General features: G+C 38.6%; 4 protein-coding genes across 9 annotated transcripts; 1 reads left to right on the top strand and 3 right to left on the bottom strand.

Annotated features, from left to right (window-relative positions):
- The first annotated feature begins 737 nt into the window (after positions 1–737).
- Positions 738–2768, top strand: Ankrd34b (ankyrin repeat domain 34B). Its single transcript, XM_048331663.1, has one exon. The coding sequence runs from the start codon at positions 942–944 to the stop codon at positions 2484–2486; it is 1545 nt and encodes a 514-aa protein (XP_048187620.1). The 5' UTR covers positions 738–941; the 3' UTR covers positions 2487–2768.
- A 4360-nt stretch (positions 2769–7128) lies between these two features.
- On the bottom strand, positions 7129–22764 carry Fam151b (family with sequence similarity 151 member B). 3 transcript variants are annotated; one of them, XM_048331664.1, is made up of 6 exons: positions 22526–22762; positions 19257–19382; positions 17702–17867; positions 14609–14826; positions 12424–12559; positions 7129–7615 (listed from the first exon to the last, which is right to left on the bottom strand). In XM_048331664.1, the coding sequence occupies exons 1-6, from the start codon at positions 22548–22550 to the stop codon at positions 7456–7458; spliced, it is 831 nt and encodes a 276-aa protein (XP_048187621.1). In that variant the 5' UTR covers positions 22551–22762; the 3' UTR covers positions 7129–7455. The 3 variants fall into 3 exon arrangements, 2 of the variants coding, with proteins under 2 accessions (XP_048187621.1, XP_048187622.1); XM_048331665.1 differs by lacking the exon at positions 22526–22762 and adding an exon at positions 21948–22046; XR_007208700.1 differs by having other exon boundaries at positions 7559–7615; positions 12220–12559; positions 22526–22764.
- An 8603-nt stretch (positions 22765–31367) lies between these two features.
- Positions 31368–72319, bottom strand: Zfyve16 (zinc finger FYVE-type containing 16). 4 transcript variants are annotated; one of them, XM_048331660.1, is made up of 18 exons: positions 72009–72319; positions 61116–61224; positions 58236–60484; positions 57357–57453; positions 54488–54649; positions 52895–53037; positions 50609–50987; positions 49039–49161; positions 48220–48375; positions 46551–46775; positions 43566–43648; positions 41673–41777; positions 41025–41172; positions 38752–38832; positions 36309–36471; positions 35418–35523; positions 33990–34157; positions 31368–31608 (listed from the first exon to the last, which is right to left on the bottom strand). In XM_048331660.1, exons 2-18 carry the CDS (start codon positions 61183–61185, stop codon positions 31450–31452), a joined length of 4617 nt encoding a protein of 1538 aa, XP_048187617.1. In that variant the 5' UTR covers positions 61186–61224; positions 72009–72319; the 3' UTR covers positions 31368–31449. The 4 variants fall into 4 exon arrangements, with proteins under 4 accessions (XP_048187617.1, XP_048187616.1, XP_048187619.1 ...); XM_048331659.1 differs by lacking the exon at positions 72009–72319 and adding an exon at positions 71746–71877; XM_048331661.1 differs by lacking the exons at positions 31368–31608; positions 72009–72319 and adding exons at positions 33363–33712; positions 71746–71877 and having other exon boundaries at positions 33939–34157.
- A 32075-nt stretch (positions 72320–104394) lies between these two features.
- On the bottom strand, positions 104395–105543 carry Spz1 (spermatogenic leucine zipper 1). Its single transcript, XM_048331304.1, has one exon. The coding sequence runs from the start codon at positions 105541–105543 to the stop codon at positions 104395–104397; it is 1149 nt and encodes a 382-aa protein (XP_048187261.1).
- Positions 105544–121896: the final 16353 nt, after the last annotated feature.

Raw genomic sequence — 121896 nt, 5'->3', positions numbered from 1 at the left:
CCTTATCTTTGCTGAAGTCTTTACCCCACACTCATCTCAGTTCTAAAACTTCCTGAGGCTGCATATTGAGAATTCTGTACTGTGCATGGGTTTACTTTCCAGGTTTTATCCTCACTGACATGAGGCACTGCTTTCTTAGGTTGAGTCAGTTACCATTGGCTTGTCTGGCTTTAAAAACATTGCTGTTCTCTCTCCTTTTCTATCTTGTTTTGGTTTTTTTTGCCAGTCCTGGGCCTTGGACTCGGGGCCTAAGCACTGTCCCTGGCTTCTTTTTGCTCAAGGCTAGCACTCTGCCACTTGAGCCACAGCGCCACTTCTGGCCATTTTCTATATATGTGGTGCTGGGGAATTGAACCCAGGGCTTCATGTATACGAGGCCAGCGCTCTTGCCACTAGGCCATAGTCCCAGCCCTCTCCTTTTCTATCTTTGTGGGCTGATATCTTTTAAAATATTCTTTAGTAGCTGGACACCAGTGTCTCATGCCTAGAATCCCAGCTACTCAGGAAGCTGAGATCTGGGGACTGCAGTTAAAAGCTTGCCCAGGTAGTAAAGTTCATGAGACTGTTATTCCAGTTAGTCATCAAAAAGATAGAAGTAGAGCTATTTCTCACAGGTAGAAAATAGGTATATTGTTGGTTTATGTGAGATTTCAGAAAGTACTATCTTATTGCTAAATCATATTCAAGATTTAGAAAATTTACATTTCAAATTACAATAACTAAAATTACATGTTGGTTATAATTCCTTGAAGGTCATTGCTATACTGTATTTCTTTTATTTTGCAACTCGTTTTCTCTGCATGTATAGTCCATTTATATCTGTATATTTCAGAAATTTTAAGTAGCAAGATAAAAAATAAGTTGGGATTCTGGTTTTGGCTCATGTTCTGGTCTTCATCTTCTTTGATAACCAGGTATTTATTGCTTTCTGACTTTTGAGGATGGATGAAAGTACAGAAATTTCAAGTGATGGAAATTCCTTGATCAAAGCAGTCCATCAGAGCCGCCTTCGCCTCACGAGACTTTTGCTAGAAGGTGGTGCTTACATCAATGAAAGCAATGACCGAGGGGAAACACCCCTCATGATTGCATGCAGGACCAAACATGTCGATCACCAGAGTGTCAGTAAAGCCAAGATGGTGAAATACCTGTTAGAGAACAATGCTGATCCCAACATCCAGGACAAATCTGGGAAAACGGCTCTAATGCATGCTTGCTTGGAAAAAGCTGGTCCAGAAGTGGCTTCTTTGCTTCTCGAGAATGGAGCTGACCTCAGCTTGCAAGACCATTCTGGTTACTCAGCTCTGGTGTATGCTATAAATGCAGAAGACAGAGAGACCCTGAATGTTCTCCTTAGTGCTTGCAAGGCAAAAGGGAAAGAAGTCATCATCATAACAACAGCAAAATCCCCGTCCGGGAGGCACACTACCCAACAGTACCTAAACATGCCTCCTGCCGATATTGATGGGGGCCATTCCCCGGCCACCTGCACTACGCCATCCGAAATAGACATCAAAACCGTCTCCTCGCCGCTTTCACCCTCTTCTGAAACTGACCTGACACTTTTTGGCTTTAAAGATCGGGAGCTCTCCAAAAGCAGTGATGATGCCTGGGATGCTGGCTCTCCCGTAAGGAAGCCTGCAATGGCCGTGAATGGCCCCAAGCTATCCCAGAACCCAGCCTGGATCAAGACTCCGCCATCACTAAAGCACCAAAATCGAGTGGCCTCCTTGCAAGAGGAGCTCCAAGATATTACTCCAGAGGAAGAATTATCCTACAAAACCAATGCACTGGCACTTTCCAAGCGATTCATCACTAGACACCAAAGCATCGATGTAAAAGACACAGCACATTTACTCAGAGCCTTTGATCAAGCCAACTCAAGGAAGATGTCCTATGATGAAATAAACTTCCAGTCTTTGTTTCCAGAAGGAAATCAGCCATGTATTGAAATCCCTGCTGAACAGGACCCAGATGCAAACCAGACAGTCTTTGCTTCCACCTTGAAAAGTATAGTTCAGAAAAGAAACTCTGGGGCTAATCACTACAGCTCTGATTCCCAGCTCTCAGAGGGTCTTAGCCCTCCAACTGGAGAAGATGGCAAAACACTTGCAGGAAAGAAAAAGATCTTCTCACCATCTCCTTCCCTGTTGTCAGGATCCAAAGAATTGTTGGAGAATATCCCGCCAGCTTCCTTGAGCAGGAGAAACCACGCAATTTTAGAAAGGCGTGGCTCTGGAGCTTTTTCTTTTGATCATAGCATGGTGCAGAACAGACCTGGGTTTCTGCCACCCTTAAATGTAAATCCCCACCCTCCCATTGCAGATATCAATGTTAGCAACAAGATTTGCAGCCTTCTATCTTGTGGTCAAAAAGTGCTGATGCCAACTGTTCCTATTTTCCCTAAAGAATTCAAAAGCAAAAAAATGTTGTTAAGGAGACAATCATTGCAGACAGAACAAATTAAGCAATTAGTAAATTTTTAAGAGATGGCTAGAAAACACACATGTCTATATCAGAAAAACACAGACTTGCAGACGAAATCTTAAATCCCTCTCCTTTTAAGGTCTTGTAATTGGTTAGTCATCATGGTTAGGTGGATCAAAATACAATGTGTTTTATATTAGGCACTGTGAACCCATCAATACTATAGAGTTTCTGCTAAGAGAATTCTCTCAAACAAAATGAAAGCTTTTCCCCCCTCCCTGTCGTTTGTTTTCCATTGAAAGGAAAATCGGTAAAGAAAGATGGTCATTTATGTTAGAGAAAAAAGTTGTGTTTTTTTTTTAAATTTCAGATTGGCTTAAAATGCTATGAGAACATAATATTCTCAAGCTAGTGATTTTATAAAATTTCATCTCAGTAAATTAGTCACAAATTAAAGCTGCAACTGTCTATAGTGTCAAAAGCATAAAAGAGAACACTGATAACTACAAAATATTTTGACATCAATGCATTTAAGCCACAAAATATAAATTCTTTAAATATATTGACTGCAGGTAGGCAACAATGTAATTTTAAAAAGTCAACCACTGTCATTAGAATGGGCAACTATTATTCTTGCTGCCAGCTAACCTAAGGTAGAACTGGTAGGTCAGAGTCTGTTGCGTTTTCTGGGCTAGTATTTGCATTAATTTTTAAATTTAAATATTTTAAAATTATATTCTTTTGCCAGTCCTGAGGCTTGAACTCAGGGCCTGAGCACTGTCCCTGCCTTCTTTTTGCTCAAGGCTAGCACTCTACCACATGAGCCACAGTGCCACTTCTGGCCATTTTCTGTATATGTGGTGCTGGGGAATTGAACCCAGGGCTTCATGCATGCTAGGCAAGCACTCTACAGCTAAGCCACATTCCTAGCCCCTAAATTGTTCTTTTAAGTAGTTGTATGAAAGGGTTACTATTCAATGTGTCAGTTCGTAAGTACATGCATCTTGATCAGTACCACCCCTTTCATTGTTCTCTCCAAACACCTCCCATTCTAGCCCCTCCCATCAATTTTCCTAGTTTCATCAAACATGCATTATGACTTCATTCCTCCCCCCCTTCCTTTCTTCATTCATCTACCCCATTTTGTTTATTAACTAATTTATTTTTTGTTAGTCATGGGGCTTGAACTCAGGGCCTGGGTGCTGTCCCTGAGCTTTTTTGCTTTTTGTACCACTTGAGCCACAGCTCCACTTCTGGCTTTGTCATTCATTGGCGATGAGTCACATGGATCTTTCTGCCTGGGTTGGCTTCAAACCACGATCCTCAGATCTCAGCCTCCTGAGTAGCTAGGATTACAGGTGTGAACCACCTGCATTGGGCTTTTGTTTTTAAACAATGTTACCTTCTGGAATTTTTCTTCCTACATGTTTTGTTGTGTGTGCCAGTACCGGGGCTTAAATTTAGGGCCTTGAACTCGCCCTTAACTGCTTTACTCAAGACTGGTGCTCTACCACTTGAGCCATACCTCCACTTTGAGGTTTTTGGTGATTAACTGGAGGTAAGAGTCTTCATATTTGTCTGCTGAGGCTCTCCTCAAATCTTGATCCTCACATTTCAGCCTCTTGAGTAACTAGAATTATAATTATGAGCCACCAACACCGACTTCATATCTTTTCATTCCTCTTATTTTTGGAATTATGCATCTTTCCAATAACAAGATAATACAAAAATTAAAATGCATCCCTTTTCACTTGCTATTCCTGTCTTCCAAAAAGAAGTAACCCAAACAGGAAAACAACATTTTATTTTTAAAAGGAAAAAGTTTGGGATTCATCATAAGTGGAAACTAAATGCTTGCTTCGTTTTAAAAGAAAAATTATTAGATTAGATTAGCTAAAATTATAGAAAGCCAGTATAAATGTAATCCTAAAATGTATTAAGCATTCGATCAGTACTAATACCTTTTAATTTCTGATATGTAGTTATTAGACATTCATGCAATAAGGATAATTTCCTTAGTGTGATATTCCAGTCACCTTAGTATTCTAGCACCTGTGAATAACTTCTAACAAAATAAATGCTACTATTATAAAAATACTCAAAAATGACTATTATCTTCATGGCTTCCAAGTATGGTGTTTATACAAAGACTTCTTATTTCAGTCTAGCAGCTCTAAAACAAAGATCAAATCAAACTAAAAATGTAAAGGTCTTAACCAGATAATTGTCACAAACAACTTTATTTGCATTCTAGAAATAGAGAAAAGAGCCTAATAATGGGCACATTACTCTTCTCAGTAATGTCATATAAGCAAGTTGTTGTGTACATAGTAATATTTACTTACTGTGACTTTTATTTTAAAAAGTAATCAGGTTTTTCCAGTTAATGTTTTAACAAAACATTCATTACATTAGAAATATTTTTTTTATTCAGAACTTAAAATTGTACCTGAGGTTTATAAGTAGCTAACTGCTTTTTGCAAGTTTTAATATCGAGTAAAGTACTTGACTTCACATTGTGAGGATACAGTTCTGAAGAACATGTAAATAGATTTAGTTCATAAAGACGATGGTACCAATAAAGGCTTAAAAAATCATGTTGACTTACTGATTTTATTCATTTCTTAAATGCTGAGAGCAAAATATATATAGGTTCTGCAGTTGAAAATAAATGGTTTGCTATGGTTTGAAGACGGGATGTCCCCACAAGATCAGGCTTGGTCTCCAGCTGGTGGCACTGCTTTGGGAGGTCCTGGAGACTTCAGGGACCTAGCTGGAGGAAATCAGTCACTCAGAGGGGGGAGTTTATGGGGAATCTTGTCCCCTTAGATTCCCCTTTCTGCATCCTCACCCATCCCTAGCTTCCCAGGATTCTTTTATCTAAGACCATGGAGCTAAGCCAACGAATGGGCAGAACCCTCTGAAACCATGAGCCAAAACAAATTCTTCCTTCCTAAAGGTGTTTGTGTCAGGTATTGTTGTCACGGTCACAGCAAGTAAATAACATCGTTGAAAACAGGCTTTGAGATAACAAGATTTTAATAGCTATAAGTCTACCTTTGTTTTCATGCTCATGAAGAAAGGGTGTAATTTCTAGCTTTAATCTACAGCAGCAACTACTATCGATTGGCGCAGCTCAGTCACCAGGTTTAGTTTGCTGGGTGCCACCAGCGAGCAGAAGGGAGGAGAGAGGCAGCCCTCCTTGAGAGACTCATGCTGCTGCGTGCTTTCTTTAAACTCTGATCACGGTGTTGTGTGGGTAGTCCTAATGTTTAAGACTATCAAATAGTTTAAATATGTATTAAAATAGAAGTAACTGTTTTTGAGAGGAGTAAGCATAAAGAAGCTGAAGGGATTAAATGAAAAATACATCTTAAGAGTAGTAGGTTAAATCCGATGTCAGATAGACGGAACTTTCATTTTTCTTTGTAAGTTGGTATGGGGTAGCAATATCAATGAATCAGTGGGGGGAAATAAATCCATGCTTGACCTCTTTCTCCTCCTGTTTGGGTTCAGTGACTTAACCTGACCCACTGTCACCCAAGCTAAGGATCCTAGATCCTCTCTTCCATGCTCATTTGCCTCATTTTGAAACTCCTACAAGTCTTCCCTTTTAGTTTCCCTTTCTGCTCCTTCATTCCCCTTTTGTCACCATACTATTTATGGATTTTCTTCTTTCATTTGAAGAAGTCCTAGCCTTCTGATTGGTTTCTGTCTTCTTCCTGCCATTGTAACCCACTGTTACACCTTCCTGGTAGACAGTTTCTCTCCTCAAAATGGTGCCATGGCCCCTACTGACTAAGAGGAAAAGTATGAATTTGGGTGTGGAAATCGATCCCTGCGTCCTAGTCTGGAGCCTAACACTTTGTTTTGACCATGTCAAGAGGAAGGCTCTTCCTCCCTGGCTGTACCTATCCCGCCGGCAAGGCGCCCCCACAAGTGCCCTTTGTGGCTCTGATTCAGCTTTCATGGCTAAGGGTTCCAGCCCTGCTTATCACCACCTGTGTGAGGATTACGTAGGGATTAAGGTTGGTTTTTCCCCCTGCATAATCATTCAAATTTACTCTTCAACAGAATAGATTTTATAATTCTTTGTTTTTATTTCTAAGAACAGTTTAAAATTATACCTCTAAACCTTATCCTAAGTGGCATTAGGCTTATAGGTATCTCAGCACAAAATAATTTTTCTTTTCTCTTTTTTTTTTTTTTTGGTGCTGGTACTAGACTTGAACTCAAGGCCTCACGCTCTCATTCCACTTCTTTTCCTCATTGTTGGCACTCTACGTGAGGCACAACTGTCGTTCCAGAATTCTAGTTCCAGCTTTGCCTGAGTTTCCTGCAGCCTCCTTGGTAGATAGGGCTACAGGCATAAGTCATCAGTGCACAACAATATTTTTTAAATGTAACGTTTAAAAATTAGCCAACTGCTGGTGGCTCATACCTGTGATCCTAGGTGTTCAGGAGGCTGAGATCACGGTTTGAAGTCAGCCAGGGCCAAAAGGGCCATGTGGCTTACATCTCCAATTAATGGTAAAAAGCCGGAAGTGGTGCTGTGGCTCAAACTGTAGAATTGTAGAATGCTAACCTTAAGCAAAGGAAGCTCAGGAACAGCACCCGGGCCCAGAGTTCAAGCTTTGGGACCAGAAAAAAAAAACTATTCAGGGCAAAAGAATCAAGTAGTAATTCATTCTGGACAGAGGGTCAAATTTCACCAAAATGAAATTTATTTATTAATTCAAGTCTTTTCACAAAATAAATGTATGTCTATTAGGAGAAAACTAATTAACGTGTCTGTTGTTATTGTTTTAAGACAAGGCTTCACTATGTAGCCATCTGCCCCAGCCGTCCAAATGCTAGAATTACAAACATGCATCATTATACCCAAATTAAGTATTTTTACTGTAACTAAAGAAAATATGTCAGTTGTTAAAATACTAAAAAGAAAATTTGTCCCTTTCACCTTTGTCAAATAATTGCAAAAATAGAGCACAGATAGATATGATACCAAAACATGGCAGACAAAGTTTCTTAGAAATTAACTGTGAGTCCAATGGCTTGTTTAAATTCTTGATTTTGTGGTTCCAAAATGTCATAGAAAACTTGATTTTTATTAAAATTTTCTCTAATATAAAGCAAATCTTCAACGGAATAGTTATCAGTTTTTCCAGTCCAAATAGTCAGGCTGTACCTGTATTAAAATAAGAGAACTATATAGTTAAAAGCTTTTTTGGGGGTAAGAAACAGTGGCAAGTGATTCTCCTAAGTCTAAAAATACACATTTATTTCTATACCAAATGTACACAAATTTAATTAGCTAAAACTATATTTTTCTTTTTCATTCTTTTATCAACAACAAAGAGGCTAGAGATTTAAAAAAAGTTCATACTGGTATTGTCAAAACTGTATAATAGATATATTTGAATTATGGAAATAATACACGGCTTTTATTTATTTTTGTTTGGGTTTTAAATATATTTGTCTTTTCTGTTTTGGTACTGGGGAACGAACCCAGACATTGCACTTGCTAGGCAAGCACTTTGACACGGAGCTACATCCCGGTCCTTATATGGCTTTTAGAAACCCAGACCGCAGGGCTGGCAAAAAGAGTGCTTGCCTTGTATACATGAAGCCATGGGTTCGATGCCCCAGCTCCACATATATAGAAAACAGCCAGAGGTGGCACTGTGGCTCAAGTGGCAGAGTGCTAGCCTTAGCAAAAGAGAAGCCAGGGACAGTGCTCAGGCCCTGAGTCCCAAGCCCCAGGACTGGCAAAAAACAAAAGACAAAGAAAAAAAAAAAAAGGAAAGAAAAGAAACCCAGACCACAGGGCTGGGAATGTGGCCTAGCTGTAAAGTGCTTGCCTAGCCCTGGTTCGATTCCTCAGCACCACATACAAAGAAAAAGCCAGAAGTGGTGCTGCGGCTCAAGTGGTACAGTGCTAGCCTGGAGCACAAAGATGCCAGGGACAGTGCTCAGGCCAGTGTCCCAAACCCCAGGACTGGCAAAAGAAGAAGGAGAGGAGGGAGGGAGGGAGGGAGGGAGGGAGGGAGGGAGGGAGGGAGGGAGGGAGGGAAGGAAGGAAGGAAGGAAGGAAGGAAGGAAGGAAGGAAGGAAGGAAGGAAGGAAGGAAGGAAGGAAGGAAGGAAGGAAGGAAGGAAGGGAGACTAGTTGTTCAAAAAAATGGGTCAAATTTTGGAAAAAGAAACTGAAGGGACTGTGTTGTTCATCAAAGAATCTGTTACCTCATGTCAAAATTACAGCTGTTACTGGGCACAGCTGGCCCATATTTATAACCCTAGCTACTCAGGAGGCTGAGATCTGAGGATCACAATTACAAGCCAACCCAGGAAGGAAAGTCTGTGAGACTCTTATCTCCAATTAACCATCAAAGAGCTGTGGCTCAAGGGTAGAGCACTACTAGCCTTGAGCTCTTAAAAGAGTTCAGAGACAGTGCCCTGGCCGAGTTCAAGCCCCAAGCCTAGTTTAAAAAAATCATTTCTTTCAGTGATATGGTTGCATTAGTCTCAACGAAAAAGCAAAGCTCTATGTAGTTTCATATTTATTTTTCCCATAAACTTGCCACAATTGGGGGTGGGTGGGATCTCCAGAACATTTCTTCTACTAACCGTAAGAAATAGCTGTGCTTGGGCACCTGGTCTTGTGACAGTGATATATTGCTGCCTTCATGAACAGCTACACCATTTTGGAAATATAACAAAGGAAAGTACTTTAGATTTTGTTCCACAGCAGTATTATATGACAAACCAGAAATAATTTTAAACTACAGCACAGATCACAGAGGAAAGGAAAAGTGAAAATTCTCTTTGAAGCCTATATTTCATGCTAGAATGGAATCTATTAATTTATCTGGGAACCATGGTGACAAGACTTATAAAAAGACACAGATATGATCATTTTGGTTAAAAGAAGAACCTTACAGTGTTAGCTTGCCTCATTTTATATTCCCCCTATTGTATTTAAATAAAAATGAAAAAATAAAATTGCTAAAGGGTATCATATCTATTCAAACCAATTCACTACCTATATTTTAAGGCTTTTTACTGTCTAAAAAACACACATTATATAATTTTAACAAATGATCATCAAGCACAAGTCAGGATAACCAAAACACAAACAGTACCTCAGGAGGGAACTTTGTGTCTCTGCTCCCTTCACGACCTCTCCTTTCCCCTGAAGACCCTCACCTCACTCTTTTCCTCTTACTGAATAAGCTACATGTATGCCATGGATATTTCATTTGACAAGGAGGGAAAACAAGAATCTATATTTACATATTTGCTTATATTTACAAAGAAGCTAATAGCAGGTTAACAAGAAACTGATCACTGTGGTTAACAAGACTGGACAGGGAGACTGGGGTAGACGGAAGGAAGGACTTTTCACAGCATGATCCTTTATTCTAGTGGTTTATTCTAGCCGATTTCTTACTTATTTAAATAACAATTTATGTAACTGTGTGACAGGAACTGGTAGTTTTGTTCAATACCAATTCCCATTTTTACTTAATAAAGCCACTGAATTCTTATCTAGACATAAGAGTCATACAAAATAAAAACCACATTCCCCACCTCCACATATAGCTAGACGTAGGCATGACTGTCGTCTTCAATGAGTTATAAGAGCACACATCACAATATAGTTTTCAGCTCTCATCCTCCTAGAGGAGCAATGACTTTTGACAACCACCCAAGGAGAAAAGTATTAAGGAGACACATTGGAGAAGTGTGAAAAAGAACAGTTTCACTTTATCCACATCCCCAATCTCCCAGTGTAATCCAGTTTCCCTGCACTTGGATGATGGCCAAGAAGTCTGATTCATTCTCAGCTTCCCCAGGATACTGAGGGAATCTGATCAAGTCTCAGGGCAACTAGAAGGAAAAGGCTGAAGGCTCAAAGCAACCAAGCCATGGGACTCAACAAAGTGGGGTAGTTTATATTAATCATGTCACAGACTCCAAGAGCTCTGCTTCTAAACCTTGGAGGAAGGATACTTGAGGATGCTCCACTGACCCATGTACACCCCCAGTGCCCTGTGACGCCTCATCCACGGACATCCTCACAGATGGCACACAAAAGCCTCTGCAGACCACGCATGAGCACGAACTGATAGCCAGACTGGCTCTTCTGAATTTGGAAAACATGCTTCAACACTTTAGATCATTACAGTAGGGAAAATAAGTAAGAAATCTCGGGGCTGGGGATATGGCCTAGTGGCAAGAGTGCTTGCCTCGTATACATGAGGCCCTGGGTTCAATTCCTCAGCACCACATATACAGAAAATGGCCAGAAGTGGTGCTGTGGCTCAAGTAGCAGAGTGCTAGCCTTGAGCAAAAAAAGAAGCCAGGGACAGTGCTCAGGCCCTGAGTTCACAGGCTAGGACTGGCCAAAAAAAAAAAAAAAGAAATCTCCAGCCCTCAGCCTGGCTGTCCAGGCTGAAGAGAAAGCACAAAAGAGGAAATAAGATGGATAAAGTATGTGCATCCAGAGAAGAGTCATGGAAGACCCACAGAATCTTGACACAGTCGGACTGGGGAAGGTCTTTCTGCCTAAAAGCTCAGTAGAGTTGAAAATTTCAAGGACATGTGACAATATAACTCTACCAAAGGAACACAATCATTTCCTTCCTTCCTTGCTTGCTTCCTTGCTTGGTTGTTTCTTTCCTTCCTTCCTTCCTTCCTTCCTTCCTTCCTTCCTTCCTTCCTCCCTCCCTCCGTCCCTCCTTCCTTCTTTTCCTTTCCTTTCTTCCTTCTCCCTCTTCCCCTCCCCCTCTTCTTCTTCCTCTTCCATCCTCCTTCTCTTCTTCCTCCTCCTCCTGCTGCTACTGCTCTTCCTCTCACAGGTTTCTACATTCAGGGTATCTTACTGGCCTAACTTTGCTCAGCTAGTGGCTCTATTACTTTAGGCACACTTCTTCGCTGTTTTTTGGAGATTCTCATGGACTTTTCTACCTGGGCTGGCTTTGATCTCTCACTCTCAGCCTCCTGAGGAGCTAGGATTACAGGTAGGAGCGATCAGTGCTCAGCTCACAATAATTCTGTTGTAAACAACCTAAAAGAAAGGGAAAACTATGATATATCTGTGAAAGTAAAAACACTGTTCTAAAGAAGCTCAGCAAGCTACAAGAGAACACAGGTAGAGAATGATATCAGGAAATCAACATATGAGCAAAATCAGAAATGTATCAGAGACAAATTTATAAAATAAGAACCAACAGAAATCCTGGAACTAAAGAATACAAGAATGACATGAAAAACACAACAGAGAGCTTTCTAAACAGACTCGAGCAAAAGAAATACTCCTAAACTCAAAGAGTTTATTTGAAATTATACACTCAGAAAAGAAAATAAAGGGGATAAAAAACAAGGAAAAATGTGAACAAACTTTCAAGGATTAAAACACCCAAAATATGCAGTATGGAGATCCAAGAAAAAAGAGAAAGGAAAAAAAATATTTTTTTTGCCAGTGCTGGGGCTTGAACTCAGGGCCTGAGCACTGTCCCTGGCTTCTTTTTGCTCAAGGCTAGCACTCTACCTCTGGCTTTTCCTATATACATGAAGCCCTGGGTTCAATTCCTCAGTACCACATACACAGAAAAAGCCAGAAGTGGCACTGTGGCTCAAGTGGTAGAGTGCTAGCCTTGAGCAAAAAGAAGCCAAGGGCTGAGATGATGGAATTCAGAGAGAAACTAATTTATCTCCTCTTATCAGTTAGTGACTGTGCAATAATAACGAAAGATGACAGCGTTTGGCGGGCACCAATTATATACATAACCTTTTGTATGGAGCAGGTTAAAAGACTAGCTGTTAAGCAGGACGAAGTCCACAGAGCCTCAATCTTGTGGGGGGGAATCTGTACATAGACACAACAGTGTCATTTCCTTTTCCTCACACACACACTGTGCTAGGACTTTCAAGCTCTGTTGATTCTCTCACATATACTCACTTACACACCTTACCTTGTTAAACTAATACATACCTGTTGGATTTCTTTACTAGCCAAAGTAGCTGAGAGCAAGATTGCCTGACCAGTGCTGCCCTGACTGGGAACGTCACAGGCTGGCTGAGGCCGCTGCATATATATTCCATCTCTTTCACCATTGTCCAACTGTACCCTGAAATGAAAAGGAAAAAGGGAAGCGAATTGAAATCTTGAATGTCAATTAAATAAAAACATCAAATTAGCCCCAAATAGATAAATCTATTGCAAAACTACAGGTAAATGAATACTTGGTAAACTTTTCCCAATTTGATTCAGAGTAAACTGAAGCATCACGATACAAGGGAATTTTTCTCATTGTGTGGTAAGAGGCATGTACTGAGGGTCTCACTCAAGGCAAGCAAATTGTCTAACACTGAGTTTTTTTTTTTTTTTTTTGCCAGTCTTGGGCCTTGAACTCAGGGCCTGAGCACTGTCCCTGCCTTCTTTCTGCTCAAGGCTAGCACTCTGCCACTTGAGCCACAGCGCCACTTCTGGCTGTTTTCTGTATATGTGGTGCTGGGGAATCGAACCCAGGGCCTCATGTATACAAGTCAAGCACTCTTGCCACTAGGCTATATCCCCAGCCCCTAACACTGCGTTCTATCTCCAACCCAACCAAGTTTTTTGTTTCTTTAACATTAAAGAGACAGGGCTCTCAGTATATAGCTCAGATGACCTCAAACTTGTGATGCTTCTGTGATTCTTCGGAACTACAGGCATGCACTCCCATACTTGGTTATCCAAGAAAATATCTGTAATGGAAAATGTATGTAAAAACCATAGCTCAGTGATAGAGCATGAGCTTAAAATATGCCAGGCTTGGGTTCAATTTCTAGCACCAAATTAAAACAAAACAAAAACAGAAAAAACTATCCAAGAAAGTTTTACTAATCTCTTAAGTAAGAAAAAAAAAGCAATTTGAAACAATTTTAATTTACTTCAGCATTTCTAAGACCTTTAAGTGCATACAAACAAAAACAGAAGCAAAGGACCCCCGCCCCGCAAGTAAGGCATCAATGGCTTATGTCTGTAATACTAGATACTCAAGAGGCAGAGATCTGAGAATCAAGGTTCAAAGCCAACGTGGGCAGAAAAGTCTGAAAGACTCAATCTCCAAATAACCAGCAAAATGCTATGCTGGGAGTGTGGTAGAGGTCCAACAGTGACTGAAAATGCCTAGTTCTAGTGTTGGCCCCCAAACAAACAAACAAATAAATAAATGAAGTATTTATTTATGGATTTATTTATTTATTTATGGATTTATTCATGGATTACACACCTCAATGAAACAATTAAAACCTTAAATGATTAGAAATGTTTAAATGAGTTAGGTTTAATTTTTCTCTCTCTCAATTGTATCAATTATTGACTAAAAGGGTCACAATCTAAGTGTCATTACCCACTAGATAGCAGTTACTCTAACCTCATGCTTAACATGAAAATTTTACAGCTGGAATTGGGGGGAACAACTCAGTGGTAGAGCAATATGTTCAATCCCCAGCAACCTCCCCCGCCATAAATAATGATAATACAAGGCAATAGCCAACTAATGTTAAAATGAGTAGCTCACATCAATAATCCTACCTACTCAGAAGGCTGAGGTCTGAGGATCGCAATTGGAAGCCAGCCCAGATAGGAAAGTCTGTGAGACTCTTATCTCCAATTAACCACCAAAACCCCAGAAGTAGAGATGTGGCTCAAGTGGTAGAGTTCTGGCCTTGAACACAAAAGCTCAGGGATAGGACCCAAGGCTCTGAGTTCAAGCCACAAGACCATAACAAACAAACAAATAAAAAAGAGTGCCCTGAAGCCCATGGATAAAAAACTCTATAGGCTCCAAATTCCATTTAGTTTATGATTTTTAGCATGTGGACAAATGTCCCAGAGCACTGGGACATCACTGCCTAAGGATTTGCAAAGAAATACAAACATGAGCCAAGAGAGTGTAGGAAGAAGCTGAATGTCAGGTCCACCTGTAGCAGGATGGACGCAGTAGCAGTATGAAATAGAGAGTCAAACCTACACCCGAAGGGCAGCTCTTTCTCAGCACTTAGGATCTCAGCTTTTGTTGGAAGGTGTTTTGTTTTTGTTGTTTTTGGCTTTGTATTAAAGGTCCTATTTTTATAATTGGAGGATATTTTAATTTGACTAATGATAAACACATCATAGAATGATCGATCACCTTCATTGACTTTTTCAGGATGCCAGCCTGTTGTCCAGCCCAGGGAAAATGTCACATCTGGAAAGAAGGATGTCACGGTGTCTATAAATGGTTTCGCATCTACTACTTTGCTACTCCCATTTGGACCCGGAAGAACGTCAGCATTAATCCACACAGGACACTTCAGATAGCTCTTCACCTTGTCCAGTAGCATCATGGATGGTTCCACAGCTGCCAGACTAAAAACAGTTGGCTGTTAACAAGACATCCTCACAGTGAAAAGGTCTTTTAGACCACGGTTGTTGACATTCTCAAATTCATGGTAACAACATAATATAAAAATACTTGACAAATAGAATCAAGGGTCATAGCAGAGGGGAAAGCTAACATACACTATATTTCAAAATATCGATTTCTACTTATTCACAACAGGAATGTGAAGGTTCTATAGATAAATGAATAATGCCAATACTTTGGACCCAACAGAGGTTTGGAAGCTCCTCACTAGGCTAGTGTAAAACAGTTAGTAGCTCATGCTGTGATGGAAGGCTGAGAATCATGAGGATGGGCTTTGGGGGGGAAGAGCTTTGGCAGCCCTCCTCAGGGCCCTCTTCTTCAAGACAGGACATGTCTATCAGGGCTCTAGCCCTTCTTTCTCCTCCTTTTGTGTACCTTCCAAAGACAAATGAACCATCTCATTAAATAGCACACTAAAAGCAGAGAAGCCAGGCTCTAGCCCTTAGCTTCTCATCTCCTCGCTGCTCCTCTGTGGTATATTTCCTCCCTCTACTCCTCTGCTCCTGAAATGGAGGATTAGTAAGCCCCAAAGGTGGACCTTGCAGACTCCAAATAAGGTGTGTCATTTCTCATGCCATCATCAACGCCAGGTTATAACTACAGTTCTAAAAGTCATATGGAACAGAGAAAGTCCAGAACAGCCTGCAATCCTGAGCAAAAAGAACAAAGCTGGAAGTATCACAATATCTGACTTCAACTTCAAAGAGTACTATAAACCAGTACTATAAGCCAAAATAGCATGCAACCATCTTGTTCTATTTTCTTATGAATTGCTACTTTCTTATGAATGTCATTTAGAAATTAGGGATGAAAAAAGAAAAATCATACTCAAAATTATAACAAGTCACTTAAAATTACTTATTAAGGAGGGGCTGGGAATTTGGCTTAGCAGTAGAGTGCTTGCCTAGTATGCGTGAAGCCCTGGGTTTTATTCTTCAACACCACATAAGCAGAAAAAGCTGGAAGTGGTACTGTGGCTCAAGTGGCCGAGTGCTAGCCTTGAGCAAAAGGAAGCCAGCCACAGTGATCAGGACCTGAGTTCAAGCCCCAAGAATGGCCATAAATAAATAAATAAAAATAAAAATTACTTATTAAGGAAAAGTAACTCTTTCCCCAAGTTGGCTAAAACTCCAGATAAAAACGTTAAATACCATGCATTAGCCAGGCACGGGTGGCTTATATCTGTAATCCTAGCTACTTAGGATTGAAGTTCAAAGCCAGCCCAAGCAAGAAAGTATACGATACTGTAATCTCCAATTAACCATCTCCCCTCACCCCCAGAAAAACAAATGATGGAAGTTCAGAAGTAGAGCTGTGGCTGAAGTGGTAGAGCGCTAGCCTTGAGCAAAAAAGCTTTTGAAAAAGGCAGGTCCTGAATTTAAGCTCCAGAACTAAATTTTGGTTGGCATGTTATTCACCCTCCTTCCCCTCACTCTCTCCAGCCAGGCTGAAGCTCTCCCTTACCAGCCACGTGACCTCCAGCAGCCTACCTGACCCCTGACCCCCTCTGCTTCCATTTCCCCATCTGGAGGATAACAACGGCGACCTACATCCTGGGTTGTTAGGAAGAGTCAATGAAAAATCCATGTAATGTTCTTAGAAGATGGTCTGGCAAATAAGACAGGTTCTTACAGCTGTTTAAATCATCACCCTTCAAATGGATTAGGATGAATTTTTTTTAATAGCCTGGCTCTTTTGGGGTAGCTGCTAGCATTTAAATACAAACAAGCTAATCTGTGAGGAGCTCAAGGGAACAATTCAAGGGGAAACAGTAAACAAGAAAAATGGAGCTCTTAACAAGTCAAGGAGGTCTAAAACTTTAAATTGTCAAGTGCTGCAGATGAAATCCTCTACTTCATGGTGGAATGAATGCTAGATTGTTTCCCAAATCCTTAGATCTGGTGCCAGTTCAGTCAGCAAAGCTCGGCTAATTGTCATGGGTAGTTCAAGGAAGCTCTCTGGGACTAAGTTTCTTTGTCAATGAAACGGTTGAATCACTTGCAAACTCGAAAAGCTTCATAATTTTAAGCCAGTTCTTTAACTCACAAGTCCCCATCGATACAAACTGTTGCATACTCAAGAGGCTATATACCCCTTACTCACCAATCACAATGAGGCTTACTGACCCAGCTTGTCCTGTAACAAATGGCTGGACCACTTTACTAATTCTGTAAGGACTCTACATTCTTATTACTTTCTTGAGGTAATTCAAATTTAAAATATGATTTGGGGATGAAGTAGGTTTAACATCAATTCTGAATTTCAATAGCAGCAGCCTTCATGGGCTTATGGTGAGCTTTCTGTGTATGTTCTTATAAATACAAATAACTTTCACTCATGAAAGTAAAAAGGTCTGTGATGGCCAGAGAGAAGGAAATGACATTTAGTCTTACTCTTCACTATCAATGCTTCCAAAACAATGTTTCAAAGAACACTTTGATTACCAAAGAATTCTACATAATTTTATTTACAAACGTAACAAATCATATAGGATAATCATTAACTGCTTCAATAATGTTCTCCCAACTCTCTCCCTCACAGATTGCTTTTCAACCAAGGAAGCATTGTTCAAAAGTGACCATTCTGTCACAGATTACTTCTGACAAATTCCTTTATAAAAATTAACTTTAGCCTCAGAAGGTCCCCAAGAAATGATCTTAGCATATATCTCAGTGGGTATTAGGTTTATTCTTGGAACATTATAATTCAACTTCCAGTTTGAATTAAGTACAACAATACACAGGCATGGGTATGTGTGGCTATTAATTTTGTACTCAAAGTTTTCTGAAACAACCAAAAGCATGTTTGTATAAATACCTCTTGAAATCCAGCTTGATGCCCTTACTGCTTTTCATAGCCTCTGCCAGCCACTCCTGCAAAGTGTTATCGCTGCTGGTTTCAGGAGGGTGGGCCATGATGGGCTGACCATGCTCCGACTCAGCGCCTGGCAGAAGGACATCAGCCTCGATCATGTGAGCAGAGCCTGTCCAAATTCAAGACGTTCAGTTAGTGCCAATAAAACAGGAGGCAGAAACACAGGGAATGCTGTGTCCTGTACTATTCTGAGGAATGGAAAAGGAAGGAAAGAAAGTGAATGCTGAGGAACAACTACATGCTAGGTCCTGTACTAGGTCATTGTTTGTTGTCTTTTTTCCAGATGAGTTAACAGGTGCCCAGAAGCTAAACACCGCCTAGGTTACAGAGCTCGTACACGTGCAAGCATACGTACACGTGCATGTTCCCAATAGTGAGCAAAATGAGTCTCTGAGGATAGACTTAGCAAGATTTGTAGAAGTTTTCTGAAAATAATGAAGTTATGTTTTTCTTCTCAACCCCCAAACTGGAAGCTGTGGTTATGTACTACTCATGGCTGAAATGTATACTGAAAGCTCATTTCTTCGTTGAAAAGCACATGTTCTTTGTCATCAGGATTTGTAGCTCCAGCGGAGCTCCCCACTGAATGCTGCTCTATGAAGACTCTGGTCTGTAGCACCTGCAGAGGAGCTGGCCAGCTGACACACACCATCCTGAGACATGGTACACAATGCTAGATTAAGGCTGAAGTTTGAGGTAAACAGAAAGAAACATCTGCAAGTCGAGTGTTGCCCACACAAAAAATTCTGAACCAGGGCTGGGGATATGGCCTAGTGGCAAGAGTGCTTGCCTTGTGTACATGAGGCCCTGGGTTCAATTCCCCAGCACCACATATACAGAAAATGGCCAGAAGTGGCGCTGTGGCTCAAGTGGCAGAGTGCTAGCCTTGAGCAAAAAAAGAAGCCAGGGACAGTGCTCAGGCCTTGAGTCCAAGCCCCAGGACTGGCCAAAAAAAAAAAAAAAAAAAAAAAAAAAATTCTGAACCAGGTGTCACTGGCTTTGGGGCCTGGTGAGCATAGCCAGAGGCAAGGAAAGAGCTGGCCGTGGAAGTGGGAAGCGCGGAGGGGAAACTCTCATTTGAAGGTTGAGAACACACAACTTGTCTTAGGCAGTGGAAACCCTGGCAACGCTGTCATCTGCAGCAACTGGGGGAAGACAGGGAGTCTGTGGACTTAGAGGAGGTATCCAGGGGAAAGCTGACAGCTGAAGTGTAAGGTACAGAATAAGAAAGAAGCAAAATAATAAACTCTTCAGCCTTCCAGATTTATTTCTATTTCCTCCAGACAGAAAAAAATAATGGCCTAACAGGTGAACTTGGAGACATCGGCCAGCTTGTACATGACTGTCTGGCTATTGAGGTGGTTTGAAGATTCCAATAACATTACCCCATTTTCCATAGAGCTTCTGAGAAATAAAACAGCCAACTTAGTAGATAGGGATGAAATTATTACTTGTGTTACCTATAAAGCTCCAAGGTAAGTAAAAGTAACCAACTTACTTCTCAAGGCCTCATCCATTTGTGCCTTGTGATTAGCCGCATGATACCAGACAATCTCAGCGCCATCTTCTGTTGTAATCTGGTTATTTCTCAGAAAATATTCCAGTATATTTTCACTCCATGATCCTAAAATAACAGAATTTACATGAGAAAGACTGATACTTTTCATGGAGTAAAAGATTTTTAAGCAAATGTATTGTGCAAATGTAGACATGATATGGTGAGACATATGTTGACAGTAAAAAGGTTACTATATGAGGCAAACTGGCATTTCATATATGATTTATTATCCATAGTCCTCTTGTTATATGTTTGGATCTATAGGTGTATTTATTCCACAGAGCTGCCACTTTATAGCTTCTGACATACATCTCTACATATACCCAAGTTTGTTCTCTTTTTCTGTATACTTGAATTCTTTTAGATTCTCTATATAACATCAAAAAGTATTTCCTTCTTTCATGTGTACCTATTTCACTTAGAATAACAATTCTCTGAAGGCTCATGCACATGTGGCTATTAGCAAGAGTCATTTTTAGGGATGAATAATATTCTTTGTGTTTTTGTGTATGTGTGTTTGTGTGGACAACACATTTTTACTTATACATATGTCACCAGATACCTAGCTTGTTTCCATACATTGGCTATTATGAATATTGTTCCAGAGATATCTTTATAAGGTAGTGATTTTATTTCCTTTGAGAATATGCCTACAGGAAGGATTGCTGGGCTAAAATAGTATGGATCTAATAAAAAGAAATAGAAGATGATAAGGGAAATAACAAAATAATTCGACCAGGAAAATACAAACACTTAAAAACAAAATTTATTATGATGTTGTAAGTATATAATAAATATAAAGATGTTATATGTTAAATAATGCAATAATTAGTAGAAATATAGGATGGTCTGAACCTTTGAAGCATAAAAAAGGATTCAGGAAGAAAATTAACATAGCAAGAAATGGATCTTCAAGGGTTGAAACTTCCAAAATTTCACATCATATCCCAGCTCTATAAATAAAAGTAAATGGATGTAAAGCCAAAGTTATGTCTAAAACATGTTAGTTTTGTACAATTTGCTTCCTCCATCTGAAGTCCCAATGAACATTCTGTTGCATATTCTCTTCAGATTATGCCTCTTGGAAATATTCATGAGTAGTTAAGTGAACTCTTGAGGTAGTATTTATAGATTTATATAGAATGCACAAATGTAAATAATTCTTCTATCTGTCGACTACTTAAAGCACACCAGATTTCCTCTTCATCACCTCCCTAATTCTTCTTATTCATTCAAACATTTCTTAAGTGCCTACTAAGTGACTGCAAGTGTCTTATGCATAAGATTCTGTCCTCTGTTAACTGTTTAATAACAACAGGCATTAGAAACTGCTCATGAAACACTGTGCAAGGCAGTATTTGATCAAAGAGAGGGGCAAATAAAGACGACTTCTAACCAACATAGATGGGATGTAGCAACCACTCTGAATAAAGAGTTTGGTGGGGAGCCCACTGTCCCCAAACAGTCATCTCAGACACACAGCTCTATGAAATTAGCACAATGAAATAGTCATCACCTTACAAACTTAAATGGCAATATATGACCATCATCTTTTAAACATCCAGTTTGGGCATTTTAGAAGGTACATCATTGGTTAAAACAAATGTCCACCAAGCAGAAAACAATGAAATCACAGTATATAGTGTGATACACTAAATGGAATCAGCTGTGGGGGCACACACCTGTAAACCCAGCATTCAGAATTTGGTACAGGAGGATTATAATTTTGAGGCCAGCCTGAGCTACAAAGCAAGAACCATCACAAAAGGGAGAGGGAGCTGGGCACTGGGCTCAACCCTGTAACCCTAGCTACTCAGGAGGTTGGGATCTGAAGATCATGATTTAAAGCTTGCCCAGGCAGGAAAGTCTGTGGGACTCTTACCTCCAATTGACCACCAAAAAGCCAGAAGTGGAGCTGTGGTTCAAGTAGTAGAGTGCAAATCTTGAGCATGAAAACTCGAGGCTAATGTCAAGCCCCAGGACTGGCTCCAAAAACGAGGAGCAGGAGAAAGAAGATAGCTGAGGAAGCGGGGAAGGGAGTGGATACCAAATGACTTAGGGCCCTATATCGCTGTGCTGCACCTATTCATACCTCTCTGGAAGATTCATGACAGTTGGGTAAAACACAAGTTTCTATCTTGCAAAGTCCAAAAAATGGCATGTATATTTTCCTAAGATACCAGAAAAACTATGATCTTCCTACCTACATCTTCCATGTAGCTGAGATCAGGTGGAAACCACCATTCCCAGAACTCCCTATTCTTTTAATAGGTGAATTGCTACATTGTACTCAGCCGTACCTATGTACACGATGCTCCTTTGGTTTTAGAATATGTGCATGTCCAGATAAACATAAATCAAGAATACATTTAATACCTAACATCATGGCCTGTGCAAGTCTAGCTTAAGCATGCTCTGATGCCTTCACTGACCTAGACTTGGAATTGATCTGCTGATGGGAAGGAAGTTTTCACCATAAATCCTATTGTGCCTTTTGAGTTTATTATATGTTGAGAGAACATCTTTATTTTTGTCTGAGAAAACAATTCAGTCATTCAACATTATACCTATTAAAAAGCTCTTGCGGCACTGGGGATATTATAAAAATATGCAGGATAAAGACATACTAACTATGGTCCTAACTTTCTTCCAAGTCAAGAACTTTAGAAAAGACCCAAAAGTTACTGAGTGCTGGCACTGGCATGTCTTTTCCACTCTAAATGCCCTACAAAGCCCACTGTGTCCCAGCTGATGAGCCTCCTGCGGCTTCGGTGAAGAGGCTGCAGCGGTTTATCTCACCTTAGGTTGCAGGGGTCAAACCACAGCGCAGGCCGGATTACCCAAGGCGGAGCACCCGGGGGACGGCGGCCCGGCCCCGCAGCCCCCAGGCACGGCTACACTCCGACCGCAACGTGCGGCCAGAGCTCCCGAGGCCACCTGCCGGCCGCCGTCCTCCCCCCCTCCAAACACTCTTCCCTAACCCTCCTCCCCGGAACCGGCCTCCTCGCCCGGGCGACCGGGCCCACCTCCGGCGGCTGGAGCTCCGCGGGGCCGGAGAGGCCCCTTCCCGCCGGGCGTGTCCCCGACAGCGCCCACCCGGGTACTGAGGCCCCAGAAGTGGCGCGGGGAGGCCGCCGCCGCGCGGAAGCTCGCGCCCCGCGCTAAGGCGGAGCCCGGCCCGGCACGGGAAGTCAGGAAGAGTCGAGTACCTGGGCCCCCTGCGGCCGTTGTCATGGTGACGGACGCCCGTCGTCCGCGCAGGCGCTTCACGGGACAGGGGTGGGGTGGGGGTGGAAACCTGACTCCACCAAGGGCAGGCTGTGGGCCTGTGTCTCCCCGACACTCACGTGTGGAGAACTACGCATGCCCACAGCTGCGCGCATGCGCACAGCCCCTGAAGTGCTACAACCGGGGCTTCCAGCCCAGCCACTTTAGAGGAAAATGGCGGGCGAAGTGGCTGGTGTGAGGTACTGACTGCTTTCCAAAGTTGGGTATATTTTCTTTTTAAATTCTCGTCACACCATAACGCCATGGAATCATTATTGCCCCTCAAGAATACACTGTTGCTTCACAAAAATACGGAACTTTGTTCACTTTTGCTTTCCTTCGAGGAAAGGAAGTCAGCACGGCCTATTTGGATTCCTGCAGCCTGCCGGAGAAGATTTTAGGCAACACACCACATTTAGAGCAAAAACTCAGTTTATTAAGAATAGTGAGGTGACGGTGAGATTGAGGACCCTTCGCCCAACTTTTATTGAGGTTTAGGGGGGGATTGGGGGTTAAGCTCCTCCCCAAAGCCAGCCTACAGGGAATGAGAGACTCAGTGGTTGTCAATGAATTCCACATCTCAAGAGTCACCTGTGACGCCGACGGGGGTTCATGCACGTAATCGGCTGCTCAGGAGGCTGAGATCTAAGGATTGCAGTTCGAAGCCAGCCTGGGCAGGAGAAGTCCACGAGACTCATCTGCAATGAACGTCCAGAAACCTGAAGCGGAACTGTGGCTCAAGTGGTAGGGTTAGCAAGCTCAGGGACAGTGTGCAGGCCCTGAATTCACCCTGTGCCTGTGATTACACAGGACCAGAAAAAATGGGGTGTGGTAGGGATTTAAAAGTGAAGCATGATTATGACATAGTCTTGGACAAAGAGGTCCACCTTAACCCAATTAGCACTTATTTTTTTCATTTGACACCAAATATAAGACATAATGAGTAGCATTCAGTCAGGTTAATCTTGAAGATGATTGCAGCACTGGGAGTAAATTACTTAGGATCCAGGGCCCTGGGTCAGCATCTTGCCTTAGAAAGCTGAAATCAGATGCAAAAAAAAAAAAAAAAAAAAAAAAAAAAAAAAAGACACTGCTTTAAATATCTTGCCTCTGGCTTCTCCTTAGCCCCTTCTATTTTTGATAACTTTCCCATGACTCTCAGGGGAGGATTTGCAGAAAGGAACGGGTTAGGAATTAATAACCCATCAACCAATAAAGTGTCACTTTCCAAAAACACCTAATAAGGGCAACTAGCCTCAAAGCCACTAAGACAGTGACACACCAACACAGATCCTCCTGGGGAAGAGATGGAAAGATAGCAGAGATCTTCAGCTACTTTTCTGAATTAAGTTCTTCACACTCATCTTCCCTTGCCCTGGATGGACTTCCATTCTTTGAACTCCTGAGACAAGAACCCAAAAAGTCCCAGAATCAGTGGCAGTAAAGGTGCAACAATGGGAGACAACAGCTAACCACTGGAAAGAATTGACACTGAGAGGCAACCCCAGAGGTCTTTGCTGCCACTGAGCCAAAAGGGCTGTTTGGGCTGGTCACAAGCAACAACAGTGTAATTAGTTTCATTGCCTTTTGTAGCTTGCCATTTTTTTTTGCGTGAATTTTCAAATCTATTTAAAATTCAGAAAGCATAAATCAAACACTTGTGTATGAGTTTGTTTTCTTTTTCTGCATGTTAGTAGATGCAGTGTTTGAAAAAGAATTTGAAGCCTATAATGGAATTTTGTATGTGAAAGATTTTTTTTTTTGCCAGTCCTGGGGCTTGAACTCAGGGTCTGAGCACTGTCCCTGGCTTCTTTTTGCTCAAGGCTAGCACTCTACCACTTGAGCTACAGTGCCACTGCCAGCTTTTTCTATTTATGTGGTGCTGAGGACTCAAACCCAGGGCTTCAAGTATACATGGCAAGCACTCTACCACTAGGCCATTTTCCCAGCCCCCTAAAAGACTTAATTTTAAGCTGGGTGCCAGGGGCTCTCACCTATAATCCTAGCTACTCAGGAGGGTGAGATCAGAGGATCATGGTTTGAAGCCAGATGGGGCAGTAAAGTCTTATTTCCAATAAACTCCTCAGAACAAGCAGGAAGTGGTATTGTGGCTCAACAGGTAGAACGCTAGCCCTGAGCAAAAAAGCTCAGCAAAAAGAAGTAACCAGGCCCAGAGTTCAAGTCCCAGGATGGGGAAAAAAAAATTTTCATTTTGTGTTCCTGGCACCTTAAGTCTTGAATATCTTAATGCAAGTTCAATGCATAAGATTCTTTGGATGAGTTATGCAACTTTAAACTTGGCTTATTTTCCATAGGTTCCTCCTCATCCTAAAAGTGAGTATAGGAAGGATATCATTAGTTTTACCCCACTGTGTGGGGCCTGAACTCTGATTTTTGTTGTCCTCTATAAGGCTGTTACAATAGGGCTCACGTTCACTTCTCTCTTAACGTTGGACTGGACATTCCTTATTCTCTTAAAACCTTTGTTTTACAATGATTCTAATCCTCTCCGGTTGTTTCAGTAGGAGCATGTATCTAAATATCCAACTAGGCAATTTTCAGAAACAGGAAGGTTTCCACAATTGTGTTTTTGCTCTTGCAAGGTAAATTTTACTGCTAAGTTCATTCTCTGTACTTAGCACCTACCACTGTGTCATGGAGTCCATAAATGTTGAATTGTCTAATTCTGTCAAACCCATTGGCAATTTTTACTTAGAGTATGTGTATTATTGAATATTAGTTGCTCCAGGTAACAAATGACCACAAATCTCAAGCTTAAAACAGACATTTATTAGCTTACAAAAGGTAATTAATTGGTTATGTTCTTAGGGTCAGACACGGTAGTGGCTTAGATCCGGGGCTTCCTGAGGTTGTACAGGGGAGTTGATGGGTCCACTTTCCACTCATGTGTTGTTGGTGGGAGGCTTCATGTCCTCATAAAATAGGTCTACATAGCTTGCCTACACCTGGCAGCTGCAGCTAGCTGTTTTCCCCCAGTGATTTAGCCAATAGAAAAAGGAGACAGGGGGAAAGGAAAAAAAAAATGGACTGAAGATGGATAGGAAAGTCATAACATATACTTTTTTTTTTCCAGTCTTGGGGCTTGAACTCAGGGCCTGGGCACTGTCCCTGAGATTTTTGCTGAAGGCTAGGATTCTACCACCTGAGCCACAGCACCACTTCTGGCCTTTTCTGTGTATGTGGTACAAAGGAATCAAACCCAGGGCTTCATGCATGCTAGGCAAGTATCTACCACTAAGCCATATTCCCAGCCCTCATATACTCTTCTACTATATTCTATTGGTCACAAAGACCAACATCAGTACTAGTGAGGAACCACACAACAGTTCTAATAATAGGCAGTGGAGATCACTGTAGAGGCAATTTGGAAGACTAAAATGTTATTTTATTAAAAAGATTTTTATTGCTGGGCACTGGTGGCTCACATCTTTAATCCTAGCTAGCTACTTAGGAGACTGAGATCTGAGAATGCTGGTTCAAAGCCTGCCCAGGCAGTAAAGTTTATGAGACTCTTATCTCCAATAAATTACCAAAAAAGCCAGAAGAGGAGCTGTGGTAGAGTCTGGCCTTCAGCAAAAGAAGCTCAGGGACAGGGCTCACATCCTGACTTCAAGCCCCATCAACAGAAAAAAAAAAATCTTATTGCAAGGCACTAATGGCTCATGCCTGTAACCCTAGCTACTTAGGAGGCTGAGATCTGAGGATATTTCAATGCCAGCCTGAGAAGAAGTCTGTTAAGACTCTTATCTCCAATTAACCACTAAAAACAGAAGTAAAGCTGTTGTTCAAGTGCCAGCATGCTAGCTCTAAGCAAAAAAGCTCAGGGACAGAGCCTAGGCCCCGAGTTCAAGCTCCAAGATTACACACATGCACACGCATACACACACACACACACACACAAAATCTTTAATATTAAATCTATTTCTTCATCTATATAAAGCACAAAAATACAGCTGACCTTTATCACCACAAATGCAGAAGATGTTTACCAAAAGGTATTAATATTAAATTGGGTATCAGTCCAAGTTTAATTCAAAATGGGATATTAAGAACAAAATTTAGGCTGGGGATATGGCCTAGTGGCAAGAGAGCTTGCCTCGTGTACATGAGGCCCTGGGTTCAATTCCCCAGCACCACATATACAGAAAACGGCCAGAAGTGGCGCTGTGGCTCAGGTGGCAGAGTGCTAGCCTTGAGCAAAAGGAAGCCAGGGACAGTGCTCAGGCCCTGAGTCCAAGGCCCAGGACTGGCCAAAAAAAAAAAAAAAAAAAGAACAAAATTTAAAACCACTTAAAACTCTGGAGGAGGGATGAAGCAAGAGAAGGTAATTGGGAATAAATATGATTAGTGTATGTTATAATAAAATACATATTTTGTCTGTGTACCGGTCCTGAAGCTTCAACTCAGGGCTTGGCTCTGTCCCTTAAGCTTTTTTGCTCCGTGTTAGCACTCTCCCGCTTGAGCCACAGCTCTGCGCTTCTGACTTTGTGGTCATGAATTGCAGCTAAGAGGCTCTGAGTGGCCATCCTCAGATCTCAGCCTCCTGAAGAGCTAAGCTGAGTGAGCCGCCAGCCTGCGGCCTGAAACATGTTTAGTACAATTAACATGAGATCATAAAATACAATAAAATCTGATGTAAAAATACTCATTTAAAGAGAAATACTAATGTATCAGGCAAGTGACAAAACATAAATTAAGACTGCAAAGCTTAGTGTCTGGTAAGAAAAACAAAATAGGGAAATTTAATTCTAGTAAGAAAGATAGTCATTTAAGTATTTTAGTAATAAAAAATTTGTTAGGAAAAAGTACTACTAAAAACATCCTGTAATTTCAGTAACTTTTTTTCTTCCTTTACATAATTAAGATGCTTTTCTCAATCATTATGTAAAAGTGGTGAGAAGTAATGAAACCTTTAAGATTGTAAATATAAACTACATAACCCAAAGTAACTGACTTGATACAACTGTGTTCAGTACGCTATATTTCATAAGCAAATAAGATAATCATAGTCTTGAAAAAGTGTGACATTCTTCAAAAATTACAAATAAAATTACTGTATGATCCAATAATCCATTCGGAATATATCTAAAGTAAATAAAATTAAGGCCAAGACTGCCTGCACCCATTTTCATTGCAACACTGTTCACAATAGCAAGACATGGAACCAACCTAATATCCACCAATAGGTAAATGGAAAAGAAAGGGGTGTGTGTGTGTGCCGGGTGCGCGCATGCGCGCGCACACGCATTAGGCTAAAAGGAAAGGAAATCTTATCATCAAAATAACACAGGAATGAACCTAGTGGCCGTAAAGTGATACAAGAAGGCACAGAAAGAAAAATATTTCATGGACTGCAGAGTCTAGAAAGTTTAACTCACAGAAGCAGAGAGTAAATGGTGGTTTCCCGGGGTTGAATTGGTGAGAGTTGGTAGGGGATTGGGGGAGATACAGAATGGGAGAGATGTTTCTCAAAGGAAACAAAATTTCAGGTAAGAGGAGAAAGTTCAAAAGATCTCTTATATACCATAGTGACTATCATATTAACAATGTATTGTATGCTTGAAAAATGAAGGGAGAAAATAAGATGTATTTGCTGTAACTACATCTAAATCTTGGGATTATAGATAGGAAATAAAAATGACTACCTATTGAGACTAAGGAGTGGGAAATACAAGAGTAGATGCATACAGGTGAGAAGGAAAACTTAACATTGCTGTTTAAATTTTTTCTGAATCATGTATACACGCACACTATTGCACCAGCCAGTTCTTAAAACCCACAAAGAAAAAATAAAACCTAGAACAAATTGGAAGTTTCAGTTTTATTTCTAGATATATTCTTTTAGAACTTGAGTCACATTATCAAAGTTATGCTTGTTTTTCTTTTATATTTCTTTAGCCAGGAGCTGGTGGCTTATACCTGTAATCCTAGCTACTCAAGAGGCTGAGATTTGATGATTACAGTTTGAAGTAGCAGGAGAAGTAAAGTACTTGAGACTCTTATCTCCAATAAGCAATTAAAAAAAAGAAACAGAAGGGGAGCTGTGGTTCAGTAGTGGAGTGCTAGCCTTAAGCACAGATAGTTCAGGGATAGCACCCAGGCCCAGAGTTCAGGCTCCTGGACAGGGACAAAACTTTTTTTCTTTACGAAACAATATCTAAGTCTAAGATCTCTACTAATCTACCAAAAAACAGCCAGAAGTAGAGCTCTGGCTCAAGTTGTGGTAGAGTGCTAGCCTTGAGCAAAATGAAGCTCAGTGACAGCACCTTGGCCTTGAGTTCAAGCCCCAGGACCACCACCAACCCCATACACACAAAAGTCTAGTCTTTCTATAATATTACTTCCTTTCCAGATTCTCAACTTTTACCTAGCCAAGTTTAGTGCCCACTATTAACAGTTTCCAAGGCTGTCATTCATTACTGGTACGTCCATCCTCTTCCTTGCTTGTTTTGTAACCACCTAGTCGTATCTCTAGTATAGTAAAATAAATAAATAAAATAAATACAAATAAAATATATTTGCTGTACATTAGCTGATTTTATACACTCATCTCCAAAAGACAAATAAATGTTTTATTCCTTTCTTAACCAAGAAAACCTAACAATTTGCTCTGCACACAGCACACATATAGACACACACCTAGTTTGCAGACATAGATATAAAACAAAGGGACAATATTCTTTATATTTCAAAATTCACGGAAAGCTAGTAATATGAAAAAGCATAAAACTAAAAACTGATCAATATAGATCAAGTACAAAGAGCCATTCTATTTCTTCACCCTTAAAAAAACTAAAATTTCAAGTACCAATGGGAAGAACATGGCCAAATAAGTAGCAAACACATTTAGAAATACACACATACTTTAATGCTTTAAAATGTGCCACCAAACTTTAGGCACCCAATTCCAATTGTTACTGAATATAGATGCTTTATGAAAAGGATATCCCCAAAGTTATTCCATTGTGGAAGAGCCTTCATCTATTTGATTATTTTCAGGAGTTTAGTGTTCAAAAAGTATGCACCTACACTACAAAATAACACTTTTTACCATGTAAATAGACATTATATAAAGGAAACATAAACTGAGTTTGAAATGCACTTTTTATATCATTTCAGTAAATTTCACAAATTATTTCATGTTGCCATCTAATTAATACCAGCAACATTTTACATTGTTTGTGAAGTAGCAATTACCAGAAGACAGATACTCTGCAAAAATGTGTATTTGGATAGTACTTAAGATGTGATTCAGCAGGGACCACATGCCCAAAGAGATTAAAATTCTTGGTCTCTCCCTTTTTTTTTTTTTTTTTTTTTAGTGGCCAGTCCTGGGCCTTGGACTCAGGGCCTGAGCACCGTCCCTGGCTTCTTCTTGCTCAAGGCTAGCACTCTGCCACTTGAGCCACAGCGCCACTTCTGGCCGTTTTCTGTATATGTGGTGCTGGGGAATCGAAGCTAGGGCCTCATGTATACAAGGCAAGCACTCTTGCCACTAGGCCATATCCCCAGCCCCCAGGTCTCTCCCATTTTGAGACCACAGATCCTGAGTTAAAGACTTGACTTGATCTATAATTTGAGATGCTTTTTAATTAGGGCTATTCAGTGTTGTAGTTTCCTTTTCTTTAGATATACAATGAGTGTTTATGATACAAAACATATATATTTCACATACAAATAAAAAGGCATCAAAATAATGATTAGATTTTATATAACTTAGACAATACACTTTTTTCTTTTTTTTTTTGCTGCTTGAAGTAATATGGAAAGCTCTGTAACAGTCTCAAATACATAGTTTTTAACTTATTTTAAATATCCTGGTATAAAAAATAATTACCATACAAAGAATTTAAAATATGTAAAAGTAATTAGTTCATTAAAATGTATACTTCATACATTGTTTTCAATGCAAATATGTAGAGTTGCCAAGAACTTTCTAAAGATTAACATGGAAGTAAAAAACCTGTTTCAGGCTGCATTTATTGCTACATAATGACTACGTCAAGGGTCATCTCTGGCCTATCGTCAGTCTCAGAAGTGTTAAATGCAGTGGTATACTTTGAAAGGAAGGAAGAAAGTTAATACACTGTGATATAAAAATATTGCCTATTTATAAATTATTAACCATTTATAAAACACATTCCAAATCATATGTTACTATAAAAACAATATACTTAAATATAGAAGCATAAAATCCAGAAGCACCCACAATTATTTTACAAATACCCATTTAATCAAGAAAAATGATATTTTTTAATCTACCTATCTATATATACATATAATAATTTAGGGGAAAATGTATAATTCTGACTCTAATTCAAACAGTTTATCTGATCATGGAGGTAGATTTCTACTCCATTTATACAAGTAAGTTACTGGCTTTATTCAAAGAACTATATCTAAGATCTCCAAACTGGTCAGTGCCATTGAAATAGATTTTAACAGACTTTAGAAACTGGTATTCTAAGTGGCATATACACAAAACAGATATTTCCTTCATATGGTTACATCTGAAAAGTGCCTTCATTAAAACCACTCGGGTGTTAAGAGGTATAACTAAGTGCAGATACTTTGGCTTAACATTTAAATAACACAGTAAATGTGACATGTTTCTTAAAGTGAAATCTGTATCATTTCAGTACTTGTACTATGTAAAGTTTGTGATTCCCTTAAACTGTGATTCTCTTAAATTCTTAATTATTTCTGCCTAAAAAAGCAAAGCTTATATGTTTCAATCATTAAACGTTTACTTTTTTTTTTTTCCAAATAATTGTGGCATTTCAGCGGTGGTGCTAGAAATAGTTAACAGATTAGATCACAATATAAAATATAGCACGTCCCTTCACTAAAAAAGATTTTCTATAATGAAAAATACCAGTTCTATTTCTAAGGGTGAACTGGAGTTGGAGGTCCCACCATGAATCACAGGAATTAGGGCGCTGTCGAGATCATTCAGATAATGCTGAGGCAGAAGGTGCCCTTCACAGCCCGCCTGAAATTCAACCTGGGGGGAAAAAAAATCTTGATAAGATGACCCTGGAGATTAGCAATCTAGTGTACCTAACTGAGCAGATGAATATAAATGTAAACATCTAAAAAACATTTAAAAATATTTAGTTTAGGCATGTTAGTACAAGCACTGGACACCTTATTTTCAAAAAACAAAAAACAAAAACTAGTCTGTGTTCTTCCATTATTTCCTTTATCCATCTACTACAAAAGTTGTATTTGTTTCTCTGGCAGATATTATAAACACATACTAATTTTGGTATTCTTTCAATTAATACATAAATATAATGGAGGGCCGGGCTTTTAAATAATTATCAAAATATTTTTTGAAATCTACTTAAAATATTTCCAATGTGATATTAGAATTTGTTATTGATGGTAAAATTATATTTGACTTAATAAAATCAATGGTGCTTACTCAACTAACCAACAACTGCAAGCAGCTTCCTTAAAAGGTATAATGAAACTATAATTAACAGTACAATAAAAGCAAAACTTCCTCTGTCCAGTAAGAAATATAATATATTTTGGCTGGAGAAAAACAAACCAGTGTATTAACCATCTAATGAGAATCTGCTTTGAAAATCTTTACTAGATGTTGGAAACAGCTACAAATTAAATATAACCAACAGATATAAACTCTAAGTTCAAAGCAAAACAAATAGCTTTTACTTGTAAGATGAATATCATGTATTGTTAATAATAATAGGGTATCCTTTTTTACCTATTAAACTGTCAAAGTTCAAAAGATTTGGGCTAAGGAATATAGCTTAGTGGCAGAGCACCTTCCTACTATGTACGAGGTCCTGAGCTTGATTCCCAGCAATCACAGAAAAACAATTTTATATGCATGACATAGGAGCAAGATCTCTCAGAATTTGCAGTTGGAAATATAACTTGGCACAATTGCTGTTTGGGACATATTGCTGTTTGAGTACATACGTGAATTCCCCTAGAAATTTTTCTTATGGCTGTATTCACACTTGTCAAAAACAAAATATTGTGTTGGTGATCTCAATTTCAACACAACATACACCAAATAATGCATGAAGATCTTGTTAAAAATTATCATTTACTCAGGGCTGGGAATATGGCTTAGCAGTAAAGTGCTTGCCTAGCATGGATGAAGCCCTGGGTTCGATTCCTCAGCACCATATAAACAGAAGAAGCCAGAAGTGGCACTGTGGCTCAAGTGGTAGAGTGCTACCCTTGAGCAAAAAGAAGTCAGGGACAGTGGTCAGGCCCCGAGTCCAAGCCCCAGGACTGGCAAAAATAAATAAATTAATTAAAAAATATATCATTTACTTGTCTATGCTACCATTAAAAACATGTCCTAATGAGTAATATATCTATGACATATTAAGGAAGCATGGTAAAAATAGTATAAAAGAGGGGAGATAAAAAGCACACATACTTATTTGCTTTACACATGTATAAAATCAGAAAGAATATATAGGAAATGAGTAATGTGGATTGCTTGATCAGGGATAGAGAACTGAGGAGAGAGGAGATAAAGTAGGGTTCAGAGTTAAGGGTTGGTGCCTTACATATATATTTACTGGTACCATTTACTTTGTTGTCTGGAGTTATCTCCAAGGTTCTATCATTTATATAGAATATATTGTAAATGCAGTTTTCTGGATATGTTCACTGAGAGGCTCCTCCCACATATATACTTTCAGATTTAACATTTTAATCATGTGAATCTAGTCAGAATAAGTAAATTTAAAAACCTGTTTATCAGGCAGGATAGTTGTGGGTCAGTACACCTTGCTATATGTAAAATAAATTTCACTGGCCATATTTGTTCATTTACATATTGGCCAATAGTTGCTTCCACTATAATGACAGAATTGAATTGTAAGAGAGACACAACAACCTACAATGCCTAAAATATTTACTGTCTGGCCTTTTATTTAAAAAATTGGCTGAATTATGTTCTGGAGATGAACAGAGATAATACTTGTGAAGTGTTTAGCACACATCTTATGTTTTTAAGTTCTAGTTAAGGACTGGATGAAGCTCAGGGTCATTCCCAGCACCAATAAAAAATAAAAAGACCCTTTTCCTCAAAAAGTTAGAGAAAATCTTCTGATTATTTTTTTTTTTTTTTTTTTTTTTTGCCAGTCCTGGGCCTTGGACTCAGGGCCTGAGCACTGTCCCTGGCTTCTTCCCGCTCAAGGCTAGCACTCTGCCACTTGAGCCACAGTGCCACTTCTGGCCGTTTTCTGTATATGTGGTGCTGGGGAATCGAACCTAGGGCCTCGTGTATCCGAGGCAGGCACTCTTGCCACTAGGCTATATCCCCAGCCCTCTTCTGATTATTTTAATATATGGTGTATTCATTTCAAAATCACATCACAAAACCCGCCTTACCATATCAGTGTCAATGGAAACTCTGAGTGCAATCTTATTCATTCTACTCCCCTTAAGAGTTTCCAGGTGAGGGCACAATGCAGCACTACAAGCCATGGCTATTTCTTTTGCAAATTGATAACAAGTTGATAACACAGACAAATCCTTGTCTTTGGGGAAGTAGATCACCTAAAATGAATTTAATTAGGAAACAAGTCATGATTAAAAAGAAACTTTAAAAATGCACAAATTGCTGCTTTCAGTTAACTTTAATTCCAATGTTTCAAGAAAATAACTAGGTGAGAACATTCCATATCTATAGTTAAATCTATATAAGCCAAAGATTATAGATTATGAGAAAGGGCGTTATTTTTATCTAAAGTTGACTTGTATCAAGGAAAGTTTTGTTAACTCTGTTTAGAAAATCCATCCTATAAGGACAACTATATGAAATTAAGACCAAAGATAGTATTCTACTGTTGCTATATTCTCTATAGCTTTTATCTTACACACACATAAAATCACAAGATTACATAAGAAATGAAACATGTAGATTGCCTGCCAGAATAGTTGAAAGAAGGAGAATAATGGGTTGGGAGGCTATAGTTCTATTGTTTCATATTCATTTACTTGTTTAAAAATGGAGTGAGCAAACCAGGCACTGGTGGCTCACATTTATAATCTTAACTACCCAGGAGGCTGAGATCTGAAAATTGGAATTCAAAGCTAGCCTGGGCAAGAAAGTTCGTGAGGCTCTTATCTCTAATTAATCACCAAAAAAAGCCAGAAGTGGAGCTATGGCTCAAGTGGTAGAGCTCTAGTATTGAGCAAAAGAGCTCATGGACAGCATCTAGTACCTGAGTTCAAGCCCTAAGCCCAGAACATTAAAAAAAAAAGTAAAAGAAGCAAAAATATTTTGATACGAATGCTGATTATACTCTGATGTCAATAAAATGTTTTAATTCACTGTAAAATAAGAGTAAAATGAAAATACTGTGCAATAATATATTCCAGTACAAACAAATATGGCAATGGATCATCATGATAATAGCCTTCTAACGTTAGTCTATCGAAATCCAAACATGATAAGAGACAATCTTGAGTAAAAATCTGTATCTCAAAATATAGTGAGAAGTGTAACGAACTATACTTAAATATGCAGAGGTAGACTATGTAATATCTCTACATTAAAAAAAAATGCTGGGTACTGGTGGCTCATGCCTATGATCCTAGCCATGAGGAGGCTGAGATATGAAGACTGCAGTTTAAAGCTACCTTGGGCAGAAAAGTCTGTGAGACTCTATCTCCAGTTAACCACCAGAAAACCAGAAGCGAAGCTGTGGCTCAAAGTGGTAGAGCACTAGCCTTGAATGAAAAGAGCTCAGTCAGGGACAAGCATGCAGGCCCTGAGTTCAAATCCCAGGACCAAAAAAAAATCTTTCTCCTTACCTCAGTACATTTTAAAATCTTGTCATCAGTTTCAAAATCTGTGTCTAGTTTTATTTTTTCACTTGGGAATCCTTGTAATGATATTCCATCCACCGAACTGATAACACTACAGAATAAAACAATGTATTCCTTTAATTAACAAAGTCCTTTTTAGAAAATACATTAACAGGTTTGAACGGGTGAAAAAAATCATGAAAGTTTGAAACAACAAATAAAGTATCTCAATTATATGCAAAATAATTTAATCTCTAGTTCATTTATCCCAACTTCTTGACTGTGTAAGTAATCAGTTTGTTAATCAATAACATGTATCTTCTTTTTCATAGTCATTTAGGGCCTAGGTTTAAAATACCTTAAAAGTGCTGTCCTAACATAAAAGCTGTCTCATCAACTCAAAAATTCTATTTTGGAATGCTTCAGTGTTAGCCCCCACTTCCTTCTGTGCTCCAGACCCTTTAGCCAATCTCTAAAAGAGAAAGACCATGGGTAATTGAAAAGTGGAAGAAAAGACAGCAATAATCTACAAGACTTCCAATGTTCATATTAAGTCCAACTTATATTTATAGTAAATCAAAATAACTTGGGCATTCTTATTTGACAAAAATATAGCAGAAAAAAACATATTGACTTTTCTCATTCACAGCAGCAAGCCCACAACGCTATTCAATAAATGTTTTGACCCTGGTTCCTTCCCAATTTGGCAACCAATTAATTAATAGCAACCTGACCAAGAAAATGAATCTCTGAAAAACCAAACTGTATTTATTAACTGGAATATAAACACTTAAAGTAGTGGCATAATTGTATATTCAATCATGAAATACTTAGAGTTTAGTTTTTATCCATCTCCTTCCATCAAATCATTTACATTGTAGTAATAAAAATTCCTACCCTTTATTTCCTTTTTCTTCTGAATCTACCCAGCAGATATCCACATATTCTCTTAGGTCTACTGCATCGACTTTTCCACAGGTAATTTTAAAGTCCTTTTGCTCTCGTAGTGCGAGCCGCAAGGCATCCATGGTTTCTGGAGTTATCTGGACCATTAAGCCATCTAAAAAGTAAAGTTGCATTTCACATTTCTTTTTCCAAATATCAGTCTGTATGCCTATGGCATAAAATTCGCTGTCAAAATATGCTCAGAGCAACAGATGAAAGTGTAAAGATGATGTGGTGTGCATACCAATCAGAGTATTGTTCATCCAGAAGAATGAAATCCTGCCATTTGCAGCAATATAGATGGAACTGGATGGAGGACATTATGTTAAGTGAATACACGGCACACAGAAAAAAAAACAAAAAAAATGTTTCCAGCTTACATGTAGGAGATAAAAATCTGATTTCATACAAGTAGTGAATAAAAGAGTGGTTACTAGAGATTAATAATGACAGTCGAAGGGATATATAGATATTAAATGACAAGTACCAAAAAGTTACATAGGAAGAATACATTCTAATGTTCTATGTGCGGGAAAGTGACTGCAGTTTTCACAATTTATTAAATATATCATAAAGAACTACGAGAGAAATTTATTTTCCAACACAAAGACATGATATGTTTATGAAGATGATATGTTTATGAAGATGGAAATACTAATTACTAATGTAATCATTATACATTTATGTATGTATCAGATTATCACATTGCACAGAAAATAAATAGGAATTACTGTATGTAATGTTAAAAAATGGAAGTAAAGGATCTATGGTATCTAACACTACATCAATTACAAGCTAGCTAGAAAAAGAAATAGAAAAATAGACAAAAAATGGGCAAATGTTCGGAATAGGCATTTCAAAGTTACATGTGTGCCTAATAAATATATAATGAGGTGCTTCGTTCATTCATTTATTCAATTGGTCAGTCATGGGGCTGGAACATGGGCCTGGGTGCTATCTCTAAGCGCTCATCAGCCACAGCACCACTTCTGGTTTACTGGTGGTTAACTGGAGATAAGAGTCTAACAGACTTCCCTGCCCCAGCTGGCTTTGAACAGCAATCCTCAGATCTCATCCTCATGAATAGCTAGGATTACAGGAATGAACCACCAGCCCCCAGAAGGTGGTCTACTTATTAATAAATAGAAATATGCTATAATGACCAGATTTGGAAACAACACTGAATGACACAAATTTAATAGTCTGATCACACCATGTCTGTAGACTATGTACCCCAATGAAAAATATTATACATCAATGATAATAAAAAATCACTATAAGCACTTCAGAAAACATTTTAGCAGTATCTTGTAGAGCTAAATATTCACTAATCTAATTGTACCAGAGATTCCACTCCTAGATATATAAGAAAAAATGTGAACATGTGTCCCATGTCTACATAGACAAGTATAAATGCCAATATACCTTTTGTCTGTAATAGTAGTGAAAACAAGAAACAACCTAGAAATTCATGATTAGGGGCTAGGAATATGGCTTAGTGGTAGAATTCTTGCTAGCTTGCATGAGGCTCTGGGTTCGATTCCTCAGTACCACATAAATAAAATTAATAAAAATTAAAAAAAAGAAGTATTAAAAAACAGTTCATGATTAGGAAATGACCAAATTGTCACATACTCACAAAATATTTAATAGTACTAAAAATGAATACAGGTACCAAAATGTATAAATTTTAGAAATGAAAATAGTAATGTGAAAGGAGTCAAGTTCCATATGACTATAATATCATTTTTATCAATCTTTTAAATAAGCCTAATTAAGTAATATATTATGTAAGCATATGGCACAAGCAGAGTAAAAGAAGAGATTCAGGGAGGAACACACAGGCACAATGTGACTCTGGATCATATAAAATAATATTTATCAACATGAACTCTACGAATTGGAAACAAGAGGTTTTTTTCTTTGTTTTCTTTTCTTTTTATTCTGTTCATTTATCTATCTTTGGGAGGGGAAAGAAAGGGGCACAGAAATGGTGGAACAAAGGGTACTCACTAGACACTATGTTGAAAATCAACTACACAACTTGTACATGAGGATGGGAGGGAATAATTGGAGAGAGCAAGGGAAGGAGTGACACTGTCCAAAAGGAAATGCACTCATTTCCTGACTTATGTAACTGTAACTCGTCTGTTTATCACCTTTATAATAACAATATATTTTTTTAAAGAAGAGAACACTGAACATTGTATTAAGTCTAGTGAGTCTAGTGAGTTAATTCTGGGGTCATGTTCTAGTTCTTGGATTAGATAATAATTTCACCTAAGTTTGCAGTACTATTCTTTATAACATATATAATTCTTTTATAAACATTACATACATTTTTTTAAAGTAAAGAACAACTTTATATTAAAACATTAAAAAATGAAGCTCATACCTTCTACTATGCTGGACTTAGCAAGAAATCCTGAAGATGTTTTCAGAGCACCATTGAATACCACAAAACTTGCACCTGTCACTGGTAATAAAATATAACCATTATTTATGTCATAACTTGCTTATGTTATGTTATGTTATGTGGTATTTGTGAAAGTCAGAATATGGACCATTTGGCATTTTTTGGGGGGGTTGGGCAGAATGAGAGTTCTGAAGCTTGAACTCAGAGCCTGGGTATTGTCCCTAGGTTCAAGGCTACAGTGAGTGAGTGTGTGTGTGTGTTTAACAGGAGATAAGCGTATTCAGTACTTTCCTGCCCAGTTTGGTTTCAAACCACGATCCTCAGATCCCAGCCTCCTGGGTTGCTAGAATTACAGGCCTGAGCCACTAGTGCCTGGCAGGGTCATATATATTTTAAGTACTCAATAAATATTATGCTTTTAATATATTAGAAATTCAATAAAAGACCAAAGCAGATAAAATTAAAGTGAAACATAGCATAAAACAACTTAATGTTTTTTTGTGTGTAATAAATAACCAGCTATACTGTATTAAATGTTTATGCTTATATAAGGGTATGAGAAATATTACTAGTTAGAGTACAATTCAGAACGGAAGCCCACACCTGAGAACTGTATATTATATTACAAACAAATGTGACTTTTTTTTTTCAAATGTGACTTTTAACACAAAAATTCCATGTGTAGGAAACTTAGTACTACAGATAATATACATGGTTATTCAGAACAGCATTTTGTTGTTGTTGTTTTTTTGCCAGTCCTGGGGCTTGAACTCAGGGCCTGAACACTGTCCCTGGCTTCTTTTTGCTCAAGGCTAGCACTCTACCACTTGAGCCACAGCACCACTTCTGGCTTTTCCTATATACGTGGTGCTAAGGAACTGAACCCAGGGCTTCATGTATGCGAGGCAAGCACTCTACCACTAGGCTAAATTCCCAGCCCCAGAACATCATCTTTATAAATAGTTGATAATTTATAACAACATAAGGGACAGATAAATGCTGCACATAAAGTTATGTGAAACCTCCTTATCTACAAAGAATTACCACCATAAAGTATTTAAATGGAATAAACATTATAACATCTTTAAAAAATCTGAGAGATGATAAGTCTATGTGCACATGTGTGTATTTACTTGAACATATACTAATGGAAAAAACGTTTCTGGAGAGAGGTCAAGAAAGTGACTAATACTAGTTCCATTACCTGCGAACAAAAGGATGCCTAAGTGGTTAAGGGACACACTTTTTTTAAATTACTGTATAAATATTCATATGTTCTGAATCTTACCACACATGGATGGGTTTATTTACTTACTAACAAATATTAAAGTTATTAAATATGACAGAAAAGCTAATTACACGTTAAGTAAAACATAATACAAAAGTACAAATACCCAGTATAAAATCATGTTAAAAAGGAAATACAAGTGGTGCTGTGGCTCAGGTGGTAGAGTGCTAGCCTTGAGCAAAAAAGAAGCCAGGGACAGTGCTCAGGCCTTGAGTTCAAACGCCAGGGCTGGCCAAAAATAAATAAATAAATGGAAATACACTAAACTGCCTACAATGGCAGTTTTTCTTATACTAGTTTTCAGAAGACATTTCCTAATCTCACTAAAAATTAGGATATGATGCCTTTATCATTAGAGGGAAAGGGCTGTATTAGCAGCTAGATTATCAGGCTATTTTAAGTAGGTTATACTATAGTAATGTGTTAATTTCATGTAACACTTACCTCTACCTCACTTTACATTTTTCAGGCCCAGTACTTTAAGCATTTGGTAATCACAGCAGTCACTAAGGCTATTCAGCCACAGCGGAGCAAAATGTCCCTCACACATGCTCTTCTCTCAGCCATCTTTGTCATTTTTATATCACGACCCACTTATGATTTTCCACATCTTCATCTTTTTCCACCCTGTGCTTCCCCAACTAACAGAGTTAGGCAAGGACTAAATGTGAAAATAAAACCACCTGGTTCCAAGGGGAAACTACTCAGACTCACCCTAGAGTGTATATGAAATATGAATAGCACAAAAGGACTAAAGTCTCGCAAGTCTTTTAAGCTTGATGTAACTAGAAAATAACACAAATTGAGAGCAATTCTATCAATGTGCTATTCATGTAACTGAAATTTTAAGCATACTGTTTTATAATGAATTCAGCAAATAAGTAAAATGTATGTGTACTTCTCATAGAAGTGAGTTCTTGAATGAAGGCTGCTTTATAAATTAGCACAAGGAACTGTATCTTACCTTTCCTAGGCTGGCCAGTGGCACTGCTGGCCTGTGTTTGATAAACTCCATCACTCTGCACACAGACCAGATGAGAATCTGCTTCTGTACTAAAACTAGCTCCAATACTAATGACATGCTCATTAGAAGAATTTATTACTTTCATCACCTGGAAAAAAACAATCACTTGAGGATGAAAAAATAGGATTAAACAAATTATTACCAAATTCTAAAGTGTCAATTTCTTGCTTGTTGTCATTATATACTAGCCTAATTCAAAACAAAAACTGTATTTTAACAATCCTAAAGAATTCTACTGTTTTTATTATTGTTTTTTAATTGTCAAGATGATATACAGAGAGGCTACAGTTACATACTTAAGATAGTGAGTATATTTCTTGTCATACGTGTTACCCCTTCCTCATTTTTCTCCCACCTTCCCTTCCATCAAACCCCCCCCCACTTGCTTTCATCATTATTTTCACCTTCCTAATGATGGACATCGTCATTCTAATCTACAAAGCTCAAGAACTCTACAAACATTAACAATAAAATAATTTCCTCCAGGTTGGGGGATATGTACATTTCTTTCCTTTTGCTTAGTATCATCTGAGGAACTCTAATCTATAACACATATCTTTAAAATTCAATTAAACCAACTATACTTACCTCACTGTATTTTTTCCGAGGGATTTTTATACAACTTTTTCCCATTTCCATATGAATCAGTAGCTGGTCTATATTATGCAAGGTATACTGATAATTTCGAAGATCCTACATAAAAGAATATTTCCATAAACTTTATACTACTACTCACAAACATTAACCTGTCCATTAAAGCCTTTTATTTAGTCTCTACCACATTAAAGCTTCTGACATAACTATCAAAATGCTATCTAGAAAGCCAGTACCAACTTTGTAAGTTGTTATAAAACAAAACAAATTGTTCCAGCTGCCCATAAGAAGACTTCTGCAGTGCTTGGTGATAACCTCTATTTCTAGCTCCAGATCTTCTAAATACACAGGTCTTTGCTATGGTTTTTGTGACTCTTCCCCAAAGGGCGTGTGTTAAATGCTTGTTTGTCAGCCTTTGGTGCTATATGGGAGGTGGAGCCTTTTGGAGGACAGGCCTACTAGAAGAACATTTGGTCCCTGAGGTGTGTCTTGAAGGGGATATCAGTGCCCCAGTCCTTTCCTATTTGCTTCCCAGCCACCATAAGGTGAGCAGACTTCCTCTGCAAAAAGCTCTAGCATGATGTCCTATGTTATTCCAGGGCCTCCCCCCAAAAATAATATTAAGCGTGCTGAAGCCTCTGAAATTATGATCCAAAGTGAACTTTTTCTCTTTACAATTTGATTGTTGCAGGTATATTGTCACAGTAACAGAAATCTAACAGTCTTGAAATGGGAGATGGATAAATAAAAATCCATAAATACTTTTCTTTTTTTTTGGCCAGTCCTGAGGCTTGGACTCAGGGCCTGAGCACTGTCCCTGGCTTCTTTTTTGCTCAAGGCTAGCACTCTGCTACTTGAGCCACAGCGCCACTTCTGGCCATTTTCTGTATATGTGGTGCTGGGGAATCGAACCCAGGTCCTCATGTATATGAGGCAGGCACCCTTGCCACTAGGCAATATCCCCAGCCACCCCATAAATACTTTTCTATGGCAATGGGTAAACACAAAATTTATAAGTGGAAGGGAACCAGACTACACTGGATCCAACCTTTGCTACTACATATGTGGAAACTAAGCCCATTATTTGTTCAAAATCACAAAACAAATTGATCTTACTACTAATCCTTTTACTAAAGCTTCAACAATTTTAGAGTTCTATGTAAAGGTCGTGCCTAAGTACATACATATAAATAAAATCACACATACATACCAAGTATGAAGAACTGCAAAGAACTCATCAAAACATCATAATCATTTACACATAAACAAAGAGATTTTTTTAAAAAAACTCACCAAAAACAGTTTATGTTAAGTGAATTGGGTTTTTGTTTTTGTTTTTTGCCAGTCCTGGGCTTGGACTCAGGGCCTGAGCACTGTCCCTGGCTTCTTTTTGCTTAAGGCTAGCACTCTACCACTTGAGCCACAGCGCCACTTCTGGCCATTTTCTATATATGTGGTACTGGGGAATCGAACCCAGGGCTTCATGTATACGACACAAGCACTCTTGCCACTAGGCCATATTCCCAGCCCCGTGAATTAGGTTTTAATATGAGTTTTCAGATACCCAAAATGCCAAATCGGGGGCTGGGGATATGGCCTAGTGGCAAGAGTGCTTGCCTCATATACATGAGGCCCTGGGTTCGATTCCCCAGCACCACATATACAGAAAATGGCCAGAAGTGGCGCTGTGGCTCAAGTGGCCGAGTGCTAGCCTTGAGCAAGAAAAAGCCAGGGACAGTGCTCAGGCCCTGAGTCCAAGCCCCAGGACTGGCCAAAAAAAAAAAAAGAGTAAACCAAAATGCCAAATCGAAACAGAAAATAAATGGAATTTGTTCAATACTTAAACTATCAGCACAAGAATTCTAAATAAAATAGGTTGCTACTCACAACAAGTAAGTTCATAATAGTGTGTCCTATTTCTCCGAAAAGAGGTTTTCGGCCTCTGATACTTGTTAGAGGAACAGGATAAGCTGTACATACATAAGAAAGAACTGGTTACTACCAATAAAGCTTAAAAAAATAAAGTCGTTTGTTATTTTAATTCTTATCTTCAAACAAGCATTATTCATTAAGCACCACCCTGTCACTTCTTAGGGGAAAATGAAAGATGATATTAACCCTTATTGTGTAAATTTACATTGTTCACAACAAATTCATGGCCTACTAGTGTTACAAAGGGAATTTATAAATCACTTAATTCAACATTTAATTACATTCCACTCATGTTGTCACAACATTAAAGCATAACGAATTCTCATTTGTTTTAGTAATTTATTCTCAGACTTTAATTTTTATCATTAGCTTGTATCATACGTACATTATTTCTATAATAAAAGCCAAACTATGTCTAAAAAGGCCCAGGCACCACTATTTTCAAAGTGCCAATTTTGCTGTGTGCTGGTGGCTCATGTCTGTAATTCTAGCTGCTCAGGAAGCTGAGCTCTCAGGATCACTGCTTAAAGCCAGCCTGGATAGAAATGCCCATAAGACTCTTATTTCCAATTAACCAGTAAAAAGACAGAAGTGGAGCTGTGCCTCAAGGGTAGAGCACTAAACTTGAGGGAAAATAATTATAAGGGACTGAACCCAGAACCAGAGTTTGAGCCCTAGTAACTTCACACACATGCACACACACCAAAAAAAAATTTAATAAAAAAATTAAAAGCTTCCAGTTTATCTAAAATTTGACAGAAATTAAAGAATACAGAAAACAGTTGAGATTACTTATTTCCAGGTAAAACTGATGATTTTTCTTCATTACCACTAAATAGCTATTAACTTTGCAGTTTCAACCCTTGCAACTTTAAAAAATAAGTTCCACATATTGCTCCAAAAGTTTCTAACTTCTGGTCTCATTATTTATAGATTTATCGGCCAAATTACTGGCCTGTACTGCAGACTGTATGTTTTATAATGACTGTGATTAGCTAGTAAACTCTAACCATCCATAAAAATAGCATTCAAAACTGGGCACTGGTGACTCATGCTTGTAATTCTAGCTCCTAAAGAACTGAGGTTCAAAGCTAGCCTGGGCAGAAAAGTTTTTGAGACTCCATATCCAAGATAATCAGCAAACAGCTCGGCTGGAGACATGGCTTAAGTGAACACTGGCCATGAACAAGCAAGCTGAACACGGAGCTCATGGCCCAGGCCTAAAACAACAAAATAGAGCACAAAAAATGGCGTGCCAAAATGAGAAACAAAATATTAGTCTGAGTGGAGAAAGAGGTGACTCAGAATTAAGTATCTTCTCTGGTTTATACAGAACAAAAGCTCAAATACAAGTAATTTTTGTGGTTGCTGCTGTTTTGGTGGTACTAAGAGTTGAACTCAGGGCCTTGTACTTGCTAGGAAGGTGCTCTCCCACAGGATTCGTGCTCCCAGCCCTTTCTGTTTTAGCTTTTGTGGGAATAAGGTCCCAGGGTTTTGGGGGATCAGTCTGGGAATGACAGGTGCACACCATCATGCTCAACTTATTGGCTGAAATGTCTGGCTAACTTTATGCCTGGGCTAGTCTCAAACCACACTGTGACTAGTTAAAATTTATTATATTTCACACAAGTTAATAGAATCATATACTTACATATGAAATAAGGAATTTCTACCCTCAAAGTCAGAGTTTAACACCATTTGCCAAACTGATCACTATTGAAACAAAAATAACTTAAGTCTTTCCTACATTGAATTTTCCTCCAAGAAAATATTTAGACTCAAATGTCTAAAATTCATCAGATGTGATACACTGCCCATGTAACAAATTATTTCTTGCAAAAGGTTAAGGATAAAGATATGGTGGGAATTAAAAATATTTAACACTAACTGGGTGCGGTTCACTCACTTAGCTATTCAGGAGGCTTAGGTCTGAGTTTAGAGGATTTGAAGCCATCCAGGGCAGGTAAATTAGAGAAACTCTTATCTCCAATTAACCTGGGGGGGGGGAGGAGGAGGAAGAAGCTAGAAGTGAAAATGTGGCTCAAGTGGTAGAGCACTCACTAATCATGAGCAGAAAAGCTAAGCAAGACCTTGAGGCCTAGAATTCAAGCCCCTAAATACAGATACCAACCCTCCGCCCAGTTAAAATAAGAGTAACATTGCAATTAATCTCATGGTTGATACCTAGACCATTACAACAAATTTCAAACTTCCAGTTGTGTCAAAAGTATATACAAGAACATATATACATACACACAAACAATTTGACCTCTATCACTTTTTTGTTGTTGTTTTTATGCTGGTACTAGGGCTTGAACTTAGGGCCTTTTTCACTCAAGGCTAGCTAGCGCTCTACCACTTCTAGCCACAGCTCCGTATCTGTCTGGCTTTTGCTGCTTTAATTGGAGATGAGAGCTGGCCTCAAACTGTGATCCTCAGATCTCAGCCTCCTGAATAACTGAGATTATAGGCATGGGCACACCATCATGAAAAAAGTGCCCAGTATTATCATTTTTGAGTAATAAATATCAAGAACCCAAAAATAGCAATTAAGACTTTAAGGCTTAGAAAAATGACAACTAAAAGACCTAACTCTTGATTATAGTCAGCAAGTGAATGAAGTAGCACTGGTAATCTTTTCTTTCGCTTTAAGATACAGGTAAATTGAGGGGGTGATAATTCACTCTTACTGATATATGCTTTTATGAAGACTTTAACAAATGTAACACTATTAAAGTTTTCTATGTTTTGTTTTGAATTTCAGAAAAAGTTTAATGTAAGTTACTTATGAATACCTAGAAACTTCAGAACATACTATGGTTGTCTAGAATTGAAAAGTATTGCAAATGAAAAGTGATTCCAAGTAATCTGTTAAATTATTATAATAATTTCCCTGAATGTTTTCCTTTACATATGCAACCTTATTATTTTCAAACTTACCTTTATATTCCGTACCCAATCTCAACATTAAACGCATAGGAAAAACTTTTGCCCATGGAATTTCCAGCTTCTGGATAAGAATTCCACAAAGAAAAGGATTATTTGGTAATGGAAGATCATCAAGTTTCTGAAAAGTAGGTGTAATAAACAAGAATCCTCCATGATCCTTGCTATTGAGAAAACTCTCAGTAAAGGTAATATTGTCCAAGTTTTCTACATATTTTCCTAAAAACAAAATTGTTAATAAAAATATTAAAATTTATTTCATTATTGTCAACAAAACTTTTCAAGTCTGAATGTCCCAACAGAGTTTCTTAAGATACATAGAGAATTCTTTCTCATTTCTACTTTTTCTTTTTTCTTTTGTTGGGGTAGGGAGAGGGACAATACTGGGGTTGAACTCAGGGCCTCACATACGATATGAACCACATGTTGACTCTTTTTTGATTATTTATTTATTTTTATTATTTTTATTTTTTTGGCCAGTCCTGGGCCTTGGACTCAGGGCCTGAGCACTGTCCCTGGCTTCCTTTTGCTCAAGGCTAGCACTCTGCCACTTGAGCCACAGCGCCACTTCTGGCCGTTTTCTGTATATGTGGTGCTAGGGAATTGAACCCAGGGCCTCATGTATACGAGGCAAGCTCTCTTGCCACTAGGCCATATCGCCAGCCCTTTTGATTATTTTTTGTATAGTGTCTTGCATTTTTGTCCAGGACCAGCCTAAGACCATGCATGGTCTTCTTACCTAATGCTTCCCGAGCAACTGGTGTCACAGGTATGTACCACTGTGTCAGACTACTGATTGCGATAAGGTCTCACTTTTTTTGACACTGGTTAGGCTTGGGGTTACAATCATCCCAATCTCTCTTGAGAAGCTGGGATTACAGTTGTGAACCACCATGCCTAGTCCACTTATTTCTAACCTTAGAGAAGTATCTAGGCCATATGGTGTCATATAACTATAATCCTGCCTCTTAAGAGGTGGAGATAGGAGGATATCAGCTTGATGCCAGCCCAGGCAAAAATAAATGAATTGAAAGTTAATGAGACCTTATTTCAAAAAGCAATCTAGGAATGGTGGTGCTCCTGTAACTTGGCAGAAGGGGAACACTATCTAAAAATTAACTGGAGCAAAAAGGGTTGAGAACATGGCTCAAATGGTAAAGCACTTGCCTAGCAAGCACAAGGCTCTGAGTTCAAATCTAGTACTGCAAAGAGGTCAATGCTATCTACTCATGGAGACTAGGAACTGTGAAAAACAAATTGAAAATAGTTCTAAGTATAGATATCTTTATATTTTTCTACCAAATCATGTCCCCCAATGTGGTACAAATGGTAAGAAAGTATATAGATACATTTAAAAAATCAAGGAGGTAGACACATTTCCATTTTTAAAATTGAACCTCTATGTATAGATACTACACTAATCAAATTAGTGCTAGGTGTAAGGGGATGAAAAATGATGATTAGTCATCCTTAAATCTATGCCTCTAACGAGATTAAAAATGATGATTAAGTTCTTTTTAGGGAATTAACAATCCCTTCACAGCAATGAAATAAAAAGACTGCAAATGAAGCAATCTTTCATACAATTTGCACAAGCAAAACAAACTCCTTTAAACTAGTTTATACATTTCCTACTCTGACAGTACAAAATAAAAAGTTATACCTTTTAGAGCACTTTTATACAAAGTGATGAAGAGTTTGAAGATGTCCTTAGGAATTCTATCTTCGTTTGGCAAGTATAACAACAGAATAAAAACTTCTGCTTGTCCCAAACCATGTAATCCATTGGTTGAGAAGTACCAATATTTTTCTGAAGAATCTTGAATAACAAAAGCATAGTCATAAATTTTAACTTCTATTAATCTAATAAGCTAAAACCTACTTATGCATGAAGCACGACTTTTTGAATTTCTTATTTTCCCAAACTTGCCCTCATAAAAACTCTGAATTGTATAGGATTAATGTAAGAAAAGAAAAAAGATCATCTTAAATCAAATAACAACACTGAGGGGGTGTACTAATATGCTGAAATGAAGTAAGTTAAGAATTATGTTACTTTCAAAGAGAGTAAAAAGCTGACAACTGCATTACTGAGTATTATTTATTATTTGGGATTTTTAAAATTAGGTCAATCTCATTAAACTTTAAAACTTAGCTTTAAACTTTTTATTGCTACAAAATCATGATTCCTGCTTATCTCATTTACCAAATGTCAACCTGTCTAAAAGCCATCAGTCAACTACATAATAAGCATCAAAATATACTGCATCTATTTAACTGACAAACTTAACCTAGGATGAACAGAGGGATGCTACTAAAAATCTTTTAAGCTTAAATATCAAGTTCCAGTGACTATAAGTTTATAAAATTTATTTAGTCATATGTGACTGAAGAACCAATTGCTATTCAAAATCTAACTTAAAGATATAATTACTTCAGAAGTCTAGCTTAAGAAGTGAGCAAAAGATGAATATTTACTTACAAAATACTAATTTGACATTCACAAGTAGATTAGCATTTAGGACAAATGTAACAGGACGAAGCCCTTCACCTTCAAGAAGCAAACTTATCTGCTCATGGGATGGGTGCTCTTGTATGGCAGGGACTAAACAAGAGAGGTCACATATTAATCACCACAATTATCTTCTTAAATATGCTTACAATGAAAAAAATGCAAATGTGCAAATTCACCAATTGCCTGATGAAACTAAAGAACAAACAGATGTATTCCATAAAATCAATCAACATCCTGTAAATTACTTTATATTCATTTTCACCTTTCTATTTGGGAAAGATAATGATACTATTATAAGTTCAATATGGGACAGGAAATTGGCCTAGCATAGAATGCTTGCCTAGCATGCATGAAGCTCTGGGTTCAAATCCTCGGTACCATATACACAGAAAAAGCCCGAAGTGGCACTGTGGCTCAAGCAGTAGAGTGCTAGCCTTGAGCAAAAAGAGCTCAAGGACAGTGTCCAGGCATGGAGTTCAAGCCCTGGGACTGGCAAAATAAGTAAAATAAATGCAACATATCATTTGTATATATAGCTACTATAAATATATGTAGTAAGTATGTAAACACATAGTACATATGTATATATAGAGTATGTACAAAATCATCGATTAAACAGCTTATACATAAAATTTTAGCATCTTCAAAGTTCTATGTACATGTTAAAAGTACATTCCAGTTTGGCTATCACTCCAATTCTAACTTCTGAAATTTACAAGTATGTAAAAATTTCTAGTTTACAAAGAGCAAATACGGGTAACTTGGGGCTTAGCTCTATGTTACAAATGCTTCTTGGTGCTACAGTGACATACAGTAAAAAAACAAAAATAAATCTTGACAATCAATAGGAAAATATACATGGCATGCAAAGAACACAGCTTCGTATATTTATGTACTACTGTATCTATGTTTATGAAAAGGACCCTAGAGACATCCTAAGAACAGGTATCTTAAGCTTCAGCTCCCTATATCACATACAGAACTAGTGGTTCATGTTTCATGATACAACATAATGGCTACGATGCCAAGTGCCTATTCAGGGTGCCAGTCTGAGGTATGAGTGAGTCATATAATCTCTAATTTGGAAAGGACCTTAGAGATCATTTGGTTTATAAAGGAATCTAGGCCAAAGGAAATAAAATAACATGCTTTAAATCATAAGAGAAATAAAAAGCAGATGAAGAACTAAAATCTCTAGTTTTGTCATCTAATACTCTTTTTCTTTTGGTACTATGATTCTTATTTTAAGTCAAAACACTAATATCATGGAATTCTACAAGTCTATGAATTTCTCAACTATATTGGACTTTGGCCAATTCTAATAAGGGATCCAGTTATGCTAAAATGGATCATAAAAATTCAAAACATCTAGGATTTGCTTTCTGTAATAAGACTTTTTGTAAACTAACAAAATCATCCCTAGTACTTACCACAACAAAATTGTCTAGGTTAAAAACCCCAAACCCACATCTCATAAAATATAGACCAAATTCATTAACATATTCTTTTAAAATGTTTTAAGTAATTGCTATCCTACCTGATCCTTCTTCACCAGATGCTGCTAGAAGTGGAGGCAAACCATCCTCATCATCAGGTAGAAGACTAATCTTGTTGCAAACATATTTGTCAATACCACACAATAACCTATAATCTGACATACTAGCAACAGGTAAACTGCTATTATCTATGACATCAGTTGAATTAGATGGCTCCTCAATTTCTGCAAAAACGTCATCCTCTAGAGTAAAAGAAGCAGCATTCGGTAACCCCTCAGTTGCTGTGCTTAAAATCATTTTTTCTGAAGATGAAACATGAGAAATAGGGCTCTGAATTATCTCATTTCTTGTACTCTCTCCTATTTCATTGTTTCGTTTTCCCACTGTTGTAGAAAGAGTATGATCTCCTGTGTTTACAGTCTGTAAAATACAGAATAAAAATTAAACAAATCACTTTATATTACCCGTTCAACTGCAAATATCTATAAACCAAACTACTTTCTAATAAGAATAAAAACCAAAATGTACTCATAAATTTTTCTGAAGTCAAAGTTCACAAAAAACAATGCTATTTTATTTCTCGAAGTTCAGAAGCATGTGCCAATAAAGAGCATAAGGTTTTATGTTTACTGCATGCGTAGGTAGGTATTAATGATTTTAACACTGACTTCAGTATTACTGACTTGAAAAAAAGTTGAGGATCCTGTATACATTACACAGTAAGCAACTCAGCTCAATTTAGCCAGTCAAAAAAGCTCTGGAAGGGTAGAGGAAAAGGAAAAGAGGGAAGGGAGTGGTTAGAAAGCAGAAGGTAGATACATTCCTTAATAGCAACTACCTAAAGAACTACCCATCAAGTCAAATTTAATAAATCCTCCTTCCCACTTTTAATGTCAGCACTGGAACTTGAACATTGGCCCTTGAACTCAGCTTTTTCGTTCACAGTTGGTGTTCTATCACTTGAGTCATACCTCCACTTCTGGCTTCTTGCTGGTTAACTGAAGATAAGAGTCTCTTGGATTTGTCTGTCCAGGCTGGCTTCAAACCACACATTCTTAGACCTCAGCCTCCTGAGGAGCTAGGATAATAGGCATGAGCCACCAGAGCCTGGAAAGCCTCCCCCACGCCCCCTTCTCTAAATTGCCTAGAATAATAGTGAGAACAATTCATGAACTCAAGTGATAATTTATTATCCTGTTTATAACTTTCATTTTGTTGAAATAATGATTAAGAGTAGGTGGTAGCTAAGGATATACCTTGGATAATTGTGCTTATTTGGAAAATGGAATTAAAAAACCCTTACTTACAAATGGTATGTTATTTGTTTTCTGTTTTAACATAGCACTCCATTTTCATTTTAAAGACAGAAATTAATAATACATATACAACTTCTATGTCTTCAAGTCCTCCATAACTTTAAAAATGTAATAGGTACCGGAGACCAAAAAGTTTCAGAAGGGCTGGGATGTAGCTCAGTGGCAAAGCACTTGCCTAGCAAGTGCAAAGTCCTGGGTTTGATCCCCAGTACCAAAAAAAGAAAAGACAAAAAAAAAAAAAAATACAGTTAAAAAAAAAAACCAAAAAGTTTCAGAACCACTGCCTTAAATTCACACTAAAAAAAATAATAAAAATCTGAACTATATAAAAAAAGATCTCATAAATAAGGTACATAAGTAAAGACATATTTCAGAGATATTTGGGGCTCAGTTTCAGACCATGGTCAATAAAGCAAGTCATTTAAATTGCTCTCATTTATCAGAGAATACAGAAGTTATGTTTATACTATACTGCAATCTATTATACATGTAATAGTACTATATTAAAAAATATAGCCGGGTGCCAGTGGCTCACACCTGCAATCCTAACTACTCTGGAATCTGAGATCTGAAGATCGTGGTTCAAAGTTAGACTGAGCAGGAAAGTCCATGAGACTGTTACCTCCAATTAACTACCAAAAAAGCTACAAGAGGAGTGGTGGCTCAAGTGGTACACTGTTAGCCTTAAGCAAAAAGGCTCAGGACAGCAGCCAAGCCCTGACTGGCACAATTTTTTTTTTCCCAAAAAGTACACATCTTCCTATTATTAACTATCTGAGCTGCTGAAAAATAAGACAATTAAAACTTGCTCTGTGAACTGTTGCCAGTCTTCAACTCATACATAATGCAGTGTCTGCAAAGTACAATGAAGGAAACACAATAAAAGTAGGCACGCCTGTACATTTCTTATTTCAGGAAACTCAAAACATTCAAAAGATAAGCACTCTAATAATCACATAGGAATTAAATATAAAATAACATTTTATTTAATAAGTTACTTAAATCCTTTACCATGGGCACACCAGGTAAGACAGGACTAAAATCTTCAGAACATCTTTTATTTCCAGATGATAATTTTGTTGTATCTGCAACTTCACCATTAGGCAATATGCCATCTGCAAACCAGACTCTCTTCTGTTCTTTGGAACATAGTCCTAGAATCAGTTGAAAAAGTAACTCATTTCAGTTTGGCAATATTGCACCAATGTAGTACCAAATGGGTCAGGAAATGTTTTCAAACTTTTGTTATCCACTGGCAAGTCTCAAATTGTCAAGACTGCCAATTCTCATGGCTTTTTGTGATTCACCTATGGTGAACAGAGTGCGTTTCCAGGTACTATACAAAGGGAGCCTAATAGGCCAGTGTGGCTCTTGGAATCATGTATTCTTAAGTATTCAGAAAGAGTCCCCACAAAAGATACTAGGAAAGATATAAAGCTGATATTGGGGCTGTATTTGTAAATGAGGAATTGTGTCTTAATGGGCTTTGCACTGCTATATCAAAATACTGGGGAATACTACTTCAAAGGAGGAAAAATTTATTTTGGCTCATGTTTTCAGAGGTTGCAGTCCAAGCCTGCTTGGCCTCATCACTGTGGCACTGTGCCAAGGCACATGGTGAGGAGGATGCAGCAAAGCAGAGCTGCCCCATCCTATAGCAGACAGAAAGCAGAAAAGAAAGAGGAAAAGGAAGAAGAAGCAAGATTCTCTTTCTGGGGCTTACCTTTAGTGACTTACTTCATCAACTAGGCCCTACTTCCTAGTTTCTACCAATTCCCTACCATACCACTAAATTATGAACCCAGTAATGGATTAATCCATTGATCAGGTCAGAACCCTCTTAATACTACAGCAGAGACCAACCCTTCAATACATGCCTTTGGGAGACATTTCATATCCACTATAATAAGTGGAGGCTAAAGAACATGTAAGGACTAAAGCAGACATGAAAAGTGGAGATCAGAGTATAATGGATAAGGAAAGAAACACATACAAAAAACACATAAAAATAAATAAAATGTTTTTTCAAAATATGAAACAGGAGCTGGGAAGGTGGTTTAGTGGTAGAGCACTTGCCTAGCATGGATGAAGCCCTGGATTCCATTCCTTAGTACCATACAAACAGAAAAAGCCGGAAAGTGGTGCTATGGCTCAAGTCGTAGAGTGCTAGCCTTGAGCAAAAGAAGCACAGGGACAGTGCCCAGGCCCTGAGTTCAACCCCAGAACTGGCAGCAAAAAAAAAAAAAAGGAAAGAAAGAAAAGAAACAAAAAGAAACAGGCTGAGCATAGTGGCTCATAGATATAACTCTAGTTACTCAAGAGTCTGAGATCCAGACTATTATGGGTTGGGTACCATCTAGAAAAAAGTTTAAAGATCCTTTAACCCTAGTGGTGGTGGCAGCTTCTTACAATTACTAATTACTGAGACTCTTCATCATGTAGTTTTTGATCCTTTAGTCTTCAAACATGCATGTAGTAAGCTACTCTGTGTTAAATCCCTTGTTATTTAGTTCGGTTTCTACTCCCTGTCTGGACTCTGATTATAATAGATAATTCTATTTTTAATAATAATTTATCTTTAAGACATGGTGTTTTCTTCATTACCTTCAACATTTGGTTGTTTAAGTGCTGAAATTGGCAAAGTTGTAGGTAAAGGTGTACTGGATGTTTGGGTCTCTTGAAGTGGCTGGATGGTGGCACATTCACCAGAATGATTAGATTTAAGATTAGAACCAGTTGGACTCATCATCCTTTCAAATGCCTGAGCTATAAAGGGGAAAAATAGTATTAGAGAGTCTTTTTTGGACTTCAAAGTAAATTATAATTATTTTTTAATTTTTCAGTTGTAAGGAGAATAAATAAGCCAATCCAGAAAAAAGTTGGCACTTCACAAAGATTCTGTCTGGCTCCTTCTTCTAGTTGGTAGTGCTCCACTTTGATAACCTACCAATGAGTTATTTCAATATTATATCTGGAATATGTTTGATATCTACTGCAGAAAGAATCCTTTTTTTAAATATGGGTATTTTTATTTTTGCCCTTATACCCCAAGGGTCTATTTCCAACATGGTTTAAAATCATTTTTTTAAAGACATGAATTACTACCATTCCTTAGTAAAATTTAAGTTGTTAAAATGACTCATAAGGTCCTATATGATCCACATTCCCACTTCTTCCACCTTCCTGCTTACCTGTCCAACCTTATTTCTCACTGGACTCCCTCCCACACACTACAATCCAGGCACCTGTGTCTCCTGGCTCTTCAACAAGTTAATCCCATACTATCCTAGCTTAGGCTCTTTGCTATTTTTATTCCCTTTGCCTCTGTTCTTTTCTTGGGCATCTACAGAGCTCTGGTCTCTCTCTTCAAGTTTCTAATTTACATGTCATATCGTCTGAAAGTCTTACAATGACCACCTTGTAAAAAACACCTCTTGCCACTAATCTGTCATTATCTGCTCTACTTACACTTTTGAATTTCATTTCAGGATATTATCATCACCTGATATCCTGTTTATTCTGTACTCTCTCCCCTAATATTAATAACTTCCACGAGAATATGGCATCTAGTTTGTTCTCAAATGGAATACAAAATATTGTCTGAATAATGCTGAGTGAGTCCACAATATATAATAGTGCCTGAGTATTGCTGAATGGCAATCAAATCAGTTCTGGTAGCTTTTCTTTCAGCATTTCTCCAAAGTGATCTGCTGTTGGCTATTGCTAAAATAATCTTTCTTAAGTGCCACTAAAAAAATGGTTTACTCTCAGCACTTTAATCCGAATTTGCTCCAACTCTTCCTAATAGAATGCATGTGCATGATTTCCTATTCATATACTACTCATACAATTTTTTCATTATTTACCATTTTTCTTCCATTTCTACAGTAAGTGTATCTCACAACTTTTGAATTTTATTTTATAAAAATATTCCCTTCTCTTTACTGGAGAATACTTGTAGCTTTTCAGAAACCTCTTCTATAATGTTTTTGAATGTGGTTTAAACTCAGCTCAGAAAATGTTAAAAAAATATTCCTTTCTATCATTTCCAACTCTATAGCTGATATTAAGATAACTTTTATTAATGCTTTCTTGGAGTGTACAAATTGCAGTACTATTAATAACACTGTGTAAGATAACAAAGAGAATAAATATAACTGAACAAATTCATTTCACAGTATATTCTCTAATAAACTAAACTAATCAAACTAAAGTTTGAGTTTAGTATCCTATTTAGTCGTCTCTTAGATCTTCTCCTTTGTTGGACTTTAGTCAGAATATGTCTTAAACCTTATCAAAAAATCTGACCTGTCAACTCAGAGAAAACATCAATTCTTTATAGTGGAGCTAAGTTTATTTTATGAGTTTGGGAGCTAATTATGTGAGACCTTGCTCTAATATTTCTGAATTGTAGCAAATTATCTTGGCTGGTCGTACTAACAGTTGTCTTCTAGACTACAACAACAGTGAAAGTGTAAGAGAAAAACTATAAGCACTTAAACTTTTCAAAAACAATAGTGGTTACTGAGAAAATATTTATACTCTATTAAAAGAATTTATAGTCTATTATCTTCCAAAGAATAGGTCAACAGCAGGGAGTAGGACAGCTTACCTCAGGCTAACAGACTCACATCAGAGCTTTTTGGAGAACTGCTGAAAAAAATTAATCTTCATTCAAAAGAGAAAAATAAAGTATTATCAGGTATTTATTCTCCTGGTTAGTAGGAAGCAGTGTCTGAGCTAGTGCACAGGTCTGGCCAAAATGTTCCAAGTAATCTTTGCTGAAAACTGAACTGTCAAAAATTTTTAAGAATGCAAGTACTCAAAGAACAAGTACATATTGAGGGGGAAAAACAATATAACACACTCACATAAAACCTTGAAGAACTCAAAGAAGACCACCAAGACTACTGCTGAAAATGAAAATTTGCTAGAAAGCCAGAGAACAATGGGAAGCACACATATACATAACACTCTAAAACTCAGGGGAAAAAAAGAGACTATAATGTACAAACAGCATGGCAGTCCTAAAAGTTCATAAAATGATGTATCTTATTCTCAATTTAGGCTATTCTTGAAAGGTGAAAATTATTATCTTGCCTTATGTCATTTATAGATAATATTGAGCACTATATTTGGTAGGTATTTTCTAAATGTGAGATTAAGATGATGAGGATGACAATGATGATGACAAAACCAATAGGGAGATGAAATAGGGACTTGGTACCTGTTAAAAGTAAATGAACTGCTACTCCAGAAACTGAATGCTTCCTTTCCAGACTGGCAGTATTAATTGTGAGAGTGGAACAAAAAGAAGAGAAACCAAGCCTTGGGATGTCCCACCTAAGCCAGATAAGTCAATACTAGGTCCTTGCCTTAAGAAAATAAAAAGTTTATCTTTGTCACAATCCAGATTTAAAAAACAAAACATGTATTCAATTACTGGAAGCAAACATGTCAGGCAAATACTCACCTTTATTAATAGTCTCATAGCAGATTACACATACTCTTGCTTCCTTTTGAAGATACTGAAGTTTACATTTCCTATTACAACAGACACCACAAAACACCTATAGAGAATAAAATACCATATATATTTTTATTTTGAGCATATTTATACATGCTAGAGGCAAAGGAGGGGAGATCCTAAACTAATGAACCAAAATTCATTCTTCAGTTTGACACAGTAATTAACATCAGTAATTGTACCTGCTCCAGAGAAGTGATTAGGATTACAGTTCAAAATTGGTCTGCAATGAGACCTCCCATCTCAACCAACAAAAAGCTGAAGATGGTGGCACATGCTGTCACCCCAGCTAGGTAGGTGGGAAGTACAAATTGAAGGATCATGTTTCAGACTAGCCTAGGCATAAATGTAAGATCCTACTTGAAAAATAATGAAAGCAAAAAAAGAGCTGCCAACTCCACTGAAATAGCTTGGTTGGGAAAGTGTTAGAATGAAGATCTAAAAAAGGGCTGGGGAAGAGTGTAAGGGTGCCTGCCCAGAAAGCGCATGGCCCTGAATTCCAACTCTAGGGTGTCACACAGCTAAGGACAATATTCTTAAATTTCACAAAATGTTCATTACCTTCCAGTGTATAATGAATATTTACAATTATCAAGAAATCTGCAAAATAGTGCTTTATGTATTTTCATGATAGAGAAGCAAAAAAAAAATCTCATTTTAAACTAATGCAAACATTTAACTACTTATTAATCAGCATTTTTTATATTGGGTTTCAAAAGACTCAAAAGAAATAGCTTGACTTGGGATACAAGTAAGTGGTAGAGCATTTGCCTCTGGGTTCAATTCCTAATACCATAAAACAAAAAAATTATTTTTATAACTTACTTTCCCACATGCTCGGCAGTGGTGTCGCCGTTTTGTAAAAGTAAATTTGACTTGGCAGTTCATACAGTTGGGAGCTTCAGAATCAGGAACCCAAGTAGGTTGTTTCTGGCCCAAAACCAAGCCTCCTTTGCATGTGTTTTCAGGCAGGGACTCCTCATTTGCAGTTACAAAGCTGGATCCACCTTCAAAATTACTTTCTATATCAATGTAATTAGAGTTGAAGCCAACCTGAGGATCAGTGGTAGAATCTGTTGTACAAGTGACTGGAGAAATGGTATTTGCTAGGCAGGGTTCACTTTCTGGCATATTTGGAACACCCAGCTTATTTGGTTCCTTTGAGTTGCTTGTTCTTGATGGATGACTAAACAATTGCTTAGGCCTAGCCCCTCCCACATGAGTAGACTGACTGTTATTATCAGAAGCTGGTAATTCATTTATCATCTCAGACTTACTAGTAGGTAGCTCTTGTTCATTTGGAATTGTACAGTTTTCTCCTGCAGAAATGCCACCATTTTCTCTTGTGTTTTGTTTATCAATTGCTTTGCAAAGCATAATACCATCACTTTTCCCAGCAGCTCCTGTTTCAGCATCGAAATATATGTCACTGACATTTCCATCATCTAAGCCTTTCACATCTATCTGATTCATTTGAGATTTAGAATCATTTACATTTTCTTCAAAAGATTTTGTGTTAGTCTGAAGATACTGTTCTGTCAGAAAAGCATCAAGTTCAGCATCACTAATTAGCATACCACTTTTCATGCTCTCATCAATATTGAAGTAATCTAAGTCTTGCCCATCCATACTGTTGCTTGAAAAACTGAGACCTTCACAATGATCCAGAGATTCTGGGGCACAAGCACCAGGGAGCTCTGCTTGAGATTCTGTAGCAGCAGAACTGGAGTCTTCATGGGACTGCAAAGATTCAACTCTAATTACCACCTGCTCACCTTCCACTTCTCTGTCACCCCTCTTTCCATTCACTGGCTGAAGAAATACAGTTTTAGATTTTTCCGTTTTGAACAAATCAGTCTCCCTGAAGGGTCCCCCGTGTAAAAGAGTACTCTTCTGTAAATCTTCATGCTTAGTCACTGCATCTTCTTTATGACCTGTAGGTTCATTCTGAGCTAAAAAGTCATCTTGTGTTTTACTATCAATTAGTGATCCACACAAAGACCCAGATAATGAAAGACAGGACAATGAAGAGTGTACACTTTCACTTGAAACGGGTAAAGTTGAAGAAGAATCTTGGGTTGTAGTGTTATCTTTAAGGTCTAAATGTCTTGAGTTTTCATTTGCAGATTGTTTTGTAACCACAGCAGTTCTATCTTCCTGGAAAGAAAAGTCAGGCAATTTGAAATTCTCATCTCTTGAATTTGAGTCATTGAGGCATAAACCTTCAATATTTGGAAGACTGCTAGGCAAAATATTCATACTAGCTTCTTCTTTTAAACATTCTGTGGTGCTTCTGACTGCTACTTTTACCTGTTCTTTTCCCAAACAATCGTCATCTTTTCCTAACTCAAGTGGCAGAATCTTCTGTTCTGGGTTATCTTTGGCATCAAACATTGTGGAACTTTGTTGTGTGAAAGGAGAGGGCATGTTAAAATCAACAACTGGTTCTAACTGATTAGAGACACTTTTATCCTTTAAATTTTCTGTTGCACTGTATTTACACATATCTGAAAGCGATATGTCTACTTTTATTCCTAATTCTTTGGTTCCATCAATTTCTCTATGTTGTAATTCAGAGTTGACATCGTTCTCTTCTTCTCTGACAAGGTCTGTTGAAGAAGCACAGAGAGTATCTGAAACTGAGGATGAATCCAATCCAATCAAAGAATCTGTACTAGACTTTAAGTCATCTGGTAATAATTTTTCAATGTCTTCTTCACTATTTGTTGCATGAACAAAGTTACCCATGTCACTTATCAGATCACAGACGGGTTTACTACATCGGCTCATATATAAAGGCAATATTTCATCTGAAGTACTACCATCCACAGAAGAAAGGAGGTCAAGTCCTGTTACATTTTTTTCACTTTGTATAGAAGTCAGTCCTTCAAGTGGTTTTTCAGGCAGGAAAGTCTCATTTTTTTCACAGCATGTTTCTGATGAGGCACAATTGTTAACACATTGCTGGTCCTTTGGTAGTAACAAAGTTAGCTGTGAAGAAGCCAACTCTGAAGAAATGGAACAGTGGCTAGAATCATAGGTATTTTGAGGACCTTGGAGATAATCTTGTTCATCTAATTAAAATAGAAACAAAGTTATTTAGAAGACCCAAATCAAGTAAAAACCATAAAAACAATGAAACCCCCTTCTACTATTAACATATACTAATAAAAAACAAAGTTATGATGAAGATACAGTGCATTTTAAGACTTCTAAACCTATATAACCTATTCATTTGGCTTTATAGTATTGTCTGACTTTCACTTTTCAATATATATGTCAAGAGTGATAAAATTTTGACTCCTAACTCAGTTGTACTATAAAAACCAGACTAAGAGCTAAAACCAAGCTAAATATTCTGTTCTACCTGCCAGTTTCCTAATTTCATTCTGAGGGAAGTTATCATTTCTCATAGTAATGAAATCGCAATTTAGGTATAGCTCTTTCAAGTCACTTTTAGTTTGCTCATATGTTGATTTTGTAGATTTTTTGTATAGTTAAATTTGTATCTAAAAAGAAACTTATAGTTTCTTCTGTTTCTGGCTATTGGTTCCATTCTATGTAAGAATAATATAAGCAAGCAGGTGAACTTTTTCAAGAAGATGACAATGTGACCAACCTGAACTAAGAGAACTCTATTCCAGAGAGCATTGAATTACAGACATTTACAAGTTCTGTTAGTGGTAAAATAGAAAAGCAACAAACCTGGGTTCTGTTCAAAATCATCAAGGAGTTTGTCCAAGTCACAGACAGCTGCTTTAAAATAACTGTCCATACTGCCTGTAGGCTTATTCAAAATTTAATTCTTGTATATCTAGAAAAATAGAAGATATAATATTTAATTTTCCAGCATGAAGTAGTATATCACCTATTCCATATCAGAAAATACTGTCTGAAAATAGAAAAATAAGGCTTAACAGTACTTCTTTGAAGAATTTATAATTTAGGTTAAAAAGCTGTATATAAAAATAACATGAAAACCAACTCATTTTTACTTATATAAGTTATGAAACTTATCTACTATATAATTCACAGGTCAAAAAGTTCACAATGAAAATCTAAGATAATTGCAAATGATACTCAAGTATGAAGTATACTACATACAAATAAAAATATTACATGGAAACCTGAAAGTTGATTTGACTAAAAAATGAATAAATTAGATGAACCTGTTGTTTGAGACAGGTTTGGAAAGAAACTTTAAAAACTATACTTGAAATTCAAAACTAATTGGATGTCAAAAAGACAAAGCCAAGTCTGGGGTTCTCACTGGCTTAAATGGAACAACTGAACATCAAATCAATGAAGACCACAGAGGATCAAACACCACTCAAATAGGTTTTAAAAACAAGAGGCCATAACAATATTACAATAAAAAATGAAACAAATTACTTACTAGAGAGTTGTTAGGGCAATAATCTATTATTCTGAAAACTAATGAATTAGGAGGAAAGAGCCAGGTGCCCATGCTCATGCCTATTCAGGAGGCTGAGATCTAAAGATCACAGTTTGAAGCCAGTCTGAGCAGGCAAGTTCATGAAACTCTTATCTCCAATTAAAAAAGCTGGAAGTAGAGACCTAGCTCAAGGGGTAGAGCACTAGACTTGACCAAAATAGCACAGGGACAGTTTCTAGGCCCTGAGTTCAAGCCCCAAGACTGGCACCAAAAAAAAAAAAAAAAAAAAAAGACAAAAGGGCCAGGATCTCATCCTGCCCGCTATTTACAAAATATACTTCAAGATAATAAAATAGCTGCTATGGGAAAGCTCTTTAGGTAAGAATTCCAGTTAATAAATGCAGAAAGAATTAAGTTACCTCTTCTAATTCCTAATGCAATGAATAGACTAAACAATGGAAGAATAAACAATGAATGTTAAAACTGTTAAGGGAAATGGGTGCTGGGGGAAATTCACAATGCTGAGTTCAGGTCTATACATCTAAATCCAGTGATCAGTTTCACTGATTAAACAAATTGAAAGAACACCATCACTTAGGAAATATCCCTACCTAAAGTAAATCAAAATAAATTTAATCAAACTGCATGTTTTCAGGAAATAAGCATACAAAGACAAGTTAATGGTATAAAAAGAAAGTAAGCTAAATTAATCCAGAAACATCCTAAAATGTTCTTCAAACAATGCTAAAGTTGATATATTTGGAAAATGTGTGTATTTCCAAACTGTTGCAAACTATTACTTCTGTAAAATACAATTTTGTAATAATAAATACAAATAAAAGGATGTGTTAATAAATTGCTTCAAATGGTTGCCTGGAATGGATAACAGGCATGAGCAATGAAAGATTAAAAAGACAACAAATAAGAGGGCTTTAGAACAATCAATTATTGTCATGGTTCAGAAAAGAGAGATAAACAGGGATATAAAAAGAGAGTTACGTGGGGGAAGAGGGAAGAACTGGGGAAGACGGAAGGTGGGAGAAAAATGAGGGAGGGGGTAACAAGTTTGACAAGAAATGTACTCACAGCCTTATGTATGTAACTGTAGCCTCTCTGTAAATTACTTTGACAATAAAAATAAAATAAAATTAAAAAAGATAAATCTGAAAAAAAGAATTACTTTAAATATGAGGTACAAGAGAATTGAAGAAATTAGAATACTCATCTGAAGAAATTATCTAAAATGCAGTCCAGAGAAATGAGAAAAAGAAAAACATAAAAAAGAGACAAGCCAGGTGCTAGTGGCTCATACCTATAATCCTAGCTACTCAGGAGGCTGAAATCTAAGGACTGAGGTTTGAAAACACTCAGGGCAGAAAAGTCTGTGAGACTTTTAACTCCGATTAAAGCACAGATAAAGCCAAAAGTGGTGCTGTGGCTCAAGTAGTAGAGGGTAGCCTTGAGCAAAAGCAGCTCAGGGACAGTGTCCAGGCCCAGAGTTCAAGCCTCAGGACCACCAAAAAAAAAAAAAAAAAAAATAGAGACAATGGAATGAGAACTGAGTACTGAAAAGAGAAACAATTGTATTTACATACAACCCTAACATGTTTTCAGAACTGAAGAAAAACTCTACAGATAGAGGTAACATATTATAACAAACAATAGAGAAATTCAAACTTAGACACACTAAATCACTAAGAGCAGAAAAAGATAAGTCACTCTTTGTGTCTGTCACAGGACTTGAACTTGTAGCCTGTGATTGTCCCTGAACTCTTTGCTCAAGACTAGCACTCTACCACTTTAAGCTACAGCGCTACTTCTGGTTTTCCGATGGTTAATTGGAGATAAGAGTCTCACAGACTTTCCTGCTGTAGCTGGGTCCTCAGATCTCAGCCTCTTGAATAGCTAGGATTGTAGGTGTGAGCTACCAGCACTCAGCTGTTACCTTTTTTTCTTTTTTTATGTTATTCTTAAATCTTTTAATAGTATAAAGAAATTTCATTTCAACATGTTAATTTATATGTATAAATGTATAATGCATCTTGACCCGTTCATCTCTTTTACTATTCTCCCCCATCTATTCCACCCATAGCTATCCCTCTTCAAGTTTCCTAGTTCCATTTCCACATATATACACTGAGTATTATGACTATATTCAACGCCCATTCTGAAAGTCACTTTCAAAGGAACAATAACTATGCAGTCACTTAAATCAACAAATTTAAACACTTAAATCAACAAATTTAAATCAACAGGTACACTTCGGAAGTATTTTCAGTAATAATAGCATGGAACTCTAATTCAATAAAGCCTATTCTTCTGTAAACTGTGGTTTTACCATACATACAGTACAAAAACACAGAGGTCAAAATAAAATTTTGATGAAGTGACAGCACAAGAAACGCATGGAAACTTCAAATAGTCTGTGAGAAAAAAAAGCAAAGCAATTGTAAAACAGGCACTGAGAGCCATTGATAAGGAACATATGAAGAAAAATGTATAATGCAAACTAATACAAATCCTAAAATTCAAGAGAAGCTTGTGGGACATAGTGAAAGGATTACTTAGAGGAACAACAATAACAGACCAGATACAATGACATAGTCATGTAAAACTAGCTACTCAGAAAGTGGGAACAGGAAAGTTGTGAATTCAAGTCCTATGCTGGCAAAGTAAGGGAGATCCAACCTCAGAAATAAAATACAAAGGGATTTGGCTTGTTAGGTGGTTTAACATTTGCCTAACTTTTGTGAGGCCCCGGGTTTAATCCCTAGTACCCAAACTTCCAGGAAGGAAGGAAGGAAATGGGAGTGTATATCAAAGGGATACAGATGCCAACAAAAGAGCTCATGGGTGCTGAACCTGAAATAACCTAAGAAAAAAATGTACGTGTGTATGTATATGTATATATATGATGCAAATTTTTAAAAACCATGTTAATACTGATATGTGACTAAATAAATAAGTGGGAAAGGATATAAATCTCTCATGTAAAAAGTTCCCAAGTTATGTACAGATTCTTTATTCTCATGAAATTAAATTTTCCATTCCTTAAGTGTTTCACATTGTGACATTCTTCTATAAGAGCACAGAAAAAGAGCAAAAATAATTTTATAGTAGAAAAACCTGATCAGCTAGGTAATCAAAGCTAACAACAAAAAGCATTTAGTCATATTTATAGTATATAGCATTGATACAACCATATCTCTAGTACTCTATTTGTTATCTCCAGTCTCTATAGTCTTCCTCACCTTAGAACACATAAATCCCAGCTAACATTTTACAAAATACCTGATGAGTAATCCTTAAATGTCAAAGGTATAAAAAACAAGGAATAGCTAAAGAAATGGTAACAACCAAAAGGTGCCTAAGGAAACATGCTTACCTAGTCTCTGTACTTTAGCATTCTGAATGGGATCTTGGAATAAAAAAAAAAAATGCTAGGGAAAAAGGAAATGTGAATAAAATGTGGACTTTAGTTATTAGTAATGTGTTAATATTGGTTCACTAATCGTGACAAATACAGTATATTAATATGTTAAGCTAGGTATGTAGAGTACTTGAAAACTATTATCTTTGCAATAATTCTGTGAATCTAAAATGATTTCAAAATTAATTTTATTTTGGGGCTGGAAATATGGCCTAGTGGCAAGAGTGCTTGCCTCAAAATTAATTTTATTTTAAAGATGCAGCCAAGGTGTTCAACAATACAACTGATACTCTGTACCAAAAATAAAAATAAAAAAACTGCCTTTAAAAGTTGAAGAGATGGAAAATAGGAGATAAAACATTAGATAAGAGTATTAGAGAACAATATAAAGTGTGATCCAATATTCAAAGAACAAAACTCCAGACAGTAAGTTACAGGTGAGAATTTGTCTAATAACATGGGGAAACGCACAACACATGAATGAAAAACCCTTACACTAAGGACACATCACTGAGAGTTCAGAATACCACGTTTTAAGGAAAGAACACTCCATGTAATACAGTAATTTGCATCCCCTTCCTTTCCCAATCCCATTATTTCTAACTTTCCCATTTAATCTTGTTCTCCATTGTCAGCCACTGGGCTCAAACTCAGGGTTTGGGTGGTACCCCAGAGCTTTTCTGCTCAAGGCTAGCACTATACCACTTTGAGCCACAGCTCCGGTTTTCTGGTGGTTAACTGTTTCTCTTGTGGACTTTCTTGCCCTGGCTGGCTTCCAACTGTGATAATTAGATCTCAGCCTCCTGAGTAGCTAGAATTACAGGCAAGAGCTACTAGTGCCTGCTTCATGTTCCCTTTTTCCCTTTTCTGAAGCACTTAAATTCTTCTAGCGTTTTCTGTAAGTTACTTATTAAATTTGTTTCCTATGCAGCATAGCTCTTCCCTAAGATCCCTAAGAGCAAGGATCTTGTATATTTGTTCACTCATATATTCAAAATGTCTTGACCAGTGCCTGGCATATACAATGTGCTTAATACATACTTGGTGAATAAAAAGGTCACAATCAAAGGACTGGCTCGATAACAACAGAAGCTAGAAAAAATAATGCAATGTCTCTCAAATTCTAAAATTAAATGATTGATAACCTAGAAATCTGTGAGGAATAAATTTTTTTCGGGGGGGGCAGTCCTGGGGCTTGGTCTCAGGGCCTGAGCACTGTCCCTGGCTTCTTCCCGCTCAAGGCTAGCACTCTGCCACTTGAGTCACAGTGCCACTTCTGGCCGTTTTCTGCATATGTGGTGCTGGGGAATTGAACCCAGAGCTTCATGTATATGAGGCAAGCACTCTTGCCACTCACTAGGCCACATTTCCAGCCCAGAATAAATTTTCAAAAAAACTTTAGACGAGCAAGATCCTCCAAATTCTATGTAGTTTTTCTCAGGAAGCTAATGAAAGTTGTATTGTACCACCATGAAAGAGACACTGAGGAGAGGAAGACTTGAAATCCAGGAAAACAGGCTATCCAGCAGGAGGCAAATGGAATTCAGTGAGCAATATAAATGATATACTATCCAGGAAAACAGCTGCACAACAGACCTATAGAGAAACTCATCAAGATGAAAGCAGATGACAGACCATCATGGGAAGAGAGTGGAAAACCAGTTTATGTGACATATTTGCATCTACTAAGATGTGACTGATAGATGAGGGGTTAATGTATCAAATAAAGAATACAAAGGATACATTAAAAGACATAAAACATATTTATGAAGATCCACAAAAGGAAGATTTAATAAAGATATACAAAAGATAAAATGACTAGCTTTAGGAAAGCTGTACATAATATTCATCGTTAAAATTAGATAAACACTAAACAACAATTAACACATAACTAGTTTGAGAATATTTAAGGGAGAGGCAGTGTTTAAAAGGAAGAGTTGGTTTCATGGACCTAAATTCTCATCTTCTATACTTTGGAATGCTATCTAAAACTAGAATAAAATTGGAAAGGGAGGGAAGATAACTGTCTTAACTAAACATGCTACTTAAAAATTCTGGAAATGAAAAGAGTTGAACCCTTAAGCTCTGGAGCAGCCTCTTCTCAGTAAGAGTTTGATGAGAGAACTGATCTTTATGGTCCTAAGACATCCACTTTATATGACAATTAACCTTCCTCCTAGGCACTTAAGTATTACTGGGTCTGTACCAAACATAGGAGAATTGAGAATAGTTGCTAAAATCAGTTTCTGAACTCTGTGATTCCCCCAGAGTGAGGATTTATGTTGCTAGGATGAGTGCATTCAGGTGACAAGGACAGGAAAGAAGACTGGTTTTTCTTTAGAAGACCACAGCATTATTTAACATTTGGAACTCTGTATGGGTTTCTCTTAATAAATATTACACTGAAATTAAATATAGTAAAAATAATAAAGACATTCTGAATGTAGAACTGGATGAAATAGTTCCTCACTACAAAGGCCAGATAATTTTTTAAATTAAAAAAAACCTATATAAAGAGCATCTCTCTCTATATAATGATAAACTACACCAAGTACACATTATTTGAAATGCCTAAAAAAACCACAAAGACATTGTCATTTAACCAACTACAAAAGAAAGACATGACAATGCAAATACTATTCACTGGGATCTTAACATGAAATCTTACTGAGTCGTATATAGCTCTCATTTCAACCAATGAAGATGTACTTTTCAGTACTGCAATCTACTACAAATAAATGACACCAATTAAGAGCATGATACACTTGTTTTAAAGTATACATATAACTTATTCGACTTAAAATTGTTATTTATTTAAATCTTTCATATAACTTCAAATTTATATAACCTCACTCAAAAAATAAACTGATAATACAGAGATTCCTAAAATGGTTAAGGAGATAGGACATCGTGAAGACAAAGAGGACCCAAGCTGGGACAGTGCAGTGGTGATGAAGAAACAGAAAGTGGGATGAGAAACTTTTGGAGGCTTCCAATATGGGAGACTGAGCAGACAGTAGTGCCACACAGCATGACAGACAATACAAGAGGAGTAGAATTAAGGCAATGGTCTTGCACTATTGTTTGAAGTACCTTGAGAACATCCTGGAGCAGATGTCTAAGAGACTGCTGAATAAAAGGATCTAGAATGCAAAAGAGAAGTGTGCGATAGAAGCTTGGAAATTGAAAATATACAGCTGTAAATTGATCATCTAAGAAGAGAATACAGAAGAGAGCAAGAGCCTGAAATTACATATCGAAGAACTACAATTTATAAACACCAAACCACTCTGGATGAAACTTTGTCCTGAATTATGGACCGGCATTGTAGTACACCCAGGTCCCTAATCTCAGCTACTGGGGGGAGGCAGGAGTAAAGACAGTAATGATAACAGTTCAAGGTGAGCCTAACAAGCTAGACATGGTAGGTGCATACAAGCTGTAATACAAGCTATAAGGAAGGCAGAAGTAGGGCCTGGCAAAAACTGAGTTCCAATCCCAAAACATATCTAAAGCAACAAAGGGCGGGAGGTATGGCTCAAGTGGTAGAACACTTGCCTAGTAAGCAAGAGTCTCTGAGTTCAAACTCTACTACAGCCTTATAGGTTAAGTTGTTAATAACTTACAGGTAAATTATAAAAAAAAAAAAAGGTATTAGTAAAAGCAGAGGAAAAAACTAAGGAGGAAAAAACATCAAACAATACTATAAATCTAGGGAAGGGATTTTTGTAAACTTTTCAAAGCTACATGGAATGTCTTTATATTATTTTATTCTTAAAAAAAATAAACATGTAGCAGGCACTGGTGGCTCACACCTGTAATCCTAGCTACTCAGAGGCTGAGATCTGAGAATCACGGTTCAAAGCCAGCCCAGGCAGGAAAGTCCATGAGACTCTGATCTCTAATTAACCACCAGAAAACTGTAAGTGGCACTGTGGCTCAAAGTGGTACAGTGCTAGCCTTGAGAAAGCTCAGGGATAGCACCCAGGTCCTGAGTTCAAGCCCACGATCAACAAAAATAATAATTTTTAAACAGGATAAAAGGATACTTTATTATTTTCCTGAAAAGTTATAGCATGTATTCTTACAATATAAAATATAATACAAATCTGGTAGAAAAACACTTGATCACTGGACTATGAATGTCACCAGACAACAAGGTTATGCAAAGAATTAGTAATACATTACCAAAGCAATGGAGTTAGAAAAAAGAAAAGAAACACCTATTGCCTACTAAATTGAAATCTAAGTTATCTAAATAATGCAAGTTTTGGTAATAAAAGTCCTGAAGTATGATTTAAAAAAAAAACAACTCTGATAGTGCTGATAGAAAGCTGATACAACCTCTCAAAACAACAATGTGACAATATGTATCAATAATGCCTCATATTTGACCTGAAAGCAAAACTGCTTATGAACTCTGATTTAAAACAAAAACAAAAACAACTCCAATAAGGGCTAGCAGAAAGTGGATACAACTTGTCAAAAAAAAAAAAACACAACAAAACCCAAAACCCACAATGTGACAATAGTTTTAAGTAAGATCCCTCATATTTGACCTGATAATTTGCTTCTCAGAAAGTTAAGAATCCAAAACTACTGAAATATGCAAAGCTATTTCACCAGTCATTAGTTGGAGTAATCTAAACCCCAAAGTTGGGAGGCAGAAAAATTACACAGGCATCAAAAGCAATATTTATGTCTAACCAAAACAAACAGCACATAGCCTATAAACTATCAATTCTACTTTCAGGAAAACACCAGCACCTGAGCACAATAAAGCATCAGAAAGAACTTTCACTGTGAGAAGTTTGCAACAGAGTCAAATTGGAGGCAACCAAACAAGCTTACTTATACCAGAAGGATTAAATCACCTTTCTCAAACTGTGTACTAAGGATATCTTAAAGTGTCTAAGAGCCTTGGAAAGTCTTCCAGACATTCTGTTTCCAGGTATGTATCTCTGCAAGGATGGATTTTCTTCTTCTTTTTTGCCAGTCCTGGGGCTTGAACTCAGGAACTGGGCACTGTCCCCAAGCTTCTTTTGCTTAAGGCTAGCACTCTACCACTTGCACAGCGCCACTTCTAATCTTTCCTGTATATGTGGTACTGAGGAATCCAACCCAGGGCTTTATGCATGGTAGGCAAGCACTCTACCACTAAGCCCTGGGTTTGTTTTTTCTTATATGTCAACCTAAAAGAGCACATTAGAATAATCTGAGCAAAAAGAAAAAAAGAATTCAGGTGTAGTCTATAGTGCCAGACATTAAATAAATTTGTCTATAGGTAAAATACCACTCTTCTCAGTACTAGAAACGATTATTTTTCATGAAAAAACAATTAGCTGTCATTTTTAAACAAACGAAAAATAATTTTAAAATAATTTTCTGAGTTTTAATTTCCCAAATGGTAATTGAGAAACAAAAATTATTTTGATACTCAAGAACTTTGTAAATTGTGATTATCCCCAGTGATACTTGTTAAAGAGAACTGTAATATTAACCCATTATGTAACAATATGACTGGGGATAATAACTACATGGGAATTCAGTTTTATCTAATATTATTACCCCAAAAGATACTTTTGCTCTTCTATTATTTATACAATCACAATTATGTTTCTAAAGCAAGCCCACGACATACTTGTATCTCTTTTGAATTACAGGGAGAACTCAAAAAATATTAAATGGCTGACTACGTGAAGATCGTATTTTCCTTATGCCTAAATCTTTCTTTTCTCACATATGACCATTAGCAGTTTGATAGTCAGGGGAGGGGGAAAAGGAAATGATGTGGGGGGAAATGACATAGTATTCTACCATACCAAACGACTAAAACTGCAACACATTCGGGTGAATACACGAAGGGACCTAATCAGATCAACAGATGGTTTTTTTTTTTTTATATATAAAAGACTGAACTCGGGCTAACTTTATTGATGGTTGTTTTTTTTTAACACGTCAGACGAGGACAGTGAATCGGGAACGCGGTAGTTGGCAATCACGGTAGTGTAGAGATTAAGTTAACTGCGGTTACGAGGCAGCTCTTCCGAGGTGTGAGGAAGCGGCCGACGGCGCGGCCTCCGCGAGGTCCGGGGAGCCGAGGCGCGGCGAGGTGCGGAGGCCGCGCCGCGCGGCGGGGACCGCGGCGGCAGGAGCCCGTTCCCCCGCGACGCCCAGGCCCGCGCTCCTCGGGAACCCGAGACTCCTCCCGCCGCCGCGGCGGCTCCTCCCCGGGGCGCAGCTCCGCCGCCCGCCGCGGCCCGGTCGCTCCCGCGGGGGGGGGGGGTCCCGCCGCCCCCGTCCCCGCCCCCCCACCCGCCGCGGAGATCGCCCACCTCCACCGCGGGGGCTCCGCGGCCAGCGGGGAACGGACGACTCCCGCCGAGAACGCGACTCGGCGCCCGGAGGAAGGGGAGGGCGGGACCCGCCGCGCACCCCGGGCCCCCCGCCCCCTCCGCGAGGGCACGGGCTGCGGGGAGGCCGAGGCGGCGTCCTCCGGGGGTTCTTACCTCCCCACGCCCTGGCGGGCCTCGCAGGGGACTCGCCTCGGTGCCGCCGGGTGGGCCGACTTAGCGAGGAGCAACCTCGGCTGGGCGTCCCACGGGAGTGCGCGACACCAGCCGCCCGGTCCGTCCCGCTCCCGACCCGCGCAGGCGCAGCGTCGGCTTCCCTTTTTCACACCCCCCCCCCCCAACCCACCGCCCTCAGCGGCCGCGGCCCCCGGCGCCTGCGCTCTGCGTCCGGGTCCGAGCCCCGAGCGTCCGCGTCCTACCGGAAGTGCCTGGCTGCGTTGCGGACTGGCGGCACCGCCGCGAGGCGCGGCCCCTCCCCGTTTCCCACTGGACACCCTGCAGCCGGGATGCGGAGGCCACTCGCGCCACCCTCCAGCTTCCTTTGCCCTTCGCTGACCTAGACTCCCCTTTCCCCGCCTGCGGCCGCCTCCTGAGGAGCCTGTGCTGCCTCCGCTCCGCACTGGACAAACCAGCCTGGCTGGCAGCTGACCAGGCCTGCGCCCTGCAGGCCCGAGCTTCCAACCATGCACATACATACACTCAGCATCCCCTTCAACACACCCAACACTCCCAACACACACACACACCACACTCCCAACACACCCAACGCACACCCCCAAAACACCCAACACACCCACCCACAACACCCACCCACTCCCAACCACACACACGCCACACCAACACACCACACCCCCACACACTCCCAACACCCCCAACACACGCATACCCAAAACACACACCACACACCCACTCACAACCACACACACCACACACCCAACACACACCCAAAACCCTCCCAACACACCCACCTACTCCCAACCACACACACCACGCCCCCACACACTCCCAACACAGTCCACATTCCCAATACAACACCCCCACACACTCCCAATACCCCCAACACATGCATACCCAAAACACAACACCCACCCACTCACGACCACACACACAATCACACTCCCCAAACACACAATACCTCCACACACTCCCAACACGCCCAACACACGCACACCCAAAACACCCTCCCAACACATACTCCACACACCAACCAACAGATCCACTGTCAACACATAAGCAACACACTCCCAACACACACCGCACACAGGGTTGCTGGCCTCCTTACATATTCTTACATATTCTCAACACACACACACACACACACACACACACACACTCCCATCTTTGTATTCTCCACTCTCTTCCCTCTCCCTTTCTATTCTTCTAGCCCTCTCTCTTTCCCTCTCTCTCCCACCCACCTGCAGCAACAAAAATGCTCCTGATTTCCACACTGGCCAGTTCTTGCCAGCCACCCCTCCTTTGCCATCCTTGCTTTACTTCTGCTTTTCTCACCATGGTGGCTGGAATGACCACATCTAAAAATTAAGGCTCACTTCCCTGATTGCAAAGACAGAACTTCACTCACTTGCTGTCCATTTTATCTTGCTGAGCTTTGTTGTTTTAACCTAAACGAAAAGTGACATCTGAGGAGTCAGGGTATCATTTCAGAGAGAGGGTATGTTAGGAGAATCATTGACTAAAAAGTTTTGATGGCTTAAGAATCATACTAGTTTTTTTGGTTTTTGTTTTAAATGGCAGCAGTTTTGCTGAATCAGCTTCAGGGCTCACATCCTAAATCTGCACTTTGCAACTGTAGTTTGTGATTTCTTTAAGTCAGTCTCTAATCTTGGTTTTCCTAAACATGAATGGCACTGCGATTCAATTCAACAGCAAAACTTTTGCCTAGAACAATTCAAATATCATTAGATGCAGTGCTTCCATGATCTCATTTAATCCTAAGAGTAATTCTACAGAGTACGGTGCATATTTTCTCAACTGTGCTAGGCACTACTCACAGGCAAAATGCGGACCACTGCCCTTAGGGAGCGATAGTCCACTAGAAGGAGCTCATGTGTCTCAATTCCTATTAGAGATAGGAGTGTTTGTATAGTTCAGTGTGAGGACAAAGAGAATAGAAGTAATAGCCTTAAACAGAAAATGGAAAGTAAGTGAAATTATACTTTGTGTTACTTTTATTTGTTAATGAGTGTTCTCTCTGTATACTATGCTAGGAGTTGGGAGAACTGCAAAAATGAATAATTCGTAGTTGTAACTGAAGAACTTCACAATCCACATGTCATTCTTGTGTTTACTAGTACAATTATTTGAGAGGTAGATTGAAGAAGATAAAATTACAAGATTTTGGGTAGGTTCCTAGTCAATCAAATTTTCCATGATTGTCTTTGTTGATCAAAAAGAAATAACACAAAGTGAACTGAAAAAATTCTGGGCAAAATTTCAGTTAAAATTGTTTTTGGGGTTTTTGTTTGTTTGTTTGTTTGGCCAGTCCTGGGCCTTGGACTTGTAAAATGAGGGAAAAGACAAAAGTCTTGAATATTAGGAATAGGGCCAAATATTGAAGGCAAAACTTCCTTGTAGGAGAAACTCCAGGCCATTCATTAAAGGGAAATTTCTGAGGTAGAGTGAATTAGAAGCTAAACACCAGATTATTGGAGTTCGGTACATAGCAGTGAAACTCAGGAAGAGCCAGGGAAACTGGAATGTGGGCCAGAAGGCCCCGTAGGCCCAGAAACCTGGAATGTGGGGAGAAGGCTTGGAATGTGTTCTGGTCAGTTTCAGAAATTGAACAAAGGGAGCATTTAGAATGTGAACTTTATTTGGACAGAAATCATAATTACTTTCTGTAATTACTAACTGTACTCTGCTACCTGACTAGTGGAGTGTGGTCCCACACAGTGATAGACTCCTTGCTGTTTATCTGAGTCAGTGGTTGTATTTACAGGAATGGGGGATACATGAGACTCAGGGCCTGAGAACTGTCCCTGGCTTCTTTTTGTTCAAGGCTAATACTCTACTACTTAAGCCACAGCGCCACTTCTAGCCTTTTCTGTTTATGTGGTGTTGAGGAATTGAACCCAGGGCTTCATGCATGCAAGGCAAGCACTCTATCACTAAGCCACATTCCCAGCCCTCAGAATTGTTTAAAAAATTGTATTTATCAGCTTTGAGTGCTTAAGAATTCTGTTTATAACTAAAGGGTTTATTTGAAGAAAATGTTTTTAAAGTAAAATTCAAATTATCTTTATTTGTAGATGATATGATCCTGTAGGAGACCCTAAAAACTCCATCTGAACTTTTAGATCTTATAAATGGTTTCAGAAAAATCGCAAGGGTACAAAATTATTACACAAAAACTAGTAGCTTCTTTATACACTAATGATGAATAGGCTGAGAAAGAAATTAGGAAAACAATTCTATTCACAATAGTCTCAAAAACATACCTAGGAATAAATTTAAGGAGGTAAAAGACCCCTATAATTAAAAGTATAAAAAGCATTGCAAAAAGAAATTGAAGCTGGATACTGGTTGCTCCTGTAATTCTAGCTACTCAGGAAGCTTAGATTTGAGGATAGTGGTTTGAAGTCAGCCCAGGCCGGAAAAGTTTGTGAGACTCTTTTCTCTGATTAACCACTAATTGGAATAAGTAAATCTGGAAATGGAGCTGTAACTCAAGTGGTAGAGCAGTAGGTTTGAGTGAAAACGCCAAGGGAGAAAAACTAGTCACTAAGTTCAAGCTCTAGTACCAGCACACACTTACACACAAAAGAGCCCCCTCCCCCATTTTTTTTTCTGTCAGCACTGTCCTTGAGCTCTTTTGCCTAGTGCTCTACCACTTTGAGCCACAGCCCCACTTCCAGTTTTCTGGTGGTTAATTAGAGATTAGCATCTCATGGCCTTTCCTGCCAGGGCTGGCTTTGAACTGCAATCATTACATCTCAGCCTCCTGAACAGCTAGGATGACAGGCATGAGCCACCAGCATCCAGCTAAAAGAACCCTTTCCTTTTTGTTTTTCAGTTTATTATTATTATACAGGTGATATATAGAGGGGTTACATTTCCATGTGTCAGGTGATAAGTACATTTCCTTTTGTACAGTGTCATCTGTTCCCTCATTCTCTCCCATTCTTGCTCTCCTATCTCCAACCACAAGTTATATAGTTCACTTTCATTAGTGTCCAGTGCACTCCACTGTTGCACTAAAAGAACCCTTTTAAAAAACCTAATTTGGGGCTGGGGATATAGCCTAGTGGCAAGAGTGCCTGCCTCGGATACACGAGGCCCTAGGTTCGATTCCCCAGCACCACATATGCAGAAAACGGCCAGAAGCGGTGCTGTGGCTCAAGTGGCAGAGTGCTAGCCTTGAGTGGGAAGAAGCCAGGGACAGTGCTCAGGCCCTGAGTCCAAGGCCCAGGACTGGCCAAAAAAAAACCAAACCTAATTTGGGCTGGGGATATAGCCTAGTGGCAAGAGTGCCTGCCTCGGATACACGAGGCCCTAGGTTCGATTCCCCAGCACCACATATGCAGAAAACGGCCAGAAGCGGCGCTGTGGCTCAAGTGGCAGAGTGCTAGCCTTGAGCGGGAAGAAGCCAGGGACAGTGCTCAGGCCCTGAGTCCAAGGCCCAGGACTGGCCAAAAAAACAAACAAACAAACAAACAAAAAAACCTAATTTATCTAAGGACAGTCACAACTGAATTTCTCTACAAAACTTTCAAAGATATTTACATGCCATAGCAACAGACATGTAAACTTTGTTTAGAAGTCAGCACAAGGAAAGTCACTAGAACTCCAATGTGTTAAAATAAGATAGAATTACAGTACCAGGCAGACTGCCAAGACAAGAGCCAATTGATGATCATCTAATTCTATGATTTGTGAGGCAAAAAGGGTACTGAGATTCAAATCAGAGAAGTGAAATTTAAATATCCTACTTATTAGTCCCTTTAAAAATGATATTTTGTGAGAATAAGCTCAAGATATGGTTAATGTATTTTCTGAGTTATGTAAGTTTAACTCTGTCCAGTTAGCAGAAAAATAGGAAGTGGAGTTATGATCTCCTTATACATACACAGAAAAAGAGATAATCTTTTCAAAGATTGGGAGACTTTTAACTTTCTTCTCCTGGGAAAGGGGCAAGGCACCCTCCAGACGTGGCAGAGATCCAAGTCCTCAGGCATGCAGGGACTCTCTCTTGTCTATGGTTCTCAGCATTGAAAGACCCCCTGAGGGGTGCCTCTATGAGCTTTCCTGAAACTTCCCGTGCCTGCTGAGTTCTACAACAGCATGCTAGAGTCCATGGAGTAATGGCAAGGATGGCAACCAGAGAGAACAAAGGACCAGCTCAACCTCATGACTTTAACATATGCATGAGTTTAGGGTTCTGCAGGACCCCACTGAAGGAGAGAAAGCAGGCCCAAAAATGATTAATGAGAATTTTTTCTGCAAAATCAGAGCAGGTTAAATATGATTTAGGAAATAGAATGCGAGGTTCTTAAATTTTCACAGTATGAAGTACAATTCAAGCTCATAGTTTTATAATTGTGGCTTTTTATATAGACAGAATGAAAATCCCATCCTCAATTATAAGAGCTTGTAATAGATCACTCATCAGCTTTTTTTTTTTTTTTTTTTTTTTTTTTTGGCCAGTCCTGGGCCTTGAACTCAGGGCCTGAGCACTGTCCCTGGCTTCTTCCCACTCAAGGCTAGCACTCTGCCACTTGAGCCACAGCGCCACTTCTGGCCGTTTTCGGTATATGTGGTGCTGGGGAATCGAACCCAGGGCCTCATGTATACAAGGCAAGCACTCTTGCCACTAGGCCATATTCCCAGCCCCACTCATCAGCTTTTTTGTTTTTTGTTTTTTGGCTAGTCCTAGGGCTTGAACTCAGGGCCTGAGCACTGTCCCTGGCTTCCTTTTGCTCAAGGCTAGCACTCTGCCACTTGAGCCACAGCGCCACTTCTGGCCATTTTCTATATATGTGGTGCTGGGGAATTGAGCCCAGGGCCTCATGTATACGAGGCAAGCACTCTTGCCACTAGGTCATATCCCCAGCCCCTCACCAGCTTTTTTGTAACAGCTTCTGTTATGCCCAAGTTGCGAGACGACCACGGAGAAGACCACTGAGAACCAGACGTTCCAAAATGCAAAAGCAAGGCTTTATTCAGGCGGGCTGCAGCTCGGGCCTCGTTCTACACTCCGACGCAGCAGAGGTTAGGAGGAAGGACCCGAGCTGAACTTTCACAGGGCTTATAAAGGCAAAAAAACCACCAAGTTACAGCAATCATGTGTTCAAGCAAGATTAGGATACGGGTACAAATCTGATTGGCTCAGGGCTAGAGACATTCCGGGGCGGTTAGAGTTAAGCATTCCCAGGCGGTTAGAGTTAAGCAGGGAGTTTCCTGACCAGCTGGGCCCTACTAAGCTTGTTCTGCTAGCCGGGATAATTGGTGGCCTGGGTTACTCATAGTTTAAACAGTCAACAAAAATGGGGGCTGCCTGAAAATGGGGTTTACTTTAACTGCTCACTTTCTTTTGGTAACAGGAGTTGTAGTCTAGTTGAAAGAGATTTTCCTTATATTTATTAGACTTACACTTTCTAATCAAGAAACTGTTAGCATTTCCCTAGCCCCAGGTCCTCAGCTCCTCCCACTAGCCCCCAGATCCAGCCATACCTAATGAGCCACTCTTACTCACTACCTACCTACTTCCCCTTTACCCCCAGAGAGAAGCTGCCACCTGGATAAGGTGCAGACACCATGTAGCTCCCTCTCCCATGGGAACTATGGCCCCACTAATAAACCTCCTTATGAACCTTCTTCTCTTGTCTGTGATTATCTCCACATGGTCCTCTGGGATGGCTAAGACCTATGCTTTCAGAAACAGTGATAATTAAGACTATTTTTCTGTACATATTACAATCTGCTTTAATATTTTTTAAAACTAAGAATCATATGGACTCTGAAATACTTATGGCATAGTCAGAAGTATAAGCATATATGTATGCATATGTATACACATATGTGTATATTAATTTATATTATATAAAGAGTTTAAAATAAGATATACATTAAAAATGAGAAGGGAGCCATCATCTATATCCATTATCATCTTGAATTATGACTGCAAGAGTGTCTGCTGTCTTGGACCCATACTATATAAACTGATCTATAAGAAGTCTGAGTAATATGAGACCCCATTGTACCTTTCATTGTGCATCATTTTATCTCTATTATAGTCATTTCTATGCTAATTTCCTTTCTAACATACAGAACTCTTACACAGGATCCTTGGCCTTAATTAGCACTATTATTATTTTCTAAGTAGAATTTTCCTCAATGACTTAATCAGTTTTTATTTCAACTGTGGCTTATCATTTCTGAAAAGTCTAGGTTCTTTTGCTTGTCCTTTGATGTTATAGTTAGGGTTTGATTTGGAAAAACACCTTCAGTGGGTCAAAAAATATGGATATTAAATGGGTGCTTTTGTTTATTTTATACTGCTTTTGTTCTCAAGGTCCAAGATGACTGTACCAACTCCAGCAATCAAAGTGGAAAGCGCCAGAAGGAAAGTGGAAAGAAGAGTAGTGTATAACAAGGTACAAATAAACTACTCCTTAAGGAAGGGAGGGACTCTGGAGTTCTTTCAGGACATTAGCTTATATACATTTGTCTGAACGAATTCTCTGGGTTACATATAATTTCTAGGAAGACTGGAGAATTGTATTTATTTTGGGATGACCTGTGGACAGCTGAAAATTCAACTGGAAGAATGAATGGCATTCTTAAAACCTGGGTGCCACTGAGAACTCCTTTGTTGCGAAACAGCAGATTATTTCAGCAAATTGCATGAAATGAGCAGACTCTGCATGATAACTTCAAGTACCAAGTACAGGTTGCTATTCCAGTCTTACTGGAAAACCATACAGAATCATCATATCAACGCATCACTCATTACCTACAAAGTCAAATTAGAAAGCCCTTTCTCTTCCTCCATTGTTCTTCACAGATATTTTTTCCCCCAGAAAGAGTGTCTGTTTTTCAATGACTTTGCTTTTTTTCTACTCATTTTCACTTTCTTTCTAGCTCATTTTCTACCTTCCACGAAGTAGATCCTCCCTACTTAATTCCACTATTTTACTAAGGCCAACAATGACCCCCACATAAAACTAAATTAGTTGTGTGCTTTTCTGCCATTTCCCTTGGTTTCTCAGCATCTAACTGAAACCCTCTCTCCCGTCACATTTAGGAAACCAATGCACTTTCAGATTCTCTTTGTGAATGTGCCTCCTATTGGAACACAAAATGATGAACTTCCTCATTTCATCCCACTATACAGAGGTGACTTCAGTTACCATCATGTGCTAAACATTTCTAGATCCCTTTTCTGACCGAAGCTACTTATGTCTAGCTGATTATTGACTCCTTTTGGTCCTATCTTGCACAAGAACTTCATATGGTACCTAGCAAACTAAAAATACTAGCTAATTGACGAATATATAGTCTTAGGAAAAAGACATTAAATTCACTTTTACTTACAAACTCAGAATTCTATTGTAGTATAACCTAATAATGTTCTGTGTGAAAGAGACAAGAATTTAAAGAAATAACCATGTTGAAAATTCAAAGAACAAACAAAAATCCCTCGAGTTATCTTTCTCACCCAGCCAGCTTTTCCTCCAGTGGTTACTATATACTGAACTGTATTCATTTGCTCAAGGCAGTAACTTGAGAGACATCCACTATGCTACCTTTGTCCTAACCACTGTCCACCACCAAACACACACTCCATGGGCCTGTGAAGTTTCTCATAAGTATAATTGACTATCATCAAACCCTCAGTCCAGCCCTTGAAATATGACTTACTAGTTGCTATCAGATCTGCTTTCTTAGCCTTGATCTTTTCTGACCTCAGTTCTCTATATTACTACTTTGCATCAAGCAGGGTGGCTTTCCATCTCCTGCAAATAGGTCAGCGCTGCTGCTTCTGCTGCTTGAGATGCACATTACAGTTTGCCACACTTCAATCCAAAAGTTACCTTCTCAGTAAAACTTCCCTGACCACTTCATCTAAAAATTTACCACCTCGTCCCCTCACTTTGGAACTTTATCCAACTTAATTTTTTTCCCTTAGCCAGGGGTAGGGAATTTTTTTTTTTCTCCAAGGCCATTCGAATATTTGTAAGGCCATTTGTGGGCCTTGGTTTATTGAATTTCACTTTGAAGAAAGCCTCTATGTTTATTGAATTTCAAGTCCAACCTGCAGTTGTTTTAGCAGAGCTGAACCAAATAACTTTTCAGGTCTTATATGGCCCATGGGCTGGATGTCTGTACCCCCTGTAAGGCCTACAAATGGTCCTCTATATATACAGGTTCTGTTTCTGTACATTCAATCAAAAACATTTAAGAAAAAATCACATTTATACTGAATATGTAAAGCTTTTCTATTGTCATCTTCCCCCAATAACACAGTCTAACAATTGTTATATTTGTATTGTATTCAGTATTATAGACATGTAGAAATTATTTAAAGTACATGGGAGGGTATGTGTAAGTGGTATACACTATTTTATTAAAGGGAATTGAGAATCTGTTGGTGTATCCCTTGTGGATACTGAGAGATAGCTGATCACTATCTAGCATCCTATCTATTTTATCTGTTGTATTTGGCATCATATTTCATAGAAAATAAGCCCCATAACAACAGGATATTTTTACAGAGGTCAGTTTGGTTCACTACTGTTCCACCAGCATATACAATAGTCCCAGGCAGATTGTACACACCCTAACAAATTTATCAAATAAACACTTTTATTCCTTGTCTTTTTTCCCCATTCCTTTTATTTTCAGTACCTAATTTTTAACTCCTACACATGCATTTTTTCCTAATCTCCCTACTGTACCATATACAAATGTTAGTTCCTTTTGTATGTGATGTGGTGTAGATGATTCCATTAATGGCTTTTTACCTCATGAAAATAACTGGTTTTGTTTTAAATTAGTGAATATATTATTGCCAAGTTATATTCCCAGGTGAGTGGCCAGAAATAACATACCAACCCTGCGACTACCCACTCCTGTGAGAACATAGAAGACACTTCAACTGAAAAACTTTAGGTGACTAAAATTCCCAACCAGGGGCTGGGAATATGGCCTAGTGGCAAGAGTGCTTGCCTCGTATACATGAAGCCCTGGGTTCGATTCCTCAGCTAGCCTTGAGAAAAAAGAAGCCAGGGACAGTGCTCAGGCCCTGAGTTCAAGGCCCAGGACTGGCAAAAACAAAACAAAAACAAAAACTGGTCTTTTGAGATGCTTGCTTAGGAAGAGACAATACAGAATCTAGAAGAAAGAAATATGGTATGTACAATATGAAAGCTGATTGGTAATTATGATCAATTCAGTTGAATGTATTGAATGTATTGATGGTGATCAAATAGTGTAGAAGAATGAAACTCATTCAGAGTACAGGTGAGGGGCCAAAACAATGTTTTTTTCCTCCTTTTTAATGAAGGTGTATTAATAGTAGAAAGGAATCATTTCACTGTAGCATTTTAATACCTGTATAATAACGTAGTTTGGTTGTACTTAGCACCCTTCCTTACATTTCCTGTCTTCCCTTTTCCTGATGGTCTCTTTCCTCTTCCCAAATAGTCCCCGCCCCCTTTTCATATTCTTCTTGTTCTTAATCTAGAGTCTCTATATGAGAAAAACATGCAATATTTATCCTTCTGAGTCTGGGTTCAATTCAACATATCAAGGAAAAAATATTCATAGACAGGCATGGTAGAGTACCTTGTAATCTCAGGGAGAGAGAGCCAAGAAAATCAGCAAACCTGAGCTACACAGCAAGACTATTCCAACTGCCACTCTCAGCAACCAAAGTTGCTGTCTTGCCTGTGTGCTAAAGTACACAACTAAAGATCTTTAGCTAAGGAATGACTCAAGGTCAGTTGGGTAACAGTCATAGTTTAAATTTAAAAAGTAGACATACTATGAGAGAGAGAGAGAGAAAGAGAGAGAGAGAGAGAGAGAGAGAGAGAGAGAGAGAAGGAAAAGGAAAGGAATAGTGCCTACTCAGAATGAGCATGAAGGATAAAAGAGAATTGGGCAAGTGCAGTGTTTTCATATGAAAGTCTGTATCCCTTCAAAATTGATGTTGGAACCTAATCCTCATTATGATGGTTTGCTTAGTTAGCAGTGGGGTCTTTAGCAGATAATCAACTATGCCATGAAGGCTCTTGTGGATGGGATTAGAACCCATTTAAAAGGATCTGAAGGAATGAATTCATCCCTTTCTTTTCTTGTCATCCTTTTTGCCATGTGAGGACATAGCATTCATCCTTCAGAGGACACAGCACCTTGGAGGATACTGTCTTGGAAGCAGAGAGAAATCAGACACTAAAGCTATTGGCACTTTGATCATGGATTTTCCAGCTTCAGAGCCGTGAGAAATACATTTCTAGCATTTACAAACTACTCAGTCTGAGGCATCTTTCTACAGAAGTGGGAAAAGATGAAGACACACAGTGATTCAGTAAGGGTGGTGGTGGTGGTGGGACTTCCAGAGAAAGGAGGGGCCCTCTGGGGCCTTGCATGGTGGTGGTCGTCACATGCTCTGACAAAGAGGAGAGTCATGATAGCCTCCAATGGGGTGATTTTAGTGGAAGGGAAAAGGAACTGAAATCAAATTACAAGAAGCTAGCAAGTGGATACTCAAATTTACTGAAATGCCATGTTGATGAAGACATTTAGCTGAGCCAAATGGATTGATATAGCCCAAGTAAACATTATCCAACAAGGTAAGCCCCCTAGACAAAATTTCTGACAAAATAATAAAATGAAACAGAAGCATCAAACCAGAATGTTTACTTTCCTTTACAACCATATCTCAGTGGATACTAAAGCTGGCAAAATCCAAGCTAGAGAGGAAAAATGTAATTGCCAAGATTTATTATGTAAACAGTAATCAAACTGATTTACTTTGATCCAAGCTAGGACCTTTAATTTCCCAGAGCCTTAGTTCTGATCTGTTTGTATATGTCATTCTCATGTGTAAACCATGTAAGAATAACATTTTACAGATATGCAAGAACTATTTAAAGTCACTATTATTGTTACTTACTTGGGAGATCCAACAAGGGATCTCCTTTCCTAAAATGAAAACAAAAAAAAAAAATAGAAGCTTTATCCTCAATTTAAGAAGTTTCAGTATGTAAGTTAATCTGATTAGGGGAGGCAAGGGGAAGCACAGAAATGGTGGGACAAAGGGTGAACCAATTCAGCAGTGAAACTCACTAGACACTGTTGGAAATGAGCTATACAGTTTGGGAGTGAGGGAAGTTGGGCAGTGGGGGGGGGGCAGAACTGGGAGAAAATGAAGGAGGTGACACTGTTCGAAAGGAAATGTGCTCATTGCTGGACTTACATAACTGTAACCCCTCTGTACATCATGTTTATAATAAAAAAATTTTAAAGTTCCAGTGGCCTATTGTGATAGGAAGAGTCCAGAAAAATGAGACTTTTACATATATATATGTATATGTATATATATACATATACATGTATACATATACATATGTATGTATACATATACATATATGTATATGTATACATATACATATATGTACACATATACATATACATACATACATACACATATACATATATATGTATATATATACATATATATATGAAGTTCTGTAAATGAAAGTTAAAACTCAGAACTAATGCAATTATGGCCATGATAGTGTACTTACTCATCCTAAAGATGTGTCATCGACAACTTGTATATGACTACATTTTTTTTTTTTTGCCAGTCTTGGGCCTTGGACTCAGGACCTGAGCACTGTCCCTGGCTTCTTTTTGCTCAAGGCTAACACTCTGCCGCTTGAGCCACAGCGCCACTTCTGGCCGTTTTCTTTTCTTTTCTTTTTTTTTTTTTGGCCAGTCCTGGGCCTTGGACTCAGGGCCTGAGCACTGTCCCTGGCTTCTTTTTGCTCAAGGCTAGCACTCTGCCACTTGAACCACAGCGCCACTTCTGGCCATTTTCTGTATATGTGGTGCTGGGGAATCGAACCCAGGGCCTCATGTATATCAGGCACTCTTGCCACTAGGCCATATCCCCAGCCCCTTCTGGCCGTTTTCTATGTATGTGGTGCTGGGGAATTGAAACCGGGGTTTCATGTATACGAGGCAAGCACTCTTGCCACTAGGCCATATTCCCAGCCTATGACTACATTCTTGATTCTTCTTTCTTTCCTTGTTGGATTCTTCTGTTTTCTCATTTTTAAACTCAACTCTTGGAAATCTCCTGACATTCTCTCCTAGCCTCGCTCCCACTACCAATTTATTGCTAAGTCCTGTTCACTCCTTCCTCTGTCTGCTATTCCTCGTATCTAGGCCCTTCCTGTTCTTCTACCTTCAGGGTTTTTTTCTTATTTATTGTCAAAGTGATGTACAGCGAGGTTACAGTTTCATACGTTAGGCCTTGGGTACCTTTCTTGTAGTTTGTTCTTTAGTCACTCAACTGAATTTTAGCTTTTACACACAGAGGCCAGAGCTGTCACTTAGATGGCTTTCTCCTCTTTTTGAAATATGACAATGGTATGACATAAATACTTGAACTTCTCATAATTTTCTAGAGAGGTTATCAGTTGTCCTGCCACTAATTAGGAAATAATCTGCCTCCTTGTTATTGGTTAGTATTGTAGACACACATTTATTATATAGTTTAATCTATGTTGTAAGATATCTATTTGAATCCTTTGGTTTGTCATGCAGTTGAATTTTTAAAAACATACAGATTTCTTCTCTATTTATAACATGTACCCAGTAATTCAATAGAGAACTTATATATGACATTTTTATTTGATAAGCTTCTCATTTTTTTTTTTTTTTTTTTTTGGCCAGTCCTGGGCCTTGGACTCAGGGCCTGAGCACTGTCCCTGGCTTCTTCCCGCTCAAGGCTAGCACTCTGCCACTTGAGCCACAGCGCCGCTTCTGGCCGTTTTCTGTATATGTGGTGCTGGGGAATCGAACCTAGGGCCTCGTGTATCCGAGGCAGGCACTCTTGCCACTAGGCTATATCCCCAGCCCCAAGCTTCTCATTTTTAATGATAAATATGTTTGGTATAAGCACAAAGTGTATGAGTTAAAAGGATTCAAACAGGTAAGGAAAGAAATCAACTCTATTTTCAGATGCTATGATCTCAAAAACTCCACCTGAACTTTTAGATCTCATAAACAATTTCAACCAAAGTAGGATATAAAATCACTATACAAAAACTAGTAGCTTTTATAAACACCAGCAATTAATAGGCTGAGAAAGATATCAGGAAAACAATTCTACTCACAATAGCCCTCAAAACATACCTAGGAATAAATGTAAGCAAATGAAATTTTCTAGTAAAATATAAAAGATTTCTAAAACTGTGAAATATTGAAGAAAGAAATTAATGCTGGACACCAGTGGTTTACACCTGTAATCCTACTTACTCAGGAAGCTGAGATCTGACAATTATGGTTCAAAGCCAGCCCAGACAGAGAAGTCCATGATATGCTTCTCTCCAATGATTCAGCAAAAGGCCAGAAGTGAAAAAGTAAAGTGCTAGCCTTGAGTGACAACAATAAGAGAGAATGAGAGGCCTTGAGTTCAAGAACCAGTACTAACATACAAAGAAAACAGAAAGACTGAAATTGTAAAAGACAGTAGAAGATGGAAATCCCACTCATGTTCCTGGACTGGCTGGATTAATACTGCATGTCTATGGTGCCAAAAGCAATCTAGACTTAAGGCGATAGCCATTAAAATTCCAATATAATTTATCACAAAGCTAGGAAATCAATTTTAAAATTCATACAGAAGCACAAAAGACACTGAATAGTCAAAACATTTCTGAGCAAAAACAGCAATGTTGGAGTTATCATGATAGCTGACTTCAAACCATATAATAAAGCCATAATAGCAAAAACAGCATGGTGACACTGAAACAGATACATAAAACCAATAAAATAAAAGACCCAGAGGATATAGATGTTTAGGCTAGTCATAGCAGAAGATCACAATATCCCAGTAGCTATGCCCTTATGAACATATAAGATGATGCTAAGTGAAATGAACTCCACGGTATGGATACACGTGTTATATTGTTGTAATTATTTTCAACATGCCATGTGAAACCATACCTTTTTTTTTGTTTCTCTCATATCCCCTTCCTGTGTTTGTGCCCCTGCTATCACCGGATCTCATCTGAGGACCCCAGATACTGTACATATGTGTATTAGCACTAGGGAAGGGAAAGGGAATATCAAAATTGAGAGACAGAGGATAAAAAGATGAATGATTCCAAAAGCAATACTTACAAAACAATTTTGTGTAAATCAACTGTACAACTTATCGAGGGGGAAGAGGGAGGGGGGAGGGGGAAAGGGGGAAGTGGTGAAAAATGAGGGAAGAGTAACACGTTGAACAAGAAATATACTCACTGCCTTAGATATGCAACTATAAACCCTCTGTACTTCACTTTGACAATAAAGAAAGAAAAAAAAAAAAAAGACCCAGAGGGGGTGAGGATGTAGCTCAGTAGTAGAATGGTTGCCTGTCAGTATAACACCCTGTGTTCAATCACAAAAAAAAAACACCACAAAACAAATAAAAGGAATTTGTAGAATAGAAGACCTGTAAATAAGCCACATAGTTACAGCCAGATGACTTTATACAAATGACAGCTTCTTAAAAAGTATTGTTGGGGGGCTGGGAATATGACCTAGTGGCAAGAGCACTTGCCTCATATACACGAAGCCCTGGGTTCGATTCCCCAGCACCACATATATGGAAAATGGCCAGAAGGGGCGCTGTGGCTCAGGTGGCAGAGTGCTAGCCTTGAGCAAAAAGAAACCAGGGGCAGTGCTCAGGCCCTGAGTCCAAGCCCCAGGACTGGCCAATAAATAAATAAATAAATAAATGAAAATATTGCTGGGAAAAATAGATATCCACAGGTAGAAGACTAAAACCAGGCACCTGTCTCTCAATCTGTAAGAAAAAAAAATCAGTTCAAATGGATCAAAGATCTTTAGTGAAAGATCTAAAAATCTGAAACTACTACTGGAACTTATAGGAAAAACACTAGAAGATATGGGCACAAGTAATAACTTTCTGACTAGTACTCTAATAATCCCAGGAAATAAGGATAGAGGTTGACAAATGAGATCATTTAAACTGAAAAATTTCTGTACAGCAAAGGAAAGAGTCACTATAATGAAGAGATAAACTACAGAATGGGAGAGAAATCTTTGCAAGCTGTTCATCTAACAAAGGATTGAAAATCAGAATACATCAGGAGATTAAAAAAACAAACAAACAAACTCCCAAAGAACAACTCAATTAACAAATAGGCAAGTAACCTGAACAGACAGATCTCAAAAGAAGTACAAACATCCAATAAATATCTGGGGAAAAGTTCATCGTCTATGACCATAAAGAAAACACAAATCAGCACAACACTGAGAATCTATCCTGCCCCAGATAGAATAGCTAGCATGAAGAAAATCATCAACAAATACTGCTAATGATGCCAGATTCTTATACACTGTTGATTAGAATGTAAATTAATGCGACCACATAGAAACTAGTATGGGGGCTGGGAATGTGGCCTAGTGGCAAGAGTGCTTGCCTCCTACACATGAAGCTCTCGGTTCAATTCCCCAACACCACATCTATGGAAAACGGCCAGAAGTGGCGCTGTGGCTCAGGTGGCAGAGTGCTAGCCTTGAGCGGGAAGAAGCCAGGGATGGTGCTCAGGCCCTGAGTCCAAGGCCCAGGACTGGCCAAAAAAAAAAAAAAAAAAAAAAAGAAAAAAAAGAAACTAGTATGAAGTTTCTTTCCTATCTTGTGTGTGTGTGTGTGTGTGTGTGTGTGTGTGTGTGTGTGTGTGTGTGTGCGTGTGCTCACGTGCGTCAGTCCTAGAACTTCAACTCCGGACCTGGGTGCTGTCCCTAAGCTCCTTTTGCTCAAGGCTAGTGCTTTACCACTTGAGCACAGTGCCACTTCCAGCTTTTGTGTGTGCGTGTGTGATTAATTGTCGATAAGAGTCTCATGGACTTTCCTTTCTGGGCTGGCTTTGAAGCACGATCCTCAGATCTTAGCCTCTTGAGTAGCTAAAATTACAGGTGTGAGCCACCAGTTCCTGGCTCATTATGAAGGTTATTGAAACAAACTAACTAAAAATAGAACTACCATATGACCTGATGATACCTCTCTTGAGCATATCACCAAAGGAATATAAATCAGGATATAAAGACACTTGTACCCCTATGTTTATTATATCAATATTCACAATAGACAACCTCTGTAAAACGAACATAGCTGCCCTTCAACTGATGAATGGATGAAGAAACTGTGGTATCTATACCCAATATGGTATTATTCACCCATAAATAGGAGAATGAAATTATGTTACCTGCAGGGAAATTGATGGCTGTAGAGACTACCATTTTAAGTGAAATAAACCAACTTCAGAAAGACAAATATTGCATGTTTTTCTTTCATAGGTAGGATCTAGACTATATAAGCCTATATATGCATAACATGAATGTGATTGTGGGACTATTAAGGGGTGACTAGAAAGGAAGAGAGAAGAGAGTAATGATGTAGAATATATCAGTGGTCACTATGTATGGGGATGGCAAAACAAGAAAAAAATGGGAGGGGAAGGAAATAGAGGACAAAATACCAATAGAGGGCAGTAATCCAAGTACTATATATACATGTATGAAACATTGTAGTGAAACACCTTTGTGAAGTTAACAAATAATAATAGACAATGAAAGAAAATTTAAATTTCAAAAAGTACTCAGCTTATGTTAGTTACTATAATGCCCAAATACATCTTTATCAAAGTTACTTTAGCGTATCTGCTGGCAATATATAACTAGGGTAATTATCATGCTATGTATATAACCATTTATCATAACATATGGCAAAATGGTTACCTCACTTTCTATAAACCTGGCACAGAATTAAATTTATGTAATTTAATACTGTTGATATTATGGAGATGATTCACAAATTCCTGATTGCCAATATTCTACATAAATTTTAGCCACTATAATAATCACAGAAGATTTATAAAGTAATATATTTCTCAGTACTTCTGCCAAGTATAAACTCCTGAGGAAGTCCTATCATGCAGGTTTTTAGGTGGAAGTTAAATCAAGAAAAAAGCATTATTCCTAAATTTGCATAGCAGTTAGAAAATATAAAAAGCAAAGAGAAATGATTTCAACTTAACAGTTGATTATTGTCATTTTTTAATAAGTATACTTACAGATTTTATTTATCCCCTAGCCAATCTAAGGCTGTCCTTATTTAATCTTTAGATTAATGGATTAAGGATATGTTTCAAGTAGTTATTATCTTTCTAAATTATGTAATGCCACAATTTCAGAATGCTGGTAAAGAAATACTTCATATAAAATAGTTTGCCAACAATCTTGATACATAATACTAACATATCTTTTGTAGAACATTCTTCCATAAAGTTTGATTTATAAACTAATCTTGAAAATTAGTAATACCTAGATAAAGAAGCAACTTCTCAAGTTGTTGTGACATCTAGAATTTTTTTTCAAGGAAAGATATATATTCTTTAAATTCTGATATATGCTACATTTTTGTCGAAATAGCCAATTCCTGGTGGCAAGATAGGTCATCTTAATGAGTATTTTTTTTTTTTTTTTTTTTTTTGCCAGTCCTGGGGCTTGAACTCCGGGTCTGAGCACTTCCCTGGCTTCTTTTTGCTCAAGGCTAGCACTCTGCCACTTGAGCCACAGCGCCACTTCCGGCTTTTTTCTATGTATGTGGTGCTGAGGAATCCAACCCAGGGCTTCATATATACCAGGTGAGCACTTTACCACTAGGCCATATTCCCAGCCCTTAGTGAGTATTTTTGTGCATTCTAATATTGTAAGGGACTCTGGATTGAACCAATTGCAACTTTAGGGTTAAAACTGGGGAAATGGGAGCTGGGAATGTGGTTTAGTGGTCATGCACTTGCCTTTCCATGTGTGAGGTCCTGGATTTGATTGCCATCGCTTACAAAAAAGTGGGGGGTGGGAGGATGGTTTAAATGAACAAGATCATGTAAAACATAGCATTTTGATTTTTTAAATTATCTCTAAGTAGTTATTTATACAAAGGAGTTACCATTTAACAAATTCGCTTATGAATTTAATGTATCTTGATTGATGTCAGCCCTTGCATTTTGGAGGTTTTATGACTGGTTTTGAATTAAAAATGTTTCTCATACAATTTAATTTTTTTGTAGTACTAGAGTTTGAAATCGAGTCCTTATGCTTGCCACATCCCTAGCCCTAGAATTTGATCTGATCTTTGCTTTGCAGTGTCGTCTTTTTCTTTCAGTACTTGAGCAAGTACCTAACTAGCCCTATGCCACTTGAGCCACAGCTTCACTCCTGGTTTTTAGTAGTTCACTGGGGATAAGAGGCTCATGGACTTTCCAGCCTACCCTGGTTTCAAACTGTAATCCTCAGATTTCAGCCTCATGAATAGCTAGAATTACAGGTGTGAGTCACAGGTGCCTGGCCTTTTTTTAAAATGGTAATACTAGTATTGAAATCAGAGCCTTGTACTTGCTAGACAAGTACTTTACCACTTGAGCCACAGTTCCCCCACCCTTTCTTATCTTGTCTTTGTTCAGTCAAAACCATCAGAATGCACTGAAACTTAAAAATATATAAGGTTGTCACGATATCATAGACTATATATTCATAAGAGAAAGTAGTATGTAATAATTTTTAGACATTCATTCTTTAAGCTGTCAATCAATATAAAAAAGTAGAAGTTTTCCATTTTTCAGACATGTTCTCTGCATAATACTGAAGATTTTAAAAAAATTAACATATCTTTCATTAAGAATCTCAAGCTAGGCTGGGGATATGGCCTAGTGGCAAGAGAGCTTGCCTCGTATACATGAGGCCCTGGGTTCGATTCCCCAGCACCACATACACAGAAAACGGCCAGAAGTGGCGCTGTGGCTCAAGTCGCAGAGTGCTAACCTTGAGCAAAAGGAAGCCAGGGACAGTGCTCAGGCCCTGAGTCCAAGCCCCAGGACTGGCCAAAAAACAAAACAAAACAAAAGAATCTCAAGCTATATATACATATATATATACATATATATACACACATATATATATATATACACACACATACACACACACACACACACACACACACACACACACACACACACACACATATATATATATATATCGGGGCTGGGAATGTGGCCTAGCCATACAGTGCTTGCCTAGCATGCATGAAACCCTGGGTTTGATTCCTCAGCACCACATACACAGAAAAAGCCCGAAGTGATGCTGTGGCTAAGGAGGCAGAGTGCTAGCCTCGAGCAAAAAGAAGTCAGGAATAGTGCTCAAGCCCTGAGTCCAAGCCCCAGGACTGGCAAGATAAAATAAAAATAAATAAACCAAAAATTCATATAAAAAAGAGTAAATATATATCATGTGTAACTCTATTATATAAGTCTACACATGTACTTATAACTTACAGATATTTATACGCATGCAAATATCAATCCTAAGCTCTCATAGGGATAAATGTGAGTAGGTACACTGAGTTATTCTGTGCTTTAAGTTATTTACTTTCAAAGTAAGGATAATGATGCTAACCTCAATTCTTATAAATATTTAAAGACCAGTGTAGGCAGAAGTCTCTCAAAAGCTTTAAGAAGTTGGACCAGCCAGGTGTTGCACTTATGATCTATGTATACAAATAGTTACTTTGTAAGCCCAGTGCCAGTGGCTCATACCTGTAATCCTAGTTACTCAGAAGGCTGCGATCTGAGGATTGTGGTTCAAAGCCAGCCTAGGCAGGAAAGTCCATGAGACTCTTATTTCCAAGTAACTACCGAAAACTGGAAGTAAACCTGTGGCTTAAGTGGTAGAACATTAGCCTTCAGCTGAAGAGCTCAAGGATAGTACCCAGGCCAGAGTTCAAACTCCATGTCCAACAACAAAAAAGAAAATAAAAAAACCCACACAACGTTGTAAAGGATAAACACATACATATGCACAGCTGGTATTTGTTAAGGAAGGTCTCTGCTCCTTTGTGGACTTCTCAGGTTTTAAAGAATGGACTGGGAATGTGGCTTAGTGGTAACATGCTTGGCTTGCTCAGTACCACATAAACAGAAAAAGCTGGAAGTGGCACTGTGGCTGAAGTGGTAGAGCGCTAACCTTGAACTAAAGAAGCTTAAGGACAGTTCCCAGGTCCCAAGTTCAAGCCCCAGAACTGGAGAGGAAAAAAAAAAAAAAGAACTTTAGGAAAACAACCGAGAGTACACTCAGTTACTTGAAGGAGGGAAATTTGGTAAACAAAAATAAAAAAGTATCTTCATAGAAAAGCAGCCTTAAAGACCGTCCATGTATTATGAAATCATGAATATTAGGAAAATAAACAGAAGAGACACAGATATTCTACCAAGGTTGAAATGTTTGAGCAAAACTCTAATAGGCAAAAAGAAAGATACCAACTAAGTATATTAGCGTCTTAAAGATGTCCAGGAGGCCAGGCTGATTTTATAGGTCATTGGGTTTTTTTCCTAATGTTTTTTCAAAACCAAGCATACTGAAGGACTCTCTCCTGAGTTCTTCTCTTTCTTTGTAACATAGTCCTAAAATATGAAGATAAATGTGCTAAACTTTCTCCCAGAAGCAGATTTTCCCACAAAGCTATTGAGGTTGAAACTTCAAGGTCATGAGAAAGGCCCTCAACAAGTTTGCACAGTTGTACAATGTGTAGAGTTTACAAAAACTATCATTTTTTTCTTATGTTAAGCAACTAATTACTTTATCTTAAAAGACCTCCCAAAATAGATGATTAGGGCCCTATATGATCTGGATCAGCCCTGAAAAAATAGAGAGGAATAAATGAAATCTACTATAGAAGGATTCATTAGTATCAATAAGGAATTCATTAATATTAAGTGATTGGTTGACTCTAACTCACTAATAAATAGATGAGGTACTTTGCTAAAGGCTAGAGAAGGAGCACGGCTTTTCTGTTCTTCACGTTCCTCATCCATATCAGAGCCTGGCATAGAGAAAGAACAGCATCAATGTGACTTTCACATTCACGTACCAGCTGCTCTTTGAATTATGTCATAGTTGTGGTAGACATTTTTATTTCAAGCTAAGAAAAACTCAGCATATCTGTTTCCTTTTAATGCCAGTATAAATGGTAGACCTCTCTCTGTTTCAGCTCATTCTGGAATAATACAAAGGGTGAAGCTTTTATGTTTATTTCTTACACAAGAAAGGATGAAAGTTTATACATGTATCTGTGAAATTCTGTCTTTCTCCCCTCCTTCTAGTCAAAGAAAGCCTACAGCTAAGATTTATCCATTCCTTATCCCACAACCCTTGCCCCAACCACAGGAGATTGATATACTACTCCTTGGGGAAATTAACTTGCTCAAGAGGAAAATTCCTACAGATACTAATAATCAGGAATTTCCCACAGGAATATTTGTCTACACTTTACATATCTACAAGTCCTGGCCATGTATATTCTAGCTATACTTTTTAGGGGGAGAGGGTGGTGTTGGTTTTGTAGCCTTGAAGCAGGATCTTGCTATATAGACCTGGCTGGCCTCTAACTCCCTTCCCATCTTCTTGTCTTAGCCTTCTAAGTGCTGGGATTATAGGTATAGGCTACTATGCTCAGTTTTGATTATATTTTTAATTCTAAGTATATCATATAAATGAGCAGTTAAAAATCACCAGATTTATTCAAGATTCAATGCTTTTCCCTGAGGAAGACAAGAGACAAGGAGATCATTCTCAGAATTCAGTGAACATTACTTGGGGTTTGTCTATATGACACCTAGAAAACATTTTTTCAACAATTCTGTAGACAAGTAAAGAAAGAACTTTATGTAGCTGTTTTTCAAACAGCCTTATGAAGAATCTTAAGATTCCCAGAAGCTCTTTTAGGGCGTTGTAAATATTTTATTAGAACCACATTAGATTTAGAAAACAATCTGAACTTTTAAATATGCTACACAAGGATAGCCTGTAACGCATCAGCTTGATATTTATACTTCCAGATGGTTTATTTTCTTTCAGACAACAGAATGGAGCTTCCTCTGTCATGGGATTAATTGAAGAGTATCCAGAAAGCTAAATTATGATTGTTGTCAGAATGTGGATGAGTCATAACGTTCTTTACACTTGACAGTCAAAGTAAGTCCAGATACATATTAGATGGTAAGGCCATTTACAATCTCATCCATAGCATTTCATTTTGTATTTGGTCTCCTTGGTTTTGCTGGTTGATTTCCTAAAAGTACATGCTACCATTTGTCATTATACATTAAATTCATGCTATAAAGTACCCCATAAGATTTTGTTTAAGAAAATGTAATGTAATGCCAAAAAGTGTATGAAAAATGCTTCTCTTGGGTTAATGTAGGAATGTGTTCAGGATAGGAACAAAAGAGAAAGCCTATTCCATAGAGACAGATTTTTCATTGAAGAAAGAAAGGTACAAAAATGAATATTAACAGGAAAAAATCAGAGACCAGGAAATGGAAAAATAATTTTATGCAGTACTAGGGCTAGAATCCCAGACCTTATCCATGCTAGGTAAGTGCTATACCAACTGAGCTTTACACCTGAACCCCAAAATAAAGAAGAGTGGTGGAAAAGGAAGAAATGAAGTCCTAATATTCAACTCAGATCCTAGAAGCTATACAGAATGAGGCAGGGTAGGGTCGGGCGGGATGGGGGAGAATGATGAGAAGAGTAATCTAACAAGATGCATTATATTTATAAACTGACATGTTGAATGTTGTACAACTACTTAAAATAATTTTGAAAAGAATTTAATAAAGATTACAGTTAGTTAATATAGGATAATTGTCTACAGTGCAGTAGAAATATTTGTATGAAAACACATATACAAATATGTCCACAAATAAATAATGTTAAGTATTGACCCATAAGCCTGTCATATATAGGGTTCAAGACTCCTCTGTCTTCATGTTGTTCAAATTTGATTCCTGCCAACAAGTCATTTATTTACTGTAGAGAGAAACTATAGCATTGTGTAAGCTAACTGTTGATAAAGTCAATATTTTTATGTAGCTAAGGGAAAAATTAATTATCAGGAAACATGATTTGGAGCAGAAAATTATGCTTGCTAATATATGTTTTCTATCAATTCAGAGGTAACACATAATGAAGCTTTGGTAAAGACACTAGTCAATGCCTTAGATTGAATATCAGACTACAATTTAAATTGCTTGTTCATAAATCTTGCAGCATTGGGTCAAGAAAATGCATTACAAAATTGTGCCTCAAAGTCATAGCAGAGCATCACAAGGCCCAATAGCTATACCCTTATGAACACATAAGATGATGCTAAGAGAAATGAACTCCATGTTATGGAAAAAATTGTTATATCACAGTTGTAACTACTTTCAACGTCCCCTGTGTATCTGTAGCTTCTATTATTGATGATGCTCTTATATCACCTTCCTGTGGTTGTACCTACACTATCTCTGTAATCTTATCTGAGTATATTGGAAACCGTGTATACTGGTATTGGAAGTAGGAAATTGAAAGGGAATACCAAATTTGAGAGACACAGGGTAAAAAAGACAAACAACTACAAAAGCAATACTTGCAAAACTGTTTGGTGTAAGTGAACTGAACACCTGGGGGGGCGGGGGGGAAGGGAAAGGGGGAGGAGGGAGGGGGTATGAGGGACAAGGTAACAAACAGTACAAGAAACGTATCCAATGCCTAACGTATGAAACTGTAACCTCTCTGTACATCAGTTTGATAAAAATTTGAAAAAAAAATTGTGCCTCACTCCTACATTCTCCTTTTAGAAGTCTATAAACCAGATGAGTGATTTCCCCAAGGGCATGGAGAAGTGAAAGTTTAAGATTATCCATGAGATTGTGTTTATGTTTATGATGACTTAGCAAGGGATCTGAAAGTAGACGTTGTTCTTGAGAGGCAGGCAAGTAGACAGGTCTGGGAAATGAAAAAAGTCAGAAGCAAACAGCTATGAAACAAACAGCTTTATGACATTGTTTTAGGGTACTAAGACCTGCTTATTTTTACTACCTTAAGAATATAAATGGACTATGGAGTCAGAATAGTGAAAAAGGAAGTGTACAGTTTCAAATATGATTTTTAACTTCTTTTGCTTATGAACAAAGAGGTATGTTCATTAGGGTACTGAGCCTTATGCTGTGAAATCAGACATAATGTAGGCATTATGAAAAGAGATAGCATGGGGCTGGGGTTATGGCCTAGTGGCAAGAGTGCCTGCCTTGTACACATGAGGCCCTGGGTTCAATTCCCCAGCACCACATATACAGAAAATGGCCAGAAGCGGCACTGTGGCTCAAGTGGCAGAGTGCTAGCCTTGAGCAAAAAGAAGCCAGGGACCGTGCTCAGGCCCTGAGTCCAAGCCCCAGGACTGGCCAAAAAGAAAAAAAAAAAGAAAAAGAAAAAAAAGAAAAGAGATAGCATATTGCAACTTTCCCCATAAACATATAAGTATAATGTTCTTTAAAGAAAATTCTAAGTCTGGGCACTAGTAGCTCACATCTGTAATCCTAGCCACTCAGAAGGCTGAGATCTGAGGATTGTGGTTCAAAGCCAGCCAGGGCTAGGAAATCTGAGACTCATCTCCAATTAATCACAGAAAAAGGTGGAAATGGTATGGTAGTTAAAGTGGTAGAGCACTAGCCTTGAGCAAAAAGGAGCTCAGGAACAGCACCCAAGCCCAGAATTTGAGCCCCAGGACTGGCAAAAAACAAAAACAAAACAAAACAAAAAAAACTACAATGAATTGAAAACAGCGCATACACTACTATATGCTTTAAAAGTCACAAGTGCTAGATGCATGTGAAAATCCCAGAAGGCAGAGATTATATTAAAATAGGAATGCTTAGAAAGGCATTCACAATGGTTACTAAAAGCACTAAAAATACAGCTTAAAAGAAATGTTTAAAGCATTATGTTTAAAATTTTTCACTCATAGACTTATAGAATTACATGTTATATATTATATGTAGTACAATTGTTTTATATATTCACACACACACACACACACATACACACATACACACACAGTTATCCATGGTACATTGTCCATAATAAGGGCAGGATACAAATAGACTGTTCATTTTATGAAAATCTGGATAATACCTGGGTCTCAATACCTTATTTCTAGGGATTCTCCCATTGGTTGAGATAAGGTCTTATGAACTTTTATGACCAGGCTGACCTGGAACTGAGCTCTCCCTATCTGTGTCCCAAGTAGTTAGAATTACATACTTGAGAGCCCCCACACTTGCCTCAAGAGTGAAGTCTAGGGGCTGGGAATATGGCCTAGTGGCAAGAGTGCTTGCCTCGTATACATGAGGCCCTGGGTTCGATTCCTCAGCACCACATATACAGAAAATGGCCAGAAGTGGCGCTGTGGCTCAAGTGGCAGAGTGCTAGCCTTGAGCAAAAAAGAAGCCAGGGACAGTGCTCAGGCCCTGAGTTCACGGCCTAAGACTGGCCAAAAAAAAAAAAAAAAAAGAGTGAAGTCTAAGTGTGGGTTCCCATGTAATTGTACAAGTTACATGCCCATGAAACCTGTTCCCCAAACTCTATCATAAAATGGACAAAGGAAATAAAAAGACATGTTTTAAAATAGGATATTTTAAACTAAGATATTTAAATCACTAAATATTTTACTGGTAAAATTTCATGTTGGAAGCTATAGTTCAGTTAGGCTGATGTTAGATACTTGTACAATAGGTATCTCACAGATTCCTGGGAATTCTAAACTGAAATAGCTCTCTGGAAAACAATTTGAAGTCAGATAGAAGGAAGTTTCTCTCTCTTCTTTTTTTGTGCCAAGGCCTTGTGGTGCTAAATGCATACCCAACTCCCACCACCACCAAAATTAATGAATTTATTTATTTATATTTCATTTTTATTTTTGTGGAGCTTGAATTGGGGGCCTGGGCATTGTCCCTGAGCTCTTTTGCTCAAGGCTAGTGCTCAAAGCCACAGCACCATTTCTGGTTTCCTGGTGGTTGATGGGAGATAAGAGGCTCACAGACTTTCTTGTCTGGGTTGGCTTCAAAGTGTGATCCTCAGATTCAGCTTCCTGAGTGAGTAGCTGGATAATAGGCATGAGCTAAGTAGGTAGGATAATAGGCACGAACTAAGTAGCTACGATAATAAGCATGAGCTACCAGTGCTTGGCAATGAATTCTTTTTTTTTAAGTGACTGGAGATATGGCCCAACTGTTAGAACACCTGTCTAGCAGCCATAAAACCCAGAGTTCAAACTCAGTACTACCAAAATAAGAAAGCAAGGAAGAAGCAAAGTAGGAGAGAATATTAAGATAATGACAGAAAGCATTGAAATAAAATTCTAAAATTAATACAAACTAATAAAGCTTAAATCTGGCTGTTTGAAAGAATTAACATGCCATACCAAGAAAAAGGAATGCTGCAAATAAACAAAATCTCCTCCAAGAAAGGTCTGAGGAACACTGACAGTGCTATTCTCTTAAATAAAAAAAAACAAACAGAAACAACAAACATTTAAAGCCAGCTGTGATGGTGCATACCTCTAATTCTGGCTATTTGGGAGTTGGAGTCAGAAAGACTGAATTTCAGCCAGTTAAGGCAAAATGATCAGACACTGTCTCAAAAACCAACCAAACAAATATAACAATAAAAGCAACAAAGATGGCTGGCAGCATAACTCAAATGGTAGAGTGCTTCACTAGCAAGGGCAGGGACCTGGGTTCAATCCTTAGCAAAACACAAACACATGCACATATACTCTTTTTTTTTTTTTTTTGGCCAGTCCTGGGGCTTGGACTCAGGGCCTGAGTACTGTCCCTGGCTTCTTTTTGCTCAAGGCTAGCACTCTGCCACTTGAGCCACAGCACCACTTCTGGCCATTTTTATATATGTGGTGCTGGGGAATTGAACCCAGGGCTTCATGTATACGAGGCAAGCACTCTTGCCACTAGGCCATATTCCCAGCCCCACGCACACATACTCTTAATCTTTAAAATCAAAACAAAGCACACATCAGCAGCAGCATCCAGTTCCTCATAAGACTAGTGTCAACCAAAATGATATATGCTCCCCTATGATATTTAATCAAATATGGATTAGTGGTTAGTAGTTTCCTCTAGAACACTGTAATTGTTAAAGAAAACAATGCCACCAACCATGACACTCCAGTGATGAATCCCCGAGGCCTTTGCTCATGGTTAGAGATATTTTAAAGTGATTATCTACATTGATCATGTTTGTAGAAGAACATTAGAAAAGTGATGGTATTAGTAATATGATGATGATGATAAATTCACTGCTCAACTGATTTAAGGTATTTGTTTCCTTAATATTTAGTTTTCTTCTTACTTGTGGCTTATCAGTGACCCAAACTTTTAGACATCTTATGTTATTTGCTCTTGTACTCTTTCTTTCTTTCTTTTTTTTTGCCAAGATTGCTTATTATTATTTTCTTTGCTTCTGTGACAGACATACAATCTTGCCTGACAGCCCAAGAATCTTCGGAACATGGTGTCTTGGTTCTTAGCATAATAATAATTTAATAAAATAATTTAATAATAATAAAAATTAATAGTTTCTACCTTATAAAACAATTAGGGGCCAGATAAAACCTAGGTCACTTCCCTACTGTGTAATACTGTTTACATTTTGCCATCATTTTTAAAAAATATAAAGAGTTTTATACTATTGGAAAGGTTAAAAAGGCTCAGAAAGCATAAATATGTATAAAGACTTGAAAGCACCCAGAATTGTGAAATTCTGCCTAGGTTCTTCTTTGTAGACCAATTACAAATAAAGAAATATGAGGGAAAGAGAAGACTTCAGAAGACATTTATAAGGTACTTGTTTTAGCTAAGATACTGCCAAGAATTATTTGGTTTTAATTTGTGGATTAAAAGTGCTTTGAAAATCAAAAATCTCTATTTCAGCACTCAGAGGAATTTGTTGGGAAAAATTGGCAAATTCTGTGTGGATTTTTCCTTCTTTATAGGAAGGTTATTTAAAACATATGCTTAAATTTACCATTACTATCAGACAGAATACTAATAAGAACATTCAAAACTAACAAAACCATGGTTTGAATTTGGTTGGAATTTGGTGCTCAGGTAAAAGAAAATACAATGTTTAAGAATGTGGGACTAGGGCTGGGAATGTGGCCTAGTGGTAGATAGAGTATTCGCCTAGCATGCATGAAGCCCTGGGTTCGATTCCTCAGCACCACATATACAGAAAAAGGCAGAAGTGGTGCTTGGCTCAAGTGGTAGAGTGCTAGCCTCCAGCAAAAAGAAACCAGGGACAGTGGTCAGGCCCTGAGTTCAAGCTCCAGGACTGCCCACCCCCTCCAAAAAATGTGGGACCACTGGTTAATATTGACTCATTTTTAGATTTTCATGGATATGGTCCATATTTTTACTGATTTCACACTTTGGCTTTGCTTCAATGTTAACAAGTAATGGTTTAAAGTTTCTTTTAGCCTGGTGCTGGTGATTCACAGCTGTAATGCTAGCGCCTTAAGAGGTTGAGATCTGAGGACTGAAGTTCAAAAACAGCTTCCGTCAAAAAGTCAAGGAGACTCATCAATTAACCAGTGAAAAGCTAGAACTGGAGGCATGGCTCAAGCTTTCAGTGAAAAAGGCAAGGGAAAGCAGAAGGCTCTGAGTACAAACCCCAATACCAAGACAACATAAATAAAACTAGTTCCTTTTATTCATAAAAATACCATTATACTAATCCAAATAAAGTTTATATTTTAATAGGAATAAGATAGCTTATATATTGAAATCTACAAAAAAAACCCTTCAATATCCATGGTTTTTGGAAATTTTTAGTTTTAAAATTGAATAAATGTGTAAGTTTGATCTATAGTAGGAAAACTTTTTTATACATATAAAATGTTAAAGTTAATGCCAAATCTGGAGAGTATGTTTAAAGGGTATATATGAATCTTAAAAAATAGCTTTTAAGCAATTGTTGTATTCCTAGGAACATGAACTGTATGTACAATAGAATATGCATGTTAGATTCTTCGCCCCCATTTTTTTCCCCTTATAAGATCTTGCCTCCTGCTCCTGAGCTTGTACGTGAACTTTGATGCACCTAATTTTAGGCTTCTTGTGGTCACTGGAACCTCAGGCAAGCACTACCATGTCTAGCTTCCATCCATGAAAATGGAGTTTCACTGATTTTTCTGCCCCGGCTGGCCTTCAAGGACCATCCACCCAAGCTTAGCTTCTCACATAGCTTAAGAAGACAGGTTTATGCCACAGCACCCAGCTATGGACTATGAAGGGGTCTTGCAAACTTTTCTGCTTGGTTTGACCTTCACCCTTGGAGAGTTTTATGTCTCCCTACATACAACAGGATCTACAATGCAAGTGAGGAATTCTGGGAAAAGTAATCTGAAGATTGCTATAGGAAGAAACAACAGCTGTCTTCATTCTTTGTGAAAAGGAAAGGAGAATAAACTCTCTACTCATTAAGGCAAAGATGAAGGATACTGAGTTCTCGCTGCTATCCTTCTAGATTGTTAAATAAATTTATCCAGAGGTCAGATAAGTGTTTTCAGTTTCACAACCAAGCACTGTCTCCAAGATCCCTGGCTTTACCCCAACATGAAATATAAACACATGTGTCTGAAATTAGGTAAATCTCTTACATTCAATGCATACGATCTACCTTACCTTCTAGAGCTTGAGTTTAGTCCAAAGTCTATTATGTTCTCATAAAATTACTCAGAAAATTCTGTATAAATTCACAAAAACATGTTCTCTATACCCTAGAGCTTGCAAATATAATTTTCTTCAGCTTGAGCACATAATTGTGCAGCTGAAGACTTCATTTCCTAATCACTTACAGACAGAAATGGCTGTGTGACTGAGTTCTCATCGAATTTGCTTTGGCTATGGTGTGATGTGCAATCTAAAATTGAAGCTATGTCAAGCCACCTTAAACAGTATGCAACAGATACTGCATATTTCTGTATTTCTCCTAAAAGTTTAAAAATCTTTTAGTTCCCTTGTGAATTTGGTGTGTTGCCTGAATACAGGAATTAGAGAATTAAGGCACAGTTTTTGACAGATAAGTGGCATTCACAAGAATCTGTTCAAGTGATACATATAAATGAAAACACATTTGTGGTGTAGTTCCATGTTTCACATGCATTTAGCACCTCTGAATTTCTGTTGGAAATGGAATAAAAAAACCACTTAAGGTACTCGTTTTTCTTGAATTTACAAAAGTGCTTGAGATTTGCTGGAGATGTAGCTCAGCAGTATCAAGCTAGCCTAGCAATAGTGAGGCCCTGAGTTCAAGACCTCAGAAGCTCTGGAAAAAAGTGATTAGTTATGAGAACAAATTTTTCCAACAGATGGTAATCATTTCATCTTTTCCTTATTGATTGTACCTCTTTACCTGAAGTATATTTCACAGGGTAAAAAAATTATGGATTATCATTTTTTTCCTCCAGATCTTGATATCCATTCCATGGTCTCCATGGTTTCTGATGAGAAAGTCACAATCATTTAGACCAGTACACTCAGAACGCTCAGTACGCTCAGAAAATATATGACAAATCCAGAGAAACTCAGTACCGATGGAACACAATGGTTCACACTTGTAAGTTTAGCTACTTGGGAGGCTGAGATTGAGAGCACTGTGTTTTTAGGGAAGTCCAGGTGAAAAAGTTTGAGAGACTGTTTCTTAAGTTACAACCGGGCATGGTGATTCATATCTATCAGCCCAGCTACTACAAAAAAGCCTAGAATAGGTAGATTGAGGCTCCTTTCCATACCTAATCAGAAAGCAATGTTCTCCCTCAAAATATCCAGCATAAAAAGAGGCTACAGGTATGGTTCATCAGTAAAGTGCCTTCCTAAGCAAGGGCATGATCCTGAATTCAAACCCCAATATGAGTACCAAAATCCAAACCAAACCAAAACAAAGGGACTCAGGATTCCTGGCCAGGCCTCCACCTCAAAGTCTAGAAACATCTGTATTCTTCTAAGCAAATTAAGGGGTCTTTCCTAAGAGGCTCCGTTGTGCTTTATGCCCACAAGTCACTGAGTAAGGAAGGTTAGAAAAAATAGAGACAGCCCGTAGGAAAACTGATGAAGAGAAAAATTGTGATTTGTTCATATTTTTTGTTTTTTTAAAACTTTGCCACATTTCACACTTCAGTAATAGGAATATAAACGTAAATTAGCAAAGTGAGCTTTAAAAGATAACTAGAGCACAGCATATTTTTTTTTCCTCCAGAATTTCACCTCCTCCACTGAGTAATCAAAAAACAAAACAAAACCCAAAACTTTTTTCTTTTTATCCTGATTTTTATTTAGCTTTTTACTTAATTGGACCTGTAACTTATCACTTGACTTAAGTGCTATAAAATCTCTAATAACCATTGTGACAAATGGTTATTAGACCGGATCATAAGACAGTTACAAATCAGCTATTTAAACAGTGGTTGTTAAAGCCCCCACTTATATAACTACTGATGTAATGGCTGATTTGTGTCAATCTTCTTATTCTCTCTTTGTTGCTTGGACCACAAGATCTGCCCTAGGTTAGATAATCGATTTTGCCTTAAGCTGGATGGCTTCGCTGTGGGTTTGTGAAGATTCCCCTTTGCTCTCTTTCTGGTATTTTCTAACTTAAGAGATTTGCTGGCCTTTTTTTTCCCATAAGAGCTTTTGAAAGGCGAATATTGAACCGATTATTTCTAGCTTTCTTACTAAGACAAGCATCCGGGTGTTTAAGGCCTTTGCTTTTTTTATGTACCGTACCCTCTGTTTGCCGTGTATTATGCTTATTCGTTTCTACTTTCTCTGCTTCTGATGGCTTCCGGTTTTTCTTGTCTTGATCATTGTTTATCAGAACTAACGTCTCCTGTGGTGTTCCCCCTTCGTGAAGATGGAACTCCTTGAGAATGTCTACTCTCTGCTGTAAGATCTGGCATTCATTCTCCAGCAGAGCCGCGACCAAATGCAGGGAGTAGGTGTCATGGTTCAGTTTCCGCACCTGCTCCTCCAGCTCATTCTTGGAGGATGCTTCATTATTTGGTTGGCTTTGGAAATCAGCTTCATCATTTTGAAGGATTTCTCTTTTGTCTTTCTGTGACTTCTGGTACAACTTAATCATTTCATTGAGCTCCATTTGCTGTTTACTCCAGTGATCTGCTTCCTCGAGTAACTGTTCCATGTTGTTCCTAAGTTTCCTATTTTCTTCATGAACGTAGAGGGACCTGTATTTTTCTTCATCCATACTCAGTTGAGTTTTGTTATGGGTGCTTCTTTCTTCTAGGCGATTTAACAAATCCCTTGAAGACATTTCTACCATGTCCTCAGACTGCTGGCTTTTCAAGATCATCTCCAGTTTCCTTGAATTATTTTCTTTCACTGGGTCTAACCTAAATAGCAGGTCTTTCAATAGCCTCTTATTTGTTTTATCAAGTCCTCTGAATTTTTTAATAAGTTCTGATACATCCTTGGTAATATTGGTGTCCTCAAAAAGGTCATTTGTTTCTGTGGTCTTCTCTTCGGCTTCAGACATACTTTTAAGGACATCTTTAATGTCTCTTAAGAGAGCATCTACTTTCTGTGCTGTCTGTGGTCCTGTTACTGGTTGACTACAATTATTTGGGGAAGGGCGGGAGCCCCAGCAGTAGGGGGGACGTGATCCAATTTCCAACAGGGCAATGGTGATCCCAGAGTCCAGTGCCCCTCGACGAAGACCAGGAGCAGTGTTCAGGTTTGGGGAGGTGGCAGACCTCTCAGCTGAGCTAGGTAAGCTGGCCATCAGGACCCAAGGAAAGCAGAAAACCGTAGAGACTCCCCGAAGGACAGGTGGCAGTCCTCTGTGCAGAAGGGTGGAGAATGTAGAACCAAGCAGAAGGCAGAGTCTAGAATTAAGGACTGAAACTGAAGAGATGATGTTAGGTGGAAGGTGACATCTCAGATAGTCTATAGGGGGAAGGGGGTGGGAGAGAGGGCCAGGAGCTGGGGCTCCATCTCCTCTTTCCCAGGCTTCTGGTATTTATTCCCTGATCCTAGCAACCAGGCCTTTATTCTGTCATTACACCATTGTGGCCTGTCCCCAGCTCCTGTCTCCTTCGTGTCACAATGGAAACCTCTTTAACTCCTGCTCAGGGACCTGTGCATCGAAACCAACCTTGACCTACCCCTACTCCCAGAATCTCTGCCTTCGCTTCCTTTCTCAGCCATGCGTCAGTTTATCTCCTTCTAAGGGCATTTCCCTGACTTCCTTACCTCTGCAGCTCATAGCTCATTCCCAGGGTGTTCATGTCCCATCTGAGGACATGGCTGACCCCTGGCAAGGCTCCCATTCTTCCATAGAAACTGGGGGGCCATGTGGTTCCTGTTCTAGGAGAAATACTGCTGTAAAAGAAAGGTAGGAATAGAAAACAGAACCCCCAGGGGGGGGGTTAAGGAAATAATATTAGGAATCTCTTCATTAAAAATATTGTATGAGAACTGGGTGCTGGTGGCTCATACCTGTAATCATAGCTACTCAGGAGGCTGAGATCTAAGAATCCTGGTTCTAAGCTAGCCCAGACAAAGTCTATGAGACTCTTATCTCCAATTAACCATAACAAGTCTGAAGTGGAACTATAGCTCAAGTGGTAGAGTGCTAGCCTGGAGCAAAAAATTGTTCAGTGACAGTGCGTAGGCTCGAAGTTCAAGCCCCAGTATCAGCACATAAAGTGAGAAAAGAGTATCTGAACATCTCTAAGAGCACAATTTCAAATTGGAAATATTTTGTTTGTTTATTTAGAATTACTGGGGATGGAACTTAGGACCTTGTGTATGCTGAATCCCTTACCACTCTTGAGCTTTTTATCTCCAGCCCTTGGATTTGGGACTATCTTAAACTTTGAGGACAGCTTTAACACAGACTTAATAACCTTACTCATGAATCATTTGTATCCAGTGATACAAAACCTCACACATTACTTTTTCTCAGCAATTAGTGAAAATGACAATTTCAACTAAAGTAGCTAAAGCCAATTGTAGGTTAGGTAAAAGTAGAAGAATAAATCAAAACCAAGTGTTTTTCTATCTTTTTGTCTTCAGGAGTCAGGACCATGAGAAGACACAGTTCTAAGTGAGAGTATTTTGGATGAGAATCTATTCTTTTATTTATTTTTGCTACAAAAACTGGATATTTGCCTCCACTCTGAAGGAGAAACTGAGGCTTCATTTTCCCTCCTTAAAGAAGGGAAATATTTTTTTTTCTTCCACATGTACCAATTATTATGGACTTTAGATGAGTTTATGCTCATCTTTCAGCCAGAAGGACTCAGCCAAGCGCACTGCTGACCCAAAGAGTTGCCCAAGCCAGGCTTTCTTTTGCTTGTAGGAGCATCAATTCTGGCTCATACAATGATGTCAAGCCAGGCTTTCTTTTGCTTGTAGGAGCATCAGTTCTGGCTCATACAATGATGTCACAGAGGCTAGTGCTCACCTTGACACTGTCATTTTTAAAGATTTAGTTTGGGTTCTTTCTTCCCTTTAGCCACAGGCATCATTTGAGACAATTTTAAGTCTCTAGGACAAGGAGAATTTTTTTTTTTTTCTGATTTGGTCATTCTAGTTTAATTCCATTGAAATCAGAAAATGTCTCTTGCCTAGCATATACAAGGCTCTGGTTTTAACCTCCAAGCACAATAAATAAAGCAAAAGAAAAGATCTGTCTTTTGCAATCAATTATTTTCCTTTTGGTCTAATATATTATCAGTGCTAGTAATTAAAAAGAAAAACGCATTTTCTATTTTTTTTTGTTTGCAGAGGTTTTTTTTTTTTCCTCATACTGTTAGATACAATCTGATTGCTTTGGTTTCTATGGCAACTTGTTTAAAGGTGGCTTGTTCAAGAGTGAAGGAAAATTATTTTTCCCACATCAGAAAAAGATTTAAGGGCTGGGAATATGGCCTAGTGGCAAGAGTGCTTGCTTCATATACATGAAGCCCTGGGTTTAACTCCCCAGCACCACATATATAGAAAACGGCCAGAAGCGGCGCTGTGGCTCAAGTGGTAGAGTGCTAGCCTTGAGCAAAAAGAAGCCAGGGACAGTGCTCAGGCCCTGAGTTCAAGCCCCAGGACTGGCAAAAAAAATTTTTTTAAAAAAATATTTCCTTTCTTCTTACAATTATAGCGAATTCAAAATGCATTTTCCTATTTACTGATGTCTGAGTTTACTGTGCCCCAAATCACACATTCTGAATTGACTTCATCATCTTCCTCTCTGTTTTCTTTTTGGTCTCTGTTTTACTCAGGATCAGCCCCAGGGTCTCATAAGTTAATGAAGCACTCTGCCACTCCACTTAACATCCTCAGTCCCTTCCTTTCTTCACTGACTTATAGTCCCACTGGAATATTAAATACATTTAGATTATATTACCATTCTTAGCTGCTAAGTTCCCATAGCTTATGGACTTTAAACATTTTTAGAGCTATTTCTAAAATTTATAGAATAGAATATCTCTTTTGAGAAACAATTTGCCTTTGCAAAAATATAAACTCTAACGTCCTCCTTTAATGCATTTGCATTTCAAAGTATCAAAATATCAAGACTTAGCGATTTTTATGGTGCTAAGTTACAAAGGCTAAACTCCAACAGGCTTATGTGAAATAAACAGAGGTGGGAGAGGGAGTTGAGAGTGTTGTTAGCTGGTATAACTTCAGTGTATAGGAGGATCTGGCTTCTGCTGGCCTGAAATTGAGGGCTCAAGATATATAATTGGGACTTGACTTCCTCATTTACAGACTCATGCCTGTAATCATAGCTACTCAAGAGGTTGAGATCTGAGGATCTCGGTCAAAGCCAGCCCTGGCACTAAAGTCCATGAGACTCTTATCTCCAGTTAACCACCAGAAAACCAGAAGTAGTTCCGTGGCTCAAGTCGTAGAGCGCTCGCCTTGAGCTGAAGAGCTCAGGAACAGAACCCAGGCCCGAGAGTTCAAGCCCTATGACTGACCAAAAAAAAAAAAAAAAAAAGTTTGACGCCAGTCTGAGTTGGAGGGGGGAAGGGAGGGGGAGGAGATGGGGGGCCAAGAAAGGCTTTGATTGGCCAGCTGGGGTCATGTGAGGGTGTAATCTGAAGAACTGTCTGCTTAACACAGGAAGATAATGCTGGAAAGCCCAAACCAGCAGATGCCTAATGCAGAATGCACACAAGTCGCCCTCTAAACTGAAGATATTCTCTCCTCCCACATGAAAATTTAGAAATTATACTTAATCTCCAACTGTCCTGCAACCTTTCATAACCATCAGATTTATTTTGCATGTGAATATGTTTTTAATTTTGAAAAAAAATGGACTTAAGGAAAAGTTGCAAAAATAAGGCTGTCATATAACTTTCATCTAGCATTCTCTAATGGTAATATTTTAGATGTCATAATTCAGTTATCAAAACCAACCTTGACACAGTGCTGTAAACTAAACTACAGACTTCCCTAAGCTGTCCCATTCTCCGGCTAAGGTTCTTTCTCTGACCCAGCATCCCACACTGCTTTTTCTTATGTCTAATTTTCAATGATCTTTGACAGATCTCAAAGATCTCAAGATCTCTGACAGATCTTATTTGGTAACTTCATCTTGAATTGTGTGAGTGTGATTTCTAGCAGTTAATGTACTGAGTTTTTGCATGCTGGGCAAAATGCTACCAAAAAGTAGATGTTTGTTGCCATGTTGGATACCAAAGTATACATGCTATCAATGCGTCTTATATTTAGTAAGGGTCATCTTGGTCTCTTATTTGGATGGTGTCTGTGGATTCTTCTGCTTGAAAATAGCTACCTTTCCCTCTGTAATTAATGAGCATCTTGGGGGAAAAAGACTTTGAGACTATGCAAATAGCCTATTTCTCCTTACATTTTTGTACATATTTTAGTGCCCATAAGAGAGATCATCCTACAACAATTATTAAAGTGTTGTCTTAGTGATACTATTTTAAAGGTACTGGGATTCAAACTTAGTACTCCATGCTTGCTAGACAAATACTCTGCCATTCCATCCACTTCTCCAATCTGGTTATTTGTGAGGCGGCATCTCACTTTTTGCCTGGCTGACCCAGACTGTGCTTCTCCCATTTATGCTTCCCACCATCGCTGAGATGATAAACATATACCACCCTACCTCACCCAGTTTTTCTCTATTTATATGGAGTCTCTTGAAATTTTTGCCTGGGCTGGCCTTGAACTACAATGATTTACCTACATCCAACTTCTAGTGGTGATTTTATTTCCCTCATTCCCTTTATATCTATTAATTGGAATTAATTGTAAAGAAGAGATTTCTCTTTTCCTGCATTTACTTACTTATTTACATATTCATTCATTCAACTATGTATGTACATAAATATGAATTCATTAATATTTTATTCTTTGGGTTACAATATAATTCTGTCATTTTAATGCACTAATGATTTGAATATGGTGGGAAATTTTTAGTGTAATACAACACATTTTTATCTTATGTAATTGCTTAATAGGCTTTTTAAAATCAAACCATAGCAGACTAGTAATGAGCAATGAAGAGATTCTGTAGTTTGATTTTAAGCTTTTTATATGTAGTGCACTTGTATGTAGCCATTTTATTTTTTTATTTTTTATTTATTTTATTTTATTTTATTATTATTATTATTTTTTGGCCAGTCGTGGGCCTTGGACTCAGGGCCTGAGCACTGTCCCTGGCTTCTTCCCGCTCAAGTCTAGCACTCTGCCACTTGAGCCACAGCGCCGCTTCTGGCCATTTTCTGTATATGTGGTGCTGGGGAATCGAACCTAGGGCCTCGTGTATCCGAGGCAGGCACTCTTGCCACTAGGCTATATCCCCAGCCCTATTTTTTATTTTTTGACAGTTGTGAGGCTTGAACTCAGAACCTGGCTGCTGTCCCTGAGCTCTTTTTGCTCAAGGCTACTGCTCTACCACTTTGAGCCATAGCTTCAGACTCTCATAAACTTTTCCTGCCTGAGCTGGCTTTAACCATGGTCCTCAAATCTCTGCTTCCTGAGTAGCTAGGATTCTAGGCATGAGCCACCAGCTCTTGGCTTATGTATGTGACCATTTTTAAAGGGAAATACAAACTGAAGTTTTTATTCAAAGAATTAAAATGCAGCTATAGCTGGACACTACTGGCGACTTTCCTGCAGCATGTCCTCTTTTACCACCAGGTGGTGCTGTAGGCCTTAGATATTATGAGTGTGTGTGTGTGTGTCTGTGTGTGTGTGCGCACGCGCGCACATGTGTGTATGTGTAGGTGAATTCTGGAATAAGTCGAATCTTAAGGATATTCTCATCCAGTCTTTTTGTTGTTTTTTTTTGTCATGGTTTGGGAGTATTGATTCTGAGACTTGGCCATAGTTTACAGCTAGTTATGGTAAGAGCTGGAATTAAAGCTCAAGTCTCTGGAGATTCACATCTGCGGAGAAAAATTTTAATACCTACTGTGTTCTACAAGAAAAGGATTATGTGAAACAGCAGGTTTTTTCACCCTACCAGGACTGGCTTGTTTTATAGGAATTTGGATAATGCAAATAGCATTTCTACTGACAAAAGGGTTGAGACGAGAGGTTCTTGTTTTTCCCTAGAAGAAACAAGTTCAAGATTTGCTAATTTGGTGTTCAGAGTCTTTGTAGACTACAACTAAAATAGACTATGAATAAGAATCAATTTAACAAAAGAAGCTCAAAACTTATTCTCTGAAACCGATTGAAATATGTTAAAATTTAAAATAAATTAGAAAATGTCTTATGTTTTATGAACGGAAGGCTTAATATCATTAGGTTAGTTACAGTCTGTGTAATTCATCTGTGTATTCAACACACTCCCTATCGAAATCACAGCTGTGCTTTGCAGAACTGGACAGACTCATCCTAAATTCATCAGGGATATGCAAGGGATCCTGAATAACTGAAATAATGGGAAAAGCAAACCAAAGGGGAAAACTCCCATTGCCTGAGTGAGTGAAGGCTCACTGTAAGGCTGCAGTAGTCCTGACCGTGTATGTTAATGAAAGGCCAGACATATGAATCAATGGAGCAAAGCAGAGAGCTCGGAAACAGGCTCTTACAAGTGCAGTCCACTGATTTTTAGCAAAACTACAAAGGTCACTCAGCCAGTAGTACTGAAAGCCTGCACATCCCTATGTAAAAGCAGTATGCTTTACCAGAGGTATTAGAAAACTTGCAATATCTTTTCTCACTTAGCAGGAGCATCAAAGCCAGTCCTTTGATAACAAAACACCAGTTAGCAAGAGAAGAGTATAAACAATTTCAACAAAAATTTTTGTGGCCTAAGAGCCTTCAGAAATGAAGATCCAGACATCCAAGTTCAACTGTTTTTGTGCTTAGTTTTTTTGAAAAATGAACAGCCATGTGGAAAGATGATTAGACAACAGAATGAGATCTGGTGGGAATAGAGGCAGAGAAACCCAATAGGGCCTGTTCACATTCTTCTTGGCTTCTCCCTGTAGCATTCTTGGTTTTCTTTTCTTTTTGTTTTGAACAGTATGGGTGCTTTCATTCCTGGCCTCATCTCGTTGGGCAAGTACAACACCCACAGTTTGTGTGTGTGTGTGTGTGTGTGTGTGTGTGTGTGTGTGTGTGTGCGCGCGCGCGCGCGCACGCACGTGCTTTAGCCTGGTGTCTAGTTAGTCACTAAAGAAACACCTCAGGCCTTGTGTGCAGAATGTTTTAAAGTTATATGCTTAAATGCTTTACGGATCCATAATTAATCTTTTAAAAATATGTTTTGTTATACAATGGGGATAAAAGACCCCCCCAGGCAAACCGCACTTTCTCCAGATGTTTCTCTATCCTTTTCCTATTTCTCCTTACCTTATCCCATTTTACTACAATAAGTCCTTTCATCTTGTGGATGCTGTTTTTGTGAAACCCTCAAAATGCTTTTCATAGTGGGAGCTAAGGGATCCTCTCCTCCTTCCTTTCTCTTGCAACATCCTCTCACCATTCTCCAGCTAAGAGCCTGGGCCTCTCTTCTCCTTCTGGAGGATGGATACACACTTCTTCACTCTTCAAGCTGCTAGAATCTACCTGTTGGGCCAGCACTCAACGAAATTCCTCACACACATTTTGGCTGATAAAATGCAGCAAAAGGCAACTTTTATCCTTTTCACTAGTCTCCTGTGCAGTGTTTCGCTTTGGACCATTCTTGACTCAGAAAAGCTCTGATGACTAGTAGCCTGTTTCAAGCGGGCTTGGCCAGCAACCTTGGCCAGTGGCCTAATCTCTAATGCCTCAGCTTCCTCGGCTGTTATAATGGGCCTTCTGCTTCTATGTACCTCACTACGTATGATACTGTAATGATGAACGTAGTGCCGGGTTGGTTAGCACTTAATGAACTGAAAGTTTTGTTTTGTTTCTGAGGCCGACTCTTGCTCTGTAGCCCAGGCTGGTCTTAAACTCACAATTCCCTTGCATGGTCCTAAATGCTGGGATTATAGGTGTGTACTACCATGCCCAGTTGGTAACTTTTTTTTTCTTTTGTATTCTCTTAGCTTATAAACAAGTCCCCTGACTTTATGCCTCACTCTATCATTTCCTCCCAGAAAAATTCTTTTCCAAGGGCATTAGATACCTCAGGGCCCTGTCCCAGGTCTTATTCTCTCTACTCAGGGGCTTTTATTACATGACAATAACACTGCAGCTTTCAGAAACAGCTTTGTTGAAATACAACCCCAAAGTTAGCTGTTTAAAGTGTAGAGCTCAAGCCAGGCGCTGGTGGCTCATGCCTATAATCCTAGCTACTCAAGAGGTTGAGATCTGGGGGTTGCAATTCAAAACTAGGCAGGAAACTCCATGAGACTCTTATCTCCAATGAACCACCAGAGAACCAGAAGTGGAGCTGTGGATGAGATTGGTGGAGTGCTAGATGAGCACAAAAGCTCAGGAACAATAATGCCCAAACCTTGAGTTGAAATCCTATGACCGACAAAGATAAATAAAAATTTAAAACTGTATAGCTCAATGGGTTTTGGTAAATCACTGAGGTGTACAACCATCATCACTACTTGACTCTGTCAAAGAATGAGGGAGGACGAATGAGGGGGGAAGGGCCCCCCAGTTTCCATGCCAAATCATAGCTCTGTGAGACCTGCATGATTCTCTTGCCTTGTGCAAAGAATTTCAAGATGTCTTACAAACGAATGTCTCCAGGGGTGGAAGGTTAATAAGGATTTGTTTTAGTATAACAGGATAAAGCAGGGAGAAATGGAGTAAACAGGGGAAAATCAGTTTCTGCTTCCCACACAGGAAATGAGAGTAAAAGACTCAAAAGGATGGCTCTTAGTTGTGGTCTTTATACTTTGTGAGCTGGGAGAATACACTTAGTTATGTTGTCTAGCAACCCCTACTCCGCACACAGTGATGGGAAGCCAAGATGGTTGCTGTTTATTATTTTGAAATGGAGATGAGTCTAGTCCTATACACGGACAATAAGCAAGCTTTCCGACTCCCCTTTTCCAGACACGCTTTCTGGTTTTTGTCTCTTTATATCATGGTGGAAAAGTTTGCAGACTGTTGACATCTCAAAGGAGAAGACAGACAGATAACTCCTATGTCCTTGTAACTTAGCACCGGAAAGGAGATAGGAGGGGCGCTAGCTGCTCAAGCTTTTCAGTTTTCTTCCCGATTCTAATAGTGGAATTTGGCTCTTTATCATTTGCAGTATCCCTGCCCTTTCATCTGTCTATCCTAACTCAGTTCCATTTTCATCCTCCTCCAAAATTGCACAACGCTGAGTATTCATATTCCCTTACTTGAGCTGCATAACCACAAGTCCATTTCCTATCCTGGATTGTCTCGCATATGTTACGTAGATGGAAGGAATCTCTGTGTGGGTTCTGTGTCTGTCTTATTTCATCTAGTGTACTGCTTTCCAAGCTCATCCATGTTATAAGAGATCTCAACATTTCATTCCTTTTTATAGCTAAATTTTTTTTTGTTGTGTGGATATAGTATATTTTGTTTATTCATTCCTCAGTTGATGGTATTTGGGTTGCTTCCTCTTTGGGGTTTGTGACTGATGATGCTGTGAACATTTGTGTACAAGGTTTTGGTGGAGGTATGTTTTCATTGCTCTGGTTATAGATGTAATAGTGGAATTGCTTGGCTACATGGTAGTTTATGTTAAACACATTTTGAGAAACTGTCAGTTTTCCAAAGTCGTCATGTCAATTATAATCGTATCAGCTGTGTAATAAGCCTTCAGATATCCTTTTTGTTGTTGTTTTGTTTGCCATTCGTGGAGCTTGAACTCAGGGCCTGAGCACTGTCCCTGGCTTCTTTTTTTGGTCAAGGCTAGCACTCTACCACTTGAGCCACAGCCCCACTTCCGGCTTTTTCCCTATATGTGGTGCTGAGGAATCGAACCCAGGGCTTCATGTATATGAGGCAAGCACTTTACCACTAGGCCATATTTCCAGCCCAAGCCTTCAGATTTCTTTTGTCCATACTTCATTGTCTATCACTTTTTGTTTGTTTGTTTGTTTTTGTTGGTTTTGTGGCTTGAACTCTGGGCCTGGGTGCTGTCTCTGAGCTCTTTTGCTCAAGGCTAATACTCTACCACTTTGAGCCACAGTGCCACTTCTGATTTTCTGGTGCTTAACTGAGATAAGAGTCTCATGGACTTTGCTGCTTGGGCGGGCTTATCTCAACCTCTGAGGAACTAGGATTATAGGCATGAGCCACCAGTACCTGGAAAATTTCTCTTTCTTTCTTTCTTTCTTTTTTCTACTTATGTTTCAGTAGTATAACATTATGGTTTAGATTTGTATTTCCTTAATGAATATTAGTGTTGATTGATTTTTGCATATACTCTGTGGATGTTTTCATATCTTCTTTGTCAAAGTATCTATCCAAAGTCCTAGCCTGCTTTAAGTTTGGCTGCCTTTGTTGGATTGTAAAGCTTCTTTATATATTTTACATATCACACCACTGTCAAGTAAGTGATTTGCAAATATTTTGTCATATTTCATGTGTTGTCTTTTGCTTTTTTGATGCACATTTTCTTTTATTTCATTTATTTTATTGAAGCAGTCTCAGTATGTCTCTCATATCAGCCTAGCACTTACTATTTATCCCAGGCTAGCCTCAAATTCTTTTTTTTTTCACTTATAAGAATTTTTTTATTAATTAAAAAATTTTTTTGACACGGTGTTATGCAAAAGGGGTACAGTTACATAATAGGGCAGTGTGTACATTTCTTGTGGTATCTTACACCCTGTTTTTCTTTCCCTTCCCTAGGTCAGGTAGACATATCTATAATACACAGTGTACCAGAAACATATACAGTAGCCATGTGTCCTACGCCAAAGGAAATTCACCTAGAACTTTAAACGTAATGTCAACAATAGAGTTTGCTTATCCTTGTCTTATATGAACATACATACATAGATTTTGAGCTATTGTGATCCACTGAGAGGTCTATTTCTGACCTTTCTATGCTTAGTAGTTGTTTGGTTTTAGTTACATAATGTAAGGTCGCTGCCCCAATCCTGTGGGATATACCATTTGACAAGAAGTTTTTGGTTTCACAGACCTGGTCTCTACTGTCTCCCCCTCCCCCCACCTTAACAGTCATATATCAAGGAGATCATGCCCCTTTGTTTTCTGTGTTCTAGGCTTGTCTCGCTCAACATTATTTGTTCAAGTTCTGACCATTTCCCTGTGAATAACAATATTTCACCATTTCTAATCGCTATGTAGTATTCCATTGTGTATAGGTACCATATTTTTTGGATCCATTCATCTGTAGAGGGGCATCTGGGTTGTTTCCATATTTTGGCTATTGTGAATTGTGCAGCGATAAACATGGAAGTGCAGATGTCTTTTTGATATCGTGAGGTCTGTTGTTCAGGATAGATGCCTAGGAGTGGTATGGCTGGGCCATAGGGTAGGTCTATGTTGAGCTTTTTGAGGAACCTCCATACTGTTCTCCAAAGTGGTTGTACTAATTTGCACTCCCACCAACAATGGAGAAGGGTTCCTCTTTCCCCGCACCCACTCCACCATTTGTTGTTGCCTGAGTTCAGAGTATAGGCCATTCTAACTGGAGTGAGGTGGTATCTCAGGGTTGTTTTTATTTGCATTTCCTTTACTGCCAGGGATGTTGAACATTTCCTCATGTTTCTTTGCCATTTTTATCTCCTCTCTTGTCAAGTGTCTCTTTAGCTCCTTTGCCCATTTCCTAATTGGTTTATTGGGCTTGGAGGGGCTTAGTTTTTTGAGTTCACTGTAGATGACGGATATTAGGCCTTTGTTGCTGTGCTGGTAAAGGTTCTTTCCCATATCGTTGGCTGTCTTTCTAGTTTGGTGGCTATGTCCTTAGCTGTGCAGAAACTTTTTAATTTGTAGTAGTCCCATTTGTCGAGTCTCTCCCCTATCTGTTGTGCCCCTAGGACTCTATTCAGGAAGTTCCTTCCTGTGCCTATAAGTTCGAGCGTCTTTCCTACTCTGTCCTTCAGTAGTTTCAAGGATTCAGGTCTGATATTGAGGTCCTTGATCCATTTTGAGTTGATCTTGGTGCATGGTGATAGGCTTGGGTCTACTTTGAGTTTTCTGCATATGGCTGCCCAGTTCTCCCAGCACCAGTAGTTGAAGAGGCTCTGTTTATTCCATTGTATGTCTTTAGCTCCTTTGTCGAATATCAGCTGACTGTAAGAGTGCGGTTTTATTTCTGGGTCTTCAATTCTATTCCATTGGTCTTCAGGTCTGTTTTTATACCAATACCAGGCTGTTTTTGTTGTGATTAGCCTCAAATTCTTGATCCTTCCATCTCAGCCTGTCCACTCCAGATGTGCACTACTTCCCCTAGTTCAAACACTTTAATTTGATGAAGTCAAATTTATCTATTCTATTCTTATCCTTAGATTTTTGTTGTTAACATAATTTAAGTTATTGCCTACTTAAAGTTTATTCAGGTTTATGCTTATGTGTTTTTGTAGTATCCACTCATATTTAAAAAGATTTAAGGGGCTGGGAATATGGCCTAGTGGCAAGAGTGCTTGCCTCCTACACATGAAGCTCTCGGTTTGATTCCCCAGCACCACATATATGGAAAACGGCCAGAAGGGGCTCTGTGGCTCAGGTGGCAGAGTGCTAGCCTTGAGCGGGAAGAAGCCAGGAATGGTGCTCAGGCCCTGAGTCCAAGGCCCAGGACTGGCAAAAAAAAAAAAAAAATCAAAAAGATTTAAATATTATTTCAAGTTAATTTTGTACACGGTGTTAGGTAAGAGTCTCTATTCTTTTCATGTGAATAATCAGTTGTTCTAGCACTATTCTTTACCCGTGGAATGGTCTTGATACTCTTATCAAAATCTGTTTAGAGGGGCTGGGGATATGGCCTAGTGGCAAGAGTGCTTGCCTTGTATACACAAGGCCCTGGGTTCGATTCCCCAGCTCCACATATACAGAAAACGGCCAGAAGTGGCACTGTGGCTCAAGTGGCAGAGTGCTAGCCTTGAGCAAGAAGAAGCCAGGGACAGTGCTCAGGCCCTGAGTCCGAGGCCCAGGACTGGCCAAAAAACAAAACAAAACAAAACAAAAATCTGTTTAGAGCCACTTCATAGTTCTGTATTACTATATTTAATGCCAATACCACATTGTCTTGATAAGTGTACCTTTGTAAGATTTATTTGTGGATTTAGAACTCTGAGTTGATAAGTATTTATTTTTTCAGCTCTTTGAGTCACCTTTCAGGGACTCCATGGTGTTCATCACATTGGGGCCCGGCAAGTAATATGAGTCACTTCTTTATTGCTGCTCTCGAGAGTATCTGGCTCTCAACGGTTTATGGTTATGGGTGTGGTTATCTCTGAGTTCATCCTATTTATGGTACAGTGAACTTCTTGGATATGCAGATTGATTTTTATCATATTTGAGAAGTTTTGATCATTATTTCTTCAAATATTCATTTGTCTTCTTTTTCTTTATTCTTCTCTCCTGTCTTCTTACTCCTTCCTTCCTTCTTTCCTTCCTCTCTTTCTCTTATTTTTTTGTGCCAGGACCTTTTCTACTGAAGACTGGTACTCTACCACTTGAGACACACTTCCATTCCTGGCTTTTTGGAGGTTAACTGGGGATAGGACTGGGCTGGCTTTAATCCTCAATTCTGAGATCTCTACCTCCTGAGTAGCTGGAATAACAAGGGTGAACAAACGACATCCTCTCTCCCTGTTATTTATTCTGGGTATACACTGCATCATTTTAATATAAGGATAGTTTCTCACAGCCTTGGTTCTTACTTTTTGTTCACTTTCTTAATGCTTTTTTTTTCTCTTTCTCAAACTAGAAAATTTTAATTGACCTATCACCAAGTTCTCTGATATTTTTTTTTTCTGCCAACCAAGTTGCTCTTGATTCCTGCTAGAAAAAATTCATTTCAGATTGCCTGTGGCAAGAATGTAAGGTTAGCACACATGAAGATCTGCATTTAATCCCCCCCACATAAACACACAAACACAAATTTCATTTCAATATGTAACTGTCAACTTACAGAATTTCTCATTATTGTGGTTGGTTCTCTCTCTCTCTCTCTTTTTTTTTTCCTGATGAGGTCTTATTATGTAGCACGGAGTGGCCTAGAACTCATGATCCTCCTGCCTCAGCTTATCAATGCCAGGATTATAGGTGTACACCAGCATGTCCAGCATGATTCTTTTCTGTAATCTCTATCACTTTATTCACAATCTTATTTGTTGATATATGTTTATATATCTTCTTTTAGTTCTCTAAACATGGTTTCCTATAGTTGTTTGATAATATACTTGGCAGCTAATTTAATGTCTTTGTCCAGAAATTACAATGTATGGACTTCCATAGGAAGTTTCTATTGAATGCTTTTTTTTTTTTTTTTTTTTTTTTTGGCCAGTCCTGGGCCTTGGACTCAGGGCCTGAGCACTGTCCCTGGCTTCCTTTTGCTCAAGGCTAGCACCCTGCCACTTGAGCCACAGCGCCACTTCTGGCCATTTTCTGTATATGTGGTGCTGGGGAATCGAACCCAGGGCCTCATGTATACGAGGCAAGCTCTCTTGCCACTAGGCCATATCCCCAGCCCCTATTGAATGCTTTTTGATCTCTATGTGTGGTTCATACTCACAGGCTCTTTAATAAAGAATGCATGTTTTTTATAATATAATGTGATAACAATAAATCAATTACAGTCAGGTGCTAGTGGCTCATACCGGTAATCCTAGCTACTCAAGAGGCTGAGATATGAGGATTGTGGTCTGAAGCCAGTGCAGGCAGAAAAGTCCCTGTAAGACTCTTATCTCCAATTAACCACTTAAAAAACTAGAGGTGGCACTGTGGCTCAAGTGGCAGAGCACTAGCTTTGAGCACAAAGAGGCTCAGGGTCAGGGCCCAGGCCCTGAGTTTAAACCCCACAACTGACAAAAACAACAAAAAATCAATTACTCACCCACTTAGTAATTGTTATTGTTGCTGTTAGTTGGTTGTTGCCCTTCCTGATAATGGTTCTGCAAATATTTAGTCTTTGTCCTGGATGGACACCAGCAGTGAGTTTCATTTCTTATCTCTATGGTCTGCTAATGATTGCTCAGAGATTTCTTAAGATGCTTTGGGCCATTATGTTTCATCCATTGTCAAGGAGCTCTATGAAGGTCGGATGACACTTTCAACCCTCTGGCAGTAATTGGCAACTCTGTCTTAGCTCTCTCTCACCCTGCTTGGAAAGCCATACAGCCAGAGGCTTTCCAAATTCCACCAAATCTTCAGTTCTCTCTCTCTCTCTCTCTCTCTCATCAACCTCTCATTATCCTCAACTGCTTTAGCCATCTCAGGTAGCTGTGATGTTCCTCAATGGCTTCTGATCACTTTCAATGAATACCTTGAGAACAGGGCTATTCATTCACAGCTAGCTTTTACATTGAATAAAGAAGTCTAAAGATTAAAGCTTTTCAGAAGCTTCAGCTGGACAAATAGTGACACTTGTGTCCTTTTGGTTGTCAGGAGGCTGCTTTTCACAGCTGCAGTAGCTGTCAGGCTGTTGCAGAGCTGAGGCAAGGAGGAGGATGAGAACAACACATTTCTCTGATTGAAACTGGGCTTTTAAACCCCCCAGCTTGAAGTCCAGAAGTCCATATAATGTCCTGCCATTCACCCTCCATATGCCAAATAAAGGAACATGGTAAAGGGCAGAGAATGAAGATTTATTACATGGTAGTCAAGGGAAGATGGCACTTTAGTACACGTTCAGCCATCTTCAGGGGGTGCAGACACTGGCTTCAGATTAAATAGGGAAAGTCCTGGGCAAAGGATGAGAAAGGTGTGCACAGTTTTAACAGTCCCAGGTCACATTCTGGCTGGCCATTAGCTTTGTCTCTGTAGGGGTTTCAGAGATGTTGTTGTGACTTTACCATTGGGAAAGTGCAGGGGCAAGTTGCCTCGGGGGGGGGGGGGGGTGGTGATTGCCTGAGTTTTTGGCTGTTTCCTTTAGGCTTATATAAAGAGCAAACAAGGCAAAAGGAAATGAAAACAAAAATAGCAACAAAGGAAAACAAAACTTGTTTCAATTTCCTAGAGTTCACGTATATAAATATTATTTTATACAATCAGATTCACATAAGTATTGCACTTTGTCCCTCTCCTAAGAATATCCTCCTTGGGCCTCACTGGGTGGCAATACCTAGAGACCTGTATAATTGATCATGTCCCACTTGATCTGTCTTTTGGAGGGTAAGGGGGAGCACAGAAATGGTGAGAAAAAGGGCGAACAAATGCAACAATGGTACTGGACACTGCTGAAAAATGAAACATACAACTTGTGGGTGGGGATGAAAGGGAAAAACTGGGAGAGAATGAAGAAATAGGCGACATTGCTCAAAAAGAACTGCACTCTTTATCTAACTTATACCTGTAACCCCTATGTACAACACCTTACAATAACAATAAATTTTTAAAAATAAATGTATCATCTTAAAGCTAAAAAATACTATAACAAGAAGGTAGGGCTGGGAATAGGGCCTAGGCAAGAGTGCTCGCCTCGTATACATGAAGCCCTGGGTTTAATTCCTCAGCGCCACATATAGAGAAAAGGCCAGAAGTGGAGCTGTGGCTCAAGAGGTAGAGTGCTAGCCTTGAGCAAAACGAA

This window comes from Perognathus longimembris, chromosome 22 (genome assembly GCF_023159225.1).
Source record: "Perognathus longimembris pacificus isolate PPM17 chromosome 22, ASM2315922v1, whole genome shotgun sequence".
In the NCBI taxonomy this organism is placed as follows: Eukaryota; Metazoa; Chordata; class Mammalia; order Rodentia; family Heteromyidae; genus Perognathus; species Perognathus longimembris.
Note: the sequence above shows the minus strand (reverse complement) of the source record. Positions and strands in the feature narration are given on the sequence as shown.

Bases quoted from the DNA above. Each gene is read 5' to 3' on its own strand.
- Ankrd34b (XM_048331663.1), top strand. From the start codon at position 942: ATGGATGAAAGTACAGAAATTTCAAGTGATGGAAATTCCTTGATCAAA.
- Fam151b (XM_048331664.1), bottom strand. From the start codon at position 22,550: ATGACAACGGCCGCAGGGGGCCCAG. The intron at 19,383-22,525 runs GTACTCGACTCT...CTGTTATTTTAG, and splicing joins AACGGCCGCAGGGGGCCCAG to GATCATGGAGTGAAAATATA. The intron at 17,868-19,256 runs GTAAGTTGGTTA...GAATTTGGACAG, and splicing joins AATGGATGAGGCCTTGAGAA to GCTCTGCTCACATGATCGAG.
- Zfyve16 (XM_048331660.1), bottom strand. From the start codon at position 61,185: ATGGACAGTTATTTTAAAGCAGCTGTCTGTGACTTGGACAAACTCCTT. The intron at 36,472-38,751 runs GTATGAGCTTCA...TTTACTTTTTAG, and splicing joins TAAGTCCAGCATAGTAGAAG to ATGGCTTAATGGTCCAGATA. The intron at 34,158-35,417 runs GTAAGGAGAAAG...AATTCATTTTAG, and splicing joins AGATTTTAAAATGTACTGAG to GTGATCTACTTCCCCAAAGA.
- Spz1 (XM_048331304.1), bottom strand. From the start codon at position 105,543: ATGGCCAGCTTACCTAGCTCAGCTGAGAGGTCTGCCACCTCCCCAAAC.